The 115,509-nt window shown below is 42.6% G+C and overlaps 12 protein-coding genes across 16 annotated transcripts; 9 read left to right on the top strand and 3 right to left on the bottom strand.

Moving 5' to 3' along the window:
• Nucleotides 1-8,329: 8,329 nt before the first annotated feature.
• On the top strand, nucleotides 8,330-21,960 carry si:dkeyp-84f3.5 (uncharacterized protein LOC334144 homolog). Its single transcript, XM_068736527.1, has 2 exons — nucleotides 8,330-8,434; nucleotides 19,291-21,960. Exon 2 carries the CDS (start codon nucleotides 19,453-19,455, stop codon nucleotides 21,376-21,378), a length of 1,926 nt encoding a protein of 641 aa, XP_068592628.1. The 5' UTR covers nucleotides 8,330-8,434; nucleotides 19,291-19,452; the 3' UTR covers nucleotides 21,379-21,960.
• Nucleotides 21,961-32,451: 10,491 nt separating this feature from the next.
• Nucleotides 32,452-53,414, top strand: znf1035 (zinc finger protein 1035). 2 transcript variants are annotated; one of them, XM_068736514.1, is made up of 4 exons: nucleotides 32,452-32,849; nucleotides 44,138-44,255; nucleotides 44,355-44,416; nucleotides 44,512-53,414. In XM_068736514.1, exon 4 carries the CDS (start codon nucleotides 44,553-44,555, stop codon nucleotides 52,689-52,691), a length of 8,139 nt encoding a protein of 2,712 aa, XP_068592615.1. In that variant the 5' UTR covers nucleotides 32,452-32,849; nucleotides 44,138-44,255; nucleotides 44,355-44,416; nucleotides 44,512-44,552; the 3' UTR covers nucleotides 52,692-53,414. The 2 variants fall into 2 exon arrangements, with proteins under 2 accessions (XP_068592615.1, XP_068592616.1); XM_068736515.1 differs by lacking the exon at nucleotides 44,138-44,255.
• A 3,674-nt stretch (nucleotides 53,415-57,088) lies between these two features.
• im:7147486 (zinc finger protein 585B) lies at nucleotides 57,089-62,276 on the top strand. Of its 2 annotated transcripts, none has more exons than XM_068736520.1 (2): nucleotides 57,089-57,255; nucleotides 58,876-62,276. In XM_068736520.1, exon 2 carries the CDS (start codon nucleotides 58,930-58,932, stop codon nucleotides 61,906-61,908), a length of 2,979 nt encoding a protein of 992 aa, XP_068592621.1. In that variant the 5' UTR covers nucleotides 57,089-57,255; nucleotides 58,876-58,929; the 3' UTR covers nucleotides 61,909-62,276. The 2 variants fall into 2 exon arrangements, with proteins under 2 accessions (XP_068592621.1, XP_068592622.1); XM_068736521.1 differs by having other exon boundaries at nucleotides 57,089-57,264.
• Nucleotides 62,277-63,537: 1,261 nt separating this feature from the next.
• LOC137891742 (uncharacterized) lies at nucleotides 63,538-66,291 on the top strand. The gene is made up of 2 exons (XM_068736529.1): nucleotides 63,538-63,708; nucleotides 64,220-66,291. The coding sequence occupies exon 2, from the start codon at nucleotides 64,248-64,250 to the stop codon at nucleotides 65,820-65,822; it is 1,575 nt and encodes a 524-aa protein (XP_068592630.1). The 5' UTR covers nucleotides 63,538-63,708; nucleotides 64,220-64,247; the 3' UTR covers nucleotides 65,823-66,291.
• A 727-nt stretch (nucleotides 66,292-67,018) lies between these two features.
• Nucleotides 67,019-74,491, top strand: LOC137891732 (uncharacterized). Its single transcript, XM_068736517.1, has 3 exons — nucleotides 67,019-67,263; nucleotides 68,748-68,873; nucleotides 69,466-74,491. The coding sequence occupies exons 2-3, from the start codon at nucleotides 68,757-68,759 to the stop codon at nucleotides 72,946-72,948; spliced, it is 3,600 nt and encodes a 1,199-aa protein (XP_068592618.1). The 5' UTR covers nucleotides 67,019-67,263; nucleotides 68,748-68,756; the 3' UTR covers nucleotides 72,949-74,491.
• On the bottom strand, nucleotides 74,306-75,652 carry LOC137891760 (trypsin-3). Its single transcript, XM_068736553.1, has 5 exons — nucleotides 75,560-75,652; nucleotides 75,285-75,441; nucleotides 74,842-75,095; nucleotides 74,614-74,750; nucleotides 74,306-74,521 (listed from the first exon to the last, which is right to left on the bottom strand). Exons 1-5 carry the CDS (start codon nucleotides 75,597-75,599, stop codon nucleotides 74,372-74,374), a joined length of 738 nt encoding a protein of 245 aa, XP_068592654.1. The 5' UTR covers nucleotides 75,600-75,652; the 3' UTR covers nucleotides 74,306-74,371.
• Nucleotides 75,653-76,964: 1,312 nt separating this feature from the next.
• LOC137891759 (trypsin-3-like) lies at nucleotides 76,965-78,311 on the bottom strand. The gene is made up of 5 exons (XM_068736551.1): nucleotides 78,219-78,311; nucleotides 77,944-78,100; nucleotides 77,501-77,754; nucleotides 77,273-77,409; nucleotides 76,965-77,180 (listed from the first exon to the last, which is right to left on the bottom strand). The coding sequence occupies exons 1-5, from the start codon at nucleotides 78,256-78,258 to the stop codon at nucleotides 77,031-77,033; spliced, it is 738 nt and encodes a 245-aa protein (XP_068592652.1). The 5' UTR covers nucleotides 78,259-78,311; the 3' UTR covers nucleotides 76,965-77,030.
• A 1,275-nt stretch (nucleotides 78,312-79,586) lies between these two features.
• Nucleotides 79,587-80,919, bottom strand: LOC137890974 (trypsin-3-like). The gene is made up of 5 exons (XM_068735356.1): nucleotides 80,826-80,919; nucleotides 80,566-80,722; nucleotides 80,123-80,376; nucleotides 79,895-80,031; nucleotides 79,587-79,802 (listed from the first exon to the last, which is right to left on the bottom strand). The coding sequence occupies exons 1-5, from the start codon at nucleotides 80,863-80,865 to the stop codon at nucleotides 79,653-79,655; spliced, it is 738 nt and encodes a 245-aa protein (XP_068591457.1). The 5' UTR covers nucleotides 80,866-80,919; the 3' UTR covers nucleotides 79,587-79,652.
• An 899-nt stretch (nucleotides 80,920-81,818) lies between these two features.
• si:ch211-261d7.3 (uncharacterized) lies at nucleotides 81,819-85,752 on the top strand. Its single transcript, XM_068736252.1, has 4 exons — nucleotides 81,819-81,905; nucleotides 82,195-82,942; nucleotides 83,473-83,898; nucleotides 83,986-85,752. Exons 2-4 carry the CDS (start codon nucleotides 82,687-82,689, stop codon nucleotides 84,858-84,860), a joined length of 1,557 nt encoding a protein of 518 aa, XP_068592353.1. The 5' UTR covers nucleotides 81,819-81,905; nucleotides 82,195-82,686; the 3' UTR covers nucleotides 84,861-85,752.
• A 276-nt stretch (nucleotides 85,753-86,028) lies between these two features.
• zgc:66448 (uncharacterized protein LOC327401 homolog) lies at nucleotides 86,029-91,613 on the top strand. Its single transcript, XM_068736180.1, has 2 exons — nucleotides 86,029-86,424; nucleotides 86,686-91,613. The coding sequence occupies exons 1-2, from the start codon at nucleotides 86,043-86,045 to the stop codon at nucleotides 90,225-90,227; spliced, it is 3,924 nt and encodes a 1,307-aa protein (XP_068592281.1). The 5' UTR covers nucleotides 86,029-86,042; the 3' UTR covers nucleotides 90,228-91,613.
• An 859-nt stretch (nucleotides 91,614-92,472) lies between these two features.
• Nucleotides 92,473-102,867, top strand: si:ch211-261d7.6 (zinc finger protein 585B). 2 transcript variants are annotated; one of them, XM_068735777.1, is made up of 3 exons: nucleotides 92,494-92,902; nucleotides 94,719-96,278; nucleotides 101,052-102,867. In XM_068735777.1, the coding sequence occupies exons 1-3, from the start codon at nucleotides 92,788-92,790 to the stop codon at nucleotides 102,368-102,370; spliced, it is 2,994 nt and encodes a 997-aa protein (XP_068591878.1). In that variant the 5' UTR covers nucleotides 92,494-92,787; the 3' UTR covers nucleotides 102,371-102,867. The 2 variants fall into 2 exon arrangements, with proteins under 2 accessions (XP_068591877.1, XP_068591878.1); XM_068735776.1 differs by lacking the exon at nucleotides 101,052-102,867 and having other exon boundaries at nucleotides 92,473-92,902; nucleotides 94,719-100,512.
• Nucleotides 102,868-104,630: 1,763 nt separating this feature from the next.
• Nucleotides 104,631-115,220, top strand: znf576.1 (zinc finger protein 576, tandem duplicate 1). Of its 2 annotated transcripts, none has more exons than XM_068736444.1 (9): nucleotides 104,631-104,708; nucleotides 105,249-105,784; nucleotides 106,508-107,020; nucleotides 108,012-111,640; nucleotides 111,729-111,987; nucleotides 112,372-112,572; nucleotides 112,853-113,039; nucleotides 113,193-113,400; nucleotides 113,493-115,220. In XM_068736444.1, the coding sequence occupies exons 2-9, from the start codon at nucleotides 105,295-105,297 to the stop codon at nucleotides 114,780-114,782; spliced, it is 6,777 nt and encodes a 2,258-aa protein (XP_068592545.1). In that variant the 5' UTR covers nucleotides 104,631-104,708; nucleotides 105,249-105,294; the 3' UTR covers nucleotides 114,783-115,220. The 2 variants fall into 2 exon arrangements, with proteins under 2 accessions (XP_068592545.1, XP_068592546.1); XM_068736445.1 differs by having other exon boundaries at nucleotides 104,655-104,708; nucleotides 105,213-105,784.
• Nucleotides 115,221-115,509: the final 289 nt, after the last annotated feature.

The raw sequence follows: 115,509 nt of genomic DNA, 5'->3' as shown, positions 1-115,509 counted from the left end.
ATTGGGTAAATGTTATGATACATTTGTTTATTTTATTAGTGAAATAGTTTGTACACATTGAGGAAAAACTCATGAAAACATTTAGATCCTCTTTAACGTCACAATGTAATTTTGTGTCTTCTGTCGCTGTTAAATTAAAAGAGGAGACATTTAGAACTGCGAGTGAACATTTCAGCTAATACCATAGTGTTGCGTATTTATTAGATGTTTGACTCATAATGAAGTCCTGCCATAAGTGTTTGGGAGAAAGTTTCTAACCTAAAGATATCAGTTGCACGTCATATGTGTTTCCAAATGTCAGCGGAAATCTGATAAAGAGTGAAAGAGGATGCTGACAGGGAGGAAAACACCGTAGATAACCCAGACGTGTGCAATTAACTTAAGATAACATTACAGTCATAAAAAGTGTATTCAACATAGGTATAGAGAACTACTAGTCACCAGAAGTGCATCTCCTTTTTTAAACAAGCATCTAAGAGCATAAACCAGAGCAAAAGTACAGTGCAAAAACAAACCAATACAAATACAATTAGTGCTAAGTAGAAGGCTCAGGGTAGTACTTCTTGAAGAGGTGAGTTTTCAGCCTGCGCAGAAAGATGGGCAGCGATTCTGCTGTCCTGACGTCAGTGGGGAATTAATTCCACCATTGTGGGGCCAGGACAGAAAACAGCCGTGACCGGGTCGATCGGCCGCCGGGACCTCTGAGCGACGGGGCGACCAATCACCCCGAGGCAGCAGAGCGAAGTGATCAGGCGGGGGTGTAGGGCTTGACCATGGCCTGGAGATAGGAATGAGCTGTTCCTTTCACTGCCCTGTAGGCTAGCACCAGAGTCTTAAACTGGAAACAAGCTCTTACAGGTAGCCAGTGAACGGAGAAAGGAAGTTGTGTGGGAGAACTTGGGGCGATTGAACACCAGGCGAGCTGCAGCTTTCTGGACAAGCTCCAGAGGACTGATGGCCGACGCCGGGGCTCCGACAAGTAGAGAGTTGCAGTAGTCCAGGCGGGAGATGACAAGAGCCTGGATGAGAACCTGCGCCGTCTCGTCAGTGAGGAAGGGGCGAATCCTCCTGATGTTGTAGAGCAGGAATCTGCAGGAGCGTGTAACCGATGCAATGTTACACGCTCCAGGGTCACACCCAGATTCCTCGCAGTCCGAGTTGGCGTCACCACGGTATCATCAATGGTGATGCACAGGTCTCGGTGTGGGCAACCCTTCCCCGGGAGGAGCAGTAGCTCGGTTTCGTTCAGGTTGTGTCACAGCTCTGCCACTACTATACTGTTTTTCCATCTCTCACTCACCTAATCAGTTTATTCAGTGCACCTGCCAGTCACGCCCACCTCATCAGCTCATCACTCTCACCTGCTCACTCTGCTGCACCCACTATTTAGACCCCAGTCTCACACACACTCCGCTGTTCTCCGCTTTCATGCAAGACCTTTGTTAACATACACAACGAAATGTGTTCTCAATTGTATATGTTATCTATTTGTATTGTCATATGGAGACCTTATAGAGTTAATTCAGGTACCATGTGATGGACAAAGAGAACAGCCAATAAGAGGTGTTGAAGTTGACGTGTCAATAAAGTTTTACTTTGGACAATGAGAGTTCCACTGAACAGAACTGATGCCCCACGTTGTTTTATTCCTCCGTAATTATATCCGGGTTAGCACTGGGCATACACGACAGAATCGCTGTACAATCTACATCTGCTAACAGGTTATGGGCCCAGAGTTACCTAGAAAAAATTATCCAGCGAAGTACCACCGAGAGAAAAGTCGCAACACTATGCTAGCACCAGGAGTAGGCGGAATGCCGAGTCGAGTAGCCGTTGGTGTCGGCTAGTTTTTGACGGAGATGAAAAGAATTATGAACTGTGGGAGACGTCATTTTTGGGCCATCTTCGGTTGCAAGGACTAAAGGATACTATTTTAAATAAGCCTACCGACGATGAGGAGGAAGAACCGGCAGACGACGAGACGAAAAATGCAGAAGCATAAGCAGAGCTAATCCAGTTTCTGGATGATAAAAGTTTGTCGCTAGTAATGAGAGAAGCGGCAGACGATGGGCGGAAAGCACTAAAGATTCTGAGAGACTATTATGCTGGCAAAGGGAAGCCACGTGTAATTAGTTTGTATACAGAACTGACTTCACTTCAAAAGTCGAGCAGTGAGAGTGTGACCGAGTACGTTATACGCGCAGAGACCGCCATCACAGCATTGAGAAACGCAGGTGAGACATTGAGTGACGGGCTGTCAGTAGCAATGATTTTGAAGGGACTGCCAGAATCATTTAAACCGTTTGCTATTCATGTCACGCAAAGTGAGGTGGCAATGCCTTTTGCCGAATTTAAAACTAAACTATGGAGCTACAAGGACACAGAGAAGATGCGTGTAACAGCGCCCGACGACAACGTCATGAAGGCGCGAACGCAACAAAGTGTCAGACCCGCTCTGGCAAGTGCAACTGACTGCGGAGCCGAGAGTGCGGACATGGTGTGCTTCAGATGTGGCCTCAGAGGACACAAAGCCAGAGCTTGTCAACGCAAGCAGTGGTGTAGCCAGTGTAAAAGCAACACACATCGGGACGCAACTTGCAGACGGAAACAGCGGCGGGACGACGCGCGAAAAGTTTCCGAGGAGGTGAGAAGCAAAGAGTATGCATTCCGGATAAGCGACCGGGACGAGGAGATCCAGACAGGGCGTGGTATCAATGAGTGTGGTCTGATGGTGGACACAGGGGCAACTTCACACATAATCACGGATATAGCAAAGTTCAAGAAGTTCAACGACGAGTTCCAGGCCAAGACACACTGCGTGGAGTTGGCTGATGGCACAAGGTGCAACGGAGTCGCGGAGCACAGAGGAGACGCGGAGGCCTGCTTGATCGACAGCCGAGGTCAACACGACACTGAGACGGGCGTTGTACTTCCCCTCATACCCGCAGGACATCTTTTCTGTAAAAGCAGCTACTACCAGCGGAGCGACAGTAATCTTCAAGCAAGGGAAAGACGTCCTACAAAACAGAGACGGTACAAAATTCCACATTCACGAGTACTACAGACTATACTACCTACGAACAGTAGATGATGAATGTGATGACCAATGTAAGGGGTGTTTTGATATACAGACATGGCATGAGATTTTAGGGCACTGTAATTATGATGATATTCAGAAGTTACAGAGTGTTGTTGATCGTATGTCAATCAAGGGTAAAACAGACAGACCTGCTCCTCATTGTGAAGTGTGCACTCAGGGAAAGTTTATCCAAACTAGGAACAGGGAGCCTGATGTAAGAGCCACAGCAGCTCTAGAGTTGGTACACACAGATGTAGCGGGACCAATAGACCCAGAGTCCAGAGACGGGTATAGGTTTGCCTTATCATTCACTGATGATTATTCCAGTGCAGTGTTTGTGTACTTTCTAAAAAATAAGAGTGACACAGTAACCGCAACAGAGAAGTTCCTTGCTGATACAGCCCTGGGAAGATTAAACGTAGCAGGTCTGACAATGGTGCAGAATTCATGGGAAAGAATTACCAGGGCACTACTCAGCAGAAATGGGATCAGACATGAGATCTCAGCACCATACTCACCGCACCAGAATGGTACTGCTGAGCGAAATTGGCGCACCTTGTTTGACATGGCTAGGTGTATGCTAATAGAGAGCGAGTTGCCAAAGGAGTTATGGACCTATGCAGTGCAGACAGCAGCAGTAGTGAGGAACAGATGCTTTAAAAATTGCACAAAACAGACACCCTACTTAATGCTGACAGGAAGACGGCCTAACCTTTCCAGGATGCAAAAATTTGGGTCATTGTGTTATGCCTATAAACAGGACAAGAGAAAACTGGACACACGGTGTGAGAAGGGAATCTTTGTCGGGTACGACAAGAATAGCCCAGCCTACATGGTCTACTATCCAGACAAGGGGAAAGTGCAGAAGCACAGATTGGTGAAGTTTGTGACCAAAACAGTTGCAGAGCAGCAGACACAAACTGACAGGACACCTGACGACGATGACTTTGAGATGCAGAATAGGACTAGCAAGTCCAGACAAAATACTGATGTGTCCAGGACATACTCAAGGCCAGGTTCCAGTAACTGTGCCTGAGGTGAAGCCAAGCACAGAGGGAGGAAACTAACTATGAGCCTAGGCGACACCCTCCCAGAGTGAGGAAGAAACCAGATTATTTAAGGGAATATGTATCTGATGGGGAGAGTGATGATCAGGTACTGACTAACATAGATTATTGTTACAGATTAATGTGCAATGTACCCCTAACATTCAGGGAAGCTGTAACCTCATCTAACTCAAAAGAATGGGTTAATGCGATGGATGAGGAAATGCAATCGCTGAGAGAAAATGACACATTTGCCCTAATCAACTTGCCTGAGGGTAAGAAAGCAGTGAGGGGTAGATGGGTACAGTTGTGGTCAAAAGTTTACATACACTTGTAAAGAACATAATGTCATGGCTCTCTTGAGTTTCCAGTTATTTCTACAACTCTGATTTTTCTCTGATAGAGTGATTGGAACAGATACTTCTTTGTTACAAAAAACATTCATGAAGTTTGGTTCTTTCATGACTTTATTATGGGTTAACAGAAAAAGTGACAAAATCTGCTGGGTCAAAAATATACATACAGCAACATGAATTGGCAATTTTGGTGACTTAGAAAGTTGTGTCAATGAAATGAGCTTCATAGCATGGCATCTTAACTTCTTGTGAGTGATTATGAGTGACTACAACTGGTGACTTCTCTGAGGCCATTTAAATAGGGCTCATTGGATACAAACGCCCACAAACGCTACAATGGGAAAGTCAAAGGAGCTCAGCATGGATCTGAAAAAGCGAATCATTGACTTGAACAAGTCACTTGGAGCCATTTCAAAGCAGCTGCAGGTCCCAAGAGCAACAGTGCAAACAATTGTTTGTAAGTATAAAGTGCATGGCACTGTTTTGTCACTGCCACGATCAGGAAGAAAACGCAAGCTATCACCTGCTGCTGAGAGAAAATTGGTCAGGAGGGTGAAGAGTCAACCGAGAACCACCAAAAAGCAGATCTGCCAAGAATTAGAAGCTGCTGGAACACAGGTGTCAGTGTCCACAGTCAAGCGTGTTTTGCATCTCCATGGACTGAGAGGCTGCCGTGCAAGAAGGAAGCCCTTGCTCCAAAAGCGGCACCTTAAGGCTCGACTGAAGTTTGCTGCTGATCACATGGACAAAGATAAGACCTTCTGGAGGAAAGTTCTGTGGTCAGACGAAACAAAAATCGAGCTGTTTGGCCACAATGCCCAGCAATATGTTTGGAGGAGAAAAGGTGAGGCCTTTAACCCCAAGAACACCATGCCTACCGTCAAGCACGGTGGTGGTAGTATTATGCTGTGGGGCTGTTTTGCTGCCAATGGAACTGGTGCTTTACAGAGAGTAAATGGGATAATGAAGAAGGAGGATTACCTTCAAATTCTTCAAGATAACCTAAAATCATCAGCCCGAAGGTTGGGTCTTGGGCGCAGTTGGGTGTTCCAACAGGACAATGACCCCAAACACACATCAAAAGTGGTAATGGCATGGCTAAATCAGGCTAGAATTAGGGTTTTAGAATGGCCTTCCCAAAGTCCTGACTTAAATCCCATTGAGAACATGTGGACAATGCTGAAGAAACAAGTCCATGTCAGAAAGCCATCAAATTTAACTGAACTGCACCAATTCTGTCAAGAGGAGTGGTCAAAGATTCAACGAGAAGCTTGCCAGAAGCTTGTGGATGGCTACCAAAAGCGCCTAATTGAAGTGAAAATGGCCAAGGGACATGTAACCAAATATTAGCACTGCTGTATGTATATTTTTGACCCAGCAGATTTGATCACTTTTTCTGTTAACCCATAATAAAGTCATGAAAGAACCAAACTTCATGAATGTTTTTTGTGACAAAGAAGTATCTGTTCCAATCACTCTATCAGAGAAAAATCAGTGTGGTAGAAATAACGGGGAAACTCAAGAGAGCCATGACATTATGTTCTTTACAAGTGTATGGAAACTTTTGACCACAACTGTATATGCAATTAAGAACAATGTTGATGGATCTGACAAATACAAGGCCCGATATGTAGCCAAAGGATACAGCCAAAAGATGGGTGTATACTGCGAAGAGACATTTTCTCCTACTGCTGACCTGACCAGTATCAGGGTATTGATGCAGATACGTGGTCCCACATCTCCCTGGACTTTGTCACCAGACTACCACCATCTGAGGGCCACACCGCCATTCTGACAGCCAACTCTGCATAGAGTCCATAAATGGTGATAATGATTATGATGTTATTGTGGTTCTTGTGGTTACTATTACTTCCATTATTAAAATGTTATTTGGACCGCGTTTCCTCTCATGGTGTGCTTCTCATAATGACCACATAACTTCACAAAACACTGTGCCTGGAATCTCTTTTTCTTATACAGAAAGAGGTGCAAGTGTGCGTCTCATACACAACTTATCTGATGTAACACATTACTAACAAGCAGCCAATCAAAGTACAAACTTTTTTATTGTTTGTTCACTCCATCATTAATATTATAGTCATGGCCAGTAGAGAGAGCTGTTTTACCAATCAAGTGCTTCTCAGATCACGAACAGCAAACTTCAAAAGGAACAAAACATCCCTGGAGCACACTGATTGATTTGTACCCTTTCATATGCTTTTAATAGTGCAAACATATTTGTATCACTGTTTGCAATATTAAAGGTATTCCAGTCAAGTAGTCAGGAAGCTGGTAAATTATGAGTCATTTGTGATTGTGTATAAATATTTTGAGTAGACTTTTAGTGCTTAAGTCAGCAATTATCAGTAGCTTTTACATTATGTATTATTATTATTCAGATTATTCTCTTTATCACATCATGGCTTTAATTGAGTCGGTAGATCAATCGTGGCGAATCAAAGTGAGACATTAGACCATGTCACCACTATTGGAGTCCCTATAGCAACCATCCTTTCTCAACAGTAGCCTGAACCCACTGCTGTACTTTTTTAATGGCCAAGATGTTATGGATAAAGTGTGCAAATCCATCCTGAATGCATTGGAGACTGCCTTCTAGGAGTTTTTTTTCTTTCACACATGGCAAAAATGTCAGTGGACACCAGTCAGAGCAAAGAATGTCAGCCGTCAACAGTCCATGACATAAAGAAACAAATACTGAAAATGTACAAATGAATTTCACAATATATATACTATATATATATATATATATATATATATATATATATATATATACTATATATATATATATATATATATATATGTATATTACAGTGTATATATGCCCAACTCAACCCATCCTAGAACAATTGGGCACAATAACAATCTCCATAAATCTTTCTTTTGGTTGATCTGAACCATTTTTTGTTATAGGTCTGCTTTGTTATTTCCTCTTTTGGCCACTATGGTCATTTTCTTAAGCTGAATAACTCTGAAATGTCTATTTCTCATGGTGCACTGACCTGGCTGCCACTGATTCATATTGATCGACACTGCATGTTGCAACACCATAGAAACTGATTACACTGTATTCTGATTGCTACATGCCTACCATGTTCTTTGATACACATTTCATTGTGTATTTTTATTTTACTGTCAGGACAGGCTAATATAAGCCTAATGAATACATAAAGTACAGGTTTATTATGTTCCTAAAACAGAACCCATTTTCACTGTGTTGGTTTGATATATTGTCAAGTATTGTGTGTATTGATTTGTGATTGTCTTCATGATATTCCTTGACAAGCAGAGATAACTCATATGTACTCCAGTCAGAATGTGGGAACCTCCCCAGTCATTTGTGATTATGTATAAATATATAATATTAGCTTTCACATCATTATGTATTATTCTGATACTTCAGGCAGCACTTATGATACATGTGTACATTTTGTTAGCATAATAGTTTGGATGTAAATAATTATACACTTTTTTTCTATCTTCTCCAACCTTTTAAAAGATGGTGTGTGCACGCTTTTTTGTAATCATTTTCTATCAATGATAGGACATTGTTTTATATAATGAAGCTATATTTTGGGGGAAATTGACTTCAGTCAACTATAATTGTGAGTGAACTGTGGAACTGTTTCATCCAGGCCATACTACACGGTAAAGCAATATAATCTATAGATTGCGTTCAATAAAGCTCTGCATTGTGAGTTAAAATCTCTGTCATCTATGGGTGTTACAATTAAATTACGTTGTATTTTGCAACGTCACAAAAACGTCACAAACGTATGCTGCGTGCGTCATGATGTCATAGCTGTTACCATTTTAAGATGTTTCGCGAGAAAGAGCTCTGGCCTGCAGCGGCAGACAGCCGTCATCTGAAGAGCAGCACTGATGGATCGCTGCACGTGAAGCTCGCTGTATTCTGAGATGTACCATGATAAGTGGTGAGTTGTGTTTACATCGAGCTGAATGGCTGATTCCTACGTGTTTTATTACACGTGAATAGACGTGCGTTTCTCCCCTTGCTATGTAGCGTTAGCTAGCAGCAGCTAACGTTAGCTATTTTCGGACCACAATATCAGCTTCACGTCCACTTGGAACAATGTGTGGGCTGATCGTGCGTGAGCTTTATCTCGTTCAGTGAGCCCTCAGCAGTGCGTATCAGTTTAAATGAATCATAAGCTTTGCAAATCAGGCTAGCTGTTTGTCTAAAACGGGTCCATGCCTGTGAAGGGGCCTGTCGCCCCCTGGCTGCACACATCGTAGTCTGAACACGATAATCCTAAAATCATACACGCAGACGAAAGTCGTTGTGTCTTCGTCGGAAAAAAGATCTGTCAAAGCTTTGAGGATGAAGATAGCTCCAGAACAAATGAGACAATCTCACCTGTGAGTGTGAGCTTTCGATGTGTTGATTTAGGTAATAACACCTCATATCGTGTCCTCATAACGTGTCCTCATAACGTGTCCTCATAACCGACGTTCTAATGAAAATGCTCATGCTTGTTATTTAATTATGTACAGGTATGATATATTTTTCCTTGGCAGGAGTGTGATATTGTTCAAATTAAAGTCTAATCTGTCATTTGAACCAATCAAACGTTCGAAAGAAGTCCACTTAATGATTTGCTGATACATATATGATAACTATACAAACGTGTTCTATTCAAACCTATATTCTCTTAGCTCTCAAAAGCTATTTTAATTTTTTCTCCAATCCTTTGGAGCATTTTTGCTGTGTTTTCACAAATAAAGCCAAACTAACAATCATATCTACTGTATAGTGGAAATTACACAAAATGTACCTTTTTTTCAGCCTGGTACTGATTATGATACCTGGGCTTTGGGTACCCGCTGATCACGAGTACTAATCTGATACCAGTGTTTAATTGCCAAGCTGTGTGCCTCACTGTGTGTAAGTGAGATCATTCTTTTTATGTTAGGCAACGTCAGGCTCGACTTTTAAACATTGCTTTCCTGACTTTGTAAAACAAAATGTCACAAATAAATACATAAATATTAATTTACTGAATTGTATATTGTATTGAAGGTGCAATATACGTGATTTAGTGCATTAATATAGCAGCAAAAAACTATTTGCTATGTAAAGATATAATTCCAGTTTATTATGTAGGGCTCTAACTAATGATTATTTTCATTATTTATTTCGCTGCCGATTACTTTCTTACTTAATTGTTTGGTCTCCGAAATGTCAGAGAATAGTCCAAGGTGATGATCAGCATTTTCTGACATTTTTGCATGAAAAAAACAACCTAAAAGGAATAATTGATAATCAAAATAGTTGGCAATTATTTTTTGTTGCTCGACTAATTGAGTAGTAACTTTAATTGAATTTCAAATGTTAATCACAAGTCAAATTTTCTACTCTAGATTTTGCATTGTTCCCTCCGTGTACAGACAGCATACTTCTATCATGGGTGGGCATGAACTGTAGTTTAGTTTTGCGTTTACTCAGGTCAAACTAAACTCATCTGAAAAGTAAAGATATGTTTGGATATAATATACATAATATATATGCAATATCCCTGTTATTGACTTATTTACATCCAACCCAGACCGTGTGATTATTATGTTTTTGCTAGCATCCCCTTTAAGCCCACCAGGTAAAAATGTTGATGAAAAAAATGAATATTAACATATTTATTGTCCTGCGTACACATAAACAACACATGCTTATCATGCATTGTCATTGCAATGAACCCAACAATGCAGTTACTGTATTTATGCAGCATGTGGTCTGTTTGTTATAATGCTAAAACTCAAATTTTGATTTTAAAAGAAACAATCTTTCTAATTTAAGTTATATTTAGTGAGTTATTCAAAACACTAATAACTTCACCATCAATCAAAAACATTAGTATGGTTTAGTAGTATTATTTAGGAGTATTTAGCAATAACAGGACTAGAAGTATGAAAATCATCTTCTGAGTAGCGATGTCGTAATACCATGTTTCCCTCTTTTGATACTGAACTTGATGCTGATACCAGTGCATTTAAAATATAATAATCTTAACAAGTCATTATTCCTCTCTAATATCTATTTTATTCTGCATTGAAATAATCTCCTCCAAACAATTCTATTTATTACATTTTCTTGCCAAAAACAAAATTTTACAAGATTACACTTGAACACAGCATGTTACTAGAGATGGGTGTTGTTTGGATTTTATCAATACCACTACTCTTATCGATGAGTTATCAGTGTGATTCTTTATCGATACTCTTCAGTTCTTTCGCATTACTAAATAAATGCTTTAAAATATATTCTTTAAAAAAAATAATAAATGCAGATGTTTATGTATAACTAAATATTGTTTCTAGAGCTGCACCAGTGATGTTTTCAACAGCAAAGTCACTATATAAACTCAGTATCTCATTGGAAAGAAATCTAAAATGTAAATGTAATAGATCATATTCCTTAGTGAAGTACTTGGTGAGTATCAGTCATTCCTCCTGCTGATGGGATTCACTGGCTGCAGGTACGACTGAGGGAGGAGAGGCTGCTTTGTTTCAGCCAGCAGATGAGTGTACAAGGATATTAGGATGCATGGTAAACTGAGCTCAACATGACAACATACAGACAGCTTTTGTTTTAGCTTGTTTGCAACAATCTGCTATCATGCTTTGTTCACACCAAATGTGAACAGAATTATCCGTATTGCGTCACTCGTGCTAGTTTTACCGCTGAATCATTTGCGTTTCTTCGTGACACTCACGCTAGATGCTCTGGAGAGGGGAGGGGCTAACCTCCATGTAGACAACGTTTCATCAGTGATGGCAGAAATAACCACTATTGCTGCTTTGTAGATGTTGTGGAAGTAATAGATACAGCCTTTTCCCACCATTTCTGATTCAACAATGTTTTAGTGGCAACAGGAGAATCTCAACGCTGATGGGCTTTAACGACACAGCATTGCATGCATTTCTTAAATATGCAAATTACCGCTGTCATGAATTTGTGTCTATTTGCGTTTTTGTATTGACTTTTTATGTAATCGTGCTGCTCGAAAAGATTGCTTTGCGTTTGGTGTAAGCCGACTTAGTGCTTTGTGCTTGTATAAATTAAGTAGCGGTGAATGAAAGACTGTGGACAGAGCAGATTGAAATATTACTTTGTGTTTATATGTTAATGCTTGTTGAACAGGTGGTGTATTGATGGTCCTAAAGTATTGTTTTTTTTTCTCACAAAGGTTTTATTGCACTTAGTAAAGAGTGTTGTTATAGTAGCCCTGATGCTGTGGATTGGTTTGGAACACCCATAATAGTGTATCTCTATCTTGCATATGTTTATATGTTTATTGTTGTTGCATATTTTGCCTACTGTAGACATTTCAAGGTTCAGTGATTTTTAATATAATAAGGAAGTGGAAGTTTCCATTGTACACATCCAACTACAGGCACGTGAGTTGAAAGACTTGAAATGTGCACAGGGTCAGATTTCATAGCTGTGGTTTCTTTGGCAGATTTCACTCAGAATTGTATTCTTTGTGGGTTTGTTGTTAACACCCTTAACTAGTTTGCATTGTTGGGGTTGTGTGTTTTGCTAAGTACAATGATATTAATCTGAATACAACATTATCTTCAGTTTATCAAAATGTATTTGGTTGTAAATTAGCAACTTATTGCAAGTTGTGTTCACAACTTGTTTCCGCACACGTGATGAATCCACATGCCAATGTACCAAAGACAGGCAGCTTCCAGCATGGCTTCCAACCCATCTGGGGTCACTATATTGGTCTAAAAGGGGCATGAGAGACTTGAACTTGGGCGACTGGCTCAGTGGAAGAGCAGGGTCGTTCTTCAATCAGAGGATCGGTAGTTCGATCCCCGGCTGCGCTAGTCCATGTTGATGTGTCCTTGGGCAAGACACTTGGGCAAGACACTTGCCCAAGTGTGAATTGCTCCTGCACACTGTTTCTGTGGTATATGAATGGGCATGAATGATTAGATAGTCCTGATGGGCAGGTGGCAACTTGCATGGTAGCCCCTGCCATCAGTGTATGAATGGGTGTGAATGATGACATGTAGTGTGAAAGCGCTTCAAGTGGTCGGAAGACTATAAAAGCGCTATGCAAGTACAGTCTATTTACCATGTACTTGTTGTCTGGTAATGCAGAGAGCTTCTCTCAAGCACCTCGTTCTACTAATATCCTTGGATGGTGGAGCTCTCAGTGATACATTTAAATTTTTAAGAGCAACTTATTACCTTGTTTTAGTTTTACCTTTTCTAGAGGAGTTCTGCATTTTGCAATATGGGTTGGGGGGAAGTTGCTGTGAGCTATGTGAAACCACAACTACTCAAGATGTACCGGCACAGCATGAATGGTACATGCAGATACTGAATCCTGATCCGATACTTGTTTTTTCCTTGATAGTAAAGCTGCACAGTCCACACTTAAAGTGCATTAAGGTTATTCAAATTAATAAAATCTATATAATTGACTACTGGATAGTAGGGCTGGGCGGTATACCGGTTTTAATTTCCCATATGATATGAATTTTTCATAATATACCGTCATACCGGTATAGCCGAAACAACTGCTGTCACTCTTCAACAGTAAGTAAAATATATTGTTCGCCGCGAAGAGTGCTACGGTTGGAGCTACTTATGTAGTGAGAGGGACCCCTAAATTATGGTTATAACTTTATAACACAACAATTAATAACCCACAACTAATGCTTTTTAACAGGGAAACACCACGGCACACAACAGTTTGTGACACATAAACAATTTGTAACACTAATAATTGTACATTTATAAAAGCCGAACAGCATGCTGGGTACAGCTCGGTAGCTAGCCGTTAGCACAACAGTCTGCTAACAGCTGGGAGAGGCTCTGTTGCGTTACTTAAAGAACAGAAAAGAGCGATGCAGGAGGAACAAAGAGAGACCGGAGATGCACCAATAGAGTCTGTGCCCAAGAGAGGAGCTGTGTCTGCTGTTTGGAAGTGTTTTGGTTTTAAAAAATCCGACGTTTTGCGAGTTTGGAGCCACTGTTGATGCCGCTGGTGGTAACACGAGCAACTTACGTCATCTCCGCAGAAAACGTGAGTTATTTTCATGTGTGTAATAGATGCAATCTGAAATTTACACCTTGAAAACTGCAAACCTATCAACTAAATGATATGCTTATTATACATATTACAAACAAAAACACTTTAAAAACCAAAAAAAAGTATGTGAATATCACGTGACTCTTCACGTACACGGGGCATGCGCCGATGTAAACAGGAAGTAGATTGTCGTATTTTGTAACTAAGCAACCAGAGTAATAAAGTAGTCTTTAATGATCGTAAGTATGTGTTTGATACTTAAGATCTTCTCTAAAATCTTCCTCTATGAACTCAAACAGATGCAGTTCGTGGAAAATTTTATAAGTTTTATTTTTCAGACGTAACGTTAGTTACAGCGCTGCGGGTCTCTCTCCCTCCCTCCCCCACTCACGCCGCTCACTGATCGCTACAATAACAGCTGTTTCCTCCACAGACATGCAGACTTTAACTGGACAACAGCTGCTAGTAAAGACAACAAGGTCAGCAACACCTGTAATCAGTTGTCCATCTTAAATTAACCTGGTAGTCGATCGCAGGTGTCTACGTCATCGTTTCCAAACTTATGCGTTTACGTCCGTCCAGACAAACTTATTATATTTATAGATTTGTTACCTTTTAATCATGTATTACCTACCTAGTACAGGAAATACAGATAGGACAGACAGAACAAAAACATATCGGCGGGTGCTCCGGGAAACGCATTTCTCAAACCCTACCAGCATCATTCCCCCACCCCAATGCTCGCTTCGCCCACATGTCGGCCCCCTCAGGGGGCAGGCGTACCCACACTTCCAGCGCATGCGGTCGGGCGGCGCACCCGCCCTCCGGTGTCGTTTGGCTACCTGGTTGATCGTGCCAGTAGCATATGCTTGTCTCAAAGATTAAGCCATGCAAGTCTACGTACACACGGCCGGTACAGTGAAACTGCGAATGACTCATTAAATCATTATGGTTCCTTTGATCGCTCTAACGTTACTTGGATAACTGTGGCAGTTCTAGAGCTAATGCATGCAAACAAGTGCTGACCTTCAGGGATGCGTGCATTTATCTGACCCAAAACCCATGCGGAGTGTCTCGGCTGCTTTGGTGACTAGATAACCTTGAGCCGATCGTTGGCCCTCGTGGCAGCGACGCCTCATTCGAATGTCTGCCAACTTTCGATGGTACTTTCTGTGCCTACCATGGTGACCACGGGTAACAGGTAATCAGGGTTCGATTCCGGAGAGAGAGCCTGAGAAACGGCTACGACATCCAAGGTAGCAGGCGCGCAAATTACCCACTCCTGACTTGGGGAGGTAGTGACAGGATTCTTTCGAGGCCCTGTAATTGGAATGAGTACACTTTAAATCCTTTAACAAGGATCAATTGGAGGGCAAGTCTGGTGCCAGCAGCCGCAGTAATTCCAGCTCCAATAGCATATCTTAAAGTTGCTGCAGTTAAAAAGCTTGTAGTTGGATCTCGGGATCGAGCTGATGGTCCACCGCGAGGTGAGCTACTCTCTGTCCAAGCCCCTACCTCTCGGCGCCCCCTCGGTGCTCTTAACTGAGTGTCCCGCAGGGTCCGAAGCGGTTACTTTGAAAAAATTAGAGTGTTCAAAGCAGGCCCAGTCGCCTGAATACCGCAGCTAGGAATAATGGAATAGGACACCGGTTCTATTTTGTGGGTTTTCTCTCTGAACTGGGGCCATGATTAAGTGGGACAGCCGGGGCCATTCGTATTAAGAAGCGCTCCATTTATTTATTTATTTATTTTGAACGTCCGGTTCTTCACGCACAAGCAACATCAGTCAAGGCGAAAATCAAAAACATTCTATGGCAACTGGACCGGGTCATATAGGCTACGATGTTTTTGACAAGTTCATTAAATTATCATTATTATTAGAGGAAATTATAGGGGCATTTTTTGCCCCTCTCCTAGTGATATCAGAGGCAAAATTATATTTCTTAGAGGCAGTTTTGCCCTTGTGTATTTCCAACGCTGGTCTTAGGACCCAGGGGAATGTAGGTGAAGAAAGCAGGAAGAGACGGAAGACACGCCACACAAACAGCTGTTCACAGCTCGCTGCCGGCCGGTTCTTGTGTTAAAAATGTCTGCTTAATAATTAAACGCTCGATAAAATAATTTTCGGCGTTAATTAGTTAATGCGAAAAAAATACTGTGATATACCGTGAAACCGGTATAATCTTACAAAATACCGTAATATACATTTTTGGTCATACCGCCCAGCCCTACTGGATAGCCTTGCATTGCATTATGGAAAAATTGCCTGCATCAAAGCTAATGTTTTTGTTTTGTTTTTACAAAAAAATTAAAGAATGAAAATTGTGTTTGTTGCTTCGGTGTAGCCGTTGCCTGAGTTACCTGAACAAAATGTATTCATTTGCGTCATCTATAAATCCATTGCACCGTTTAGGATGCTTTCCCACGGCCTTCAAGACCGCCAGAGTCACCCCCCTTCTGAAGAAACCATCACTTGACCCTTCTGATGTCAAGAACTTCAGACCGGTTTCTCTTCTACCCTTTCTATCCAAAACACTTGAACGTGCTGTCTTTAACCAACTGTCTTTCTATCTCCACCAAAACAGCCTTTTGGACCCCCACCAGTCCGGGTTCAAAGTGGGTCACTCGACAGAGACGGCCCTCCTTGCGGTGACAGAGTCGCTTCACGCCGCGAGAGCTAACTCTCTCTCCACTGTCCTGATTCTCCTGGACTTGTCTGCGGCGTTTGACACTGTGAACCATCAAATCCTCCTCTCATCCCTCGAGGGGATGGGCGTCTCAGGCTCTGCACTCTCCCTGTTTGCATCCTACCTGACGGGTCGATCCTACCAGGTGACCTGGAGGGGGGCCGTGTCAGAACCACGCATGCTGACTACGGGGGTTCCGCAAGGGTCAGTCCTGGGCCCCCTTCTCTTCTCGCTCTACACAACATCTCTGGGTTCTGTTATTCGCTCGCATGACTTCTCCTACCATTGTTATGCCGATGACACCCAGCTGGTCTTGTCATTTCCCCCCGGTGATACCCAAGTGGAGACGCGCATCGCTGCGTGTTTGGCTGACATCTCGAAGTGGATGACGACACACCACCTCAAGCTCAACCTAGACAAAACTGAGCTACTGTTCCTCCCGGGGAAGGGTTGCCCGCACCGGGACCTGTCCATCACCATTGATGATACCGTGGTGACGCCAACTCGGACTGCAAGGAACCTGGGTGTGACCCTGGATGACCAACTGTCATTCTCGGCAAACATTTCATCCGTTACACGCTCCTGCAGATTCCTGCTCTACAACATCAGGAGGATTCGTCCCTTCCTGACTGACGAGACGGCGCAGGTTCTCATCCAGGCTCTTGTCATCTCCCGCCTGGACTACTGCAACTCTCTACTCGCCGGAGCCCCGGCGTCGGCCATCAGACCTCTGGAGCTTGTCCAGAAAGCTGCAGCTCGCCTGGTGTTCAATCGCCCCAAGTTCTCCCACACAACTTCCTTTCTTCGTTCTCTACACTGGCTACCTGTAAGAGCTCGCATCCAGTTTAAGACTCTGGTGCTAGCCTACAGGGCAGTGAAAGGAACAGCTCATTCCTATCTCCAGGCCATGGTCAAGCCTTACACCCCCGCCCGACCACTTCGCTCTGCTGCCTCGGGGCGATTGGTTGCCCCGTCGCTCAGAGGTCCTGGCAGCCGATCGACCCGGTCACGGCTGTTTTCTGTCCTGGCCCCACAGTGGTGGAATGAACTTCCCACTGACGTCAGGACAGCGGAGTCGCTGCCCATCTTTTGGCGCAGGCTGAAAACCCACCTCTTCAGGAAGTGCTACCCTGAGCCTTCCACTTAGCGCTTATTGTTTTCATACTAGCTTGTTGCACTTATTGTATTCGTACTACTTATAGCACTAACTGTTTTTCTTGTTTCTGCACTGTACTTTGGCTCTGAGTTATGCTCTGCTTCATGCTCTTAGATGCTTGTTTGGAAAAGGAAATGTACTTATGACTTCTGGTGACTAGTAGTTCTTTTGATTACCAATGTTGAATGCACTTATTGTAAGTCGCTTTGGATAAAAGCGTCTGCTAAATGACTGTAATGTAATGTACATGAATCTGTGATTAAAGACCGTGCACCATAAGATGAACGCAGGAGACTTTCACACTTGGCTGAAATGAAACAAGTGCACATAAATTAGGTAAATAACATGAATAATCAGTTTCTTACTGCGTTTTACTTTTTGAGTTGCTGTTACCACTTTTTGTTTTTCCAAAAAGCCAGTGGTTGGGGAGGGATTGACCGGGGTGACCGTGGCTAAGTGGAGAGCAGGGCCGCCTTTCAATCAGAGGGTCAGTGGTTCGATCCCCGGCTCCTACTCAATGTCAATGTGTCCTTGAGCAAGACACTTAACCTCAAAAGAAATTGCTCCCGTAGCTGCGACTACGGTGTAGATAGATACTAGTTGTAAGTAGCTTTAGATAAAAGCGTCTGCTAAATGACTGTAATGTAATATTCATTGATCCAACTTTATCTCTCCGGATTGCGATGCCTCAGGGAATCTGCCGATACTGAGTACTGTGCGCTCTTTCTCTTAGATTAAAACGTGCTGACATCACTGCACATAGCCCCACCTAGTGCTGACACAAAAAATTGAGTTCTCAGCTTGTCTTATCTGAATGAATGCAACTGATAGCAGAAACACTGAATTTCATTATGACATTGACAAAGAAACTGCATTTGATGTAGATCAATCACTCTATGACCAATACCCAATTTGCTAAATAAGATACCGGTGGCGATGCCAATTTGGTGTATCAGATCGGTGTTTCCCAAGTTGTCAAACAAGGTACTTTGATCCAACACCAGGAGGACAGGAATTGGGTCAACACAATTCTTCAAAGGCCTATTATGAGTAGAAGAGCGAATGGGGAAATTCTTAGGTCTGCAGCCTCTAAAGATTCCAAACATTTCAAAGTACAAAATCCTTATGCTCTTTGAAGCCATCAACTGAATATGTGGTTGAAGGGACAGACACTTGTGTGCTGGGATTAAGGAGGAAAAGACATACATGCTCATAGTAGAAGGCAATGCTTGTCTTACCTTAAGAAAATGGGGTGTTCACAAAATATCTACCGCAGTAGGAAAGTATAGATCAAAGTTTTTGGCAAATAATTGTCAAACTGTCACAAAATCGCAAAACGCTATTTCTCTGTGTGAGAAAATGACCCTACCTCTCACTTGATTTATTACCCTTTTATTACCTTAAATGCACAGCATGATGATCATTGAGTAAATTATGGTCCCATTTCGAGTAAAGCAGGGTTTGCTTTAGGGCGGGCTACCTTGTGATTGACAGGTTGCTACCGCTACCAGATCTGTATACAGCGTCTCTGCCACTCCTCCGTAGTCCAAATATGGTCACTTTCGTTCACTGGTTGCAAAACGGCAAGATGCCGACAACCGTAATCCAGAATGGCGACGGCCAAGACGCCAAACACAAGGCTTCATAACGCCAGTCCACAAACCAATGGGTGACGTCACGACGACCACGTCCACTTCTTATACAGTCTATGGGTTAAACCTGTACTGGCAGTCAATCTGAATTATTTAATGTGGCATCCAACTTGGATTATTTAAAATTAATGCAAAGTAATACTGCAGTCATTTGGCATATATTTTTAGAAATTTAGTTTGACAAATTTTGGCTTCAGTGGTTTGTTAATTCTTGTTTTTATCCCCCCCCAGGTGCTGAATCAAAATGAAAAACCTTGCAGAGGGATGAACGTTCTCACAAGGACATTTTTAGAAAATCAGTCTGTTGGAAGAGTGGACATACCAATTCTCACATGGAAGCCAATTCTGTGGTTGTCTGGATATATTTTTACTAATACTGCAGATTGAAAAGTGATGCCATCAGCACGTCGCCAAAATATATTCATCATGGAAAATCAGAAATCAGTGAACACTATTGCTTCAACGCAGTTGAGTGGAGAATCTAGTGCCTTCATCTGCACTGAATGTGGTGATGGGTTCAGTCAGTACTCCAATGTGTTGGCCCACATGGCCATTCATGGACCTTTGGAGTCATTTTCCTTGGATGGCTCCTCAAATGGATTTGAAGTCCCCCGAGAATATGTGCTACAAGAAAATGGTACACTGACAGTTGTGAATGGTTTCGAGACACATTCTTCTGTAAAACCAGTATCTCCTGGAGTCCTGCCATCGCATTTCCCATCCCCCATCAAACCAGTGTCTCCAACCCTCAGGCCACAGCCTTCTCCTTATAGAGATGTGTTCAGGCCAAGGCCATCAGACTCAAACTTGGACAAGTCTCGTCAGGGCCATTACCGTTGTGAAATATGTAGCAGATCATTCAACAGCCTACAGAGTTTACATCGTCACCAGCAGTATCGAAACACTGAGCGAGGTTACAAGTGCACTCTGTGTTGTAAGATCTTTGAAGGTAGACAGGACCTTAAGAAACACCTCCAAGACCATACCAATGAAAGGTTTCACTGCTGTAGTCATTGTGGTAAGCGATTCCTTAAAGTGGATGCACTTAATGCTCATCAAAAAGAAAATCACTTCGTCCCCAAGGCTTTAGGTTTGAGTAAATCTTTGAATAAGCAGGAAAAGAAGAACGAGAAAACATATGCTTGTAGAAAGTGCAAGTGCAATTTTTTCTGGATGTCAGATTTTCAGACACATTCACTGCACCACTGCAAAGGAAAAGGGCCTGATGCTACTTTGGCATCCGAAATCGAAATTGAGGTGAACTCTAACAACATAGAAGACCTACCACTTCAAAACTGCTACAGTAATGGTACATCTATTGATGTTAAGAATGTCGGTAGTAAAATCCTAAGGGATACTAGTGATGAGATTAATACTGAATTGTCTTCCACACCATACAGATGTGGTTTATGTGGGGATCGTTTCCAAAAATTAACCGCTCTGAAGGAGCATCATCTCACACATCAAACTCAGGAGGAAATAGATCAGCTGAATCAAGAATCACAAAAATCCTTTAAGCGAAGAATGCCACCTAAAGGCAGACGTAGAAGGGCAAGTAATCCAAATGGCAAACTGCATCCTTGCAAGCACTGTCATCGCGTCTTTAATCATTCCAGTAGTTTATCCCGGCACATGAGATACCACAAGGGTACTATGCACACATGTGTATTTTGTGGTAGACATTTTCCACAGCGCTGTGATTTGAGAAGGCATATAGCCATGTACCACAAAACTGAACAGGAAAAGAAACCAGGTCCAAAACACTTATTCACAAATCCACAAAATGATCCTGCCCCCATTCTTAATGGCGACAAAAACTTAAGCTCTCCTGATGAGATAACCAAGAGCTCCTCTGACAATGAACAAACGGCATCACCAGAGCAACATCCAAAGGGGAAACAATCAGGAAAAGCGGGCAGAGTTAACTACAAGTGTCAGGAATGTGGAAAGAGATTTGGGCTGTTATGTGTGTACCAACGCCACTTGCGCTATCATAAAAAGGAACCTAGTAAGTGTCCGAGGTGTCCAGCTCAATTCAAGAACCCTTCATCCCTGGAGCTTCACCTTCAAAATCATCCTAGCATTGGAGAAGCTGATGATGTTGGACAAACCTCTCAAGGCACTGGTTCCAGTAGGGACCCTGTCTTAGAGAAGGGTAATGCAGAGGACATAGAGGATGACTTCATGGACCACACTGAAAATGATAAAGGAACTTCTTCAGAGGTTCTTTATGAATGCACTGAGTGCACTGAGACATTCTTATGCTTGGACACGTTTCTTCAGCACCAGACTTCTCATGGCTCAGAAAACAACGGGTAACTATCATGTCAGACCCACTTGTTATTGTTATTGCCAACAATCAATCGCTCGGTAGTTGAGTGTTTTTGACTTTCAGTAGTAATGCAAATATTTTAATAACTGTATACTGATGTAAAGTTTATAACGTTTCTTTTTGAATAACTACTTTTATATACACTTTTTCTTTGGCATGAAGAGAACATTTCTGTTTATTAGTGAATTTCACAAACCAATGGGAATCAGGAGACAAGGCTTGGATGGGAAGCATACCAAATTAATTTTTTATTAAAATGATAAAAACAAAACGTTTGACATTGGTTAATTGCAAACCTAGTATTCTCCAACAGGCTACAGGTACAGTTAACTGTCCCATCAATTGTTGACTAGCAAGTATGAACAGGAGGCTTCTCATTGTATTTTTAGTGGCTACCAATGCTGTTACTGTCAATCATATTACTACATATTCCATGATGTTTTACTCGCAATTTTTGTGATTTTGATATTGCCTGTAATAAGTGATATGTGTATGTCTTCCTTTTGAAAGGGTAGCATTGTCACGGAGTGGATTTTTAATTGTGCCATTAAAGTTGTACAGAGAAATTATTTTATGTGCCATCAGTTTTGCTTTGACTCCCTTTTCACGGTTATCTGGCTATAAGAAAACCCCACTGGCTAAATAATTTAGTTCCTTTCTACATACTATTAAGGTGTCTTATTTCTCATTGTACAGCAAACTAATAGCAACTGCAGAGAGAGAAATCCTTGTGTGGGTTGTGGATCAGAAATGTTGGCACATGCATCAGCCACTCGATTTTTGAAATTCTTGACACGGTTCTTGTGATTTTGTGACACTTAAAAAAAAAAAAAAAAAAAAAAAAAAATGGTTCATAAGAAACCATTAATCAATCACAACCATTAATGTGATTGGTTTAATATTGGTTCTTACGGCCTCTATTGAATATATCTCTTTGACTCCTAGTACTCGTATCAAAAGACACTGTGCTAGGCAGCAATACACACTGCTATCCTGAGTCCACAAGGACTTTAACTAAAAAGATGTCCATAGTAGCTTTGTGAGCATAGTGTATCCGATGACAAGCAAGATGGTGATACATAAGAACTAGGGAAAAGGGGACTACACATGTTGCATTATCTTCATACCAGTACAGATTACTCTGCGTGCCCTTTCTACTTAATGCCTAGAATCAACCTTGTGCCGTAACATAACTTTTCAATGGAGAATTCTGTATTCCTGACTTGTTTTAAGTTTATTGACATCTCTATTATACTACTCTTGCCAAATTACTAATGTAGTAACAACCATGCATCTCAGCAATGTTGTCCATTTTAGTCATGGTAATGGGGCTGTAAGGCAGTAAGTCTGCCATACTGCCTATTAGGCATTGTTTATACTCAAGCTTGGCAACATAGCGCTAGCCTCCGCAGATGGTGCGCAAGCATTCACAAGAAGTTTTGCTCAACGCACTGTTTGTTGCATTATTCTCCAAAACGCCAGAGGGTATATCATAAGGACGAGTGGAAACAGCAAAATCCCATAAACAGACCTCCACAATGCCGAGAAGGGATTGTAATTCACTGTAAACTCATATCTCATATTCACTACTTGATTACATTTATAGAAGCTAGTTGCGGAGCCTTCACACGCGTCTCACACCAGCTGACCATTAACTACGCTTTAGTCCTTGTGGCCAACCAAAGTACTGCAATGATCTGCTGTGGCCCAAAAAAAACACAATGAACACAAAAATACAAAATGTTTTTATTTGATCCATTACAGAGTGATGCCAGTGCAGTTTCGAAAAGAAAATGTTTGCTTCAGTATTTCTTGAACCTGAATTAATGCAGACATACTGGTTCCGTAACTTTTAGTGGAACATACTCAATACAGAGGACTGAGTGGGTGTGTGCCCTACTTCTTTGACAACAGTCAACAGTGTGTAGAAGCCGAATGCTTGGCATGTGGTATTGCTGTTTGCAGCTGTCTTAAGAACAGCTCATACTAACAACTTAACTTTTAACATTGAGTTTCCTTGGGTCCTGAGCGAATCCATTTCCCAACACAAAGTTGCGGCACGTACCCGAGTCTCAGCTACTCAGTCAGAAACACTGGTGAACACAGGTGCAGACTTTATCATAAGGTTAGATAGGCAACTGCATGGGGTCCTCAACTAAAGGGGACGCGAACAGCTATTGATGAATTATGTTTGGCTGTTAGATATAACAAATATTGAATTATGTTATTATTCTAAATGATTGTACCCTTAAATAACTTACAACAGACTCCCTAAGCGCTTACACAATATGCAACTCAACTTACTTACTCACTGTGTACTTCTGCTTCAGAGGACAACTTTGCCAGTACTACTGCATTTACCTGACAGAGAAATGTTGCTGGTTACGTTGCAGATTCAGACTTTAGTCACAAAATATAACAATTAAAATGATGATCATTAATCATTTAACTGAACTATCATATTAGAATTGAAAGCTTCACCTCGACAGACGTTAAGTGAATTCAAGTACATTGTGCTAGTGCCTCTGTTTCACACTGCACTTCAAGAAAAAAAAAAAGAACGCAGGCCTATTGCTGTGTGGTTTTAATAGTTTTACTTTGGGAAAAACAGTTGTGTGGTGACCTAAGTGGTTAGGGTACACATGGGTGCAAATGCCCTGAGCAGCGAGTCCCTGTGTTCAATTTCCAGCTGGCCAGACCATTTGCTCTATGTCATTCCCCTACTCATGCTCCCCATATTTCTGGGTTCTCCACTCTCAATTTAAGGCACAAAAAGCCCAAATAAAATATATTGATTAAAAACCTACCACTACCACTCTGAATATAAACATTCCGATTTAGAGAAATGGTGAAACACAGAGCCCTCAAATCACTAAATCAGGCCCTGAAAAACACACCAAAGTTGTGGCTACTTGCGGTCAGAAACACAGGTGAAAGGCACATAGTGTTGTATTAGTTTCTTGCTTTCACATAACCACCACGGTACAAAGTATAACATGGATTTAATAAGCCGAGTAATTTTGCCGGTGCTAATGTAACTAGTGTTGTAAGTTAGTATGGCAAAGAATTTGAGTTGCCATGCTAGAGAGATGCTTTTCCAGTAGGCTATCGCTCATTGACTCTAGGGACCAGAAGAAGGTTGTAAAATGAGTGTACCCAGCGTCCAGCAGCAAAAGTGAACTGCAGTCACAGCCTGTAAAGGCCTGTTGTGGACAACAGTCAGTCCATAGAGCCCTGAAGCGCCGCCCCCGCTGCTGCACCGTTCGCTTGTTTAATCAAAGTTTATGAATATAAAATAAACAATACACCTGCATGGTGTGAAGTAGATCAAATGGACAGTTCTCAAGATATGCGCAGGACACGCACGTACATACAGACAGACTGAGATTCCTTGCTTTATAGTTTGAGCTGGAAGAGTTATGTACGAGCATACTATTTGGGCAGTGAGCAATACATTTATTTTGAGCCAAAAACATGCAGTAGTGGTTGAAGTCCTTCTCCTGGGACCATGCAGTTCTGCAATCAAACTTTTCCAGATTTTCTGCAAACCTTGATTTACTACTGTAACTACTGATTTACTATCTTTACCTATGAGAGAGACATCCTGCATCAACTGTGCAACCCTTATGATTCTGCTTAGCACAAGCAGTCTTGTAACTATAGGTGAGGTGAAATACTTTGTATCAACTCAATTCCCAATGCAATTGACCCTTTGCTAAGCAACGCACCCTGCTGCTCCTCCATCATGCTGTCAGCGACCATGGAGTGCACACTGTCAATAACTGCACTCCCTGTATCTCATTTTTGGAAACACTAAAAAGCATTTTCATAGAGAAGCAGACAGAAGGGTTTGCATTTGAAGGATATGGCCAGGATATCAAACTGATTCGGAAGCAAAAACATGTTAAAAAGATAAAGATAGAAGCTAACGCCTACAGATCACAAGTGAACCACCAACTGTTGATCGAGTCAGAGGACAATGACAATAAGTAAAAATACTGTTCCTGTAAAACCGTGTAGGTCTTGCTTCACTGTGACAATCACTAAAAAGAAAAAACAGCATGTAGTTAATTAGTATCCCTTCAGTAGCTTGCGTAGCATAGAAGTGCTAACACTAGGTAACGATGGGCAAACATACTCTGCTAATGTTAATGACTTTTGAACCGTTTTAGAAACATATCTCCTTCTGCGGGTACCGAGAATCACTATTATATGTGCCTCAGGCACAACGTTTAACTGTGACTTGCTTGAAATCCGCAAAACCAGCCTGAAAATAAAGAAAATCTGAAACGATTGCTTGAGAGTCTATGTAGCACACATAGAGGACCCTGGTCGGAGCTGGCCAATGTTACTCTATGATTGGTCGGTCTGCTTTTGAGGGGCAGGACGTAGCCATAGGTCACTTGCATATCAGCAAGGAAGACATAATTAATGTCTTGTGTACTTTATTCCTGGCAGAAAAGCTAATATTACAACAACTGCCCAATCTCAGAACCCATCAGCTATCGGTCTGACGACTAGCCTCTGGGGGCAAGGACCTGTATTTCTTGGGTTCTGTTGTAGCCAGTGGCTGTTTGGACCAAGACTTCTTTTTCCGTGGGATATGACCTGTACGACTAGATTGTTTCACAAGTGGGCAGTTTACAATCCAATTTTAAACCAATAAAAAGCTAAATCATCATCAGATGATAGCCACTGGGTTCCGAGATTGCATTTCAGCCAATGGGTTTAGCCTCTTTTGCTCTTCACATGGACGGTGTACCTGAGTTCAACCAAAGCCTGCTCGAACGTGATTGGTCAATACTGCACATACTACCAACGGAAACCAGAACCCTTCAGATACCAAAATCGGAGCCAATCTTGCCGCAGCACACAAATGCAGATTCTCTTTATAGAAACGTAGATCACAATGTGTATAGATACAATAGATCACATTACATCCTCTTTTCCGATGGCAACATGCACTGTGGTCACTTTTGGCCTCCTTTAATGAAAATATTAATTTGAATTGTCTCCAATACCTTTCTGTTTGCTCTATATTATGTTTACCATCTGCTCATTCAAAGGGAACATTTTCTTCCTCCAGGGCAAGGTTCTTTGTTTTTGTTTTGGTCTTTCTTGCCCTTAATGATTTGCCCCATCCGCTCAGACATCAGCATACTCAGGTACTGCAAAGCCAGGCATCCATCCTTGTTCTACATTATGTAGCACATCTGACAGTTTTCAAAACACCCTGAGAGGATTTATGCCTTGTCATACCCTACAATTGATGGACAGAAGAACATGCATATGCTCATTTTTTTATATGGGCAGCCAACAGCAATGGCCTTGGGTTAAACCGGGAAATTCAACTGGTTGCTTGGTAAATAACTTGTTCTTCTTAACAAGCTAAGAAAACAGACACACCAGACAAAATTCAGGTCAATAAATTATCTAAAGGCCCTGATATACTCCAGACATTCAAGAGGTTCTGTATGCTGATGTGTACAGGAAGACTTGATCAAAGGCAATACAATCAGCATGGTCACAAGAACATGAATTGATGGGGCAACCGCCCCTTTTAGGTGACCCAAGCAAGTCCATTTGGTCCATTATAGCTTTCCCCAGAATTCCCTGTGTGTCACTTGTGTCTGTGTTCAGGAATTTACCATTCACGTTTGGCAATGGGTTCTCTACACAAAGGTCTGACATCCCTATATGTTATCAGTCTTGTCTTGTATGGTCAGTCACCTTTTAATTACATGGTGGGTTCCCATTACCAGAAAACATTCCACCCTTGTCTGCAATTCTCACATACACAAACATACCTCTTTTGGAATATTTGCCTTGTCTTAGGTAAATCAGCAAAATGGCCATTCTAATTTACTAGAACCAATTCAAGTGTCCTTGTCCAGATCAGTAACTTTAGTTGACTCCTAACTACATGTGCCTCCTCCAATGCACTTGTTACTACTGGATGCTAAACCCATAGACTGTGTATAACTCTAGACCAGCTCTACATCTCCACCAAATCCATCACCCCCACCACCCACTCCACTATCACCAACTGCCTCACAGATATAAAAACATGAATGCAAGCAAACTTTCTCAAACTCAACAGGGACAAATCTGAAATCCTCATCATCGGCCCCAAATCCCAACATAACTTCTCCCTCTACATCGATGGTACCACTGTTCCTGCTTCCACACATATCCGTAACCTTGGTATCATTTTTAAACAAACCCTCTCCTTTGAACGCCACGTCAATCACATCACAAAAAACGTCTTCTTTCATCTCAAAAACATTGCATGTCTACGCTGAAACACTCATCCACGCCTTCATCACCTCTTGACTGGACTACTGCAACAGCATCCTGTACAGCACATCCACCAAAATCATCAACAAACTACAACACATCCAAAACTCAGCTGCCTGTCTGCTCTCCCGCACCAGAGATTACATCACCCCAGTCCTTCAAAACCTCCACTGGATCCCCATACAGCAAATAATCCAGTTCCAGATTCTCCTCATTACATACAAAGCTCTTCACAACCTAGCCCCTTCATACCTTTCATACGTCCTGCACCGACACGCTCCCAACCGCAACCTCAGATCCGCTGACGCCAACCTTTTTACCCCTCTTACTCTGTCCAAGCATCGGACCTGGGGGCACAGGGCCTTCTCCATTGCTGCCCCCTCCCTCTGGAACTCTCGCTCCGTCACTTGCCACTTTCAAAACTGCACTTAAAACTCACCTTTTTAAATCTGCTTTTAACTTGTGATGCTAGTTATGTATGTTTTTGTGCTGTTCCTTACTGTTATGTCATCTCTGTTGTTTGTATTGTAATTGATTTAATTGTTTCAGTTTTTACCATGTAAAGTGTCTTTAAGTACCTTTTTAAAGCTCTATACAAACATAATGTATTATTATTATAAGAAGTAGATGTATTCGTTGTGACGTCACCTATTCATTTGTGGACTGCAGTTTTGAAGCCTCTAGTTTGGTATTTTGGCCGTCGCCATCATGACCTTTTGCAACCAGTGAATGGAAGTGACCATATGTGGACTGCGGAGGAGAGACATAGAGAAGCTGTATAGGGATCTGGTAGCGGTGGTGACCTGTCAATCACAAGGTAGCCCGCCTTAAAGCATGCCCTGCTTTATGTCTGCTTTACTCTAAATGGGACCGTAATGTACTAAATTAACACCATGCTGTACTGAAGAAACTAACGATTGAGACCATAAACTCATGTTTACAATGTTTACTGAGGTAATAAATCAAATGAGCCATTTTCTCACAGAGTTCCATACAGTCATACTTCTTTTTGCAACCAGAGGAGTCGCCCCCTGCTGGCCATTTGAAAGAATGCACGTTTGAGACACTTCCGCATTGGCTTCACTCTTCAGAACTGGAGGTGGCCGCCTGTGCTTAACTCTTTCCAATGTCCCTCTATACCACTCTCAAATGTTAACTGATAGGTCAACCTGAACAATTCATAAGGTTTCAATGCTGCCACTACTACATGATACCTTACCAGCTTCCCACTATAGAACATGTGTGAGTCACTGATGCATCAAAACAAAAGTGTGAACTGCAACATGAAAGCTCGCAAATCATGTAGCCTGACAGGTTAGCTGAGCATCAGTCACAAGCGTGAGAAAATATGTAGTGTCCACGCAGAAGGGATGCATGAAAAATGTTTCTGGAGTAACCAGTGGGGATCCTCTGGTGAGAATTCAACTCACAGTTCTGCTGCAGTGGGTGTTTTGTGTGCAGAACCCAAGAGTTCATCCTACTTTTCATTATTGCTAGATTTTGGAAACCTGTCTTGTGAACTGAGCAATACTGAAGGTAATAGCCTCGTTCGAGATGAGACAGTCCTGCGCAGAATCAATCACCGGCGATCGGCGCACAATACACGCCGGTTAGATTTGTGTCCGACTTGATCCCCACTTGCTCTGACGTCATGCACACATGGTCAACAATAACCTCACGAGAGCGAGGTGGACGCAGTTTTTAGAGCCAGGCGCCGCAGTTGCTTTTCACCGACTGCATGACCCAGGGCATGATGGGAAACGCCTGGCTATCGCCAGATCACAAAACATCACGTTTTATAGAAAATCCAAATTTTCTGTGTAATTGTAATATTTAACGCTCAATTGTTGGCTATTAGTCTCACGTTGAACAATGAAGGTTTAATGTAAAAACATATCTTGTGTGATTGATAATATCATATACACATATCAAAACGAGCATCAAAGTGTTTCACAGGCAGACATAAAAAGAGCAAAGGATAGAATACAATGTAGATACAAGCACATTTCCACATAAATATATATTTACAAATGCACATTATTAAATCCGAATGAGGTCTGTTTACAACTACAAGTATGTAACTGTTCCTTTAACTTCCTGATTTTTCTTTGAAGTCGGCTGAAAACTGTCCAACTAGACCGCAATTTTTTTTTATCAACGCCCCCTGCTGCTGCTGCCTGCTCTCGTCCACTTTCCAGGCGAGGCGCAGCTCATCTCGAACCAGCCTAATACTGCAAAAGGAAAAGGCAAAAAAAGAGAAAGGAAACAGTCATGAGTGACTAAAGGACCGTCTGAGGGCCACTTATGGGGTTTCTGACTTTGTCGAGTACCTGGTTCTGTTATTGGCAGATCCACTCTTTGGGTTCAATATCCACTGCAAAGAATGCACTGGGCTGAATAATCAAGGACAAAGTGAACAAAAGCACTTTGTTTGGGTTAAGATTACATGATGCACTTACAGCTCCATGATCATCAAAAAAGGTGACTTTCCACTGTTACCAATGGATGTATCAAAGAAAAAATCCGTACTATGTTCCAAGATGGTGCGCCATTCATTCCTCTGAAAGTTGCACACTGGGTGTATACACCAAAAAAGTCTCCAGGGCCTTAGAGCATGTACACTAGTTTCTTCTTCTTTTGGCATATCCATCGATATTCTGACTGAATTTAGCAAATGCCACATAAATTGCGCGCATGGAGGTGCTTTGAAATGAAATTCCGACTGGATTTATGCAGATGCTCAATCAGGACGCTCTGCCGGCTTAAATTGTATTTCAAAGTGTGGAAGTGCTGAAGAATCCATGCTGCTTCTAGCTGAGAGCTATGGAGGACAACATAGAGGAGAACAACCGTCAGTGGACAGAGGCTGAAATACATTGTCTGCTGGCACTTTCAGTTCCCCTCTGCTGCTTCCTGCTAACCACCAGCCTCTTCCGTTTCTATATTTGTCTGGTACAACGGAGGAGTTCTGAACCGTGACTTGACAGTGTGAGAGGGCGAATGGTTTAACGTAGCTACGTAGTTACTGAGGCCTACGTCGTTGGCACAGATTGTTTGCTGATGTCTGGACACACAAATCGGATCTGATCCCTTGTAAGTGGGGACAGTCTGTCTTAAATAATTGATTTTAGATACAAATTGATTTGTCTGCAGTCTTAATGTAGACTCTTACTTGCATGCATTCTGGTAGGGATTACAAGGGAAACCTAATATTTGAAGTTCTGGGCTTAAGGCATCAGTATGCTTGTCAGTTCGACCCCCCCCCCTTTTTTTTCCTTGTAACTTTCACAACTATACCCTCTTTAAGGACATTTAACACAGGACAAGGTCTGCACTGCACCGCTGGGTTCAGAGCATATCGTGGCATGCCTCGGTTGCCAAAAAGCCATCGAGGAGCCGTGCAACCCATTGGAAATAATGGGTTTTGAAGCCCAGTGGTGCTGTTGTCTGTAGTGCAGGGGTCAGAGAGGCGGAATTCATACTTCAAGCTAGTTTTTCGTATACCCCTGTATACATATGATATTGTAGAGACCACTTCTTACAGTACTTTTGGTGACATATGGTAAGTGCCCAGTGCCGCCACAGTTGAGGGTTATTCACTTGTTTGGTTTATAGGCCAGGGGCAGCACTGCATTGTAGGGAGAGGGCTTATTAGGACTTTTGAAATGTGGGGGTTTCCTTCTCTATCCCAACTCAGCATGTTACAGCCAGTTTGATTTGAACTAGTAACCTCTGAGCCACAAGCACAGCCTTCTGACAGATGGCTTTAGTGGCGGTAAGGGTAAAGTGTAGTGTTTCTACCATTTCTTGGGGTTACAGGCAAGTGTACAGCTTTTAGAATATGGATCTTAACTTCAGTGCTTGATTTTGGCAATAGAGAGTGAGTAAATATAGGAGGCAAAAATAACACCCAACAATTAAGTTATGCAGTTACACAACAATATATAGGGAGTAGTACCATTCAGACCCGTTTTTATTGCAGACTGCCACAGTAGAGACAGTTATCTAATTGGATCTCTATCAGTGGGTGGCAGGTTTAGCGGTAATACGGCCCGACTTGGCCCAGAAAGCTGTTCCATATTAATTTTCATAATGTCGTTGTACACAATCAAATATATTCAGTGACTTAATATGAATTACTCAGTGATCTGCACATTCTAAGGTAAAAGTAAACCAGATGGGTGCAATAATGCAGAGGAAATTGTCTGATCACAGAATATCAGACATATTCAGAGGGTCCAGTTCACCTGGTGGATAAAAATATAGTTTTGGAGTTTTTTTTCTTCTTCTCAAGAACAATGTGTTTTCTTCCTCCATGGTAAGTGGTTCTTATGTGCAACCAGCCAAAGGGGGGTTTCTCATGGACCAGAACAAGAACAGGTGGCGCCATTTTACTACACGCCTTGAACACAAAATGGTGGTATGCAACTTAACCCTTTCAAGACTACATCTAGTCCAGCAGACAAGTATGCATGTCAGATTGGTGGGTTCCCCAGTAACGTTGATCATACTCGTGTATCACAAACTGAGTGGTGCAGAAACTGCACAGGTGAGCGCTGAAGCACCACTCAGGACTTCTCTGATCAGTGCACATTACTGTCGGAGCAAGTAGTCCTGCCTGTTACAGGAGCAGCTGCAGCAGCAAGAAGTGAACCGTGGTGCGGTCGCCCGGAAGGAGTCGTGCTGCTGCCCCCACGGTCTCTGGCTGTGTCAGCCATAGAACACGCAGGGGCGGGCTCTCTCGGAGTACCCGCACCTAGTTATTGGTTGTGACCAGACCGTTGTATAACGTACGCACAATTTCGGGCACATTGTCTGAAAATTGCGCAAATACAAGATAATGGAGGCGGATTTTGATCTAACGCGGCTACGCGGGGCACAACAAGCCATGTAGCCCGAGTAGTCGTCAGGGGGAAACACTCGGTTTTTGGATTGAACGATCCCCATCGTCTCACTATCCAGAAAGAAAGAAAAAAGATCTTCTCCTGACGGTATTTCCACCAGCAAAGACGGAAGCCATCGGCAAGGAGGACAGGGGCTTTCTTCATGTCCTGACAAAAGAAAGACGACATGTGCTGTCTTTGGAAGTGATTACTTAAACACGAAGCCACGAAGGAATTGGTGGCGAAGTACGTGGAGAGCAACACGAAGCACAGATCTGGTAAGAGGTCCTGCTAAAGACACGCTGCAGAGGAGTCGTTCCCCGTTTGCTGTTGCTTATCAGTTCTAGGTAGCATGGTGCTAGCTAGTTAGCTTCAGCCAGAACATCAATCAGCGTCACTGTAAATCAATATAACACGTGCGTAGAGTCGCAGACCTAACCTCTGCTGAGGTTGTTTATGTTTTTGTTGAGCTGATTGTATCGTTACCGTTTCCTTTTGTGTGTTGTCCTCCGTCCAGGCTGTGGTTGAAGTGTAGCATCTTACAATGCCACGACCAAGACGAGAGCAGCACACAGCTTCCACGTTATTTCCAGTTAAAACTACAACATGGGGGGGGGGGGGGGGGGATTAAAATGCTCATCTCTGTCCAAATCATCACCGAGAATAAAACCTGTTTGTATGACAAAGTTTTGGTAATATTTGAACATCTGCTGGTTATCTTTTATAAGTCCATGGAGTGAGGCAGCTCTGTTGACCTGTGGCTTAATTGCTTTAAAAGGGTTTATAAAATGCTCAGTGAACTCTTCAGCAACAGAGTCGTCACCCTTAAGTATATTATGTATAATATGTCCTATAATTTGACCCACATATATTTTACATAAATAGTTTCATTATCTTGGATGATGTATTTCTCATATCAAGTCACTAGTCCTCTGGCAGTGTAGTAGTTGAAGGTACTGATGGATGGGTTAACCATTTAACCCTGTGTGTGCACCTGAGGTCTGCTTTCCAGGTGAAGAGGGACACCATGTTGAAAGAGAGAAATCCCCCCCCCTCTTTTTTTTATAGTTTCTGATCTACTAGCCTCAGCCATTCTGTCACATAGTGTTTCCTTAACATGTCTGTTATACAAAACCAGGTAAAAGGGCTTTATCTGTCTGTAAACTGAGATGAACAAGCATCTACAAATGCACTTCCTAGTTAAATTTGAGCAGAGAAATTTGTCATCAACAACATATCTTATGGTCCCCAGGCAAGAGAAGATCCATCAAACCAGACACACTCCATGGGCGCTTTATCAAGTTAACCTACAATCTAATGCACCGCGCTGCCACATATTCTACCTTTTTATAATGCTTATAACGGCCATTTTGTTCAAACTTTCAGAGATAACTATGTGTTATTGTGTTGTTAATGTGTTACTTTACTGAGGTCGTAGTTAGTTATGGTGTTCCACTGTACCGTATTATATTAAAGTGTGTTCTGATATTTTTAACTGGGGTGGGAAAAACACAAGTCCAGTTCAACAGCACTGCAAACTAAAACCTCAATAATAAACATATAGTTAAATTATCACCTCTCTGACAGTTTCAATCAAAACAGAACATCAATATATTGTGAATTGACAACCATTTTTCTGAATATGGATTTTGAAAAAAAATAATGTCATGTTTTACAGATTGATTTTTTTTAAAAAGCCATCTAAAGAGAGGAACTAATGAAAGTAGTGACACCGGTACACTACATGTGTTGATAATCCGCAATAATTCGGGGTGTCTGGTATTGACAATAACCGTGATATTTTAAAAAGATAAAAAATAATGATACAATTTTAATAGTACACATGCCAACATTGTGTAAATAACCCAGCACCTATTAAATCCCGCTTTTGTATTGTTAGGGTAGACTCTCTCCACCTCCTAACAGTGCAAGTCATTTTCACAAGTGTAGTGAAAATCTGATATCAAGACAACGCGTCTTTCCATTTAGTAGGCTGTGTGTGGTCTGATGTACCTGGCTTTGGCTGATATTGGGCTACGGTCACATTAGCTGTGTTGTCATTTGTTTGTTTTAAAAGACACTTGCGCCGCTGTCACATGGCTACACGGGCAGTTTAAAAGATTCGTAATTCACAACAGTTTGATTAGCGTAACACAAAGTGGTGCGCATGTCGCTGTAGCTCTGTAACCTTCCCCTCAAGGCGATCATATCAAGTATTGCTGCTGATTCAAGTGGCTGGTAAATCCTGTCCATCAATGTGATCATTTGCAATGTTTTTTAGATTGCCATAGTCATGAGAGAGTCCATTCTATTGAACTATTGTGTAAAAAAAGCTATATGAGGTTTGTTATTCTCATGCTGTATTCATTGCTATGCAGCAGTTTGATTTAGCATCCCCTTTTGAACAATACTCATTATTGGGCAATCTCATCCCAAGCAGATCTCGCGGTCCTGTAGCTTTATTACAATGAAGGTGACGTTAGTTGGCAGTTGATATTTAAAAAAAGAAGCCATGACATGGTGTGCTCTAGCTGACCTGCTTCAATCGTACCACTCAAGACCAGAGCTGACATAGAGGCAAAATAGCATATCACAGTTCAACAGCAACGAGCAAGGGAACAGAGAAGGATACAGCACTCGTCAGTGTCCACCCAGAAGATCGCCTAGTTGAGGGATCGTTTTTTCTGCAAGAGAGTATTAGCTTTCAATGCTTGTGTGTGTGTGTGTGTGTGTGTGTGTGTGTGTGTGTGTGTGTGTGTGTGTGTGTGTGTGTGTGTGTGTGTGTGTGGTACATCATGTAAACATAGTTGCTCACATAAGAGATGCTGTAAATCATCAAGTCAAAATGAAGCATTCTTCTTGGAGATCCAAAATATTACATGCATCCTATTGGCTTACATGATTCTTCTGCATTCTGCTGTTTTGCTGTTGAGTGTGCTACACACCACTGCCAGGTGTCACAGGCACTGTTTTAGTAGCTGCCTCTGCCATTCCTGTCAAGGCCAAGCAGTTCAGTAGCTGTTGCAGGTGCAGATAGCCCTCAGTAAGTGGTGGGGAGATGCGTAAATTGCTTGTGCCACTTCTAACTGGAAGCAGGACGCTCTACCAGCATGACAACCAGTACTCATCTTGCCCCGCTAGCTGTGGTCATGTGCTGACAAGCCCGATCAACTCGTCTGCTTTCAACTGTCCCTTCATCTACACGACACCGCCAAGACCAGTTGAAATGGCATGTTTTACAGTGTTGTGCTGAAAATGATTTTCCTGTATGAAAAACTATTTGTGCAGGTATTTTGACCTGTGTCGTATGCCACAATTCCCTTCTCTTGTTTCTACCCCTCCACTGTAGCTGAGCAAGAAAACGGTGTAACAACACGAAATTGGACTTTTTGGAAGATACCCACTTGATTTGTCTGATTCAGACCTCTGGGTCTTCACACATCGTTTGTTCTCTGAACTCAGGTTCAGTGTAGCTCACCACATTGACAACATTAAGGAGTTTCATGTTGCACTGGCACCTTTACTAATAAGGACTCATCCATCTAAAAAAATGCACTTCATGGTTTCCTCTATAGACCAGCATTGACTACATATCTTGTGAACAGGCTTGGTAATCACGTTTGATTTCAAGTAAAAACCCGTCTTTAGTTTAGAGGGTATGATTTGTTTTGCTTCATTTTGCTTTTGTTTCCCTTTTCTAGAATAGTTCCCGCCGCCTCAGATTGTTGTCCAGTCGTGCTTGTTGCGTCATCAGTTGTTATTCCAATGCATTTATTCCACATCAATCCGACTGAATCCGAGCGTTAATTCATAGTATTGAAACATTTTACGGGACTCCAGACTAACTTTTTACATTGGTTGCACTTTTTCATTCAGGTGCACAAGCTCATAGTTGAGGTTCTCCCAGTGCTGCTGTGAGGGCGGGATACTCATCGGTGGCTTTGGCCCCTCTGTCTTCTGAAAACTGTTTGCCCATTGGCCACAGTGGCCTTGATGCTGTTCTCCTCTGCCTCTCTCCTGTCAATACAGTTTTTAGACACCAGTGTCTTTTGTTGAGACACTGAATTGGTATTGGGGAAACAATGGTGGGTTTGATTTCAAGTCTGGTATGAACAGCTGGAAAGCCGGGCTATTTAGGACGATCGTTTCAGACGTGTCTTGGCTGCAACATGCTACTGAAGCTGATCTCGACTACCCTATATATCCTACCAGATGCGCTGCGGCATGTTTCAGAAGCGCCTTTCTGCCAAAAATATGCATCTGTTTTTAACGGAGCCAGTGTATTCAGAGCAGATATGCGAGGGAAGCTACGTGCGCTCTGGCATGGAGGGAGAACAGGAGCATTTCATCTGTACTCAATGACTGAGAGCTGGTGTGTTAGGACAATTCATGCCGCTTTGTCTAAACATACTAGCGTTTATCAATTTTGATTACAATACAGGAGTAAGTGTACTGAAAGAATATGGGAAGCTGTGTTGATTGTTAAGTGTGACAGCAGCTGGAAGGAAGGCGCTGCGGTTTCTCTCCTTCCCACCACGCGTGAAGCAGCCTCTCACAGAAGAAGCTCTGTAAATACCCTGCATGCAACTGAGTTATGGACGTCATGGGGTCATGTTTTAGTTGCGCTTTTTGTAGTCCTTCGTTGTAGTTTCGCCATGGTAGCTTAGTGAGAGTGTAGTCGGATACTCCAAACACCACGTTGTCTTTTTCTAACGCCTCATGAATTCTCCTTCACATCTTTTCCCATGACGTTTTCCACAGAGGTCAAGAAAAAGTGGTTATGAATGGACGCTAGGAGGTCATTTTTGGATTTTTCAACCACAGCCTTGGTCTTAGATGTGGGGAGCATGATGCATTTCAAGCAGCTAATTTAGCTAGCAAAGATTTACCAGAATATCTGGGAGATCTTCCAGGCATTTGTAAATCAGTCCTTACAAAGACATCCTATATCGTGCACATGTGAGCACAATGTCAGTAGGATTAGTTTTTTGTCAATAGCCCCATCCTGTCTCTCTGGACGTTTTCTGAGGATCCACAACACAAATCTGTCTTGGCTTGATCCCATGTTAAGACTGGATTAATGAAGCATTGCAGCTCGAAGCAGTGGTTATTTTATGACAGACACTTGAAAGTAAACTCCACTTTTGTCTCTTTGATAACATCTCCACCCAACTTCTTACAATTTAATTCAAACGTACAGTGCTGTGAAAAAGTATTTGCCCCCTTCCGGGTTTCTTATTTTTTTGCATATTTGTCACACTTAAATGTTTCAGATCATCAAACAAATTTTAATATTAGACAAAGATAACCTGAGTAAATACAATATGCAGTTTTCAAATGATGATTTCTTTTATTAAGGGAGAAAAGCTATCCAAACCTACTTGGCCCCATGTGAAAAAGTAATTGCCCCCCCCTTGATAAATCATGAATCAAATGTGATTTTTTTGGAAAGCTGAGTTCAATTTCACTAGCCACACCCAGGCCTGATTACTGCCAGACCTGTTGAATCAAGAAATCACTTAAATAGAACCTGTCTGACAAAGTGAAGTCGGCTAAAAGATCTCAAAAAGCAACACATCATGCCGCGATGTAAAGAAATTCAAGAACAGATGAGAAACAAAGTAACTGACATGAATCAGTCTGGAAAGACCCCAGAACAACATCTGAAGAACTGCAGGCCTCACTCGCCTCAGTTAAGGTCAGTGTTCATGATTCAACAATAAGAAAGAGACTGGGCAGAAATAGCACCCATTGGAGAGTTCCAAGGCGAAAGCCACTGCTGACCAAAAAGAACACAAAGGCTCGTCTCACATTTGCCAAAAAACATCTTGATGATCCCCGAGACTTTTGGGCAAATATTCTGTGGACTGACGAGACAAAAGTTGAACTTTTTGGAAGGTGTGCGTCCCGTTACATCTGGCATAAAACTGACACAGCATTTCATAAAAACAACATCATACCAACAGTCACACATGGTGGTGGTAGTGTGATGGTCTGGGGCTGCTTTGCAGCTTCAGGACCTGGACGACTTGCCATAATTTACGGAACCATGAATTCTGCTCTCTACCAGAAAATCCTGAAAGAGAATGTCGAGCCATCAGTTCGTGACCTCAAACCCAAGCACACTTTGGTTATGCAGCAGGACAATGATCTGAAACACACCAGCAAGTCCACCTCTGAATGGCTCAAAAAAAGCAAAATGAAGGTTCTGGAGTGGCCTAGTCAAAGTCTGGACTTAAATGTGATTGAGATGCTGTGGCGTGACCTTAAACAAGCTGTTTATGCTCAAAAACCATCCAAGGTGGCTGAATTAAAACAATTCTGTAAAGAAGAGTGGGCCAAAGTTCTTCCACAGCGATGTGAAAGACTCAAGGGTGACAAAACCAGTTATTAGGTTTAGGGGGCAATTACTTTTTCACATAGGGCCAAGTAGGTTTGGATAGCTTTTCACCCGTAATAAATTAAATCATCATTTAAAAACTGCATTTTGTCTTTACTCGGGTTATCTTTGTCGAATATTAAAATTTGTTTGATGATCTAAAACATTTAAGTGTGACAAATATGCAAAAAAATAAGAAACCAGGAAGGGGGCGAATGCTTTTTCACAGCACTGTAGCCTTTTCAGCTCCATTCAAAAAAAGTGAATGTAGAGCATGAACGGAAGGATTTTGGATGCGGAAGCAAATTTTTAAAACTCCTGCTCCAATTTCGCTCTGGTTCTGCTCACATGAGTTCAGAGCATGCCTGAGCGAGCCCCACCCTGAATGGATTTGTGTATTGCGCACAGCGGCTTCATAGGATTGGTTTAGACTGTGTGATCCAAACATTTCCAATTACTCCAGAGCGTTGTTAAGTCCAAAAGTCAACAGTTATTGAGAAGAAGAAAAAATGTAGTACTTGCCAACATTCACAACATGTTTTTAACCAACAAAATATTCTCCTTTTAATCCATATTTGTTGGCGTTTAGCCTTTCAGAAACATTTTCACTGTGCTCTCCCACTTGCCACTCACAAAGGATGCACAGATCTTAACAAGGTCTAGCAGCAAACGAAACTGACAAGTTATTTTCATTAAAGAAAGTTTATTTTATTGAGAATTATTTTCTGAACAGGGAGACGTCTTAGCTAGCGACTAGCAGCTAACAATGCTTATTGTGCTGACAGAGCTAACGGTTATAACCTGGGGAGGACACACACACACACACACACACACACACAGAGCTTCCATATACAAGATGGGTATTGAATGAAGTACTCTATTGGCGTTGGTGTCCCTTTAAAGGTATTGGTACTAGCATCGTAACTACACCCAGCCATATCGCCAGCGCAGTCAGACTGCTCCTGTCTGTACTTTCAACTCACACATACTGTAGATAAGGAAATGTGCACGGTAGGATTTCATACCGCAGTATACTGGGATCCAGTTATGGTGCCAGTTACAACCCTTGTCTAAATACTATGGTGCCTTTAGTTTAAGCTAAAATTACATTTGGTAACAGTGAGAATGCATTTCACAAACAAGCTCTGTGGCCATATTTGCAAGCATTGCCAAGTGCGGTGAAGGAGTCTTCAAGCTATGACAGATGGTCTGGTGTGAAAATGCCTTGTACCTCAGAGCACTGTTTCTCTGCTGTAGCTCGTAACTGCAGAGTCTTATTGTTATTCTAGGAATTGCTCTTTTTATTGTGATTTCCAGTGTAATGTGAAATTATTGTCCTGCTCTGGCTAGAATTTCCTGGACAATGCCTTAAGATTACTGGTGTGGCTGGTAGCTTCATGAGCAACATTGATTAGATCCCACCCTGCTGATGTTGGGAGGTTTGTGTTCCTCCAAATTGAAGTATGCGCTTGTGGCCAGCAGATTCTTTTCATCCAGTTTGCTGTACCAGCAGCTTCTGAAAGTTGACCGTTGTTACGTTTAACCCTTTTGAATGTTGTTTCGCCAAGTGTGAAGAGAAAAATGAAGCACTTGTTTAGGAGCAAAGATGAACAGGCAGTGTCTACCAGGTCCATTGATCCTCCTCCTCCAATGTCCTCTTAGTAATTAAAACCTGCATACAGGAGGCCTTTAATTTTTGCAATATTTTTATTGAGGCATGAGCTGTTATTGCTCTTGTTCAAATGTGTCTAAAGTCAGGGACCCACAGTGCCTGGATTGACAGTTTCTTACCATCCATATTCACTATACCATTTCCATTCTCAGATTTTGGTTAGATTGTCAAGAGCTGTAATCCAAGCTAAGTCTAAGGGTAGTCATGTTGTACAGGTTTAACTAGGGATGCACTGAGAATAGCTGGTTTTCCTTAAAGGTCAGCCCATCTTAGGTGCACCTGAGCTGATGCTAACTTCTGGGCTAACCCCCTTCACTTAAATCAACAGGTGGCAATCAAGACAAAGGCCCTTAACTTGGGTCTCCCGTAGGTCTGCAAGATAATGGCCAAAATCATTATCATGATTATTTTGATCAATATTGAGATCACGATTATTTATCACGGTTTTTCATTCATTTTAGGGACAACATCTTTTTATTGCACTTTCACATTTAAATGAACAAGAACACTGCTTCCACTTCCATTGTTGTGCTACGTTCTGGCTAATGTACAAATCTTCGGATCAGACTGGTCCTTATCACAGTGCGTCTCGTAGAAGGAAAATATAAATAAAATAGTATCAACACTTTTTACCAAAATGAAATCAAAAGAGCACTGCTTTCACTTCCATGTTGTGCTACATTCCAGCTAATGTACACGTCTTTGCATCAAAATAAAACTTGTATGTTCTTATTCACCTGAAGCTAAATATAAATAAAAATTTTACCCAAAATAAAGGGCTAACTAAAAATAAATATGCCATCACAGAATGCAACCAAATGAAAACAATTCAAGCCCATGCAGGAAAGGCAATAACAAGGTGTTAGGCCTTTTTTTTTGTCAAGAAACACCAGCCTGTCGACATTTTATGGCTTGAGAGATGAACGAAGGCAGGTCACTACATTTTCCCCAGTGCTAAAGACCCTCTCTGAGGGGGAACTTGTGGCCGGAATGCACAAGTACTTTTTTGCCAGCTTTGAGAGTCGTGGGTAGAGTCTCTGGTGTTCCCTCCACCAGTCCAGCAGGTCCTCCTCACTGTCAAGGTTGGCACACTGTGTGTAAGACTGTAGCTCAGAGGCTACAGCTTGTTGTTCCTGGTGGGGAGAGGATCTTGGTGTGGTTCCCTCAGCGGTCTTGAAGAAGCTCCCCATGGTCTTCTTTTTCTTTGAAGTGCTGGGTGCATCCTCCACAGCCTCAACGTGGGGATCAGTTGGGCCCATCTCCTTGAAAAGAGTATGGTAAATAAAATATGAATGCCAAATGTAATCTAATGAAACATATTTAACATCCATATCCAGAAAGTAGATTACAGCACACTTGATTTCATAGCAGATTTTAATCCACTTGATTTCATTAATTTATAATAAATTCTGTATGTAATCACAATTACTAACCATGCTCGCAGACGCAGCCATCTCAGAAGTAAGTCTGGCTTGGATTGGTCCAACCCTGTCTACACTAACGTATCTCACATTGAACCGTGGATCAAGAGCAGAGGCCATGTCAAGCAGTTCTTGTGTCCCAGGATCTTTGTATTTTTCATCCAGGTAGCTCAGTATTTTGGTCTTGATGGTGGTTGTTAGGCCTGGATCGTCATCGTTCACTTTCAGGATAGAGGAGCTGAAAAGGTGGAGGACTGGCTTGACAAAGGAAACACTGACATACTTCTCCCTGGAAAGCGCATCAGTAAACTCAGTCAGAGGGCGGAGGGATTTGTTGATGTCTGTTGTAATGCAGACAAGTCTCTCCTCCTGCAAGCTCCAAGAGGCCATCGCTTCCCTCAGTCCCTGGGCAATCGACTCTCCTGTGGGGTCTTGTGGGAAAAATGACGTCTGCAAGCATCGACTCTTCATTGCAAAATTACCGTCGATGTAGTGAATTGTCAGGGACATGTACGGCTCCATTGTTCTGCTTGACCATAGGTCAGTTGTAGTCGCAAAATACTCGACAGCTGTGACATCCCTTTGTATTTCCCCCCGACGTTTTTCATACAGTGCAGGTAATGCCTGTTTGGAGAAATAATTGCGCGAGGGGATCACGTATCTCTTGTCTAGTGTCTTGACCATTTTTCAGAAGCCTTCATTGCTCACAGTATTTATTGGACACATGTCTTTGTCCAAATGAAATGCCATTGCATCCGTTATTTCAGTGCGTCTTTGGGAGGTGGATGGATACGTTGTCGCGCTATGCAGGGTTGCTGTTATGGTTTTCTGGGTTGATGTTGGACATGGATGGAGATTCAGTGAGGTAACGTTAGCTTTGGCCTTAAGGCATTCGTCGAACTGTGGTTTGTGGTGATTTTTCAGGTGGTTCAACAAGTTAGTTGTATTGCTATGCGGCGCAGACACAACTCTAACACACTCTGTGCATATGATTTGTTCTTGGTTAACATCACTTGCCCCAAATCCCAAAAACTTTGGATGATGATCCTTTTCGAGGGACTAGCTCCTCGCCTTCTGAAATAAGAAAATTAAATTGTCACATACATTTTTTACACATATACAAAAGTTAGTATCTGCTTTCAACTCATCACCAATTTATTGGGAGCAGTGGGCTGCTGAGATCCACCCGAGGAGCACTTAGGCTTAGGGTTTCAGTATCTTGTTCAGGGACATTTCAACACAGGTCACGTCCCAGGCCAGGATCGAACTATCGACCTTGTAGTTACCAGACAACCCTCTTAACCCAGTGTGCCACGGTTGCTTCTGACTGAACGAATTTGATTCACACAACACCTGTGAGCGTCTGCTCTCTGTTCTGTTGTCTGTCTCTCTACTCTTCTACTAATACCGGAGTCGACTGCAGATGGAACTTTTTTTGAGGCTGCCACTGCAGGGTGCGCATATGACACCTCCCATCTCGTTCTCCCCCTGGTGGTTGGCTGACTGTTAGTTGAGGAAGTGCTTGATTTGATATGTAGCAGAGCACGCATTTTAAACATCCAACATAGTCTCACCTGCTCTCTCTCTTGACCGACCACTTGCTAACGTTGTGCTGGGCTTGCGATCCTGTGGTGAAAACCCTGAAAAGAGTATGCCAGGCTGACACACTGCTGACAACCTCCCAGCTGAACTGATTGATTCAGTGGAGACTTACTGGGCGCGCAAGCAACATTGTGGCTGCTAACTCTCCCGAATGGGTGAACTGGGGACCGCCTGTTTTGCGCTTACGCTGCAGTTGGCAAAAAATGATGTGTTAACCGGTTTGTTCATTGGGTTGTCGTTGCAGCTTGGCGGCTTTTCAGGCTCAACTGATGAGAGGTTAATGTCACGTTGCCGTAGTGGTATCTGGTGCGGTTGTATTGGAGCCGATACTGGTATCGGTATCGGAGCATCCCTAGCTGTAACAGCCTTACATAAGCCTTGATTTCTGTCTTGTCTGGAGAAATAGCCTCCATTGCCATTTTATATCTTGTTAAAATAAATGCAAAACATGTTATAATGGTAATAATAATTGTATTTCTTTCCCTTTTACAGACAGCCAGGATCTACGACTGTCAATATTTACAAATTACAGAGGGGATTTGTGTAGTTCACCCCCTCGTGTCAGGCCATATCTCACCATCCAAACTCGTCACAGACGGACCAGTAAATTGTAAATCTACCTGATGATAAATTCATTGGATTTAATTTTGACAGCATTTGTTTTTAGTGGCCTTGTAAAATCCATATATATATATTTATTTTTTTCCAGGTTTCTACGCAGATGTAACTCATCATCCTGGATAGTCCTAGTCCTTGTGAGTCCAAGAAAAGGTCAGAATTTTCTTGTCAAGTATTGTGTACATTTTTTTAAGTGATAATGGTTGTAGTTTCTGTTTTTGTAATTCTATGCTTATTTGTGTTTTCAGGATTGGACAAAATATGCCATAGCTTCCAATCCTTGCAGAGAATGGCTCATGGGTGGGATTCATACTTTCACAACCTTCCACCTCTATCATCAGAACCAAGCACTTTGACCAGGTCAGCAGAGTCACAGGGAAGTCTTTCCAACCATATAGAGAACTTCATTGGACATCATGACTTCCCCGGCACAGAGGCTTCACATGAAGCCTCTGCAACAAACTCAAACTTCAACACAAACTATTACTCAAATCCCTGTATAGAAAATCCCAGTTCAGACTGCCTTTATCAAAAATACGATAACGAAACCCCATGGCAAGCTGATGGAGAGCAACTGGGAAAAGATTACTTGCCAAGCTGTGGAAATAATGAAATCTCAGATTTTGCCACAGATGGATTATCGACATCGGGATCTTTTCCTTCATCTTTTGCCACAGATTTGCAAGAACTTAAGCAAGACTGTGGAATGCTAGCTACATCACTTCTTGAGGATTACTCGGATGTCAGTAGCTGCTCGGATGCAGATGTGGGTGAAACAAGGCCCTCTTGTAAATTTATGGCAAGCAATTCAGTTCGAAAACCCAAAACTGATGTTACTACAAAACCCAGCTCATCAGAATGGCTTTTCACTGATAATGGAAATATGATGGTTCCGACTGAGAGTCTGTGCCCTAATATGTCAGAGACTAATGTAGCTTTGCCAAGTACTTCAAATGTGATGGCAGGAGAAAACGTAGTTAAAGACAAGATGGAATGTCAAGATAAAACTGTCACATCGTACACAGGACACAATCAGTCCTCTACTACTTCTAAAATGGGGGAAACTACAGGAAGCAAGACTGTTGAGCAGAGACGTGATTATGGTGGTTGTCCAGATCAGAAACAAAAGGAGGATGTGAAGAGAGATGTCATTCAAGGAAAAAATTCAAACATCTCAATAAGTGGCAATGAAAAGTTGACTGATGATGGAATACAGCACCCGGATGGCAATGACGAAGAGCAAATTGCTGCAGCTGTGCCAAATATCATGACTACATTGAACAATGTGCAAGATCTTTCAGGCAAAAAAGTCCAAAGAATGGAAATTGAGGAATCATTCAACCAAGAAAATGGTAATCCCAACTCCACAGATGATCAAGATAGAATTTTGCGAGAGAACAAGCAGGATAAAAGTGAAGTCCTAAAAAGAGAAAGAGAATCAAATTCATTAGAAAAAGAGACTTTTGATGAGCAGACATCTCTAAATCCCAACTCCACTGATGGTCGAGATGAAATCATGGAGACCAACTGTCAGGAGAAAGAAATTGTGAAAAATGACAACGAGCAATGTGTTGCAAGTCATTCAGAGCCCTGCTTACAGCGAACTAGCTCTAGCACAGATGTAAATCCCTGTCTAGAAAAACAATGGACCAGTTCAGCAGAGAATAAACATACCAATTCTCCAGATCTAGATTGCAGTGTCCCAGGTGTCACTAGTCTTCTTATTGATACTAGTGATAAGAACAAGCAAGGTGTTGCTAATAATGTCAAATCCTGCTCACAGCCAAACAGCTCAAGCACAGACATAAATCCCCATCTCGAAACGGAATCGACAAGCTCACCAGAAGAGAGAAAACCAACCTCCTCGGCACCAGATTGTAGTGTCACTGCTCTGACTGGTGACAGTAAAAGACAAAGTGTTTCTAGCGGTTTACAATCTTGTTCAAAGTCAAACACCTTAAGCACAGACATGACTACCTGTGAAGAAAAGGAATTGACAAGTCCAGCAGAGAATACAAATGTAACCTCTTCTCCAGAACAGTCACAACATCAAAGTCCAGTGGCTGTAGAACAAGGAAGTCTTAATGGAGATGTTGCTGAAAATGCAGCAGAGTCGTTCAAAGAGTTGGACACATCTGCAGATGAGCTGTCCTTGTCTGGCGTCCTCTATGGTGAACCACTGTCAGGAGAAGATTCTTCATGTGATGCTGATGAAACAAAACTTGACATAGGTCCATATAAAGACACTTCTGTGGCCAGACCTGACAGCAACAGCATAAACTGTTCTGATATGAGAAAACGCCTGCAACCTGTTGTCCTATTGAAGACATCCGAGTCAGTAAATGGAGCGAGTAACTCTTATCAATGCGCCAATTGCCAACACACAACCCACAATGTAGATCATCTAATTGAACACCACCATTGTTGCCATTCGGTGGAAAACTTTCAGTTTTGCACGACTTGTAATGTCTACCTGATGAGGAATGAACAATCGGAGAAACATGTGTGTTGGGTGGCCAAAGATAGCCCTCGACTCTCTTCTGACTCCAGCCGACTGAAGAATAGAAAACGCCTTGGCAGCTACAGGTGCATTCAATGCAGACTCCTATTTTCAACAGTAACTCAATATATCAGCCATATGCGATCTCACACTGGCAAAACACCCTATAAGTGCAATGGATGTGGGTCGTATTTTTCACAGTCTAGTAGCATGCGGAGGCACAAGAAAATACCCGGCAGATGCAAGGGGTCAAAACTTGAAGTTACAAATTCTGATGCTGATATCAAAGAAACGAAAACACCACAACAAAAGGACCATGTAAAGAACAAACCATATCCAGATCTACCTGGATGTTATGTAAAGCTTTTCGACATCTCTAAAACTCATCTGTGTAGTTCATTTGGTAAAAACTTCTCAACTGCAGACAAGTTCAAAAAGCACTTCTACAACGTAGACAAGGGAAAAAGTCTGGCAGTTTCATCAAGTCAGTGTACCACAAAACGCAGTGGTGAGAAAACCCCAAAAGTGGAATATAAGTGTCCTCTTTGTCCACGGCTTTTCAAGTACTCCTACAACAGAGCTCGGCATTTACGCGACTGCGTAAGAAACTCCATATGTGATGGGAAAGGAAAGATTTCCGGTAAATATCGGTGTCCCTTGTGCCATGTTACCTTCACTTTATCAAGCAACCGGTACAGACATATTAAATCATTTTGCCTCCGAGAATGTGTAAATCGACTTGCTAAAGAGAGGACAACATCAAAGGAACAGGTTGAACAGAAAACAACAAAGGAAATTGAGCAGAAAACGCAGTCAAAGAAAAGTGAACAGAAAAAACGAACACCCCCAGCTTTAACAGCCCTCAAGCCTGTACCACGTTTCAAATGCAATCTTTGTCCAGCTGTTTTTTGTCATGGTTCCGGAAAGTACAGACATATGAAGAAACATGAGGTGTTTAAACTCACTGGTAAGATGTTCAGGTACAGGAATTCCGTTTTCTCCACCATGTCTAAACCAGCAACTTTAAGTAGTTCAAACACTGGAGAGAATAAGGATAACTCAAAATCAACCGAGACAACTGGCTGTCTTTCCCTGAGCTGTAAGTTTTGTGGAAAATGTTTTGAATCACCACAGTCACTGAAGAAACATGTGCGCAGTCACGGAGGCCAAAGACCGTACCGCTGTCTGGAATGTGGCAAAGGATTCAAAAAACGTGCCTATCTGATCGGTCATAAAATTGTTCACCAGAGGAGGATACAGTGCACTGTCTGCAGAAAGATTCTTCCAACTATTGGCGAACTGATCCAGCACAGAAGCTCCCATCATAAAAGGGGAATGCTTCGATGCCCAGACTGTCATCTGCAGTTCCAGTATCCTGCGCATCTCCTAAGGCACCTAGACGCCCACAGAAATCGAGAAAAGAGGGCCAGTCGTTTTGGAGAGGGGCCATCATTAAAACCACAGGAGTCCTTGGAATCCGTAAAAGAGCAGAGTGGGTCAAAGCAGCTACAGTGTTCTCTATGCAAAGAGGTATTTAATGATGCCCGAGTACTAAGGAAACATTGTCTTACACATATATCTGGGTCCTCGTCACACCAGTGTCCATTTTGCAAAGAGGATTTTGTGAATCGCCGCTATTTGCTGCGCCACATGATCAAACATACTGGAGACAAGCCCTTTTCCTGCACTAACTGTGGAAAACAGTTTTACCGTGACTTGTATCTTAAACTTCACAGTGAGAAGTGTTTGCCTGCTCAAACCATACATCGGGTCACAATGGAGTCTGACGTTAAGATGGGGCCACATCGGTGTTTTTACTGTCCACGGACATTTTTTAAGAAAAACCGCCTGAAAAATCATCACCGTGGCCACAAGGCAAACACTCTGCTGCTATGCTCAAGATGTGGGCAGTACTTTGGATTTACAAAATTAAATCAACATCAGAGGATCTGCACAGCAACTTCAGAGCTCAGCGATGTCTGTAAGAGCAATTCACAGCCGAGCCAAGATGTCCGCATAATGCCTCCAAAGTCCAATGCAACCGAGATGCTTCAGTTAAAATGCCCGCACTGTACAAAGAGGTTCAGGTACAGATCGTTACTTTTGAGACATCTTGCGTCACACACTGGTGTGTACCCCTATGCATGTATGCACTGTGGACACAGTTATGGAAAAAAGATTATGTGTTTGCAGCATGAAGCTTTCTGTGACGGTGTTTACAAAGAGGGGCAGTCGAATGTCAAAAGTGCTGCTTCAACTCATTTGTCAAAGACGGCTACTCTCAGTGAGGCAGCACAAAAGCCCAAAGCAGAAGGGGAAGCTGTGTTAAAGTGCAAATTTTGCACCAAGACTTTCATGAAATCACGAAGCCTGAGACGTCACATCTTGACACACAACGAAGTGAAACCATATCGCTGTAAAGCCTGCGACAGCTGCTTTTCAAGGTATGATCATCTGAAAGTACATCAGGCTCGCTGTAGAGTGAGAAGAACACGATTGGAAGTCCGTATTCCCAAAATCAGTTTAGATGATGTTGGCAAGGGTTGGCAAAATAGGTTTGGTATGCTGGCAGCTGCTGAAAAGCAGGAGACATTTGAGTGCAAAGTCTGTTCTAGGAGCTTCTCCACTCAATCTAAACTTTCCCGACATGACACTATGTTCCATCTTACAAAATTATTCAAGTGCACACGCTGTTGCTCGTCATTCGCTCATGAAAAATCTCTGAAAAAGCACAAGAAGATGAGGAAGTGCAGGACTCTCTCCAAAGAAGCAAATGCTTCTCTGCCACTGGAAACTAATCCACCAACAGAAAATGTGACAATAGGGGTGAGAAATAAAATAATACATCGTATCCAGCCTTATTTGAGCAAAAAGTACAAACACACATGTAGTTATTGCCCCCGTGCTTTTCAAAACACCTGGCAATTGGCCGTGCACATCCGCCTGCACACAGGAGAGCGGCCATTTGCCTGTGAGGATTGTGGTCAGAGATTTATAAGGAAGGATTACGTGACGCGTCATGCTGCAAAGTGCACCAAAATACGATGCATAGTAACACCAAGATTATCCAAGTCCACAGCTTGCCAAAGCCAACAGTCAACCACTAAAAGCCCACCAAAAGGCTTTTCTTGTGCATACTGTAGTTCCCGGTTCTTGCTATTTTCACAGCTTCAAGAGCATTTTTTAAATACACACAAGCTGGAAACAAAGGTTCCACCAACATCCTCTGCTCCCCTACAACACCATCTGTCAAATATAGCAAACATCAAAAAAGAGCCTTTGGATGAGAGTTGTGACAAACCGCTCAGTGATGGCGCTAAATTAATCTGTAAACTAGAGACAGCTCTTGAGAGTACAGTCCCCAATCCATTGTCTTGCCCAGAGTGCAATATGTCCTTTACAAATAAAGCTGGACTAACTGGTCATCTGCGTGTACACACAATGGAGCATCCTCACAATTGTAAAACATGCAAGAGGGGCTTCTGGAATAAAAGGCTTCTTCGTAATCACAAAAGGAAATGTAGATCTGGGCACATTACAACCCAGCAGTTGGAAGTTCCTTTGAAAGCAGAGATTGATTTTGTGCTGAATGACGCTGTTCTAGTGTTCAAAGAGGCCTCCGAATCAAGTGGCACTGGCGTTTTGCAGACCAGCTTCTCCTGCAAAGATGACTCGATGGACAAATCCTCCGAAAATTCAGAAGGAAAACAGGTGCAGGGCAGCTCAAGTAAAGAGAAGAAAGCTGTGCAGTACCAATGTTCAGAATGTGATAAGAGCTTCACGGATGGCTTAATGCTCATTAGTCACCTTGAAGACCATGGAAGACAAGAACAAGCGAAAAAGCGCAATGCGTGTACCGAGTGTGGGCAGGAGTTTGCTAGTCAAGGAAATCTTACAAGACACATGAAGATACATGGAACTGATGGGCAATACCCTTGCCCTGACTGCTCCAAAATTTTTAAGATCTCATCTGATCTTGAAATCCACCGAACATGTCACGACCCAAATAGGCCTTTTATTTGCAAACTGTGTAATCACAGGTTTTGGACAAGACCATCTTTATGTAATCATTACAGAGAAGAGCATCCAGACGATGTGTTTACTTGTCGTTTCTGTAACAAGGCCTATTCCGTCAAAAAATCACTGGCAAGACATTATAGAAGATGGCATCGAAATGAGCAGAGGAATATTGTGAGAACTGTACAGGAAAAGAGTCCCGCTGAACAACCATCCAGCAGTCAAGTCAGCACAACTGGTGAAAGCGGTGAGGATGAAAATACCGGCAGTGAGGACAGCGACTCGGACTCTGCGCCATACTTCCCGTGCCACGTGTGTGGAAAGACATTCCCAACATCGGAAAGTCTCGAGGACCACCAGCGTTGTCACCTGGGCGAAAAACCACACGAATGTGCAGAATGTGGGAGATGTTTTTTCCAGGCATCCCAGTTGCAGCAGCATCAACGAATGCACAAGTCTGAATTTCAGTGTCAGGCGTGCGGTAGGGGCTTTGTCTCGCTCTTTGCGCTACGTAAACACAAGCACACTCATGGAAAGAGCCGTCCCTACCGTTGTTCCAAGTGTGACTTCAGTTTCCCAGGGCCGTTGCAGTTGGCAGAACACATGTCTACCCACCGTGAAGAGAACTTCCCATGTGATATATGCAATCTTGTTTTTCCCTCCAAGAGTAGTAGAGTTGAGCATCGGAAAAGCCACTCTAAGTCAAGTGACTGCCACACGCCTCCAATTTCAAGGGAAGAACATGAGAAGTCTGCTTTGCTCTCTAAATGCTCATCGGTATCCCCGAAAGAGCTTAAATATCGCTGTGGTGTTTGTGGCGAGCGTTTCAGAGACCCAGAGGAGCTCTCAGAGCATGGTTGCATGGAAGCCAAAGAGCGGCCGTATTCCTGCTCAGACTGCGATAAATATTTCCTGCATGCATCTCACCTGAAAAAGCACAGGACCACTCATCACATAGCATGGTCAAATAGTGCATATCCGTGCAGTCAGTGCAACAATAGTTTTTCCACCTCTCAGCGATTCCTCTGCCATCTGAAGAGCCATGGTGATTCTGCAGCAGAAATGAAACAAAGCACCGAAGGTACAGATGTGGCTCCATTACACGGTTTCATATGTCCAGTTTGCCATCAGTGTTTTGCCAGTGCCACTGAGTTGATTTGTCATTTCCCCACGCATCCTGATGGTACCTTTGAGTGCAAAATTTGTAAAATGGCACTTCCCTCTAAAAGTAAGCTTGAAGAACACGAGCGCCGTCATGTGACATCGGCTGTGGAATTTGAATGCCAGTGTGGCCAGAGGTTTTGGGGAAAAGATGCTTTCCAACAGCACCACTGTGCCCATCATCAGCCTGAATCAAAAGAGGCTGAATACTCAAATCCATCAGCTAAGACATCCGCGCTAACTTATTTTCACCGAGCAGGAGAGGAGGAGGAGGTCGACGTTACTGGAGAGGACGTGTACAATTGCGCTGTTTGTTCAATGCAGTTCTCCTCAAAGAGTGGTCTTTTGGAGCATCAAAATAAACAGCACCGAAGTGAAAAGCCATTCAATTGTGAGCTCTGTGGAAAAACGTTTGCCAGGAAACGGTACCTCAGAGTGCACGAGCAAAGGCATCGTCAACAAACCACGGCTCAATCGGTCGAAAGAAAGTTCAAATGTACCCAGTGCTACACCAAATTCAATACAGCACAAGGTCTGTCATCGCATATGAGATCGCACGCTGAAAATGAAGTTGGAGCGTTCCGCTGCGATATGTGCTACAAGTCATTCAGCCAGTGGTCTCATCTGAAGCTGCACCAAGAAAGCCATGTCGGCCAAGTTGTGTATGAATGCACAGAATGTGACAAAGCCTTCGCTTTTCCTCACCTCCTGGAGGAACATCAACACACTCATGCTGGGTCCTCTCAGTAAGGGTTGTTGCAAACCATCTACCTTATCCTCCTTTTGAATAGCTAGCTATAGTAAATTGAAATCCCTTCCATGCCTTACATGTGACTGTGTACCTCCACTTGTTATCACTATTTAGATCCAATTTGTATTTTTCACTCTTGTAACATACTAACAAGGATCTTGGTTCATGTCTCTATGACAGACCCTGTGTATATATTTTTTTTTTGTTCGAATATGGGATTTATATACAGTAAATGAGCCAGATAATTTCTTGACAGTGTTTGTAAATCTATGGCTTATAAACTTGTGTAAAGCTGTTCAACATTCTGTGTGATGAATACAGACAGTGCATGATTGGATAAGATGTTTATGGAAAGTCTTGGATAAAGGCTGTAGTTTTTATCCAACATGATCATGTTTGATGTTTGACATTTATTTTGAAATAGCCTTTAGATCTGTTGATAATATGTAAGATAAACTTCAAACTGGTCATTTTAATCTATTGGCATTTTCTATGACTTCATGTACTATAGATAATTTTGTATTTTTCAGTTAAACATTTCCCTGTATTTATATTGGGTTGCATTTTTTTTTCAAGTTGCTAGTTTGCAAGTTTACTGTACATGCATTGAAAATATGTTTTAATTGAATATTCTTTTCACAAAAACAACCCGAGAATGTTACTTTCTTAAGAAATTTTAGTTGATGCATTCAATTAAGGAGTAAAGTCAATGAGAAAATCAATTTGTGGCTCTGTTTCTTTGTAGTTCTGTGTACTTTCTTTGTATTTCTGTGTACTTTGTGGGAAGCCAACAGAAAGGAGGCTCGTCATGAAAAGCTGCACTTCATTCCACCAACCCAAATATGAGCCGAGTCGACACACACAGAGCACTACATTAATGTCCTCCAAATGAGGAATGAAGACATTTCTTTAAGTAGATATTACTGGCACAAAGAAAAACCATTGTGCAATATTGTGCACATACTGAAGCAAAAACCAGTGACCATCCTGGATCTGTTATGTGGTTATTAAAAGTGCTAAAAATAAACATTTAGGAAACGCTTTGAACATTTAGTTTGCCAACACAGAGTTGTTTGTTTTTTGTAGAAAACGCAAAAAAATATACCATTTGTTTTCTGCACTCCAAAATGCTATTAAATGTCGTGGTCTATTTTTTCTTCTTCTATCTAATTGAACTCTTACCCTTTTGAAAGTAATGGTGGTTTTTCAATACAAACAGAATTCTATTAAAATACATACTGTATCTAAAATGTGAGATTCTTGCATCTTAACACTGATTCACACCTGAGCTTAAAGTAAGTAGGTAAACCTAACCATATCAAGTTGTATTCATTTTATTATAAAAAAAAAGAAAAGCTAAATATTATACATATATCTGACTTATGGTATAATGAGATGAAGGACTGAAGGTACCACAACCTGCATCAGTCTGGATGGATGCTCCAGACTGAAGCACCTGCTCAGCCCCATAGAGTCGTCCACTGCAGGTTAGTTTCAGGCCATTAGTTGTCATAGTAACAGATGCAGTAATCTTGGTTTCTGTTAAAGGGGCATTTTTGTGAGCCCTGTTCTTGGACCAGAAAGTCTGATAGCCCCTACATTTAGTGAGTATCCCTCATAGGTGCTGCTTAACCATTATGAAATAGTTTGCTTTGATCACCATGTTATGTACTTTTGACTTGTAATCTTAGTGTAAAAAAATACTGTGAAACAATCCCAACGATGTGGGCACCCCTACTAAAATTTAAGATGATGTACTTTACTTTTAACGAGTAAGTTAAAGGGAAAAAGCCACCTTTTATGTGGATGTCCAATCAGTCTTGATGGTATATGTAGTCCACTGAAGAAATAAAGTGTGTGCTATATTGACCGAGAAAGCTGATCTCCTGCTGGGGGAGTAGAGCCGGCTGTGCCTACATGTACCAGGATTCATTTCGCACAAACTACGTCTGATAAATAAACAAAATGAAGGAAATATTGTTACACCTTAACAGAAAAATACAACCTTGCACCTTCTGAATTGAAGCTTCTCTTCTATGTCGAACTAAGACAGGCTTAATTTCCTTTTTTAACTCATCGTAACACACACTTCATTCAAACCGTACAGAAACAAAATAAATAAAAATAATAAATAAAATTCCGACACATCTTGGTTAGTTTTTCCACTGTTCAGCAACTGTGGTTTGGTTGAAATAAATCCTTAATTCATAGGGAAAGATGCTTAAATATCACAGCATTTTGCCCCGATGTATCACTCTGCCGCTGGCTGTTCTTCTTCAGAGGCAGATCATTAAATTAGCAAAAACGAAAAATAAATATTGCCCTGCTGGTCTTGGTTGTCTCTTCCAGTTTATCTGTGGGATAATATATCGGTCATATCCTCCCCACTGCCGCTGCAGCCATGAGCGACCTCTCTCTGGCTGAATGCGGTTGAATATCTGAGTCAGCCAAAACACTGTAAATGTAGAGAAAAAAAGTTCCTTCATGAGAAGTTATATTGGTTGGGGATTGACCTATGTGACATCACACCACCAAGAGTGTATAAGTGTCTCTGAAAACACTTGGCAGGAATATAATCCTTAACTTTAAACCTCCTACTGCCAGATCAGCAGAGCCCTTGAGGAGCTACATGAGATGTGGGAATAGTTTGGGAAAGTCAAGAATATGTAATATCCATATCCTGAAAAAGAAGATACAGTTCATGTTCAGCCTTGCTGAGGTGCTTTGAGTATAACATATACAAATATGAGAGCACATTCTTGGGAAAGTGGCTCAGATTTATCTTATCAAGCCCAGAAAGTTCTGTGATGCACTAGATCCACATTTCAGAGAGCGAGAGCAGCCTTGCAGTCTTCTTTCATCCCAGCAGCACTTGCTTTATTCAAGAGGTTGAGGAAGGCAGTGTGGCAATGTGCCCAGTTTGCAGAATAGGAAGCAGTTTGACATTTATCACATGTGTACTGTTAGAAACCCACTGTTCCCAATGCCAAAGAACTACAGTAGCTGGACACAATGTGGTTACCGGATGTATGTGGACCTATTGTACCTCAGGTTGGTGAAGCAGACCAATATCCTTGTTTCCCACGGGATACCACGACAAAGGCCTGGCCATTCTGTGGAAAAAAAATGTTTTGTCACTGTGTGCACCACTAAATCATATCATAAAATGAAATTATAGCCTGGAGGTGACACACCTATTTCACAGGGAAACCCCAAGGGCCTACAGCTGTTTTTTTGCCCTGGGGTCCCCAAGTTGGTTAATCAGGCCATCATATCCTTATCAGCGTTAACCAGAAAAATGCAGCTTCTGCTAGCCTAATGGACAGGTCAAAATGAACTGTAGTCTGGGGCTATTTGTGTTAGATTTGTACTAATCTATATTAAGCAATGGGACGTTAAATTCTAGCACATTTCATACACAGTGGCAATTTGGTGTACTTTACATAAAGAAAAAAAAAGGAACATCCATATATGAAATATGATTAACAGATAACAAATATAATTAAATAAAGTAATATAAAGGATAAGCAATATAAAAGAAAATACAAAGTACAATATATAATGTATTATATACTATATTATTAAATGGTAGTTCACATCAAAATGCATTTTTTAACCTGGATTTAGAAATTGCTACATTTATTGCACATCTATAAACAGATTCTGCATTCACATATAAATATGTTGGCAATGGCACATGATTTTGTCATCATAGTATTAACCAATCACATATGAGCAGTCTTTGATTATATTGCAGTTTGTGTGGAGAGCAAAGTAGGCGGATCTCTTTGGCTGAAGTGCAATCTCGGAACCTGGGTATTGTTTAAATTAGCTTGTAAACTGGTTGCTTGAGAAACAACCAGCCGTACATGTTGTCTTATCTTATCCACCGTCAGGCCGATAGTGGACGGGTTCTGAGATTGGATTTGTATTCATTATCTTCATTTGTGCCTGAATATGTGTCTCAAAGACAATATTACATCAAATATTATGAGGGGATAAAAAAAAAAAAGGTAATCGACTAAGGTATGCTTCAGGGCCGTCCTGGAAAAAAAAGTGTCTTGGTTTTATGTTAGACATCTGGCTAAATTTGTGATAATGCAACAAAAAAAGTTTGCTGAATGTGTAGTATGCTCGGTATACATTGTGCATTATTTCAGTTGCGTATGAGAGAAGTTTGCCTTTAGGGCTTCAGGGTTGGATCCCCTTACATGACCGGCAATTGCAACTGTGGCCGCAGCGCACCGCGGCGCAGCCCTGGATGGGCGCAGCCATGGCGCACCGCCTACATCCATCCGCACCGCACCGCCCAGCGCCTCTATTAACGGCGCTCGGGTGAAGTACGCATGCGCATTATAAACCCCACGAGTCGCTCTGTTCCGCGCCTGCCGCAGCTGCAGCTTTCGGCTCGATGCCTCTTCCTCCTGGCTCAGCATCACATTTGTTAGCCATAGAAGCGAGCAGAGCCGCGCTAACCTGCGGGTACAGATGTCTGCGGGGCCATTTGTCCTCCTCCCGTCACTTTGAGGAAAAACCTCAATGCTCCGTATGCTCCTGAGGCTGGTGAGTAGGGTACGTGAAGATATTGAACGGTTGGTCGTTGTGCAGGAAAAGCTGCTCCATATGACATGGTAGCTAACGTTAGCTTGTAAGCGTTAGTTATCCCTTTCTCTGGCCTTCTCCCTTGGTTAGCTTTCACTAGCAACCCCTCTGAGATGTTTCATCAAGACCGTGGTGGTTGTGTACGGTAGGGTCAGATGCCAAGCTAGCAAACGTAGCAGATGAATAGTGCTCGAGTGAGAAGCTAATTGGCCTAATATTAGATCTTGTAAAAACGATACTACGTGATGGTAGAGTGTGTTATTGGTAAAATAAACGTTCCTATACTCGTTAGTATTGTGGTCATTAGCAAGCTAACGTTAACTTGGCTTGAGATCCACAATATTCTGGAGGTAACTGGCTTGTTTTTTCCTTGGCAACGGTTCTTTGAGTGTTCATGTCCACCTTATGTTCGGTGGTCTGTGCTTCAGCTCGTTGTCAACGGTTTAGCCACATAATTCAAGCCGCGTTTAAGGCTCTCCTCCCCGGTAGTGTCATCTTCATATTTAGATCTACGGGTTTAAGTTAATGCTGTGTTCTTGTTTATTGTGTGTTTGTCCTAATCATGGAACAATGTCTTCTAATCTGTAAGGAGAGAGGTCTGAACATGCCCAAAAATCTTCAGGAACAAAACTTTAATAATCAATTCCGATTAATTTATTGTAAATGCATGCAGAGCAGTCAAAGAACACTAAGCAACAAAAATGTAGCCCTCTCTGTTCGAAAGGATATTCTCAGTCTATAGTAATACGTTTCTATTATTTTAGCTTTTTATATTACTTATGTATATTTTGGGGGTGATTACGGAGAATATTTACTCAAAATTAAATATATGAATGCATTACATGGGCATACATGTCCTACAAATTATTTTTGATCAACAACATGGCTAGGTTAAGAGTCATGGTTTGGCTCAGAGCCAAGATCACTGTATTGCATGTCTGCATGGTTGTTCTCTGAAAATGCACCTGGAGGCTAAGCATGCTGTACAAAGCCTGAGTCTGCAGCTGTGGGATGTGATCCCATTTCTGCAGAAAGACCAGATGGATTTGCTGACGATGGGCAGGCGGGGCAGTGTCTCTTGTTGCAATCCAGGGCAGCTCTCAGTTGCTCTGTTGAGTTGGATGCTGGGAGAAAATGGCTAAGCATGCTCTGTTCTTCATATTTTGCAGGCCTACAATTTAGGGCTCTTTGAAAGGGGGTTTGATCAGGCATTGTTCCAGCTGGACCCTTCTGCTAAAACCCCGCCTCAAACTGTTGTTGTAGGAATGGCAAATTGTAATATCTCATTACACAAACTATATTGCTCGTCATATAGTGTAATGCAAATTGACAAATTTCTTTAAAAAACACAAAATATGAAATATTACAATAACTTTCTCATGCTTGTTTTCCATTGATGTAACCACGTCTAAACCATATTTAACTGGGAAAAGAATGTTACAATGTGTACAGGTATGCCAGTAGAATTAGTGGAAAGATTTAAGGTTTAAAAAAAAAGTACATATTTTTGCAAATTGTGATTGTGTGTCCATTTTCACGTGGTGACATTGTTTTTGTGTATGTTGTGTGTGTGATTTACAGGCGACTTCCTTGCATGACTACAACAGCTGGATTGCCTGATACGTTTTGGCTGCCATGATGCTCGGGTTACAGGGAAGTACTTCGACCTCCAAAGTGTACCGTTGTGTGGCGTGTTCCGCCACCTTCACTGGATTGGCCTCCTTGCTTGTACATCAGGCCACCCATGCCGGTGCACTCTCCAAGGTCCCTGCCCCTTCACAGCCGAACATCAGCCCGCTGTTTGCAAGTATGGACTCGTCTACTGAGCACCCCAGTCCACCGGCACTCCTGCCCGAGAGCCATTCTCCTTCTTTTTTTATTTGTGATTGTGGAGAGGAGTTTCAAGACTTCAGTCTTATGCTGCAGCACAAGCGATCACATGTCGCTCAGCCACAGCTTCTGCCTCCTCCGGATAGTAACAGTGTTCTCTCTAGTGGAACAGGGTGTGATAAAGTCTTTCCTTCCCCGCATGTACCGTTCATTCCAACTGTGACTCAGCCAGGTTTGGTTCTAAGTTGCCCCTCTACCTCAAGGTTTCCAGCTGTTGAACTACCCGCATTAACGGACCATAAAGCAGATGTAAGCCTGGAGGATGGCATTTCCATAGTAACCGCTCCTCAAGGCCAGTGTACACCCCCTCAAGATAAGAGGGGGAAACCACTTGAGACCATGTCAGCCACAGCAGAGCAGATACCAGAGACTGTGGAGGACATTTGTTTGCAAGACAAAACAAATTCTGTTCCCAGCAGTGAAAAGCGCGACAGTTTGCCCAGAAATAACTCCCTAATGAAGTTGCTGGCATCAGCATACATGAAGCGATTTCAACCCCCTCTGTCACAGAATCAGAACAATAACACAGTTACCCCCAAACAAGAAGTTGTCCCTGTTGATATAACACCAGTTGCAAAACCTGAGGTGTCCCCAATAAACGATCTCTCGATTGAACAGCTGAGGCGGCTGCTCGCAAAACCCGGTATAAAGACGAAAGCTCCATCCATCAGCCGGATTCTTGAGGTCAGTAAGAAAAGGGTCGTCTCTCTGACAAAGACTTTCTCACCTGTTGTGCTTCTTGAAACCCGTCAAAAGCTCCTGGCTCCTGGCAGTAACGGCCCCTACGGGAGATATCAATGTGGCCGCTGTCGAAGGGTGTTTCAAGACTTGGACAAACTGACAGAGCATCATTTCTTGCACAAAAAAGAGAGGATTAAATGTTGTCGTCGCTGCAAACAGCTCATCATTGGGCGGCTGCCTCTACCTGACAATCACATATGCCCTCAGTTAGGAAACAAAACCATACAGCCATCAAGTTCTTTTAAAACAAAGTCCCCTTTTCCCCAAAAAATAGTGCCATTCCACAGTCTAAACAACTCAAAAAAAGTCTTTTTTTGTCCATTGTGCAAACACAGCTATGCACGCAGGTGGAACCTCAAAATGCACAAGTGTCAGGGCCCAGGGTCGGCCCCTTCTCTGCAGGCCACACCCTCCATTCAAATGCCATTATTGAGATCAAACAGTGAAGCCAAATCAGATGCAGGGATTAAAGCTGCATCTCAACTCAACAAGACTGTTGCCGTGGGCACTGAAGTAACCGGTCATATCAAGGTAGAGGCCACCTCTCCAAATTCCCCGCAGTCTGCAGTTTCACAGTTGGCCTGGACTCATCCAGCAAATAGCTTCTCACCTTTCTACTCCAACTCTTCCATGAACGAGGAGCAAAAAGAGGCCTCTCTGTGTGGGATTTCGCTCCAGCAAAAACAAGAAAACAGCAGCTGGGATGCAGCAGCAGCATCAGCAGATGATCAAGACAGTGATGAAGGGGAGTGGACAATACCCTTGGATGATGAGATGGAGGTGCTCGGCTTTACAAAGAAAGCTGGCAACGACACACCGGTGAAGAAGTCTGCAGAGACGGCGGCCCCTAGCCTGCGCTATTTCGTCCGAGACGGTGTGAAACGTTACCCCTGTAACAAATGTCAGAAAACCTACAGTCGCCCGTCTACTCTGAGGCGCCATCTACGGCTGTGCGGTTTTAGGCCACGTGGACCCGTCGCACAGAGCGGCGTTCAGGGTGCCACTCCGCTAACCGGCAACAATATGAAACCAATGTTTGCTTGTTTTGTCTGCGGCAAGACCTTTAACCGCAAAGATAACATGATGGTGCACAGAAAGAGATGTCAGTTGCAACGAACAATGGAAGATGCTGCACAGGCAAACAGACAGACTGTGCAGCGGACTGTGTCGGCCGTTGCAACGGACTGTCAAACCAAGGAGGACGATGGAGGCAACTGGGGCATCATGTCACTGCCCTCCGTGCTTCCACGGAGGGTGACGTGCGAGTGCGGGGTCGGATTTACATCCCCGAGGCTTCTCCTGGAGCACCTGCAGAAGCACGCACAGGAATCCTACACGTGTCCAACTTGTGGAGAGACTGTTAACTCCTGGGCAGACTATGAAGTTCATCTGCAGATCCACATGCACCCTCATCACCAGCTGCTGAAGGGACTTCAACCACAACGATCACAACCTCTGCTACTTAGATTTCAGCAGCAGCAGCCATCTCAGTCAGTGCGTCAGCCTCCGCTGAAGCAACCGCGCACAGAGCAGGCCTCAAATCCAATCAAGAAGCAGCAGCGGATCGTGTGCACACGATGTGGCAACACTTTCGCCACTCGCTGTTCCCTGCGAAGGCACGTATCCTGGAATCGATGCAAAGGTGTGCGGGTCACAAATCCCACAAACCCACCCAAAGCGTACCACTGTTCCCACTGCAACTCTGACTTCCCAAACTCCATCAGTCTCATGTTTCACCAGAGGAGTGGGGCTTGCAAGCCCGCCATCAAGCCTGTGCGTTGCCCGGTTTGTCTTCGCTGGTTCGGCACCATGGACGGATTGCAGAAACACCTGCTTACTCACAAACAGTCTGAATCGTATCGCTGTGATGTCTGTCAGGGTACTTACCCAAACCTGAAATCACTCAAAAACCACCGCAGGAGGATTCATCGCATCATGGCTGGAGACACTAAGCCCAAAACACACGAACAGCTGACTTCTTAATGACGGCAAACATGGGAGTGGTGCACATAAGAACGGATCACTTTTTATTATAGCTCGTTCTTTCCATATGTGCCAATTGTAGTTTATTTAAGTTTCTTTTTTTGTCACACTGTACAGCCACCAGATGAGTGTATTTTTGATTTATTATGAAATGTGTTATAGTAGCTTCCTTGCCACTTTAAGAAAAAATGGGGGGGGGGAACCATGCTATACAGTACATTTTTAGTTCTATCAAGTTAATCTCTTTTATGAAATAGCTTCATTAGCCTGTAAATGTTTCTTAACATTTGGTAATCAAACATTTCTCACAGAGTTTGTGATGTAGCTGATTGTTGTTCCTGGTGTTAATAAACATACCAGTTGTAGAACATGTTGGTTATGTCATTTTGTATGTTATGGGACATCATATCTCAAATGCAAGCCAGGAATAACTCTTTTTGCAGCCATCCATGTTTTATGTGCTGGTGTTTTCTCATCAAAATGATACAGATAGTTTTTGTTAGACAATAAGAAATATATAAGAAAGTGGTATACTTTATAAAGAACTTGTCCAAGACAAAAGGGTTAGGGAGGCAAATGTGTACATGTTTTGCTAAATGCAGCATTTAAAGATCCATGGTGAAATCTGAAAAGTATACAATGACATCTTTTGATCTTTATTACAATAGATGGCCCATTGGGGAGACCCGATGTAAAGTATTGAACAAGTCATTTATGTTCACAAGATTTCTTTTTTATGTGCAGTATCTTCTAGAAGGATTTAATTTAGAAATACTACTTCATAAATGAATGGTTTGCATTTTAGAGTTAATTTGATACATTTGCCTCCAGATTATGTATGCAAACAAATAAATGACGTATAGTGTCTCTGTCCCGGCTGAATTATCAACTAGGCAAAGCTGGCAACATCCCAAGAGCCCCTAAAAGCTCCAGGTTTACTTTGACTTTGAATATTCACAAGTATGTACAACACAATTAGAGCATAGCATCAACTGACATGGTACAGGGTGTACCTTAAGGTGTCTCATACTTTATTTCAGGATCTTCAACCAGTTTTGAAGACCATCTTTGTCTAATTTTAGTTTTATTTATTTAATTTAATTTTGTATTTGTACTTTAATTAAATTACCACTCAGCATATCATATTTTTTGTCTTCTTCTCACAAGTGTTGATTGAACTGAATTATCATTTCCCACTTTAGCAGAGGCCTGATAATTGTTTTTATCAATCTAATTTAAAGGAAAATCCAAACAAAGGGTAGAAAAATCCCTCCTTGGGGATGGGATCACGAATGCTTGCACACAAGGTTTGTATAATCTAAATTCTGTAAACTTTAATTTGATCCTAATTTATATTTAACACTTATTAATCCGCTATGTCATACATATAACAAGTACTCGTTTTGTCTACGGCTGTTTCCAACGTCAGGAACGACCTGCCAGGCTCATAGTAATATTATTCATATTGCTTTGTGTAATAAAGACTAAAATCACCCAGCAGAACTACCGCACTAATAACATCAACGGTGAATCAGCAACTCCAGTCGACAGGTGTCACTATAACGATGCAGAACCCCGACGTGTTGCTGTATAAGCGCGCCATCCGTAGAAGAAGAGTGGGCTCTTTCCTCTTGTTTTTTGGTGTGGCTAGTGGGCTAGCTTTCACCTACTCGGTCTAAATACCGGCAGGTTAGCCCGAATGTGACTGTCCCACAAAACGACAAAGACAAGCTTTGTGCGGTTTTGTTGCAAGGACATACCATAATATTAACACGGCGACACTTTGACATTTATGTAAAGGTAAGCTAACGTTATTGTTCGTGAGCTAGCTGAGGCTAACGTTAGCATGCTAGGTTTTAAGCGAGGCAAGGGCGCGTTAAACTAAATATCGGTATAAATTGCAAAACGTGTCTAGCTAACGTATTTTTTCTGGAATAATAGTACAGTAAATATGCCACCATATTACTTGGATGGATGACTGCGGTATGTATTTCACAACCTATGGGTGTATGATATAGAAATTATCTGGTTAACGTTAATGAGTTTAAGACTTTATTTGTTCGTCTCCTAAGTTTTGACTCTCTTTCAGAGTCGAGCAAATGTTCGGAGGAAACTAAGTGATGTTGAAAGTCATCTTCCAGTCATCTCTCCTTAGCTTAACATGCCGTTGTGTGTAGCGGTTAGCATAGCTAGCTCCTTATTCAGATAGTATCAGTCACCATTAAACGATGAGGTAACGCCACAACTGAATTACATATTTTGCCATGTTCTTTTAAAAACATTTTTTTATAATTTTGTTTACTTCCAACAGCAAAGCTGCTCCAGAGGGCTCCACATTAATGAACAGACCTAGCCCGATGATGGAGAGAGGGAGACAAAGTGTCCTGGAGGACGGCTTGGGCAGAGCCTTGATGGACGCTGGACGGTTTTGCTTCAGCTGTGAGCAGATATTTGCAAATCGGAAATGCCTCGAGGAACACTTTTGTTCCGCTGCGAGTCACATCTGCTCCTGTGGAACCGAGTTTGTTGAATACAGACACATGCTGGATCACAGCACTACACATGAACCGGGTCACCAAGTGCTTGATCATGGAACAATAAAGAAGCGCAGAATTGAGAAGCGCATACTAGAGGAGGAGCAGCTGCAGCGACTGCAGACCGGTGAGGTGGTCTGGAAGGTGCCGGGGAAGCCCATGCTGCCCTTTACATCAGCTGGTATGCCACAAGTTCCCATGCAGTCTAAGCAGATCTCACAAGTGCCTCAATTGCAGCACTCTGTGTCACAAGCGTCTTTGCCCCCAAATCCCCATGAAAAAGATATGCAGAATATTTTTGCAGGTGTAGGTGCTCCTACAGTGGATCTTTGGACACTTTACCAGCCTGTTGTGTTGCTGCAAACAACGCGGAAATTTAACAAGACAAAGCCTTACATATGCGCTAAATGTGGGCAGTGTTTTATAACACGGGCTTCCCTTTTATCCCACCACAGCTCTCATGTCACAGATAAAGTTGCTGGCTGTATAGGATGTGGGCTGCTGCTCTCCAGCAAGAAGTTAGTGCCTCGCTTCCATGTTTGTAAAGCACCCAACACCCTCACTACCAAATTCAGAATCATCACAGCGAGACCGCTGGCTTTGAAGACGGCATCTGTAGCCAGTACAAACAGGAGTCCGAGTGCTCCGGGGCCTTGGGCCGCTTCCTATCTCCAGTCGAAAGGCCAGAATCCCAGCGCAGCCAGTAAAGGCAGTCGATCACCTCTTATGACTTCCACCCTGCAGTTGGAAAATCAGAAAATCAGTACATACAATAAAAGCAAGCAGGGGCTTCATATCACTCCATCCATGCAGGTGAAGAGTCAGAAACCCAGGCCTTATATCACTGTCCCCCTTCCATCGATGAGTCAGAGTCCAAATCCCAGTGCATTCAGTAGAAGCAGTCAAGGGTTCGCTGCCCCTCCCTCTGTGCAGCTGAAGAGGCCCACACAATCCGCATTGGATGTACCAAGCAAACTAATGCAGACGTCCTCGGCATCAAATGGGTTCCCATGTCGAGTCTGTCATCTTCCTTTTGAAACTGCTCAGCTGCTACAGAGGCACAAATGTGCCAAAGCCCATGAGTTTATGGCAAAGCACGTGCGAGCTGGCAAACATTACAGACTAAAGAGGGTGACGCCGGTGACAAATCCCAATGCTGCCCAGATGAATGGGGAGAGAAAACTTGGGGTTCCAGTTTCTGGTAACATCAAGAAAAACCAAGTCCTGGCTGTCGGTCTGGATAAAGGGCAAGGGGCGGTTCCTCTGAACGGGAAAACAGGGGTGAATATGGACGATGATTGTTACATAGTGGAAAGCGGACCAGACAAATCTGCTGAGATGATATACCAAGTAACCTCCTCGGTCCCTATTACGACTTGACACAACTAGAGAGGCTGAATCTAATTTGCATGTCACATTTTATGTTCATTATGGACCAAGAGCATAAAGGCAGTCCTGTTCGAAGAGCATCTACTTGTTTAGCTTCATTGTACAGGAACACAATGCTTTCTGGCTTTTGAAGATAAAGTAGTGTAGGATTACTAGTGACAACAAACATGCATCTTAATTAAGCTGGATTTCTTTTGTCAATACTGTAAACAGTCCAATAATGGTTCCCCTGCAATTGTTATAATGTAGATCCATAAAGTTAATCATCAAAACCTATGTGCTTGATTTACCCATGTTTGGTGGGATAACCAGGTACTGTTTTTTTTGTATATGTTTTTAATATGCTCAGACATGTGGTGTGAGGCTGTGGGAATTGACCAGAATACCGTGTGTGTTTTTACCAGCTTTGTCAGACTTCACAAATGCAGTATATGTTGTATTAAACTATATTTTGAATTTCGCTGTGTGTGAATCTATCTAGACACCGTAGACGCAAGGGTTAAGTGTCTTGCGAAAAGGACACATTGACATGAGACTGAGAGACAGAGATTGAAAGGCGGCCCTGCTCTCCACTGAGCCACGACCACCTCCACATTGCGTTTTTCATCTCAACTCGCCAGGAGTGCAACTACTTAAACTGATGGCAGTTTGATATGTAATACTTTTAATACAGTGCCAGTAAGAATATGACAAGTGTTTCAGTAAGGTAAGTGATGGTATAGAATCCTAAAAAGAAGTTATAGCTTCTGATACCGGAAGCCCTCTTTCCTCAGTGATGTAATGGTCTATTGCATGGTTTTTGTCTGTCTTGTGGCCCTAATCTCCAGCAGAGATCTCCAAAAACAAGGTGTCGTCCATTTATGAGGTAAATATCCAAAACGTGGATGCGGCGTTCATGTGCTGTTTGTGTGCCTGTAATCTAGAAATCCTGTGTGGAGCAGAAAACGGCGCATAAATACATTTGGGTGGTTAACGTTCGAACTTTGAGATGTGACAGGTGGTGGTTTGCCGAATTAATGATTGCGGTGTGAATCGATTTTTTTATTTTATTTTTTACTTTCAAGCCTCCTGTCTTTAAACGTTATATCTCAAATGTCACGTTGTGTATTGCTACTTACTTCTACAGAACAAATCATAATTCTCAAATGTCCCACACCACCTGAAGCATCCACTCCGTGATTGACACGTTCGGGTTGCTTTGTGCTCGGATCTCGAGTGGCTCACTACTGCAAACTGCTCTGAAAAAGAAGAGAAAGCCAAGGTCCAACTTAACAGATCAGCTCCCAGACCAATGTACGATTGTCTAAAAAAAAGTGCCCAACGGCCACGCGAACGACTGAGCATACGTTAGCTTTGAGCTAGCCAATGCTAGCTAATTGATCAGCGGTCAGTGAATGGCTACGCAGAGACCAGCCTTGACTCTCCCACTCAGGCAAGCACTTTGTGTTTACTAACGGTACCAACCGTCGCATCTGGTGACCGCTGTTGAGAGATATCCTACATATACATATGTTAGCTATAAAGAAGGTATTATGAGCTGACATCGTAGTTAACGGTGAGGTTCGTGTGGCCTGTAACGTTAATTAAATGGAGCTAGCAATGTGGCCTACCAACAGATAACGCCTACATGCATATTGCTAGTAGCTTTGTATCATATCTAGTAATTAATTAAGATGTCTGTTGGGTCATATGTGATTGAAATACACGTTAAGTGATCCGTTGGGAGCACGTTTACGTCTTAGTGTGTGTGTGTGTGTGTGTGTGTGTGTGTGTGTGAGAGAGAGAGAGAGAGAGAGAGAGAGAGAGAGAGAGAGAGAGAGAGAGTGTGTGTGTGTGTGTGTGTGTGTGAGAGAGCATTGGCAATCACAATCAACAGCTCAGTGCATCAAAAAGACTCCATGAGATGAGTCTGCAGACATTAGCAGCCATCTATCTAGACACACCGGTGTACTGCACTCATTCATTCAAGTGGTGCACTAGCTTAAGCCTATGTAACTTTTGTGGTGTGTTATAATGGAGAAAGAGAACGTGTTTACATTTTTCACTTGAGTAAAAGAAGCAATATTACAATGTGAAACATTTCCATGATGAGCTAAACTCCTGCATGAAGATTTTTTTTACTAAAGTTAGTACAGTATATAAAGTATATAGATAATGTTAAAGGATTCATTGTTTTGCTGTTTTACTTTAATATATTGTCATTGTTGTCGCTCCTTTATATTATTGGATTATTATTTCTGATGCCTTAACTTGTAAGCAGCATTTTAATATAGCATATAGTTAATAAATAAACATTTTGGCAAATTATTCTGTATTGATACGTCATCATTTATACAAGTGTAACTGTAACTCATGTAAAAGTATTGGAGGTACAATATTCCTTTCTGAAATGTAATGAAGCATTTGGTAACCTGAAGTGGAATTAGTCTAATACCAAGTAACCACCTCAGTATTGTATTTAAGTATAGTTCTTGAGTAAATGTTCTTTCCACCATAGGTTAAGTAAGATAGGAAAGACTTTCCCAACTCCACAGTTCCCTGTAAAATGAGTCACCAATCTGTGGCTATCTCTCTGGACAGATGTCTCCTTTGGCAGTAACTAACAATTTTTGTTGTTTTTGTTGTGGGAAACTCTGAAGTCTGGCAAAGCAACGCATACTAATCCACAATAAATCTGCCCAGTGATTGCTTACAGCAGGCTTCTCTCTGTAGACGCCGCTGCTTGAATCGCTGATTTGTCAGTGTCTCATAAACCGACTTAACTTTCTTGAAGGAGTCGATGGGCTGTATTAGCTTTGAACACTCGTAATGCAGCCATCCATGCTGGTTGTTAAAGGTATTGTGTCGTGATTTCTGTAGGAATACACATTCCTGTGTTCATGAGTTACAGCCTCCTTGTCACTGTTTAATTTGCAGACTCTTGACATGGGGAGTAAAATGTCCTTCAGCAGAGGAAGCAGTGACCAAAATACAGTCTCTGAGTTAACCTCTGCGGCATCGCTTCCTCGCAATTCCATTCATGCACCTCTGGACTGCAAGCAGGTAGTTAGTGAGAGAGACAAATAGACATATCACTCCATAAATTATGCTGTCTATTACAGGTTACAGCCCACTTTCTGGATTAACCTACTATTGGAACATTGATGTATTTTCTGTATAAAAACTTTTAAACTTGAGGGACTATTTTGTTTCTTTTTTATATTGTTGTATATATACTGTATTGTGTATATCAAATTTAGACTATTTAAGTGTGCAGTGAATCATTTTGTTATTTTAAGTTGGTGCTACGACATCCAGATGAAGGGAGGAAAGTTCCTAAAGGCTGGAAATAAACACGCATTAGGATTTAAAAATACACTTTTATTGTATTTTGAGAGATGCATATGTTTGTTAATATATGTCATTTTCTAATTTCCCATACATATTCATGAGCATGTGGTCCTCTACTGTACACCTGATTGTTTCAGGGTTTACCTGCATACCTATATACATTAACACCATAGAACTAGTTATGACAGCATTAACATTTGTGTAGATGCATGTTTTTTGGACGTCTTTGTATTTATATCGTTTTAGAAAACTTACACCATTTCTACATTTGTGACAAATGCAGTTTCTTCTTTCTTTCTCACAGATACCTGAAGACAAGAGAGGCAGTGAGGAAGACGTGGACTCTAAGTGGGGAGAAGAGATGAAAGCAGCAGAACTGACTCAACCCGCACCTGAATCCCACTCATCGGGGCATGTGGAGTCTGATGGCCGACTTAACTCCGAAACAGTAGGCAGAACAAATTGTCAACACAGTGAGCACACACCTTCACAGGCAGGGATGGACGCAAAGTCTCAGACGCCTGCAATTGTGTGTAGCTCTACTACAGACAGTCGTGGACAGCCTGTGGAGGTCCACAAGAAACGTGGCCGCCCGCGTAAAATCAAACCGCTGTTGACTAAAGGCAAAAAAGATCCAGGTTTGGCTGGTTATGATGCAGTTCAACATAAGGAGATAAGCACAACAATTCCTTTGCCAAGAGTCGTTCCCTTAATCAGTAATTCACCTCATAATGAGATGTCTGGTCTTCATGCTGTTTCTGACGGTAAAGTACAAGATGTTGTCCCTGTGCTGCCAAAAAGAAAAAGAGGCAGACCCAGAAAATCAGAAATGGCAGCTTTTAAAACTATGGTTGTTCAGGCGGCTGCTGCCGGTGCTCTTGCTCCCGCTGCTTCTGTTAATAATGTTAGTGGTCCTGCACGGCGACTGAGGAGTAGAGGTGAACAACATGCTTCGACACAGGAAGGAAAGCCGGAATCAGAAAGCAACGTAGACCCCAAGCCCACTGAGGTGACGCCTATAGAAAGTAGTAATTCATTGATCTTTCAAGGTATGAAAAGAAGAAGAAGATCTAAACTGGCAGATCAGCAAGTTCCAGTTAAAGTGTGCAGGCTGGATGTTTCCCAGGAGGCCTCGTCGCTGCCAACCAACGACACAGGCTGTGGGGAGAGAGCAGAGACTGATAAGCAGGTGGAACTAAACACTGACAAACAAGAGACTGATACAGATGGAAAGGGCAGTCAACTCTACCAGCAAGAAGGACAAGAGCAGCAGATGGAATTAAAGGAAAGTGCATCACCGCAAAGAACACTGAGTTCCCAGCCAGCAGCTGAGCCTGAAGTTATTTCGTCAGAGGGTTCGAATAGTCTAAAGGTGGTAAGCCCTACTCAGAGTGACGACCCTGTGAACATAAAACAGTCTGCCGACATGAATGGCAGCGAGGAGTCACAATTAAAAAGCAGTCCTGGATCCCTAAAAAGCTTGCCGAATACAGAGTCCTCCAGCACAGATGTTGTAACGTCCTCTGAACAATCAGCTAAAGCTGTTGGAGTCCCACCTGCTGTGAAAGCCGAGAATGTCGAGGTAGAGCTGGATCATTTAAATCCTATTTCAGAGTCAAATAGTCCTAAATCTTTACAGTGCAATGTCAACACCACAGTTAAAGCTCAGGGTCCAAACAGGGCTTTTAGGCGCAAGAGAGGCGGCAAGAGAAGGAGGAGAATAAAGAGTGTTTTGTTACAGAGAGAGCAGCTTGTAGAGGCTCATAAAAGCAGTGATGACACTCAACAAAATACAGACTATGGCGACGAGTATAAGGAAGCCGGCTCTAATGTCAGCTACATAAAAAAGGGGGCGAAAACTCTTTTAAAATGTGGTTACTGTAGTCAGACATTTAAATTTCTCTCTCAGTTCATCATACATCAACGCATTCATACAGGAGAACGGCCTTTCAAATGCCCCGAATGTGACAAAGGTTTCAGCAAAAATTCAAACTTAAATCTTCATCTCAAGACGCACAAAAAGAGCAACATATATCAAAAATGTCCATTTTGCAAGATCAAATTCTGTTGCTCGGAGTATTCCTCCCATATGAAGATGCATGCACAAATGCTGGACCAGGACTCCGAGAGCAACAAATCTGACAAACACAGCCGAGGGAAAGACCACGAAAACGTCGAGGGACTTTGTAGACCCGTTCCACAAGAAAAGAGGGAACAAAAAGTGTGCCAGTACTGCGGTAAAACATTCCCGTTTCAGTCGGCCCTCATAAGACACGTGCGTGTCCACACGGGAGAGAAGCCTTATAAATGTGATATATGTGGCAAAGCTTTCGGTCAGGCCTATTTCCTCCGTGTTCACGAGCTGACACACTGGTCCGTGAAGCGGTACAACTGCACACGCTGTGAGAAAGCATTCACTCACTATAGCAATGCAAAAAATCACACCTGTAGACCTTCAGGAAGCGGTGACGATTTGCAACCCAACAAGCGCGTAAAGCCTGCTCTAACGTACACGTGCCACATCTGCAAGAATGTTTTTGACCATCTGCAGGAGTTCAACGGCCACATGAGAGCCCACACCGGTGCGAAACTTTATCGCTGCTTGTATTGCGACAAGCTGTTTGGTGTGCTGTCTGAATTTAGTGCCCATCGCAGTCAGTGCAGAGGAGAGAGAAACGCCTCCAGCTCTGCGATAAAAGAGGAAGAGACGATGTCATTGATACAGTATACAGTGCCTGCGCTCCGGTGTTCATCGGGACACAATTCAGCTTCCTCCCTCACAGGTGCAAACCGTGAAACACAGACGATGACGTCACAGACCAGTCGCAAGAAACGCTTGGCTAACTTAAAGAAACCGTTCCAGTCAACGGTCGTACCGGCTCATCATCTCTCACACCTTGTGTCAAAGTTAAACAAACTAGATAACCGCTCAGACCCCAAGAAATATTTATGTCCGAGCTGCGGGCGGCTGTTCAGACACATGGGCAGACTCCGAGCCCACATGCTCACCCACGCCTCGGGTCAAAGTTACACATGCTCCTGTTGCGGCAAGACTCTCGAAAACTGGAAGAAACTGTGGCATCATCAGAGAATCCATCGACAGAGACGCGGGCGCTTCACTTGTCCTCAGTGCGGGCAAGGGTTTCGGTTTGTGCATTCGTATCAGAAACACATGAGCGAGCACCCAGAGTTCCAGTGGATTCAGGTCAGGCCCAAGAAGGTGTTTCTGCCTTATCAGTGCGAGCAGTGCAGGTGCAGCTTTAAGACTCTAGATCTGCTATTCAATCACCAGCTTTGCCATTCCTCAACGCACAAGGACTCCGATTTCGATTTATCCATAGACGACCATACACAGTCAAACAACAAAATGTTTTTCCCTCCCACAAATAACCACATGGCTACATTACATCCAGATCCTGAGGAAAGCTACAACTGTCCTCTGAGTCCCTCATCCAAATGTCCAGACCTAGCGACGCAAGAGTCGCCTCTAGCTCCCATGATTCCCTTTGTCAAAAGTAAAGGTCTTGATTTAGGTCAAACTCCTCAGCGTCCCAGCAGCATACATTCGATCCAAGATAGAGAAACCGTTCGTGGCGGAATAGATGAAAATGTACTTGGAAAACCAATTAATCCTTTGAGAACTGTGAAAAGACCCGTTAGCCGGAATGACAGCGTATCAAATGAGGCCTCTGCAGACGGCGTTAAGTGTGCCGTGTGTGGCGAGGCATATCCCGTCATTTCCGACCTTTATCACCATTATTTGCAGCATGCTAGAGGCCAGTTGTAATGACCTAAATGGAGATACGTTAGCCCTTCTGTGTTCATCATGTTTAACACAGAGCATCCTGTAGTCCTAAAATAAGAACTGTGCAAACATTGTCAGTTTACACCTGTAAGGTTATGGGAAATGAAATGCATCCAAACATATTTGGAAGATTTGTTTACAATCGTGTATTCAACCTGCCTGACATTTTACAGATTCTGAAATATACACACGTGAATGTACAAAATAATAGAGACACTTTCTGTTTTCATGTAGTCCATCAAGCCGCTTTAGGTAGAAGCCACTAGCCTGTCGTTAGTTTCTGTAATTACATTTCTGTCCATCAGAAAAAAAAACGAGAGATGCAGAACGTGTCAAAAAAGATGCTCCAAATATTTTGTACATTCAGTGGTTTATAGCCAGCTAGAATCAGCCCTGGGATAATATCATCAGCTTCAACAAAATAAGCATTTGAAAACAGAAACTGTGCTGTTTGTAAATGGCTTATTATGGAAAATAAGTTTGACTAAATCATGTAATAACCACTGAAACATTTTGAGCCTTCATTCATCCCCCTGGCATCTTTATATTATAACTGGGAAAAGTGCCCTGCACTGATCAGAGCGGCCGACGTCACACACAGATTACATGTGAATTTGATTTCAAATGTGTGCATTTCAAATCATGCAGGTCTTGTCTTCCGCAAGTGAACTGTTCATAATGTTTCAGAGGAAGTGAAATGTACTGATTTCAAATTTGTTTTGTTGTATCAGCATTTTGTATTTACATTCAAAGTAAATATCGACTTTACTCATGCACATGTTTGTCAAAGACTTTGCTCGATTGTGGACTTGTAATATAATGGCTGAAATAAGTGATGCTACATTTTCTAGAAAATACACTAACAAATACACATTCCACACCTGAAATACAAAGTGCAACGTTGAACACCCATACTTTCTCACTGCCTTTGAAAAATACCGTGTCATGCTTCAACATCAGCCTTGATTTTGTTAGTTTGTCTTAATACCAATAAATGCCATTTTTGTATTGATATATGATGTCTGTCATTTTAGGTCAGAATGTGTGCAACTTTAATCTACATTCATGAGATCCTTGAATCATAAATATTAGGTTAAGAAGAAGGTTATGTCACCAATATCCTTTTAATATTGCTTGACAAGAGAAGTAACTTGTGAATCAACATAATGAGCAGCAAATACAGTAGGTTACATTTATTACCTGTAGTCTTAAACATCTGGAGTTGGGAGTTGTTTCCGTCAAAGTCAATTAAGGAGCTGTGGCATCATGTGTTAAAAGTCCAAAGTTATAAGTTTGAGTACAATATATTTTGCTCTGCCAAGAAATCAAATAGATGAGATGTATTTGATGTTTCTTTTTATTGAAGGCATGTGCTCTTTTCTGTTAACAAAGGACTGAGGTGACTTTAGTTGGAGCCCATGGTGTTGCGAATCCAGGTGTTGTAGTTGCAGACCTTGGCGTAGACTCCAGGCTTGTTCCTCTGGGCGCAGCCATAACCCCAGGACACCACACCCTGCAGCCGACCGTTGCACACCACGGGGCCACCAGAGTCACCCTGATGGGACGCAGATAGAAAGGACAACATGTAAGCGAAGTGTTCAAAAGTTTGTTGCGCTAAGAAACAGCGATGATGACTTTAGCTCGTACCTGGCAGGAGTCCTTGCCTCCCTCGAGGAATCCAGCACAGAACATGTTGTTGGTGATCTGTCCAGGGTAGGCAGACCTGCAGCTGCTGTCGCTCAGGATGGGGGCATCCAGGCACCTCAGACGATCGGGGTAGTTGCCTAGAGTGGAAGATAGACAATACATGTAAATGTACATACCCCATAATGTACTAAAACTATTTTCCACCTATGACTGCAGTGTGTTACTGACTTCCAGAGCTGCTGAGGTTGCCCCATCCAGAGATCAGGCAGCGGGTGCCAGAGCTGGCACAGCTGGAGGGCAGGGACACGGCGCGGACGTAGCTGTTCAGGGAGGCGGGCTTGCTCAGCTTGATCAGCATGATGTCATTGTCCAGGTTGCGGCTGTTGTAGCTGGGGTGACGGATGACCTTAGCAGAGTTGATGAACTGCTCTGTGCCCTCATTGAGAGCAATGTTGTGCTCACCAAGACGTACCTGGACGCGGCTGCAGAGAGAGACACGAGGCTTAAACTACATGTAAGTAATTTGACATTGCACCTGTAATTGAGCCAGTCAGCATCTCAGATTGCATTTTATTTTGAAAGAAAATGACGCCAATTTTGAACCACTAAAAGTGCTTTTAGTATGTTTGTGAACCTAATGTATGTATACAAAATCAAACAGCTGCGCTTACGACTTGTAGCAGTGAGCAGCAGACACCACCCAGGTGCTGGAGATCAGGGAGCCTCCACAGAAGTGGTAGCCAGAGTTCAGAGAGACCTGGTAGGACAAAGAGTTCTTTTTGCACTCGTAGCCTCCAACAATCTTGTCATCCTCGATGGGAGCAGCATCTGATGGAAATAATAAAAGGTTCAATATTCAAAAAAATCTTTAAAAAAACTCCACACACCATCATGACATGGACAAAATGACTTTAAAGAACAACTAAAAAGTAATATTCATACTCACATGCCACTGCGAACAGAGCCAGAAGAATGAAAGCCTTCATGATAAAATCCGTTTCAGCCTTGGTGTCAGCTCAGCTGCACTGCAGGCTCTTTTAAACCCGCTCTGTCCCTTTGCTATCTGATTGGCCAAGGTCATGAACTATTTCCATTTTTCAGCTTTCTGTCGTGGAATAATGTGTGTGAAAACACATCTGGAAGACGAGAGCCAACATATTGATAATGTGAGCTTTAGTCCCACCACCTGTCACGTACACTGAGTTTATAAATATACCTATTGATTTGTTTGAAATGACTATTTTTGCTGTATTACATTGTTCTTAAAATGCCTCTTTATCTGTCAATGACTTGCAATACATTACTATTAGACATTACTTGTTATGTTCACAAGATACCATCATCTGGAGAAATAAACAATAACTTTCCTCTCAACAGTGTATATAAGTTGTCTGTATTTAATTCATGATGTGTGTATTTTCACCCACACTGCCAGTTAAAAATATATTTTCATATCTGTCTGCTGTTTGTTCTCCTAATTCATTCATATAAACTACAATCAAATTGTCAAACTGTTTATTTGAATGCAGTCTGATGGCAAATATACAACAAATGCAATTACTACCACACATTAATGAATACATCAAAACTTAGTTTTTCTATTCATTTTAAGGGGAACAATAGTTGGCCTCACTGGGATTGTTTGCAAGCCTTGTATTTTAAAATAATTGTTGATGTTTTGATGACACATGAAGTTAATCTTAGTGTAAAATGATTGATTTCCATATAGTATTTATTGTTAGGATATTTTGTCAAGCTTGTGAACGGAAGCAAATATGCAAATACAGTAATATACTATATATATATATATATAATATATATACATATATGTATGTGTATATATATATATATATATATATATAACAATTTTGTTGTTAATAGCCAATGATAAAATAAACACAGTATTCATCATCCAAGGTGACTGAGTTGAATTATTTGATTCTACTGATTTGAGAAACACGTAGTCCAAATGTGTCTTTATTTTTTTGAAATGATGAATTTCCCTCTTATGCCAAACTGTTTGTACAATCTTTATATATATTTGGTAAGTACTCGCTGCCTCTCCAGCAGTTCAGCATTTTAGTTGTGAAAGTACAGAAACACATATAAATCCTTTTCATTTTTATTTCATGAGGTATTTTATCTCTAATGTGAAAAGTATTTCATTTTCTGACAGTTTTATTTGTTTTTGATAAGTAGGTTTGTGATTGCTGATATTTATACAGAGTTTTTTGGACGTATATCTTCTATTCATTTCTAAAGAATAATATTTCTGTCTTTTTCCTTCTTGCTGATTCTCTTAATTTTGAAGGTGTTTTATCCAACAACACAAAACAAGGAGCAACAGAGAGTGAGGTTGATGATCATTTATTTCAGTTAAACATTCTTGAGATTATGTTGCTTCTATTAAAGTGACTTTAGTTGGAGCCCATGGTGTTGCGAATCCAGGTGTTGTAGTTGCAGACCTTGGCGTAGACTCCAGGCTTGTTCCTCTGGGCGCAGCCATAACCCCAGGACACCACACCCTGCAGCCGACCGTTGCACACCACGGGGCCACCAGAGTCACCCTGATGGGACGCAGATAGAAAGGACAACATGTAAGCGAAGTGTTTTAAAGTTTGTTGCGCTAAGAAACAGCGATGATGACTTTAGCTCGTACCTGGCAGGAGTCCTTGCCTCCCTCGAGGAATCCAGCACAGAACATGTTGTTGGTGATCTGTCCAGGGTAGGCAGACCTGCAGCTGCTGTCGCTCAGGATGGGGGCATCCAGGCACCTCAGACGATCGGGGTAGTTGCCTAGAGTGGAAGATATACAATACATGTAAATGTACATACCCCATAATGTACTAAAACTATTTTCCACCTATGACTGCAGTGTGTTACTGACTTCCAGAGCTGCTGAGGTTGCCCCATCCAGAGATCAGGCAGCGGGTGCCAGAGCTGGCACAGCTGGAGGGCAGGGACACGGCGCGGACGTAGCTGTTCAGGGAGGCGGGCTTGCTCAGCTTGATCAGCATGATGTCATTGTCCAGGTTGCGGCTGTTGTAGCTGGGGTGACGGATGACCTTAGCAGAGTTGATGAACTGCTCTGTGCCCTCATTGAGAGCAATGTTGTGCTCACCAAGACGTACCTGGACGTTGCTGCAGAGAGAGACACGAGGCTTAAACTACATGTAAGTAATTTGACGTTGCACCTGTAATTGAGCCTGTCAGCATCTCAGATTGCATTTTATTTTGAAAGAAAATGACGCCAATTTTGAACCACTAAAAGTGCTTTTAGTATGTTTGTGAACCTAATGTATGTATACAAAATCAAACAGCTGCGCTTACGACTTGTAGCAGTGAGCAGCAGACACCACCCAGGTGCTGGAGATCAGGGAGCCTCCACAGAAGTGGTAGCCAGAGTTCAGAGAGACCTGGTAGGACAAAGAGTTCTTTTTGCACTCGTAGCCTCCAACAATCTTGTCATCCTCGATGGGAGCAGCATCTGATGGAAATAATAAAAGGTTCAATATTCAAAAAAATCTTTAAAAAAACTCCACACACCATCATGACATGGACAAAATGACTTTAAAGAACAACTAAAAAGTAATATTCATACTCACATGCCACTGCGAACAGAGCCAGAAGAATGAAAGCCTTCATGATAAAATCCGTTTCAGCCTTGGTGTCAGCTCAGCTGCACTGCAGGCTCTTTTAAACCCGCTCTGTCCCTTTGCTATCTGATTGGCCAAGGTCATGAACTATTTCCATTTTTCAGCTTTCTGTCGTGGAATAATGTGTGTGAAAACACATCTGGAAGACGAGAGCCAACATATTGATAATGTGAGCTTTAGTCCCACCACCTGTCACGTACACTGAGTTTATAAATATACCTATTGATTTGTTTGAAATGACTATTTTTGCTGTATTACATTGTTCTTAAAATGCCTCTTTATCTGTCAATGACTTGCAATACATTACTATTAGACATTACTTGTTATGTTCACAAGATACCATCATCTGGAGAAATAAACAATAACTTTCCTCTCAACAGTGTATATAAGTTGTCTGTATTTAATTCATGATGTGTGTATTTTCACCCACACTGCCAGTTAAAGATATATTTTCATATCTGTCTGCTGTTTGTTCTCCTAATTCATTCATATAAACTACAATCAAATTGTCAAACTGTTTATTTGAATGCAGTCTGATGGCAAATATACAACAAATGCAATTACTACCACACATTAATGAATACATCAAAACTTAGTTTTTCTATTCATTTTAAGGGGAACAATAGTTGGCCTCACTGGGATTGTTTGCAAGCCTTGTATTTTAAAATAATTGTTGATGTTTTGATGACACATGAAGTTAATCTTAGTGTAAAATGATTGATTTCCATATAGTATTTATTGTTAGGATATTTTGTCAAGCTTGTGAATGGAAGCAAATATGCAAATACAGTAATATACTATATATATATATATATATATATATATATAACAATTTTGTTGTTAATAGCCAATGATAAAATAAACACAGTATTCATCATCCAAGGTGACTGAGTTGAATTATTTGATTCTACTGATTTGAGAAACACGTAGTCCAAATGTGTCTTTATTTTTTTGAAATGATGAATTTCCCTCTTATGCCAAACTGTTTGTACAATCTTTATATATATTTGGTAAGTACTCGCTGCCTCTCCAGCAGTTCAGCATTTTAGTTGTGAAAGTACAGAAACACATATAAATCCTTTTCATTTTTATTTCATGAGGTATTTTATCTCTAATGTGAAAAGTATTTCATTTTCTGACAGTTTTATTTGTTTTTGATAAGTAGGTTTGTGATTGCTGATATTTATACAGAGTTTTTTGGACGTATATCTTCTATTCATTTCTAAAGAATAATATTTCTGTCTTTTTCCTTCTTGCTGATTCTCTTAATTTTGAAGGTGTTTTATCCAACAACACAAAACAAGGAGCAACAGAGAGTGAGGTTGATGATCATTTATTTCAGTTAAACATTCTTGAGATTATGTTGCTTCTATTAAAGTGACTTTAGTTGGAGCCCATGGTGTTGCGAATCCAGGTGTTGTAGTTGCAGACCTTGGCGTAGACTCCAGGCTTGTTCCTCTGGGCGCAGCCATAACCCCAGGACACCACACCCTGCAGCCGACCGTTGCACACCACAGGGCCACCAGAGTCACCCTGATGGGACGCAGATAGAAAGGACAACATGTAAGCGAAGTGTTCAAAAGTTTGTTGCGCTAAGAAACAGCGATGATGACTTTAGCTCGTACCTGGCAGGAGTCCTTGCCTCCCTCGAGGAATCCAGCACAGAACATGTTGTTGGTGATCTGTCCAGGGTAGGCAGACCTGCAGCTGCTGTCGCTCAGGATGGGGGCATCCAGGCACCTCAGACGATCGGGGTAGTTGCCTAGAGTGGAAGATAGACAATACATGTAAATGTACATACCCCATAATGTACTAAAACTATTTTCCACCTATGACTGCAGTGTGTTACTGACTTCCAGAGCTGCTGAGGTTGCCCCATCCAGAGATCAGGCAGCGGGTGCCAGAGCTGGCACAGCTGGAGGGCAGGGACACGGCGCGGACGTAGCTGTTCAGGGAGGCGGGCTTGCTCAGCTTGATCAGCATGATGTCATTGTCCAGGTTGCGGCTGTTGTAGCTGGGGTGACGGATGACCTTAGCAGAGTTGATGAACTGCTCTGTGCCCTCATTGAGAGCAATGTTGTGCTCACCAAGACGTACCTGGACGTTGCTGCAGAGAGAGACACGAGACTTAAACTACATGTAAGTAATTTGACGTTGCACCTGTAATTGAGCCTGTCAGCATCTCAGATTGCATTTTATTTTGAAAGAAAATGACGCCAATTTTGAACCACTAAAAGTGCTTTTAGTATGTTTGTGAACCTAATGTATGTATACAAAATCAAACAGCTGCGCTTACGACTTGTAGCAGTGAGCAGCAGACACCACCCAGGTGCTGGAGATCAGGGAGCCTCCACAGAAGTGGTAGCCAGAGTTCAGAGAGACCTGGTAGGACAAAGAATTCTTTTTGCACTCGTAGCCTCCAACAATCTTGTCATCCTCGATGGGAGCAGCAACTGTAACACAAACAGTGAGTTATTTTAAAAAGCTTTAAATCCCACCCCTGGAAAGCATGGAAATAGAAATGTAGATTGTATCACCGCAAATAGAAGAACTTACAGGCTGCAGCAACCAGGGCCAGAATAATGAAGTACTTCATGATGCACCGACAGAATCTACACACAACAGGAGCAGATGCAGTGGGTTTATATACAGGCAGCCCATTCTTTATCTAACTCTCTCTCAAGGATTTTTCCATGCACCTTGCACAAAGATTAAACATTATCCCACCTGGGAAACAGCAGCATGGTCCAACAGAAAAACATGTGGATTTCCATGAGTCTTTCACTTTTTAGCTGATAGATACAGTATACATATGCAGCTATCAATCTTGATACATTTATATTAATTAATTAATTAAATAGTAATAGTATATTGCATTAATTACTGAATAGAAAATATAAACACGAAGACAGGCCAAGGTTATATTATTTCTAGTGTTTTTTTAATAAAAAAATAATTGTATGAATTTGAATTAATGCAGTGGTATTAGACATAAACATGTGATTATAAGGGGTGTTGCACTATGCAAATCTATTACTCATTGCATTGTCACTGTCAGTAATTATTATTGTCACTAACTCAAATGATTTACTATCTCAATCTTAAGTGAACTCTTGATAATTTCCTAGACACTTTTCAGAAAGACATTATGATGTGTGATTATTGGGGACATTTGATTTTCTTTGTCGTATTGAGTTTATTGTTGATTACCAAAGACATTCATTTAAAGCCAATCAAATATTAATTCATCTATTAATTCTACATGTTGAATTGCCTCTTAACAAATGTCTGATCTGCTGTCCAATGACTTGATACTTATTAATTAATAATTAATAATTGACTTGAGGTGTAGAAACATCATTGCTGTCTCTATTTCCTTGCACACCGTAGTATGACTCGTCTCTTTCTGTGCATTTACTGATAAGACATCTCAGAAATGTGAGGAAACTATAGGACGTGTACATTAAACTGAGATACATTGGTTAACATCTCCAAACGTTGATTGGTCCTGAACAGACCCCCTCAGTGACGTCAATAGTATGCGACTGTCTTCGGTTTGTGTATCGGCTGCTGAGCTAACAGCTGCACCAATTGTGTTTTGGTTTTGTTTTGTCTCCCATGTGCAGTTTTTATGAGGTAAGACATACAAATGCGTTGGCTTTTTTTTTTATCCTGTCCGCTCAGCTATCGTTGGCAGTTCAAAACGCAGCTTTACCCCTAACTGCGGTTGCCTGTTAGCTAACAGCTAGTTAGAAGATCAGCACCTAATGTATGCGGAATGCGCAACCGTTGCGGATGTAGTGCAGAAAAAAATGCGCATCGATGCGACAGAATACAGAAGTCGTCGACAGTAATAAAAACGGACAGACTGTTATAAAATGCTACACAGTTGTAAACAGTGTTATGTTTTGTTGTTTTATTTCAGCTCTCGAGGCGGTTCTCTGCCTTGAAGGTGCATCTCACTGTATGACAACTGGACGTTTCGATGTAGCTCTTAGTCTGCTCCAGGTGTTCTTACACCGTGTATTTATGTTTTCACTAACATATTAGAATCAATGAAAATGATAGAAATGGATTTAAGTGGCTGTAGCTAGCCATAAAGGTCTATGGACGTAATGCTCTACTGAGACAATATGATAGTATCTCCCACTAAGCAGCAACAATGTCTTGATTCAATTCAATATTACTATTAAAAATCAATATTTAAGGGTACTGTAACTCTATATTTCCTCATAAATCAGTGTAGGTGGCAGCTGTAGCCAAAGTAGGTTCATAATCATCGCATGCAGTATACTGAAGAGTTGTAATGCCTTTAGCAGGAGGTTCAGTTACACCTTGAACTCGTGTTAATGGGGCGCCAGCTCCCAGTATCAGAATTGGCCCGCCAGTCAGTTCTGCTGTAAATCAGGTCTGACCCATGACTGAGTACTACGAGGAGGGGGGGCTGCTGTACGAGCAATCACCTCCCATGCACATCAAAGTGGAGTCTCCGGAGGGACCCTTTGGAGGGGGAGCCTCAGAAAACGGCTTCCCCAGGGAGGATGACGACTCGGATGGTAGCTGTGACCAGAGCAGTGGTTTACCTGGGGGACTCCCCTTCAACGTGGTAGTGGTGCATCCCAACATCATGGCACCCGGCATGTCCTCGGATGAACTCTTGTCCATTGAACAAAGTAAGCCTGAATGAGATTAAGATCATTAAGGGAAACTGGACTGCATATTTTCTTGTTTATTTGAAAAAATGTTGCAGAGCATGTGTCTCCTAATGGCAACAGTAAACATATACTTATTTAATATGCATTGACACATTTTATCTGTGCAAATATGCAAACAGCTACAGTGTTTTGTTTTACCAAAATAAACATTTAGCTCCAGTATCACTCAAGGAGGACTGACAAAAATTATGCTTTTAGCTCTTAATGCTCCATGCCTTTCCAAAATGAGTAATAGTTGTACATATTTTGGCTTAGTAGAGTGGAAATAAGACTGACACTGCTGCACATTTCTCTCTCTCTCACAGTATATTTAGCTTCACTTGATATTTTTTCTTTCCCTTTTGGGCTGTTCTCTCACCTCTCTCTCTCGCTCTCACCTCTCTCTCTCTCTCTCTCTCACCTCTCTCTCTCTCTCTCTCTCTCTCTCTCTCTCTCTCTCTCTCTCTCTCTCTCTCTCTCTCTCTCTCTCTCTCTCTCTCTCTCTACAGACAGAGCTATGTCAGCTGCCCTGGCTGCTGGTGGTGCAGGAAAAAGAAAGAGTCGTTTCAGTGGAGCAGAGCTGGAGGTGTTGGTGTCAGAAGTCACTCGGTGTGAAGGAGAGCTTTTTGGTCCCGCGGGGAGGCTCCGGCGGCGGGAGAGAGAGCGCATCTGGGCAGGGATCCTAGAGAGAGTCAATGCCGTGTCCAGGGTTCCACGCACCCTTCGCGAGGTAAAAAAGCGCTGGGACGACTTGAAGAGACGCAACGGAGGCCGGCTAGCGGATGCTCGCCACCGCAGCTGTTACCTGCCGTCCAGCAGAGGAGCCTCGATGCTTGGTCGTCCTTCCCAGACTAGCCCCAGACTTTCACAGGGCAGGCAAAAGCAAAGCACCAGACCAAAGCCCAGTTTCCCATGCTTCCCTGACTCTGATACGGGTAAATTAAATAAATGACATTTTTTTGTTATTGTAGATTCTATAGATGCAACTAATATCTACTTCTGTTCACTTACAATGTTTGCAGGTGTGGGAGTGGAAGGATCAGAGAGAGATGGTTTCGATAAAGATGAGGACAATCCTGAGCAAGACAGAGAGATGGGAGAATCTGAGTGTGAACCCGGAGAGAACAGCATGGAAGATAAATTGGGATTAGGACTGGGTCTTGGCATAGGACCACACCCTCCATCAGAACGATGGCTGCCTCCTTCCCCCCTCTACAGTGCTCCTTTCCTCAATGGCAGCCCCCAGCCCAGTAGTCCTCAGCCTTCACTTGGAGCACACCAGGGTCCTCTTGAAGCCCCTGTGCGTAGCTCCTGGCTTGAAGATGAGCTACGAGGGTTAGGGGAAGCAGCAATTCAACTGGGAAACCGGGTAGAAAAGAGTCTGCAGGAGTTTGGAGACGGTTTCAGGCAGGACATGAGAACACTTGTCGCTTCGCAAGAGGCATTAGCATCCAGTCTACAACAAAACAATGTTCTCTTGCAAAGGCTGTTAGGAGTGCTTGAGGCCCAGCAACAACCACAGCAACAACGTGTACAACAAGCACACCAATCGCAAACATCTCAACAGCACTTACAGCCAGCTCAGCAGCTACAACACACAGAACCACTGCAGCAGCAACAACAACAACAGAGGATTGAAGCACCACTGCAAACACAACATCAGCATCAGCCACATGTAGTACAACAACAGTCACAACAGCACCAAACACAAATACAGCAGCAGCCACAAGTCACCCAGCATTCGAATAATCAGTCAGCTGTGGCGGTGGTTCCTGCACCATCGTCCCCTGACATACATGGCACTTGTCCCTCAGAACCACCCACCAACACAAATGGAAGTGTGCAGAGGCCTCGGCGGGGAAGAGCTGTCGATCACAGGCGCAGGAGACGGCGCTGAGGAGAAAGCACTTAGAAACTCAAAGTGCACATCATGCATATTTTGGTGTTTCCAAAGAAAGAAATTTCTATCTACAGTATTACTGTAAAAAAATGTTATTTGGAGTTTTACTTCTCACCTCAAATCAGAACATTTTAGTTTGTCTTCAGAGAGGACCGAAGTGGATAAGGAAATTAGACATGTAAGATAATAGGGTGGCCTTAACATTAGCTTGGTTCCTCAGACAAATGCTAAAAGACTTCCTGCCTTGTGGAGTGACAACTTCACTCATGGGACCTTTAATACCCAGAGAACAACATACTGTAGGTGCTGATGTTTAATATGCATGTCACTGTCCATGCCATGCAGTCGAACTGCAAAACTCATGATGCTCTTACTAGTTCAGTACTGTCTCAATTCTCCTGATTAACTACATTGTCATAAAGTACTCATTATCTGCAGTTGTTACCATATATGGTAGTTATACAGCTATTGTACTTACCTGCTAATGTATGCTTGTGCTTTTTAACAATTTCATGAGAAAGTCTCCTGTTTTGGTTGGACAATAAAGTTAGACTGTGTTCTGTTCAGTGTGTTTTAAGACAGCTGTGTTACATTTTAAAGTCTTGACAGTTTTTAATGAAAAACAGTAAAACCTTCCGACATAAACATCACAGTAGGCATCAGACTTCAATTCATGCGTTTCTGAAATTGAAAAGCATACATAAGTATGTAGGGGCTATTTATTCTAATCTTGCATGCGGTATGATGAATGTGTTTGTAGATAGTTGCAAAGAAACAGCATATGGCCATCATCTACGTAGTTTTGCACAATCTATATTTTGTAGATAGCGACTGTTCCGATGAAATGTAACTAAACTTTAATAAAAGTCAGACATGGACTGCAAATAAATTCACCCGATCACTTGTGGATTTGTCACGTAGCATAAAAAAGTGAATGCAATGTTGATGGTTATGTTTTAGGTTGACTTATGTTGTAGAAACAACAAAACCAGAGCAGCAGTAGAAAAGGGAAATGTATAATTTAAGGCTTCGAATTGTAATTTCAGACTTGAACCAAATCTAGTTGTCAGTAAAAGTTGTTTTATTTTGAAAGAGTTGACCGGAAACATTCCTTGTTCAGGCTGGGCTAGGCTAGCATGATCCTTGTGTGTTCTGGACAAGGGGGTGCATGGGGGAAACATGGCCGCCGTAGACCCATCGGAGTCTCCAAAACGACAGAAATCCCCTGCGGAGGAGGTGGAAACATCTGGGGAGAAGACCGATGCGGTGGAGTCAGGATGCGGCTTAAATCAGACAGATGAGACACATAATAAACCCGCTGAGAGCCCTGCCGAGGAGCAGAGTGTGGGTAACGACGGCTCTTGTGTTGCCAGCCATTCTGAGGTTAGTGTCGAGTCCGGTGCCGGAGCCGAAAAAACGACATGCAATTCACTGGAGGACTTAACATCGGCTGAAAAAATGGCCGAGGCTCGTGGTAGCGACCGACGGGGTTTCGACTGGTCCGAAACCGAAGACGACGACCAGCAGGCGAAAGCACACACGGAGGGAAATGATGAGTGTGGTATGCTAACGTTGTTAATGTTTTTTTTACTGTTAGCTTTAGCCTCCGGGCTAACTTGAGCTGTAGCGCTCACTACCGGTACAGGAGTCAACTCTGCTAAATTGAATCACCATAACAATATCGGCTAGCTTCCCGCCCTCGGGCTGTGATTTGTACCTAGCGTGGAAAGCTGAGCGCGTCGCGTGCAGTTAGCTGGATGGGTTGCTTACGGTTTAATATCTGTTCGCAAAGTTATTATTGTGATGTGCGTTTCTCTTCCAGACCCCAGTGATGCCACAGAGAGCGCTGGAGGGACGCAGCGGGACACGCACGTTGACGATAAAATGACTGCTAACGCGGAGGAGATCGATGAGAAGGAAACATCGCATCCCGGTGAGAGAAGCGCCGAGACGGGACCGCTGGGAGAAGTCGACGTGGTGGAGGATGAGGAGCAGGCAGACAGACAAGAGGACGCCACTTCGACAGCTAAGCCCAAAAAGTGCCGTTTGGTGTGCAAGGAGTGCGGCAAGAGGTTCACCCGCCGTGAGACGTTCAACCTCCACCGGCACTTTCACGCGCACGAGGACGAGCTCACGCCCCTCACCTGTAAAGAATGCGGCCTTACCTTTCAGCACCGCAGCAGCCTCATCAAACACAGAAATGAACATAAAGAGAAGGAGGAGCTGCTCGTTACCCCGAAGAAGGAGACGCAAACGAAGGCGGAGGGTCGCTTTAAATGTGCAGAATGTGAGCTGGTCTTCTCCACAGTGGATAAGCTAAGGGACCACAACTGCTGCAACGTAGTAGACAAGCCTTACCACTGCCCACTGTGCCGCCAAGAGTTCCAGTTTAAGGTGTCCGTCACGAAGCACATGATGCTCCACTCCCAGGAGAGCATCTTTACGTGCCAAGAGTGCAGTCAAACGTTCCCCAACAGCATGGCCCTGCGCTACCACCAGCGATGTCACGCCGCCCTGAAACCCTACGAATGCCCCGAGTGCGGCTTGGTTTTCAAACACTACTCCGTCATGGAGGACCACCGACGCAAGCACACGGACAACATGCGCTCTCACCTGTGCAACATCTGTGGGAAGACCTTCAAGTACAGCAGCCTCCTCCATCAGCATCAGTACCTGCACACCGGCCAGAAGCCCTTCCGCTGCCCCGAATGTGGTAAAAAGTTTGCCTTCGCCCAGAACATGAAGGCACACTGCCGCCAGCACAGACTGCGCAAAAACAACCCCCCTGCTGAGCAGCCCGGCAAGCCAGCCCCGACGTCGGTACAGGAGGGGGTCAGAGGGCCGGGAAAAGAGAACGCACACCAGAGCGATGAGCCGAAACGCACTTTCAACTGCCCCCTTTGTCCCCAGACCTACTTGTTACCGGCTAACCTGAGAGCTCACATGCTAGTTCACGAGGCAGAGTATGAGACGCTGGAGAGGACACCAAAACTCCCAAAGGAAAATAACAAGCACTGGGAAAAAGGACACACCTGTCCCCACTGCCCGTCTGTCTATCGCGATGAATCTAGTTTAAATATGCATCTGTTAAGTGTCCACAAGTCTGTAGCACAACATTTAGAAAAGGCGGCAATGCCACCTAAAATTCAATTCACTCCGTTAAGCAGTGAGAATGTACAGGGGAAATGGAGAAGCGATGGCATCAGTGTTAAGTCGTACAAGTGCTCCGAGTGCGGAAAAACCTTCCGCCACCGTTCTGTGTTAGAGCTGCATATGCGCATACATTCCAAGGACAAGCCGTACCAGTGCAAAGTGTGTGGCAAGGGCTTTAGATTCGGTAGCTACTTGCAGCAACATCTCATCATCCACACGGGCAAGAAGCCATACAAATGTCCCGACTGCGGGAAGGACTTCGCCTTCCTGCAGAACATGAAAACGCATCAAAAGCTGCATCAGGAGAAACCGTTCCGCTGCACCAGCTGCCGCAAAGGCTACAGCGACGAGACCCAACTGCAGCACCACATGTTGTCGCACAATGGTGACAAACCCCATAAGTGCGACCTATGCGACAAGAGCTTCGGATTGGCCTATCTGCTCCGGGATCACATGAACACACACACGGGAGACCGACCTCATCGCTGCGACGAGTGTCACAAGAGTTTTTCTTGGTTCAGCAGTCTGCTCGTGCACCAGAAGATCCACACTCGCAAGCGGCAGGGTTTCAGCCAGTATAATTCTTCCCCGCTGGGTGCTAGGATGAGAGGCAGAGGCAGCAGGGGGAGGAGAGGGGGGAGGCTCACGTGGGGCTGGTCTCGACCTTTGGGAAGTTCTGGGATGGTTAGCCCTCAGCAGTCTCCGTATCCAGTTTCTGCGCTGAGAGACTCTGAGTTGCACAGGAGGGCGGTGCAGCCGCAGCCTCCTGTGCTCGCGCCTCGCATGGACGTACAAGGCAGACAGCAGAAGGAGCCGTGGCTGTCGGAGCTCCACCCTCAGCCGGTGCAGTGGAAGGTGGACGGGGGAGAGGTGATGCCTGTCCCGTCGTCGCAGCATACGGCTCAACAGCAGACCCAGTTTGACAGTCCGCCACAGCCTGTCCTGCAGCAGCACCATCAGAGGGGTCCGGGCTGGGCAGATAGCCCTTTGATAACTCAGTCGGGTCCCACATCTGCTCAGAGCTCAGAGTCGTCACACATGAAAGAGAGTGCAGCTGCTATCGTCGGCTCCCTCATGACGGCCGTGCCCAACAAATCCAGCACGTCGTCAGTCAGTGATATGGAGCAGCATAGGCAGCACAAGCCTGTTACTTGGGGCAACACACACACGTCCACGGTGCTCGCTTCCGCCAGCTGTTTGCCACACGGTTTTTCTATTCCTTCTTACATAGATGGGGCAGCTCTGTGGAGCATCAGACCTTCTCTGGTTGCAAATTCACAGAGCTCTCCGAATAAGCTTGGTCAAGAGCTTCAGCTGCCAAGATGGGCAGTTGCCCCAGTGTCGATACAAAAGGAGCCGTCCACACCTCCTAAGAAAGAGGATGCTGGAGGGTGGGACATTAGCAATCCTCAAGTATTGCCGTTGACTGTTAGCCAGCCGGAGAAGCCGTGGAACGGCTGTGAGCTGCAGAAGCAGTGGGTTTCAGGCCTAGCGGGTGTGTCCACCTCAGCTCAGATAGACCAAAGCGGTGCTATGTCAATTTCAACTCCTGTTTCTCACAGGGTCGGTAGCACCTTGTGGGACATACCGACACCACCGGGAATTCCAAAGACTATAAACCCTGAGAAATTAGTAAGTACTCAAGATTTTCAGCTGCAGCAAAAGCAGGTGTCATCCGCCTGGGCCAATGTACAGAGTCACGCCACGACACAGAAGGTTCCCATCTCCATTCAATACGAGCCTCATCGTTTTGGCCAAGGGTTGGGAACACCAGTATGGGGCTTCCAAAGTAATCAGACGCTGCTCACTGGGCAACTCAAACCCGGGAGTGGACAGGAGCTGCAGCAACAGCCGATGGTAACAGGCACTCAAATAATCATAAATCAGCCGCCTCCTTTTTTCACATCTCCACTTGCTCCGCTCCCTCCTCTCGCTTTGCCCGGCCCACACCCTCTTCACTCGGTCACACTTTCAAGACCCCCGCCCCCAAATATTTTTTTCACATCCCCGGCGGTGATGAGCGAGAGGCCACACATAACACAGACCTTGCCCCTACCTCAGCTCGCCCCTCGGACAGAACCTCACAAACTTGGACCCCGTTTGCCTTTCGGCCCAGAACGGCTTCTCCAGTGCATGATATGTGGGTGTTCTCTTCCCCGGGAGCTAGATCTACAAATGCATTATTTGCAACATGCACAAGGAGAAATATGACATTTCTACACTAGACTTAGTTGTTTTTTTATTTTTTTTAATCATTTTTACTGAGTGGAACCTCATTTATTTGCCCCTTACTTGTGCAGTTTGACCAGTTGAGTGGATACAAAATGATTTAGTCTGCACACTTTAATCACATTTAAAGTTGTTCAGCTCCAAATTAGACTACACAGGGTGCTTGTAATAAAGCGTGTATACACATGCCATTAAATTAGTTTCACCTTCTTTTTAAATGCATATAAGTTATCCAAATAACCGGTTTAAGGGCTGCAGATTCATGGGGTTCTACTGTCTGTTTCATTTAGATTTGCATAATAATAGTACTTTTATAGTTCTGTTCATATGTCCTGAACCATTTTAACTGTTTCTTCATGTACAGTATACTGTGTGCCTTTTATGAGTACAGTCTGCATGTCTGCTGTCTTGGTATTCTAGGCCTAGTTTGTGCTTAAGGTAGACTCAACAATGTGACTTCACTCCCAAAACACAGAGCAACTCTTTCTAAGATACCTTGAAAGAAATGCAAGTGTTTGCTTTTGAGGAGGAGAGGATGGGGGCAGTCGTGCTCATCGACTACATGTGTCAGAACATAACAGTCGACGGCTGATTACATGTTGGGAAGCACCTGTAGTCACAACGCTATTGGCCGGGTCCAAATATTTCACAAGTAAAGTTCTCAACATGGTAAATTTCGTCAAAGCGAAAGTAAGTGTAAACAAAATGTGACAGTTACATGTAAAGGTCATTTCACAGTAAGAGTTCTCTGTTAATTGAACAGTGTTTATTGATAACAGGGAGAAAGTGTTATTACAAAATGATTGACAACACTGTTGTCAAATAGTGAATTTTGTAATAAATTAAATTTGCATTTATGTGAAGATTTGTCAGTAATATTTATCAAATTGACGAGACAAACTGATGATTTTAAACAAATTCTGGGTGGCAGTACTTGGTGCCTACTGTAAACTGATGAGTACCATGTAATGTGTATCTCTTTCCAGAATGACTATTTCAGATTGGAATGTACCCATATTTATAAAGCTACGTCCACTTTTGAGTACAATGCAATGTATTTTTTGTGAATACTGAATGATTTCATTTCAGAACTGTAGATTTAGTACAGAATCCCATCTCCTCTGTTATGACAATGGGCATCTGAGTAGCTTTGGGGCCCAATAATTGACTGAAAATCACTACTACTACATTACTACTGTAAAATAAACACGCGGTCCATTTGTACAAAAAAAAGAACCGTCCCTGTGTGTCTTAACATTCAGCGTCTTAAGTTTAAAAAAACATGTGCCCTTCTACCTCTATCCACTGTTTTAGCATGGAAAGAAATAGAAATTTCCCCATGATGTCTACATATTGGATTGAATAAAACTTGCCTTTGATTACAACTTTGTGTTGAGCAGTAATTGTTAGGGAAGTTCAGGGTTAAGCTTCAACGTTTTAACATCTGTATAATAGAGCACGCATTGATGCCAAGAGAAACCACAAACAAACGAAAGGATTAAATCCTGGTTTGGAAAGTTTTTAATTCGAAATTCTAAATGTTTTAACCTTTGGTTTGCAAAGAGAATGGACGTAAAGAGGAGTGACATGAGGGGGTCGAGTACTGTTATCAAGTATGAAAAAGTTGTGGGTAGTTTTGAATTTGTTTGTGGAAAAAATGTAGAAAGTATGCATGGCAAATGAAGGCAAATTGTGATTAATAATTTGGCATTTTCTCTATGAAGTTTAGCTTGCCTGGAGGAAGAACACAAATGCTCTGCAGCGTCACTTTCATTAATCTGGTAAATTGGGACTGGAATCATACCAAATCCTAATTATTTATAACATGAATACACAGTCCTCATAGCCCTAAATATAGAATTAATTACACTAAGTGTATTTCACTCTAGTGGAAAACCATTCTGTAACTATAACACTATGTTAATTTACTTTCTGTATTTTATTTACATAACAACCTAAGGTGCCCACAAGGACTGTCTGAAGAAACCTCATCCGAAAGTTTTTGTTTCAGATAATATAAATATTATAATATACATAATGTACTATACTATATATTTGATGTGTTGTTGGGGTCAGTATGGACAAAAGAAAGACAAGAAAATGTGTGTAATAATACTAGCATGGAGCACGTTAGAAGCTCAGTCTGTTTATTTCCTAATTGACAATGAGATATTCTACATTCAGACTTTGTTTAGTGAGTAGACTATGCTGGATTCGCTGCAGGCCATCGTCTTTGTTGAAGGAAACAAACAGAAGAAGAAGAATCCACTTCCGGCCAAGGGATCCCACGCGCAGCCACTTAACGCTGCATGTGTGTGTAACAGCTAGCTGTGTTCACCATCACTTGCGTTGCTAAAAACATTACAAGATGCTGTCTTGTTGTGTGGAAACGGACTAGATTGACATACTCGTTTTTCCTCCTCCTTTCTCATCTGGGTTACTGCTTACAAGAACAACTCAGGCCAAGCAAACCGTGGCGCTGTTATGCTAACGAGCACTAGCTAGAGTAAGCTAGCATTACACAAACAAGAGACACTCCAAGATGGACGGAGCTGCTACCTCGGCGATCAACGAGGACGGAGCGACAAACAAACCCGACGATGGAGACACAGCATCTGGAAACAACGTGTTTCCATCCGCTGGGGACACCGCTGATCGTAAGTATCCAGTAGTGGTCACTTAGATAAACGTGAATGTCGTTAGCGCTAGCAATACACCGCCAGTATGTAACAGGCGTGGTGACCTCCTTCACCGCAGGCACAGGGACATATAATGCTAAATAAATGATTTTTTTTTAACGCGTTGCAGTAACTTGCATAGTTATCCACCCCTGGCCTTTTGACTATTTCATGTGCATGGGTGCAGAGTCCTGTTAATTGAATTAACCCAGCAACAGCCCAAGCTGTTGCTCAAACCTATAGTGGGTTTGAGGTGTGTTGGCAGTAACGCAATGCATCATGGGACTTTCTTATACATTTAGTAACCTCCACACATGCTGTAGTCATGGAGGGTGCTCTACATGTATGAGGATGCAGGTTCACTCTGACCTATCCTGCTTATGCTTTCCCAACAATGTTCACCTTGATTTTCTTACCCACCTACTCTTTATTTGTAAGTTTAGCTTCATGAGCTACCTACAATGACTGACAGAAACAAACTCTTAATTCCTTGTTGATGTAGCTTATATTGTATTCAGGCAGTTCCTGTGTATGCTAAATTAGCATTCTCTTTAGATCACATTTTGAATAGTAATGGAAGGTACAAATGGTGTCAATAAACACCATAGTGTTTATTAAAGACCCCTTTTATTTCAAATGATGAACAATGGTAACTGAAGTGTTTGCCTGTTCATTGTAAGATGTGTTTTTTTAACTCCTGGCAGACCAACATTACCTAAAGACGCTCATATGATGTTTTGATTAGATTAAGCAGGGGTCATAACGACACCGTGAGTCTTGATTGTGCATACAGCTTCCAAATGGGGTTGTGTTAACCATGATTCTTATAAACTCTCTGTGGGAATAGTGCACATGGACAACCTACAGATGTTTGATTGAGAAATTAATAAATGATAGTATTGTGATTGTTGCACACTGCCATTCTAAACAATAATGAAGCCAGAGGGATGACGTTTTTTTCATGGCATGGCAATGTGAAAACAAAAAAGCATTTCCTGTTTTTGAAAAGAGAACAATAGCCAGTTTTGTGGCATTTATTTTTGTTGTTAGACAACAATGTTCTCACTACTTTAACTGCTTGCACTCCAAGCATATTGTGTTCTCTGTCTAAGATATGACTGTCAAATGCCACTTGAAGGCAGTACCACAATATGTTGAATGTTGTTGCGCCCTTTCATACTTTAGTAGTGTGATCCCAGACCAAAGGTTCAACCTAGGTCTGCGGTTCATCACTATTCCTTCCTGCCAATAAACTGTCTTTAATGGACACAAATATGTCTGTGATCAGATGTTTTAGCTACCAAACTTTACAGTTCAAACTTTGATCAACAATCCTCTGATTTGATATGTCATTTTGTTTAAATAATTCTGTAAGTAGGGCTGGTGTATGCCATAAGATTTGATTGTGAAAGTAGCATCAGGTTTGCAGTGAAGAAAATCAATGTTTTTCTTTCACAGGCCTCTGGTAAAGCACGATGTATTCCAATGTGAGGCTTTGGTAACATTTTACTTTTTAAGAACGCAATCCTATCAAATAACGAGTAATAAACTTCACTCATTGGCTAAAGTGCTGTATCTACTAGCCCCTCTGTAATAGTATTTTTATGGATGTTGTTATATATCCAGAACCAAATTTTCTCTTCTTGATTATATTGTAAACTCTAATCACCTTTTAAAATAAAGATATGATTTGCACCTGTGTTTTTGTGATTCTTTTTTTTTCTTTTTTTCTGTCTTTCGTTCTCTGGAAGCAGGAGTGGCTTTGACCTCCTATTTTCCCCTTTTCTATTTTTAGGGGTTTTCTGCTGTCGTGATTGTGGAGAAGGCTTCAGTGAGGAGGCCGCATACTTGGAGCATCGGCATCAGCACCCACAAGAAAGCATGTATTTAGACAACCAATCGGATGGTTTACACGATGCGGAAAAGGACAATGAACCAAATAATTTCTGCACTTGGTGTTCACTATCGTTTGTTGAATCGAGTGCATTTTTGTTGCATATGGAGAAGAACCACGGTCAAACCTCTCAAAAGGAGTCTAGTTTTCAAACAAAGCAACACACCTATGAATGTCCAGACTGTGGGAAATGTTATGGTGTGTTTGGACACTTCCTCAACCATCAGCGCTCACACAGACAAGCCTCAAAATCCGTTTTTCATGACCTGGAACATTTGAAAAAGAAGTCGTTCCAGTGCGAGTCTTGTGGGCGGAATTATTCCCGTGCTTCAGCTCTTGATGCACACCGTCGTTGTCATGAGGAAAAGTTAGTTAAGCCGCGAAACAAAAGTTCAGGCGATGCATTCCACACAGAGGAGTCAAGTGTTGAAGCCAAGTCCAGTGAAAACCAGACGGTTAATACTCCTGAAAAAACGTTTACGTGTTCGTGTGGTAAAGCTTTCACCGCTCTGATGCGCCTTAAAACGCATCAGCGATTTAGCCGCAACAGTCAATGCTCTCCAGAAGAAATGAAAGACAAACCAAAGAAAAGCTGCAGTGAGTTTTACTGTAGTGAGTGTAAAAAGTCTTTCAGTGGCCACATTGCCCTGTTCAACCATCAGCGGTGGCACGCCAATCCCTCAAATGATCCTGCAAACAGGTTCCCGTGCGAGGAGTGCGGAAAAGTGTTTAGGACTCAAACGTTCTACTTCAGGCATCAGCGCATGGCACACAGCGACGAGACCGCGGCAAAGTCGTTTCTTCATCAAGTGTGTCAGCTGCAGAAGAAGGCGTTTGAATGTAAAGACTGCGGGCTGAAGTTTTCCAGGGCCTCAGCGCTTCACTCCCATCAGCTTCATCACACGGATGTTTTCAGAGAAACGGAGAAGGAAGCTCAGACGCAGACCTCTCTGCTACCGCAACAGGAGACTTTGGAAAGCGTGAGGAAAGAGGCTGAGCAGGAAGAGGTGGAATCAGAGAATGTGCTTTCTACCAGTATGGCCGAAGACGAAGAAGAAGACACGCATGTAAATGAGACTGATGAAGACGTGGACAGTTATGACCCCGGGGACTTCAATGTGCAGGTGATCAGTGCAAGCGAATCTGAGGATGAGCTCGTCCAAGACCTGAATCCTGATTTGGAGCTGCTGTGTGAATCGGATCAGGAAATAAGAGACGACGGCGACGCTGGATTTTCCACCAGTCGTCTCGTTTCAAAAGCAGAGATGGATTTGAAAATTGTGGAAATTGACTTTGAGCAAACCGACGAGCAGTGCGCTCTGATGGCGAGCGACGCCGAGAACGAAACGGCGGAGGAGAGATTTGTTTGTCCGGAGTGTTACCGCTGGTTTTCTAGCGCTTCATCGCTGCGCGTTCACAGAATGTGGCATGGCGTTCGTAAAAGAAAACAGCAGACTCAAGGTCAGTCGGGGGCAGTTCACACATGCGACACATGTGGCCACGAGGCCAATAGCTACGCAGCACACTGCACTCACATTCAACAGCACAAGACTCAAAACACAAGTGAGGATGAGGATGAGGGATTAGAGAAGAAACATCTGGCGTGTAATGAGTGTGGTAAACGCTTCACACGGTTGTCTGCTTTAGTCTCCCATCAGCTGCATCATCCCAAAAGAAAACAATTCCAGTGCCCAGATTGCATGATGTCTTATTCTCATGCAGCTAGCTTGTTTAACCACATGAGAAACTGCTCTGCACAAAAAAAGGAGAATATTTCTGTCATTAAGAAAGAATACAATCCAAAGAAAACCCTCCTAGGCCCAAAGATTTATCATTGTGAGCAGTGTGGGAAGGGTTTCTGGTCTCTCGGAGCTTACTCTCACCACAAGCAAAGTCAGGCTCGGTGTACCGATTTGAGGCTCAGCAAAGGTTCCGCGGGATCTTTGCACTCCGTTAATAGACAGCCACGCTTCAAGGTCCCGTGTCCCGTGTGCGGTAGAAAGTTCCGTCACAAGGGCATCATGGCGTTGCACATGCGAAAACACGAAAACGGAGATCACAAATGTGAGCTCTGCGACAGGTCATTTCGTCTTTTCTCAAGCCTCCTGAGACACCAGGTCGTGCACAGCGACCAGTTACTGCCGCCGCCCATCAAGTCGTTCCAGCATCAGGTGGAGCAGTTGAAGAAGAACACGTACAGCTGTCCCGATTGCGGGAAGCTGTTCTCACGGGCCAAAGCGCTTCAGTTTCACATGAAAAGCCACGGGTACGAGACCGGGCACTCGCCACCATCGCCGAGATCTGCCGTCGCGCTGGAGGATCTGCAGTGTGCTACATGCCTCGCCCATTTCAACAACAAGGCCTCTTTGAGGGCTCATCAAAAGCTTTGCATTAAAAGAGACCGTCAGGTAGTTTGTAAGACAGAACCCGTAGAAAATAATGATATGCTGACATTGCACAAAAATAATATGGATGTCACACAGGAAATACCAGTACACACTGAAGTAAAGAATGAAATGGACAGCGGGGAGCTAAAGATGGAAATGCAAACACATGAAGGCAACTTAAACAACCCAAGTACAACTAATTTGAAATACAAATGCAAAAAGTGTGACAGAAGCTTTTCAGTAGTTGGAGCTTTGAATTTTCATAAAAGAATACACGCTGAGGGTCACAAATCTGTAGCTAAAGGAAAACTGGCAATGTCTGCCATGCTTAAAAAGCCTAAACAGGAAGAGCCGAGCAAAGGGATATTTCACTGCTCAGAATGTGGCCGTCGATTTATGTCCAACGCAGCCCTCGGCTCCCACAAAAGATGGCACAAGGAAAAGAAATTTCCACTGTCCGCGCTAAAAGATGATGATTTGAAATCCGTTAGCCACAAGACAGAAGACGGACCTTTCCAGTGCCACAAATGCGGCAAACAGTTTTTTAACCATCGTGTTCTCCAACGTCACCAGATATTTAATCCTCGGTGTCAAACCAAAACCGTGCCACACACTGATTCAAAGATAAATGTTGAGAGCGAGTTTTCATGTCCAGAATGTAACAAAGCCTTTGAGCAAGGTTCACTTCTCGCTGCCCATTATGTAAACGAGCATGTAAACGCTGCAGATCATCAAGTCCCAGAACAGCTGGATGTCAGCTTGAATGGGAGTGAGTCCACGTCGTCGACGCTGAAGCCCAAAGCCCACCAGTGCCCCCTCTGCTCTATGACCTTTGCTAAAGCAAGAGGTCTGCGTGCCCACAAATGGCAGGCCCACTCGAAGAGGACGAAAGGTAAAAACAAGGCTCTTATGAGGATTAAAACGGAGTCCATTGCGTCAAGCAGTGAGGTTACACAGACAGAAGGCAACATTACAGTGACAGAGAAAAACGCCCCTGTTGGCAGAGGAAAGAAGAAAGTCCGATCAGACCCCCCATATGTGAAATTGATCTCATGCCTCGACTGTGGGAAGCAGTGCAGTTCTCTAGGCGTCCTCCTTGACCATAAGAAAGTCTGCCTGGAGATGAAGCACGAGTCTAAACGGGAGATCCAGAATCCTGAAACCACGGCTGAGCTTTCCCAACCTCTTAGCCGCCTGTCGGAGCACACGACCAAATGCCTCTTCAAGTGCGATAAGTGCGGCAAAGCTTTCCAAACCGAGGAACAGCTTGGAACCCATAAGACCAAGGCAAAGAGCCGGCCTTATCGCTGCGCCCTGTGCTGCCACGGCTTTTGGACGGAGAATCAGCTGCAGCAGCACCTCGCCTGGCACGATGAGGTCCGCTGTCGTCTCCCCAACGAGGTCCGCTTAAGGCTCAGCGCCGCCATGACCTCAAAGCCTTTAAAACCCAACGCCTCCTCTGCTGACACCAGTAGGACGTCCTCTCCGTCCTCCACCCTGAACTCAGACAGCCCGTCTCAAAGTAGCCATAAGTGCCAACATTGTGGCAAAGCCTTTCTTTCACCGACTGCGTTACAAAAACATGAAACCCAGCACTGTAACAATGACTTGTATCACTGCACCATCTGCCCCAGGACCTTCAGTGAGATACAGGACCTCATCGATCATCACCAGGAGTGTGACGGCGATGACAGAAGGCAGAGTGATGCCTCCGCTGCCGTCTCCTCAGGAGATACCGATGGCCTTACTTGCCTTGAATGTGGAACTACTTTTTGTCAAGAAACTGATTTGCACCAGCACTATATTGAACATGCCCGTGGAAAATATCTGACTATACAACCTGGAAAGGACTGAAGTGAAGACACTGTAGATTGTGGATTTTTTTTTTTTTTTTTTGAAGGGTGGGGGGGTGTTCTTCTGGAGGTTGCAAAACTACTTAAATATGTTAAGCTACAAAATTCCTTGTTAGAAATGTGTTTAGGTTGAGTAGAAACATGCTTTCCCTCTTTGTTTCTTCTTTATTATTATTTTCCTTTACACTGGATTAGTATATGTAGAAATGTTTAAGAATAACCCCTTTTATGAACTAATGTTGAAATGTCACAACGATAGTTTAGAGCCACTACTTGATTTGACAGACCTATCATGAGTCAATCTCTTTGGGAATTACTGGCCGATTTCTGGTAGCTCATATCTAGATGTGTCAAAACAAATATTTGGAAAAATGTATGCATGTACATGTTTGTCCTCAAAATGATCAGCATTGCTGACACACTACTTATTTTAAAGTTTATGAAGACAATGAACAGTTCTGCACGGCTAATGTATACTAATTTAGCTTGTGCCATTTTTAAAAGCCTGAGGTTTGACAGATAGAAGACAAAATATATCAAATTCAACCATGTGCACTGCTTATGTGAATTAGTAAAAAGCCAACATTACAGCCATTTACTACCATAAAACAAATTTAACAATCAAATAGTATTTTACACACAACACATTTAGCATTGATTGATGTATAAGCTCCCATGTTCTTTCCTTTTCAGTGTTATATTTCTAAGTTGTTGAAAATCTATTCATTACTTTAACTAAAATAGTGCTTTCGTTCATATCGGATAGTTGTTAGTTTAGTTTTCCACTTATGGATTGGAAACAGTATTTGTCTTGTACAAGAGATGTTACTTTGCTATATTAATTTATGAAAAGCTGTTATTTCCCCGAGATGACCAATATACCCTTTGACTACTCGTTTAACATGCTGTTTCTAAAACAAAGACTAAAAGGTGAAATAAACTGATTAAGTTCTGCGTGAATAACTGTGTTGTGTGATTCATTTCACCTCTATTTAGTCGATCTGTTTGTGGTGGACTTATGAGTCTGGTTTGTTAACAAATGTTGGACGTCACTTCTGAGTAATAAGTACTGTGCGTGTATTGGGTTATTGAAGAGTAATGTTTAGTTTATTAGAGAAGGGACAGTACAAATCAATAAATGCACATGGTAAACAAATGCCACAATTGTTTTTCATTGAAGTCTCTGGCCAAGGTGTTACAAAAGGCTTCTTAAAATACATCAAAACGGTAACAAAAACAGGGCATCTAGTTCATACTACCTTTTTAAAAGTAGCTTTGCAAACTAGCAGGTCATGTAAATTAGCATCAGAAGAGTATAAATATTGATTTCATCAGTTTAAAGATATAGCTTTTGATTAGAAAGTCATTTTATGACCAAAGTTGCATGAAATACTTGGAAAATGGCTTCATGGAGAACTTTTAGTTTTGTTAATTTATCACATCAAAATATCAACAAAAAAAATAATAATTTGCCAATTAATGATTTTATTTACTTATTCTGTCTTTACGTTTATAATTTTAAAATTGAAAATACAAATTTAATTCTAAAAAGACTTAATTAATTTGTCTTGTGATCCTAAATTATCTCAAGTCTGTTTCCTGCTGTAATATGTTAAATGTCATCATTTTCTAGAGTGGCTTAATAGATAATGATTTAATGTGCAAAGCTCTGAGAAATGATTTTAGTAGAGTCAACCCCCCCCCCCCCCCCCCCCCCCCCCCCCATCTGTGAACGAAGAGAAGAAACCCAACTCAGTCTTGTAAGTTTTACCTGCTAAAATGACACATTGGTAACTTTACCAGTAACGACAGGCTCTTTCTGAATCTGCAAACATTCTGCTGGAACATCATAGAAAAAAAGTTTATTCAGAAAATCAGAAGATACATGCTAGTTTATTTTATATACTGTATAATAAGTTGAAGTTCAAATTGTTGTGCATGAAACGACTATCTGTAAACATTCTAACTTGGTCTTTTTTTCCCTCCTTTTCTAGTCGACCAGAGCAGCGTTGCATGCAAGGATTGTGGACTGAGGTTTACACACTGGGATGTCTTCAAGACTCACCTGCACCAGCATGCCCTGGAAGAGGAGGAGAGGGAAGAAGAGGAGGAGGAAGAGGAGGAGGAGGAGGAGGAGGAGGAGGAAGAGGAAGAGGCTCAGACGGGGGACAACATGAGTCCTGCAGCAGAACTGGATTCTGGGAGAGTAGACGATGCAGAAAACACAGGTGGAGGCCCGGATGGTGATGCAGATGGGTGTGACATGAGCCGTTCATTGCAGGTAAACCCCTCAGGCTTAGCACAAGATGTTGAAGGTGCCACACTCGCGACGAAGAAGCTACCTGGGAAGATTCATGCTTGCTTGGTCTGTGGGAAGGTTTATACCTACTTGGTTTCATTCCGAAAACACCAAAGGCTGCATGAAAAACCATCATCTGCATCAAATAGTCCAGAGTCCGGTGTTCCGAATTTGAGCAAATATCAGTGTCCAGACTGTGGGTTGTCGTTTATCAGGCGAGCACGCCTACTTGGTCACCTGAAAGTTCACAGGTCAGTTAATTCAAAACCTCCCAGGTGCGATCGGTGTAACAAAGACTTCATTTCTGTGAAGTCGTGGATGTCTCACATCGACCTTCATAAACGAAAACCATTTTGGTGTTTAAGTTGTGCCAGAGGCTTCAAAGATGAAGCCCTGCTAGATAAACACATGCGGGGTCACAATCTGAGGAAATATACATGCAATTTCTGCCCCAAGAGCTTCTGCTCATCTAAACAGCTCGGGGTCCACTACAACTCCCACACTGGAGCAAAACCTTACCCGTGCACATTCTGCGGGAAGAGCTTTTCCCAGTCTGGAAATCTAAATTCACACTTAAAAAGGCATCTTAGAGTTTACGTGAGGTCCAGCGGGAGGCCTGTGGGAGTCAGGAATTACACAAATATTGTAATGAAGCAAGAGATTAGAAAGAGGCGACGAGAAAGAAAGGAAGAAGGCGTGAGGAATAATGAAACTGAAGAGCCGTGTGAGGACGCCGTGTTCGGGCACCATGCAAACCTCGAAGTGTCGGATTGTGAAGAGACCGGATCTGTTCCGCCCGATGATTTGAAATCGGAAAGCGTACAGCCACAAATGGGACAGGAGCCGGACGAGAGGGAGTCACAGGAAACAAACGTGTGGCGAGAGCACAAGTATTGGGAATGGGAGTGTGTCGAATGCGACATGGGCTTTGATGAAGTGGGAAAGCTGCATTTGCATTATATAAAACATGCTACTGGCGAGATTCCGATGTCACAGGATGATGTTGAGGGTTGAAGGCTCACGGAAGCATTTCTTTTTCTCATACTGGTGCCTTTGTTGACCTTAGCCTTTAGTTTATTTTTTTTACATTTTTTACTGTTAAAAATACATTGTTAGGGCTAAGAAACAAAGACATAATTACTGCTGATTAATTTGTAAAAACAATTCTTTATATCTAGAATTTAGAATTTTTTTTAACTTGAACTTTCACCCACTGTTACACTACATTAAGTATAATAGTCCAGGGGAGATTGATACTGAGTATCTACATCAGAGTACAACAGTTCATGCTATGAGATTAAACTACAGCTATTAAATGTATATTTTTGAAGTAGAAACTTTATCAACTAGGTGATGCAAAACATCGTCATGAAGGGAAAGAAACTCAGAGCTTCAGTTTTACATTTCCTACTTGTATAACCAAATAAAATGTAACGCATTCAAACAGTTTTTAGTGTTTGTTTTTATGTGCATGGGGAAATAATGTTTTTCACAATGTGGACTATTAACATAATTACTGTTTAAACTGAAGGGAAATATGTTGAAGAATAATGTGGGTTTGGACTGGAATATTTTGAGCACATAGTCTTAAATTCAGAATGCTCTTTAGCACCACATTTTTCGAGTATGTATTACCAACTTAATTTATGCTATGGGTTTATTGAAATATTCATAAAAGTAGTATTTTGTGAAATGTTTTATGATTTGTTTTAGTTATTCTTGAAAGCAATATACAAATAACTATTGAAATTATATCTGTAAAACAACCTCTCCAAAAGTGCCAAAAATAAATTGAAACAGACAAAGTCTTGCATGTTATGAAAGTGTAATGAGGGGCAGAAGCATCTTTAAGATATGAAAAGAACTGAGATATTTGAAAGTGCTCATACTATACTCTGCTTTTAATAGCTCATATACAAATCATTGCTATACGTTATGGTTGATCACTCTGCCACAATCAGCAGTTTGAAGTTATAATGGAGTTTTTACTGTAAGTAATGGCTGACTTATTAATGCAGTGAGATCTAATGGAGCTCAAGAGACTTCAACACAATCTCATTCATTATAAATCCTATCATGAGCTTATGCATGCTTGATCAGCTTGCCTTACTGAGCAATTTCTAATTTTAATGTAGCTTCTACAATACTAAATGTAATAGATGGGATATCAATACTGCGCATATCTGTGTAAGAAACATAGAACATATCTATAAAGGTTAAAAACACGAGCATTAAAGCTAGAGGAAGTAACAGAGAAAGGTACAAATCATATTTAAGCAATACAGTATTTCATAAAATATGTAAATGTTGATTACAAAAAGAACAGATATAAACAGTGGTAGCATTAACTGTGCTAATGGACTTTTTTGTTATTGGTTTATGGAGGTTTCCAGGGACTGCAATAATTGGAATTTACAGTGAAGAAGAAGATCCTACATCACATACTGCAACAGCACCACTAACTGGCTGTTTTACTTTGTATTTTTGCCAGGAGATGCAGTACTGTAAACTTTATTCAGCCTTATTCAATTGTGTCCTAAGGACGATATTCCCAGAATTGTTCCATAAGGGTGTTATTTAATTTGCTCAACAAGTAGTAACTGCATTGACATTGCCAGGACCTTCTTTTGCTGAATGGTGGTAAACATACAATATATATACTTATCTGGTGTTGATGTACAGTACCTTGTTACAGTTTGCCTTCATTGACTAGTTCTGTTTTTCAGTTCTATGAAGATTTCATTAGACATGGCTGAGACTCAAGTGAGGGAGAATTTGTGGACCATAGAATGAAAAAGTATTTACCAACACCTCTATATTTTGTATATACAAAGAAATAAAATTACCTCAACTCTTACCAAAGTCGTTTTCAAACCTTTTAAATCAAGCCCAAACTCTAAAGCTGCGCTTCTTGGCACTGTCAAAACATACTGAAAAGTATAGAGCTGAAGGCAAACATATATTGCTTCAACATACTGTTACATTTATATCACAAAATACCCTGTTCAATATAATCCGTGTCTAAGGGTTTGAGGATAGACATAGTTGGGCTATGGCAATGCAATTAGCTTCACTTTCACATGCCATTGCAATTCTTGCAGTATTCATCTTTAAACGTATTGTAAATATAGGTTAAGTGTGCTAATTGGTACCGACAACACGCCGTATTATAGTCTTTTAGCAGAGTAAACAGCAACACATGAGTCCGGGGTTGATTGTGGGAAAAACCACAATTCCCATGACCCCTCTGCGGCCCTTGTCAGACGTGACGTCACGTGTATGTCTGCGGCTCCTCTGTGTTGGCTTTGTGAGGAGCGACGCGGAGATGTTTGGGGCGGACAAGACAGCCCAGGTAACCTTAAAACCGCTTCCTCCTACACTCATACAGCTATAGGGGAGTAAACACGGGGACGTAGTTAAAGTGAATGATTATTTAGCATCTTTGAGCTCTGTAACTGGATGAAAATGCTAACAATCGCTAGCCGATATTAACCGCAAATCAGTGAATTTAAGCTAACTGGGCAGCTATAATCTGTGTATCTGTGGTTATCATGGAGGGTTTGTTCAAATATATTATCATGTTAAAGTCACTCTATTCATACACTATTTATACCAATTAAAGTGTTGAGTTTGGGTTATACATCAGCCTCTAACGGCTGCCCCCCATCCGTCGGTCTTCTTTTGTAATTCAAATGTTTTAAACCCATTCATTCCCTAGTCCCCCAGCTGTCGCCATAGATAACAAGGATGCTGTTAACTGCATTAAAACATATCAAATAAACCCTTTTTATACAAAGCAGTTTGAATAATTGTTTGCTTGGTACCTTGTGTTCATGTATGTGTTGTTCGTTTACAGCCATTCTGTGTTTCTGTGTGTGACCTGGTTTCATAGAAACATATGAACAAGTGCATTTGAGAAGCCAAAGAGGCAGGGAGCCATGCAGAGTCCGACCCAGTCCAACAGCGGACCAGACCCTGTGACCACTGCCACCACAGTGCAACCACTGGACACCGAGACTGAAGCTCAGCCGGCACCGGGTCAACCAGATGCACAGCAAGAGGGGAACAAATCAGCTGCTATTGCTGGGACTGAAAGAGTAGACACGCCACAGGAGAATGGGACAGGGGTGCAAACAGCAGAAGCACCAAGTATGGCAGTCACACACGTAGTGGAGAATGAGGCTGCTGTAGGGCCACTGACAGAGCCCTCAGTTCACACTGCAGGGATGGAGACGGACTCTGCTTCAAAGCTCAGTGTCCCTGCAGAACCGTCATCTGACACGAATGCAAATCCTGGGTGCGATGAGAAAAAGGCAAAGACACCGGATAAAGGTGTACGTGATGGTAGGAAATACGTTCCTTCCAAGAAGGCCATGGTAGATCCTCTGAAGATGGACATGTCCAAACCTCTGGTTATGCCTCTCACGTGTGAGTATTTTAACTTGTATTTGTTTCGTTCTACGTTCTACCTCTCTGAACAAGCCAGGCCAGAATTGAGAGGCCTGTTTCTTGTTTGATAATTAAATTGGGGCTACACACTCCCCGCTATCAAAATAAAAATTTAACAGCACTTTAAGTCACCTTTTGTAGTTGAGAGGTTTCTTTGTTTTCTCAAATCTCAGTTTATATTGTGATACGTCCGACACAGTTAATATATACTGTGATTTTCTACAGTAGTCGAATGAATACTGTGATTTCTATGCTGGCATATTTATTATTATTATTATTATTAGCTTATTGCTTAAATATTGGTATGCAGTTATGTGTTTGTCCGCAAGCACTGACAAGTGCACTGCTGAATATATATTGTGGCCTGAAAGTAAACAAATTGAAAGGATTCTCATCCAAACTTTTATTTGCATTATGCAGTTTTGAAAACAATTGGCTGGTATATCAATATCATATTTATTAAACTCTTATATTTATATTGGAATCTGCCTAAACATTACAGTATTGGTCGGACTATAGTGAAAGCTCCAATGAAACACTTGTGTGTTTCTTATATGAAGGAGCCTCCAGAGCCACATTGTTTTCTTTTTCAGGACTTTTTTTTATTATTATTTTTATGAGTACTTGTCCCCATCCTAAGTGTATGGATGAGCTGTATGTTACATTTAAACTTTCTACCCCTCCTGCCCTGATTCCCTCTAGCGTCTCAGCTCTCCCTGCAGTGCATCGAGTGCCACATAATCTTCAGCGATCACAAGAGCAAAGAGCGTCACCTGAAGTTGAGCCACCCAGCAGAATATGAACAGTGCATACTGAGGAACGCCCTTTTCGCCTGCTACGTGTGCGACCGCCAGTTCACAAACTCCACAGAGCTCATGGTCCACCAGAAAGCCCACACAGAGAAGAAACCCTTCAAGTGTCCAATCTGTGGCAATGCCTTCAACAAGTCATCAGAGCTCACCGTTCATAAAAAAATTCATTTTGGCCAGGACGGTTACGCCTGCACCGACTGTGGCAAACCCTGCAAAACGATGACATTGCTGAAGTATCACCGCCGCACACACACTGGAGAGAGGCCGTACGTTTGCAAGGAGTGTGGAAAGAGGTTCACAATGTCCAAAGCTCTGCAGAAACATGCGGTCTCACACTTGCCAGAGGGAGCTGAAGGAGATGGGGTCAACACCACAGCGAAAGCACAACTGAAGAAAGATGATGGTAAGGAAGATATCCATGTTATTATCAGTTTACACATGAAGATGTTAAGATTCTTTTTAGCTATGCTAGCAACATGGCTCGAGGGATGACAATGTTAGTTTGTTGGTGCACCACTTTGGTCCAGACTGAAATATCCATGAAAGTTTGTACAGACATTCTTGGTTCTCAAAGGATAAATCTTAATAACTTTGTTGATCCCCTGACTTTTCCTCAAGCACCACCATGAGGTTGACTTTTGTGGTTTTGAGGGAAATGTCTTGACAACAATGAAATGGATTGTCACGAAATTATGGTACAGACATTCATGTTGTAATCATGTATCAAATTTGCCCAATACTTTGTTTTATGACTAATATTACTGCTTAGCACAACTAACCACATTTAATTAGTCTCAGCTGGACTTGTTGCATTTAGTGCTAATCAGCAAATGTTAGCATGCTAAATTGCTAAACTAAGAGGGAAAACATGGTCACTGCTGTGACTATGTACGGCCTCACAGAGCTGTAAGGATTGCTGCAGAGTCCCATTTTCTGATCCAAAGTAATAGAATTATTAGGGATGCACAATATATTAGAGGCCCTGGCAGCCTTTCTAAACAGTGGAGTCAAGGTCTTAGCTTAGGTTGTACAATGTGTAGTATGGGAATTTATATTAATGTTTTTGTAGCCAATACATGTCTATCAAAAAGAGCTACGGTCTAGAAATTAATTAGTCTACATATACACAGAAAATTTAACTACAGTTATTATTAAGTTATTCTTTATTCTCGGGATGGTGAAAGCTTTCTAAATATTGCTGTATTAGAAAATAAACTTAAATGATAAACAAAAAAACACATCATTAATGTGATATGTTTGGCCTCCTGAATTAGTGCATCTTTAAAAATTATAAAATTCTAGAAAACAAACTATATCTGTCAGGTAGCAGGATGTGTTGCGCTTTACATGGTATACCCCAATGCATCACAGCTGTCTTCTTTTATTATCTTTAGGTGCTTCTACCATAAAGTATCCTTGTTCTGCATGCAAGGCCACTTTCAAGAGTACCAAGACACGGCTACATCACATGAAAACTAAGCACAACGGGTTGCCTGCTGCAGCCGGTAAAGCCCTCTCAGCTGGGCAGCAAGTGAAACAAAATATGCCCATCATAACTCCAATATCTATTTACCAACCAGCACTACTACAGGTGGGGCCACATGGACCTCTGCAAAAAGTGGATGCCAATATTGACACGGAGCAGATTCGCAGACTTATTGAGTCCTTAGGAAATGTGCAGAAAGTAAACCAAGTTGTAATATTGGGGCAGGTGCCACCTAATGCCCCACCACTGGAAGTGCAGCAGTTATCACAACTGACAGAAACAATGAATTTGAATCTCCACCCACCACAGATAGATTTTATAGGACTGCAACAAACAGAATCTAAGCTAGTTGAAATGGACCCTTCAAACAACTCAATTGATTTAATGGAGCAAACAATTATACTGGAACCTATTACGCCAGATGGGCAGTTGGAAAACCCATCTTTCTCAGAACTAGGTTCCCACTTAGCAGTAGGTGAAAATATAGAGCTAACACTCGATCAGACTGAACATACGGAGAGACCCGGGGGAGAGGTGATGCATCAGATCCTTCAACAGCCCGTTATTGGTGCAATTCAGTCTGATCCTGTGGATGAAATTATTTGTCAGAGTGAGGTAGAGCAAAACCTTGAGCAAACAGTCATATTAGAACTCATACCAACTGTGGAGCTAGAACAATCCCAAACTGTGCCATATAATGAAATCCCATCCTCCTGTCTGGTACCAACCACTGACCTGGAAAAGTCTGCAGATCAGACAGTATTAGAGGAGCAGGAGACCAGCCTGTCAGCTCCACTACTTATGACTACAGTTGAGCTGGAGCTCACACCTTTACAACCGGAGCAAGAGGGCCCTCCTTCTTGCCCTTTTGTTCCACAAGACACGCTCACACAAACTACAAGTGAATCTGAAACTAATCTCAAAGAAGAGGATGATTCACAGATGCAAACAGTAAGTCTAGATCAGGGCCACCCTGTGGTGGATGGAGATGCACCACAAGAGCCAGAAGAAAAAGCTGAACACGAACCATCTGAACAAGAACCATCTAAGAAATTGCTGGTAGAGAGCATGGAGAGTCAGGAGCCGGTGAAGAACAAGTCGGAAGTAGAGGATTCACCTGCTAAAGGAGAGGTTCCATCACACTTAGAGACCAAGCAGGTGCCACAGATGTCAGAGTTACCAGTAAATGTAATGTCAGCTCAAGAACTGGTTAAAGTGCGGAAAAGAAAGCCAACCAGGGCTTTTATCTTTCAAGGATATATGCAAGAACTGGTCGGATCCATAAGCAAGGATGATTTCCAAATTGATGCCGCACCTGCCAAACGGCAAAAAACTAAAAAGTCTCGCCTTGTTGTTAAATTTGGTCCACAAAGCAAAGAGAAGAAAAACAAGAAACAGAAGAAGACATCACAGCAGCGTCAGCCAACGCAGGAAGGAGTAAGAGGTAAAATGCCACCAACAAATCTCTCAGAGAAAGAGGGAGCGTCACAGAAGAAGGGAAGAAAGGGGAAAAGGGACAAGAAATTGGGACATTTGGTATCTAATTCTGAAATAAAATCACCTTCCAAAGACCCACAAGTGCAACAAATCAAAGGGGAAAAAATTAAAAATAAGATGAAAAAGCAAAAGCAAAAAGAAGTGGCCAGGGAGGGGGTTACGCTCATAAGTGAGCACAAAACTGTAGCCTTGTCTGTATTTAAAAAGAAAAAACAAACAAAAATAATGCAAAAAGATCAGCCCAAAAAAGCAAAGGATGGGAAGCGAAAGAAAAACCTGGCAAAACAGGAAAAAGTCAACACAAAAACCAGCACAGCTTCAGCAGACTTCCCTGCACCACAGATAACGCAAGATGCTCTACTTCTACTGAAAGGACATAAACAGCCTCAACTGAAAGTTTACAAGTTAGACCCTTCAAAAGCATCAGGCCAGACACAGGAGGCTTCACCTCATGATGCCCAAACAATTTCCCCAGAGAGTAAAGGTAAACATTCAACAAGTGAGCCTACAAATAATCTTACAGCGGAAGGTAAGAAAAAAGGAGGAAGACCCAAAAAGAACCAGAAAGCTCTGTCGTTGTTGTCCTCATTACAAGTTTCCCATCAAACACCTGAGACGCTTCCCACCAAACCAAAGACCACCAGGAAACGTAAAGCCTCTTCGAAAGTGGAGACTGAAGGAGTGATAACTTCTAATTCTAAGCGTGCCTTGGAGTGTAAGGAGTGTGGACAAAGATTTAGCGATGTCTCATCCCTACAGAAGCACAAGGCGGTTCACATCGTGGAGAGTCCCGGTCTCACTTACACCAATGGCAATGTCTTTGAAGGCGTCTCCAGGTTGGATCTTTACCAGCTTCCAAAGCAGAACGATAAGGTTGTTGGAGTGATGAATGCTGCTTCAGACTGGGACACTGAGCCTGAGCTTGCAGAGATGGCTTTAGAGGGGAGAGAGCAAAGTGTCTCCTTTCCGGCTTTGATTCCATCCCCATCTTTACCTGTTCCTTCTTCAGATGTTGAAGTGAGTGCATATGAAAATAAGGCTGAAGGTAGAAGGGAAGGAGATTATCAATCTCATACCTCCGCTGAAGTTCATTCGCCATCTGATCAAAGGAAAAACAGTGAGACCCCTCTGAATTTCACATCTGAACCCCCTTCAAGTACCTCTACTCAGACAAAGAGTTCAGAAACAGGAGAACCTTTGACGTCAGATGCGAACAAACAAGAAGAAGGTACTCCAAGGAATCCCAGCTCAGAATCTCAAGTTCAGTTTACCACGGAGGAAGACATTAAGGAGGATTTACTTCTCGAGGTAGATTTAGTCACTGTTGGGGAGCAGAATGAGAGAGATGAACCAACCTCTCATGAAGACATTGTTCCCCAAAATAAATCAAGTGGAACTTGTAATTCTACGAGTGAAAGCACTGACAAACTTCCTGGGCATGTTAGTAATGAAACAACAACTGGAAAAAGTTTAACTTCTCAGACTGTGTCATGCTCCACTCATCATGTGGAGATCAAAGAAGAGGAGGAAGAACTGTTAGTCCAGAAGAAGAAAGGAGGGAAAGAAGCCGTTTCGATGAATGCTACAAGTGGTAGGAGAAGAGGAACGGGGCGTCTAAAACAAGATGTGATATCTAAGAGAGTTTCAGTCGGAGATACTATCAGAGGAACGGAATCAGTGAAAGAACAGGATGAGTGTCAGGTAGTTTACGAAGAATGTCCCATTAGCTCTGATTCAGAAATGAATGACGAAGGTGAGACTGGCACAAAGACTTCACAGCCAGAGACCAGCACTGAGGCCAACCAAGCTACTGCTCCAACTGCATCTTTGCCAAAAGAGAAAGTTGTGTTTGAGCTGGAGTCCGTTACCACTGGTGTTGAGGAGGTAAGGCATCTAAGAGGACCGCAGGGAGGAGAGGAACACAACAATGAGTCTGACCAGTCTCCAGGCATCATACTTGAGAAGGTCCTCACCTCTAGACAGAGAGCGACTGCTGACAAGGAGACGTGCCAGATGACGGCAAGGAACAATCACAGACGGGTGAGACGCCAGTTTTTTCAACAACTACCATTCATCATCTATAAATAATAAATGAAACATTGCAAACTTACAACTGTTGCGGTTCCAGGGTTTGGACAGCATTGCTGAGAATGAAGCCCTCGGGAGCCAGGAGATCAAGGTTGAAGAGAATATCTCAGATCCACCACTGGTTGCACTCACCTGTCAAAACAGACAGAGTGCAAGTGTGCAGCCACAGCACCATCGTGATATAAGGACTGTTCTGGTGAAGGAGGAGAGCAGCCTCGCGCTGCATGAGGCCACGCAAGGCAGCAGACACATCCGATGGAATGTGGAGCAGGTCAACATTGAAAACTCCTCCAGTCCATGTAAGTATTAGGCCATACTGTAGGTACGTGTTAAAGTGATAGTTACATTAGAAGATACGTGTACATATAAGAAGATTGATACCTCTCACAAGTCAGTGGAGCTGCAGCCAGGAGGTGATTAGCTTAGCTTAGCTTAGCATTAAGACTGGAAGATTAGTAAAGTTTTTTAAATTTGTCAGGGAACATGAACAAAAAACATTAATCTAATACAAAGAGAAGAGATGTATTGTACCAGATTTAGCTGTTAACTATTCAGTTTAGCTAATGATGTCCTAGCTCTGATTAAATAAGCCAATGTGTTTGTTAATCCACTTTGTGTGCTGAATTGACACCGTAAGATTTTGAGATTTTCAGAGTTGGATGTTTTCGGCTTTTTGCTTTCAGTAATGGAGAGTGGAGAGACAACGAGGGACGAGGGTTGCATCACCCCAGAGTTCAACACCAACCAGTGTATCTTCTACCCAGTGAAGGAGGAGGAGAGGGAGGTTCTACTTGGAGCTGTTCAGACCAACGGTGGGAATTTACCAACAGGAGCATCCAGTGATGCCCAGCAGACAGAACATCAAGAAACGGATAGTAATTCAAGTGAGTCATTGCCTTTTCCAGCGATATTCTTCTTTTACCCAAGATTATAGGAAGATTTTCATGTTCAATCTATTAACAACAGATAAAGGGAGCCATTCTGTACTAGACTACCAGGAAATGAGAGAGAGAAGGCTATTGTCAGAACCAGGGGTCTGTGACTTTGCAGTTTGTTTTCTGTTAGAAGTTACGTCTACTTGTTCTGTTAAACGTACTTAAGCTACTTATTAACAATGTCGATCATATTTTAGATAACTCGTCCATTTATAATCTGATCTTTCAGCTGTGGCAGACACTGAGGGGCAGCATCCACCAGACCTCCAGGACTTTCTCCTCCAAAGTTCTGATGAAGAGGACGTGGGCGGTTTTGAATTGTCTGATCCTCAGCTTGACTCAGAAGCAGAAGTAATGGCCTATTTCTACAAGAATCAAACAAACGGCGCACAACGGCCAGAGGAGCTGTCACAAAAGTACAGTACAATATACAACCTTAACAGAGCACTGATACAAAAATATATTGTCTCCTATTTTATTAAGATTTAATAGTTTGCCATACTGTGCAGAAATAATGTTTAATTTTAACTTAAAACGTTCTTATTTATTTTTCACTTTTTCTCCCTTAGTTTGCCAACTTCAACGAGCCAGTTCCAAGCACTCAGAGAGGAAAACAGGACCAGAGAGCCCATTGACTACTTCTCCAGTTATTTTGGTTGGGATACCTGGGTAGAAATTGCCAACTGCACAAATAAACTGTCCAACATGACCAAACTTGTCACAGCCAGAGAGGTTGCACAGTTTGTCGGGATCCACATAGCAATGGGAACTTTAAAGGTTTGTGCTCATGTTTTTTTTAATCTTTACTTGGCTCTGTTAATTAGACGGACGAACACTCAAGGTTTATTTGGTCTTTTGCTATTTTTCAGTTTCCTAGTCCAAGGCTCTATTGGGAGGACTTGACTAAGGTGCCCTTGATTGCTGAGGCCGTGCCACTTTCCCGTTTCCTCGAGCTGTCTCGCATGTTGAAACTCGCCTCTCCTGCAAAAGATCCAGTCAACAGTAATGTTCAGGAGGGAAGACATGATAGTGATTTTCAAAATGCACTACAAGGTAAAACTCCCTCAAGTAGGCAAAGTCAAATTTGTAAGCATAGTAATGGGCAGAGACAAAAGGACGCGCCAAATGACCTGAACAGTTTGAAAACACCGATTGATCCGCTGTGGAAGGCTCAGCCATTATTGTGCCGTTTCAAAGCAGGATGCCAGTCGCTGAGAAGAGAGGGGGATTATGCAGTTGACCAATATCCACTTGCTTTGCCTGGGAAGATGCACAATAAGAAGCTGTCTCTAAACTGTACAACGTTAATTGGATTTGGCGGTTTGCTCTTGCACGTGGATCTCAAATTGGGTCTTTCTGGCAAAGAAGATGCTGTAGAAGAAATGGTCCCCAAAGGTAGTATGGTGTTTCTTTGCAAGCAGGAACTCTCCACCCCTGCGATGCTCGAGCGTCTGTTAGTTGCAGGGGTTCATGGTGCAGGAAGGGTTGGAGGAGCCAGAGGACAGATTGGAGATGAGTTTGTCAGCTCAGATGGGAAGCTGATGTTACGCAGGTCGCACTGTGGCTTCATACTTTCTACCGCAGGAAATGGCCAGAGGAACATGGCTTCACTCATTGACAACTTTGAGAAGGCCCAGATGTCGGCTCATCTCAACCGAGATTTGCAGAATCTTTACTCTATCCCCCTCACTGCCTCAGCCCCGACCTGCTGGCCTCAAGCAGTGCTCTGGTACCTCACAGATCTAGCTCTAGTCAACTCCTGGCTCAGCTACCGACAGGATCACAGGGCAGTGTCTGCACCTTTGACTCTCATGTCCTTCAGATTGGAGGTGTCGAAGGCTTTGATCCTCTGTAGCGGCTCTGATACCCAGGACTCACTTCCCCCTCACCCCCCCAAAGACAAGGCTCATGCAACAAACGAAACCCCCAATCCCAGCCTGTTGGAGGAGAGTCCTATGCCAGATGCAGCCACACGGTACGATGGTTCAGGCCACTGGCCAGAGCAGCTTGGAGAGGGAGAAGGGGGCAGGTGTCGCTTTGGGGACTGTCAAAGAACATCCCGTGTGCTCTGCCTTAAGTGCTGTGTCTTTCTTTGTATCTCACGCAACCACAACTGCTTTTTGAATTTCCATAATCAAGGGAGTTTGGAAAAAGTGTAGTGTCCGCTACAGAATTTCCCCTATATTTTTCAACATTTTGCTCTCTGAGTTGGAATGTAACTGTGCTTTTGGTGTATGAAAACCCAGCTTATCAAAAAATACGGTATTATCTCTGTCCTGACAACTTTTTCCATGATGCCTTTGAATGGCAGTGGCATACATTGTGAAGGATTATTTGTACTGCAGTTTAAAAACAAATGCTTTGTGATGTGGCTTATTATGGCATCGAGCAAGTGTAAAAGGATTTTGCCTTCAGAATGAAATGTAAAAAAAATATGCATAGCCATACACTTTGTGCTGCAGAAGAAGCACAAAATATGATTTTAATATTTCAATTACCATGACTTTTTTTTTACTATTTATTTTAACCTAACCGAATTTACATTCCATGATGAGCTTTCTTTTAGATCTATGAATTTAATTTATTTCAGAAAACAATAAAAGACAGATGGAAACAATACATGCATTGTTGTTTATTTTTTTTAAGACTGTCGAGAAATGTTGGCACAATACACCTTTTTCACAAGAGACATTTTGAATTGTTTCTGATGACATTAAGTATGTCTTTGTTCTATTCCAGGGGCCCAGTAAGCTGTGACAGTGAAACTCGGACCCTGAAACTAAAATTCAACTGACATTAGGTAGATTTCATGCATTTAAAAGGCAGTGTCAGCAGGATCATAGTCCCCAATATGTATTGATACTCTGCATTGATGGCGGAAATCAC

Source organism: Cebidichthys violaceus, unplaced genomic scaffold, assembly GCF_023349555.1.
Source record: "Cebidichthys violaceus isolate CVI_PGR_0920_01 unplaced genomic scaffold, fCebVio1.0.p SCAF_7, whole genome shotgun sequence".
Taxonomy (NCBI): domain Eukaryota; kingdom Metazoa; phylum Chordata; class Actinopteri; order Perciformes; family Stichaeidae; genus Cebidichthys; species Cebidichthys violaceus.
This window is presented reverse-complemented; position numbering and strand designations above follow the sequence as displayed.

What these genes read in the sequence shown, in the direction of transcription:
- LOC137891760 (XM_068736553.1), bottom strand. Translation starts at nt 75,599, where the DNA reads ATGAAGGCTTTCATTCTTCTGGCTCTGTTCGCAGTGGCAT. An exon ending in GGCTCTGTTCGCAGTGGCAT is followed by an intron (nt 75,442 to 75,559) that starts GTGAGTATGAAT and finishes TATTTCCATCAG; the next exon opens with ATGCTGCTCCCATCGAGGAT. An exon ending in GCTGCTCACTGCTACAAGTC is followed by an intron (nt 75,096 to 75,284) that starts GTAAGCGCAGCT and finishes CTCTCTCTGCAG; the next exon opens with CCGCGTCCAGGTACGTCTTG.
- znf1035 (XM_068736515.1), top strand. Translation starts at nt 44,553, where the DNA reads ATGGCTCATGGGTGGGATTCATACTTTCACAACCTTCCACCTCTATCA.
- zgc:66448 (XM_068736180.1), top strand. Translation starts at nt 86,043, where the DNA reads ATGGCCGCCGTAGACCCATCGGAGTCTCCAAAACGACAGAAATCCCCT. An exon ending in GGAGGGAAATGATGAGTGTG is followed by an intron (nt 86,425 to 86,685) that starts GTATGCTAACGT and finishes TTTCTCTTCCAG; the next exon opens with ACCCCAGTGATGCCACAGAG.
- si:ch211-261d7.3 (XM_068736252.1), top strand. Translation starts at nt 82,687, where the DNA reads ATGACTGAGTACTACGAGGAGGGGGGGCTGCTGTACGAGCAATCACCT. An exon ending in ACTCTTGTCCATTGAACAAA is followed by an intron (nt 82,943 to 83,472) that starts GTAAGCCTGAAT and finishes CTCTCTCTACAG; the next exon opens with ACAGAGCTATGTCAGCTGCC. An exon ending in CTTCCCTGACTCTGATACGG is followed by an intron (nt 83,899 to 83,985) that starts GTAAATTAAATA and finishes CAATGTTTGCAG; the next exon opens with GTGTGGGAGTGGAAGGATCA.
- im:7147486 (XM_068736520.1), top strand. Translation starts at nt 58,930, where the DNA reads ATGATGCTCGGGTTACAGGGAAGTACTTCGACCTCCAAAGTGTACCGT.
- LOC137891732 (XM_068736517.1), top strand. Translation starts at nt 68,757, where the DNA reads ATGGGGAGTAAAATGTCCTTCAGCAGAGGAAGCAGTGACCAAAATACA. An exon ending in CACCTCTGGACTGCAAGCAG is followed by an intron (nt 68,874 to 69,465) that starts GTAGTTAGTGAG and finishes TCTTTCTCACAG; the next exon opens with ATACCTGAAGACAAGAGAGG.
- znf576.1 (XM_068736444.1), top strand. Translation starts at nt 105,295, where the DNA reads ATGCAGAGTCCGACCCAGTCCAACAGCGGACCAGACCCTGTGACCACT. An exon ending in CAAGGAACAATCACAGACGG is followed by an intron (nt 111,641 to 111,728) that starts GTGAGACGCCAG and finishes TTGCGGTTCCAG; the next exon opens with GGTTTGGACAGCATTGCTGA. An exon ending in AGAAACGGATAGTAATTCAA is followed by an intron (nt 112,573 to 112,852) that starts GTGAGTCATTGC and finishes CTGATCTTTCAG; the next exon opens with CTGTGGCAGACACTGAGGGG.
- LOC137890974 (XM_068735356.1), bottom strand. Translation starts at nt 80,865, where the DNA reads ATGAAGTACTTCATTATTCTGGCCCTGGTTGCTGCAGCCT. An exon ending in GGCCCTGGTTGCTGCAGCCT is followed by an intron (nt 80,723 to 80,825) that starts GTAAGTTCTTCT and finishes TTTGTGTTACAG; the next exon opens with TTGCTGCTCCCATCGAGGAT. An exon ending in GCTGCTCACTGCTACAAGTC is followed by an intron (nt 80,377 to 80,565) that starts GTAAGCGCAGCT and finishes CTCTCTCTGCAG; the next exon opens with CAACGTCCAGGTACGTCTTG.
- LOC137891759 (XM_068736551.1), bottom strand. Translation starts at nt 78,258, where the DNA reads ATGAAGGCTTTCATTCTTCTGGCTCTGTTCGCAGTGGCAT. An exon ending in GGCTCTGTTCGCAGTGGCAT is followed by an intron (nt 78,101 to 78,218) that starts GTGAGTATGAAT and finishes TATTTCCATCAG; the next exon opens with ATGCTGCTCCCATCGAGGAT. An exon ending in GCTGCTCACTGCTACAAGTC is followed by an intron (nt 77,755 to 77,943) that starts GTAAGCGCAGCT and finishes CTCTCTCTGCAG; the next exon opens with CAACGTCCAGGTACGTCTTG.
- si:ch211-261d7.6 (XM_068735776.1), top strand. Translation starts at nt 92,788, where the DNA reads ATGGACGGAGCTGCTACCTCGGCGATCAACGAGGACGGAGCGACAAAC. An exon ending in CGCTGGGGACACCGCTGATC is followed by an intron (nt 92,903 to 94,718) that starts GTAAGTATCCAG and finishes TTCTATTTTTAG; the next exon opens with GGGTTTTCTGCTGTCGTGAT.
- si:dkeyp-84f3.5 (XM_068736527.1), top strand. Translation starts at nt 19,453, where the DNA reads ATGCCATCAGCACGTCGCCAAAATATATTCATCATGGAAAATCAGAAA.
- LOC137891742 (XM_068736529.1), top strand. Translation starts at nt 64,248, where the DNA reads ATGAACAGACCTAGCCCGATGATGGAGAGAGGGAGACAAAGTGTCCTG.